This window comes from Netta rufina, assembly GCF_964035555.1.
Source record: "Netta rufina genome assembly, chromosome: Z".
In the NCBI taxonomy this organism is placed as follows: Eukaryota; Metazoa; Chordata; class Aves; order Anseriformes; family Anatidae; genus Netta; species Netta rufina.
The window spans coordinates 23,819,752-23,963,930 of record NC_140126.1 but is presented as its reverse complement, the minus strand read 5'-3'; the positions used below and the strand labels follow the sequence as shown (position 1 = coordinate 23,963,930).

Below are 144,179 nucleotides of genomic sequence, written 5' to 3'. Positions count from 1 at the left end.
CCCATCTTCCTCATTTTAATATATCAGATGTTTTTTGTTTTTGTGTTTGTGTGTGGTTTGTCCTAAAGCTACACACCCGATAAAAATAGTCCTCTATTGCTACCAAAAAGAAACTCTGTATCTTTATATTTATCCTTCTCCCAGAGTTCCTCTGATTTTAGGAAGAGATTATGATAAAATAAACACAACTGCTTGTTCAAAATCATTATCTGTGTGGTCTTAAAGAAAAAAAATAATAATAATAATAAAAAATAAAGAAAAAAGGAATCCTCCTGCTAAAAATTTAGTTCTGAGGCTGGAAAGTAGCAAAACATAAGAACTCATAATACTCCTTTTCAAAGAGATAAATGTAAAATTTCCCCTCTTTCAGGATGGCATTTTAAAGAATTAATAGGGCATCCCTTATGATTTGAAAGGAGTCATACCAGCAAAAAAAATGTTTAAAACCTACCAGCACAGAATTACTAACAGCAACGTTTGTGTACTAAGCCAGTTTGTGATGACTCCCCTGGGAGGCTGGCTTGTTCCAACTACTAACCTCAGGCTTTACACACTTTCCTTGTTACAATGAACCCAATAAAGAAAAAAATATTGCAAAAACCGTACTTGTTTTGCACCCAAATTCTCTGCATGGCCTCAGAAAAAATCAGATTTTCTACCTTCCTCTTCCCTCCCTGCTTTGCTTTTCTCCAGACCACCTCACTTTCCCTTCCCACCTCACCTGCAGACCTGGGAGCACTTTCCAACTGCAGTCCTTCAGTGCCCCATCCCATCACCAAGGACATGAGACGGACCTGTGCTGTCCTGTCCCACCTCAAGGCCAGGGTCAGCATCTTTTCATAGCACAATTCCAAATTAAATCTGCCCTGCTGGGGTGAGGTGGGAGAGGTATCTACCCAGCTTTCCTCGGTGTGCCCAATGCTTGAAGCTGCCCCACATACCCAACTGTACTCAGAAAGAGAAAAGCCGTGTTTGCCACAGCTCTGCATTGTGCAGTGCTTCTCTTTGCTCTAGGTCAAAAAGGAAGGAATGTAAAATAATTTTTTGGCATCCTTGTTAAAGAGCTAAGTTTCAACAGTGGGTATTTACTATGCTTTGTATACTTCTTAAGGTCAAGTCATTTCTGAAGCTGAGCTGATCTTTTCCCAGAGTTCTTAAAGAAAACAAGCATATTTTAAATATATAGGCTATTTAATTTTAATTAAAGCTTTGTTATTTTTTATTTTATTTATTTCTGTAGGTGTTTATTTCTCTAAAGACCTGGTTTAGTCCTCTTGGGTCTCAACTGATACTGTTCTGACTTTTCTGAAATCAAACCAGGGATTAATGTAACATATGCAGCAAAAATGTGGCTTTCCACAGAGCAAACTTTTTGACAGTTACACATCTTAACAAAAAAAATGCCTATATCAAAAGAGCTTTTTGTTTTCATGCAGAATGTTTAGGAGCTGAACAAATTCACCAATTATTTCACTCAGAGTCTGAGATATAACCAAAGAAAACACCATATATTAGAAATATTGTGCAACGCTTTTTGTGAAGGGAAATGAAAAACAACACACTCAGTTTGAAACTGAGTAGAATTAAATGACAGTGTAAGAGAGGTAAATAAGAATTTAACCGGAAAAACAATGTCAATCTTTTATTATTTCCAAAAGTGTTAGTGAGTTTTAGCCAATTCTACAAGTTCAGTGGCTCATTACCGTACATGGTCAAATCCTTACTTTGAGATATTACCTGTTATTACTAAATTACAAACAATAAGATTTTGGCATAATTTGTCAACCACTTAAAAAATAGTTGTGGTCAAAGAGTTTCACAAGAAGCCCCATAAAACAGTGGAGATAGTTAAATGTAGCAGCACATTTTCAGAAAAAAAGAAGTGACACAATGCCTTTAGCATGGAATAGCCGTAAATGTTCCTTAAAAAGATTTAGGGTAGTGAAAATCCACTCTACCGTTTGTTTGTCATGAACTGCTTATTTATTTTCAGTTCTGATTCACGTTTTCTATAGCACCAGCATTAAAAAAAAAAAAAAAAAAAAAAAAAAAAAACTGCACATATTACACATACAAGAATATTTTTTAGAGAGTTGTGTGATGATAGTTCTGCATTTACCTCTTAGGACAGGGGTAAATTCAGGTTCCCTTTTCTTTCCTCATCTTGCATACACATGAAAGTACAACCTCAGTCTGGCTTTAGTTGTGGGAAGGAATTATTTTCATGACTGTTTAATTAGAAATAATGAGATGAAATTAAGAGAAGGAAATTTTAGGATGAATGTCAGGAAAACCTTCTTGACAGCAAGACGTTTTAAATTGTGAAATCGTCTCCTAAAGGAAATGGTGGAAACTCCAGTACTTAGGATGTTTAAAGGTGACTGGACAAAGCAGTGGAAACTATAATGTAGGAAACAAGCAAGCTATGCAGGCAGAAAGGCATAAAGCACAATGCAATGCTTATTCCCTAATTCCAAATTTGATTGTGTGCACCTCCAGTAGCACAATTCTGCAAACCAGCACCAGACCAGAATGATGACGATCCGTAACAGCATGAGAATAAGAAGACTGTAGCTGTAGTGAAACGACGGCACAGCTGGGGTTAGTGGCAGTGCAGAGACATCAATCAGGCCATTTCCAATATTTCCTGATCACCATATATGTGAACATCTCCCTTCGCACTGTTAGACCTGCACTTCCACAAAGGCACACATCTCCTGCAGTCTCTTTCCACTATATGAGAATGATAAAAATAAATAAATAAAAATAATAATGCTGTGCTGCATCTATTCCTCACAATGTCATTATTTGGGTTCATGGGAGTCTATGTAATATCAAGGTACTTTGCTTGAAGTCTGCTCTCTTCTGCGGGGATTTTAGGCAGTGAAAGTTAACTTCAAGAAACATGTAAGTATACAGAAGCTTGGTAAAGCTTATGAGAAAAATAGTGTTTTTGCATCTGAATCTGGCTCCTAAATGAACTTTCCGTGTTTCCCAAGAGCACCTTGGCTCAACAATAAAAGTATTGTGCCCCACTTCTCCTGACCTGGAACTGGTGTGTCACTGAAAATACAAGATGAGCAGAGCACAGACCCTGAGATGTCTCTGCATGAACGTTACCCTCTGGGGGAAACGATAGAGCTGAGCTGATGCTGTGAGCATGTTAGGAGCCTTCCTATCCTGTTTCCAGATGCGTAATGAAAACACAGAAATATGGGAGTCAACCAAGCACTTCAGAGCAAAACAGCATTTGTATTATATACTATTAAAATCACTGCTATTTCTCCATGAATTTTTAAACTTCCATGAGTCTCTCGTGAGAGTGTGTGGTTATTTTTTTCTCCTGGATGTGCTCTACAGTATGTCAGTGATTATCTAAATATGACCCCTAGTGTTCAACCTGGATGGCAATAATTTAAAAAAAAAAAAAAAAATTAAAGCTGTTGCTAGGTATCCCTTAGGAAGAGGGTCACTTTTTCTGTTCGTCCCCTGTTTATTTATTGAGAGAGATTACTCTCTCTCAATAAAAATAACAACAATAATACTAAATTATTCTTGCTTATAGAGGAAAAATTGTTGAAGGCACACTTTATTCAAGGCATAAAAATGAAGAAACACATGAGAATTTTGGAGATAATTGTTACAGGCAGAGACTTTATTGACACTGAATTTTTTTATTTCAACATTACCCCATCTTTAGAAAAACAAGATGTTAAGCAATGAAGTTGCTAACGGTAGCATATCAGTGAAAGCAGTCATGCACAGCTATGCTCTACATTACAAGGACAGTGATGATGACTATAGTACATGGCTAATACAAACCATGAGATAGAGCTATTTACTTTATTTCATTCCTGATCCTGCCACTAATTTTCTGGTATGCTTTTGAGCAGATCATTTAATTTCTCTGTTCTTTTTCTTCCATCTTGACAAAATGTGGGGCTACTTTTTTCATCTGAGGTTTCTATGTTTTAACAATTGCCTGTAATTTTGTGTGAAATGTTGAATAAAAAGCAAAATAAAATTGAGTTGCCTCCTGCTGTTTTTTAAATACAGAACAGGGAGAATCTACATGTCTTTTATTAAGTATAAGCTACCAGAGGCATGGTCTGGCACAGGCTGCAGAAGTGTGCAAGGTCATTAGGTACCACTACCAGTTTCATGATGTTAAGGGAGAAAGGGGAAAAGTGTGGTGCTTTAGCATCTGCACATAAAGTGTAGATGTCTAAGTGTTCTGCTTTGAGAAAGGACACACACAGTTAAACTAATGCCTTGACTGTGTTCCTATCTTCTTGTTTTCATCCTTGCTATATTGCTATGTGTTTTTCAAAAGGACAACTAATAGTATGGACCAAAACAATGGTCACTGGAAGCTTAGGGAGTCAGCAGTGACAAACCGGTTTGCAATGCAGTCTTTTGCTGATTGTTTAAAATATGTCAGACTGTGGACATAAACTAATGATTTATTACATCACAGTGTAAAGCAGAATGTATGACATGTGTCATGTAAACACATAATAAAGGGCCCACTGCTTCCTGATTGCATTTGTTAGCTCTGTGCACACAAGCATCTTGCAAACTTGAGTACTTTACATCTTGTTCAGATATGGAATAACTCAAATAGACTCATTTCTTCTCTCATCTTAATGCCTTAAGCATTAACATGTATCTCTGATGTGCTCTCAATGCTCTGTGGTTTATTAGCTTGAGTAGTGCTATCACCAGAAAAAATCACTGCCACTTCAGCTCTGGACTACAGATCTCTTTTGCAGTGTGCTGCTTCTTACTCGCCTGTTATGTAAATGTTTCTTTGTGCCCATTCACATTTGGCCTCCCTGGTAGGAAAAGATGCATTTCCAGGAGGCAGAAGTCAGATACTACTTTTCATTTCAGTGCCATGTTCCTTTCAATGTTCCTCTTAATGCCTCACAATGGAGTGCTGCAACTTTCCATTGCTTCCATCTTAATTGCCTTTGGCAGTGAGACGGAAACGAGGTCCAGCTCGCTGGTTTGAAAACAGACCACCCCCATAAGCTGGTAGGTGTTGTAGAGGAATTCTTTTCTCACCTTTACAACCTTTTCCTGGATCACTCCTGCAACAAGCAGGAAGGAAACACAGGAGCATGCACATGGCTTGCATACCAGGGTAAACATGCTCGTGCTTACCACCCTGCCAGGTACAGCATTCAGGGCTGAAGTATAGCCAATGTCCTTTCTGTCTGAGGATAAAACTCACTACAGGAGTACCTGCAGTGGGGATTCTTTTCCTCTTTAGGGTGTGCAGCTGAAGGAGCGTGTCTCTCATGCTGCAATTGATGGCTCCAGAGCAGAGACCTGTCACCAAGGACAGCATTTTTGGTAGCTTCCCCTGCAAGGCCACACTGTGCTGCAAGGCCCATACTGAGCAGACTGCAAGGAAGGTAATCCACCCTGTTTATTTCTCCTGACCCGACTAAATGCTAATACAGACAGTGTTGGTGCCCCAATGTGAGACTGAGTCAGAAGGGGAGGAGAGAAGACATGGCTTCAGGGGAAGGTATGGTCCCACAGACAATACAGAGGGCATTGCCACCAATAGTGCACACAGGTTTCACCGTGGAGAGCGACACCGAGTGAAGGAGCACCTTCTACACCAATACGAACTCCAGGGCCAAAAAACATCCTTATGGAGCTACTGGATTCTGGCTGGTAAATGTGACTTTAGAGGAAGTTTGGTCAGCTGCAGAAACATAAAATGGTTTGGTCAGGTACAGATCCTGGAGGCTGGCTGTTGAAGGGAAACCTGGCTTCAAAGGGAGCAGGAAAAGGCCCCTCCTGTCTATCTCTTTCTTTGGACAAGGATGATGGAAAACACGCAAAGAGCACTAAGATTAATGCATTTGGAAGATAACAGCAGAATCTGTAGCTCTGTGCACTGGCTCTGGGGCAGGCTGGCAGCCAGACAGCAGGGGTTTTCTGCATGCTGAACACTCCCAAACACTGTGGAAAAATCTTCCTATCTTTTTTTTTTTTTTTTTTTTTTTTTCCCCCAAAGGTGTTTTCTTTCCAAACAGTGATCACATGTTGGTAACACAGTTCTGACTGCTGGAGTGTGCACAATCCCATTTGTGCTGCAGCTTTGCAAGGTGAAAGGAAAGCTATCTTAATTCCAGTGCTCCAACTTTCAACTTCTCTGAGTCCTGAACGGTTATTGCCAATGAGTGTCATGGACCATACTGTCATAGCTTCTATACTGTGCTCACCCTTGTTATCACAGAATCACAGAATGGTTTGGCTTGGAAGGGACCTTTAAATACCACCTAGTTCAACCCCGCTGCCATGGTAAGGACATGGTGGATGTCTGGTAATGCCTGGTAATGACCGTAGCTGTGACTCCACAGAACTTTAAGGCAGAGTGAAAAATGCTACAACAAAGACAGATCATGTAACATCTATGTAGTCTCCAAAAACCCATGTTGTCTCTTTCTTGACAAATGTCTATAAGTGCATCTAGCATTTACCCAAAATTTTGGCTCCCTCACCATGTGTCTGGTGCAAAACTGGCATAGCATCTGTGTCATCAGAGGGGATGTGATGCTGTCTGTGGGCTGCCTGAACAATACATCTGCACACAGCAACCTCCATGGCTGTGCCTGAGCATCCCCAGCAAAGAGGGCAGCGAGGGGCAGGTTGCAGAGTACAGAAGGGGTATTGACAGCTAGCCCCAGTCACTGTATCTGTCTTGAGATGTAAGTCTTTTACGTGTGGGTTTTGTTTGTTTGTTTGTTTGGTGGTGGTGATTTTATTTTTTATTTTTTTTTTTGAGACTTGTGCTTTGCCCATTAGAAGTAGAATGGAGGCAGAAGGCAGAATAGACATTTTGTTGTATCATTCTCCCCTCACTGGAAAGCAAAGCTGATTGCTATAGACAGAATGCTGCTGGCGCTTGAACTACCTCAGGTATTTGTGCAGGAATAACACAACAAAATGAGAAGGACTGTTAATGTACTGGTGAAAGAGCCAGGACATGTCTGTGCTTTGGATCTGGTGTAATATCCACAAACATCCACAAATCAAAAGCAGTGACCTTAAACACCAACAAATGGAAATGCTCAGTTCATGAACGAGTTTTGAGAAGGCCTAGATATTTATATTGTGGTAAAGACAATTCACTGTTTAGAGGCATGAAGAACACAATATTCTGTATATAAGATATATGTGAACTAAAAGAACTATTTTGCCTTTCTTGTTTGTTTGCTTGTTTGCTTTCACACTCAGAGGAATACAACTTCTAAAATCTGCACTTTGGCTCTGGAACTAGAAGGGAAAGATCATTTGGCTGGATTAATTTGTTATTTCAAATTTGATCAAAAGGTTCCACTGATGTAAATTAGGCTGTGCTGACTTATACCAGCAGAATTTTGGCCCAGAAATTTAGTATAACATCACAGATGGCATATTGTCTGTGATTTGACAGTAGCTTGCAATTCCATTACAGTGTGAACCGCAGTTCGTTAAATAAGACATAAAACCTACATTTTTCTCAAGTTCCAGAAAAATGAACAGATGAATTCAGAAAATAATGACTACAAAGCCAAAGTGGTTATGCTTCCCATTAATAATAATAAAAAAGATTTGTACAGTCCCCTAAGCAGAGCTTCTGTATGTCTTTCTGCTAGAGATTGATGGTACAGATAAAACTTAATGTCACAGAGAGCAGGATTTCCTTGAGCGATACAAATGTGAAAGACATGTTATTAGCACTGCATTGCATTCAGTCAGAAGGTCAAGTTCAGTGTAATGTTTTCCATTAAATGAGACCAGAAGTTGTATTGTCCCAAGCCTGTACATTTCACAAACAATGTCAGATTCCGTTGGCACACATTACCCCCATGTCTTTGTATAATGTACACACTGGAAACAGGCCAAATGCAGATCTGAGGACTTAGTGGTAAAGACATCTTCTGAGATGTTGTCAAATCAGACTCTGAGCCCACCTGGTATTTTGACAGGTGAAAGTGCTGTAGACTAATGTAACATAGCTCCATGGAGAGACTGCAGAAAATGGAGACCACGCATCAGGAATTCAAATGGAGATTTTGATCCACGCCATAGTTCTTTGCTATTTGTATATGAATCAAACATGTCACCTTGATACTAATATCCCTCTCTTCCATAGCACAAACTTGGCAATGTGTTAAAGGCAAGGAAAAAAATGGGAAAATACAAGAAAGGAGCCCTGGTGGCTAGTGAAACTCCAAGCAGCCATGTGTCTCAGAAGGTCCCAGCATGATATGAGCAGTGGTGGCAGAAACTTGACCTCTTCACCTGGAGAAATGAGAGGCTACTGCTGTGTCTGACTACTGCTATCCCTGCCCCAGCAGTGGTTATAACAATCATTAACATTATCATGAATGCCACCACAAAGCTCCCCTTTCTCACCTGGATGACACTTTGGTCAAAGGCTCTCTGAGCAGAAATGCAGAGACACTGTACAATGCATGTAGTGGAGGATGAATGCCTTCCAAATCAGATCAAAATGAAAAGAAGCATGTTATAAAACCAAGGCTATGTCAATGTCTTCCTTACTAAAGAAATAGTATCAGTCATCAGAAAAACAAAAGCAACAAAATAATAATAATAATAATAATAATAATAATAATAATAATAATAATAATAATAATAATAATAATAATAATAATAATAATAATAATAATGCATACAGTTTGTTGAGAACACCTTGGATCATACATTCTGTTGCGCTGGAGCATGTTCAGCATAAGCCCATTTAAGTCAACAATTTTTATTTTGAGGGAGGAGATAATTGTGCTTGCTCTTTTGCTTTTTTGCTTTTTTTTTTTCCCTCTTCTTTACTTCTCTACATGCTCTTTTCTTCAGCACTGTCTGGCCTAACATGATTCCTTTGAGCCTCTTCACGCCCATTTTAAGGGTTCTCCAAGCACAAAGACTGAGATCTCTCTTCAAGTCTGCGAGCATCCATCATTGGGCAGAGAGAGCACTGATGAGTGAAGCATCCCCTCATTTTTTGGCTCATTTTAGCTGTAAGTACAAAATGTAACAGGCCTGAAACCATCCACTAAAAAACTTAATTATGAGCATTATCAAATTAGCCATTTGAGCAAATACACATATGTACCTGGATATGTGTGCATACATTTTCTATTAATGTTGTATTGCTAGATTTAAGGATCATTTTGCTGTTGATTATTAAACCAGTTTCCTTGTTTCTTATTGCTCCAAGGAAAACACTGCATCACAAGTTGAAGTCACAGAAATCACTGATGTACTCACAAAGACATTTTTATATACTCTAGCTGCACTGTCATTTTTGTATCTTATTTTCCTCTTATTTTCTCATTTTCAATATTATTTCTTACAAGACCAGCAATAAATGTCTAAGGTAAATGCTTCATTTCTTTCTTCTTGATTATCAAACATTACCATCACCTTCCAGCACCTGTGCATAGCCATAGGTCTTGCAGGTAAGAGGAAGTCCTGTATTAACTCCATTGAGTGCTGCAGCAGGCCCCGTCTGAAAGTCAATCCTTTGGTGGATGGACTTTGTGTTAAGTTCAGATTTAGTCAGACCTGAGTTGAAAACAACAGCAACAACAGCAACAAGAAAGTAGACCTGCTGGATTATTTTTCATTCATCTTGGGACTGAGGTGAGGAGAATGGCTGGAGGCACAGACAAGTAGCGCAGCGAGTGGGTGAGTGCACATCTTGTCTTCCTTCCCTCCACTTACAAACACATCCCTGAACTTTGCATGGAACTTGCTTTGAAAATGCCTGCAGAGGACCAAGGTAGGAAGCTGCAGGGGGAATCTTACCACATTTTCTAAAGGGTATCTACTCCTGATTTTTTCTTTGGTTGCCTGGGAACAGTGTGTGAAAAGGCTATCAGAAGCAATGTCCTCAAAAAGTCTTGTGAACCAGCCACTTTCTGGTTCATTATCTGATTTTCTTACTGAAGTATATTGACAAGAGTTTTGTTTCCATTTCGCTCCCAGTCTTCAACTATAGAAAATTTCCTTAGTGGTTAAAAGAGAAAACCAAGAGCCAGGACATCCAGGTTTTGTTTCTCGATCAGCCACTGCCTCAAGTTTTTTAATTCATGTCACTATTCACACTTAATTTCTTCCTTATAGAATAACATTACTTACTTCTAGGCTGTGCTTGTAATGCTTAATTTATTCATGTCCATGAAGCCCTTAAAGATCATGAAATAAAGGTCATTATGTAAGTGTGGTGTATTATTGATATTTTTCTTACTTAGTATTCATCTTAAATGAGGATGGAAGGGAAGCCAAACAAGTTTCCTGAACATTACAATGTTAAGTTTCAATTGAGTTGTTAAAAATAGCCAAGGAATGTCTTTCTGAAACCATCGTTCCAAGGTTAGCTATCTTCTTTCAGCGTGAAGAAAAGATTTGATTTAGAAAATCAGGGCCTGACTGAGTCAGTCCTCCCACATGTAGGTAAATTCAGTGTGATTGGATAGATAGCTATATGAGAAAAGGGCTGCGGAATCCGAACCTTAATATTTTTACTTGTAGTTGCCTGCAGTAGCATTTGTTTTTCAATAAATTACTTTAATTTAAATGTGTCCCAGGCTGTATTATCTCTTTGAGGCATACATGTATATACGATTAATGTATACTTGAGACTTAAGAGCTCACACCTTGAAGCTACTACAGACTCTTGTCTTTGATTCTGATGCTTCGCTTCAGTATGATTTCCACTGAAAGAGCAGTATATTATATGTTTAATCTGACCAGACTCTTTATACAAGAACATCTTATTGATTTTCAAATAAAAATTCACCAATTGCCAACCATTTCTATTCTGTGATTTTGATGAGGAGGTGACGCTAGAATCATGCAGGGCTTGACATTAAATAATATGATGTACGTATTGAGAAATTGCTACCATGTGCAAATTAAATATATCTTTGCTCTGAAAAGTTGTCTGGATATGACAGAAGTGGAATACAAATTTCATTAGAGCTATTATGCTTTGGAGGAAGGGACAGACATGAAGATAATGAAATGAGTTCTGGTGCCTACAATATTTCTTCGCATGTTGATGTGATGCTTCTTAAATAGTAACATTAGTGATTGTTGTTAGGAAAAATAATAATAATAATAATATATTAAAAAGTACATGCCCTGAAGCTGGGTGGTTTAGGTAAGGAGGCTGAGACTGAGGACTGAGAAGGGACCTTTTGATGAGATAGCATTTGAAATGAGATACCTTACATTCTTTGTTCCAACTGAGCTGGAAAAAAAAAAAAAAAAAAAAAAAAAGTAATTTTCTTGGTGAACACCCTTAGGACACGTGGGACAGAAACAGATATGCTATTATATTAGGATCTTTTCTAGAGAAGTGGCCCAAAGGTGTTTTTCTTGCACTTTTTCCTATGGGATAGCTTGAAATGAAGGTGGATGTTTTGCATCTCCTTGTCTTCCCCTTTAGGGAGAATCTCATATCTGCCTGCAACTCTACAGTGAAACTAAGGAATAGTTCACATCTTCACTTAGGATTTCTGACTTTGTTTTTTCTGTTATGAGTTTCACAATATTCTGTGCTTTCAAAATCATATTGTGGTATGAACCTCAACATTATTTTCTGAAGTTGCTTGAACTATAAGATACAGGAAAAAAAAAAAAAAAAAAAAGGCTTGAAATGGGAATTGTAAGTGCATGGATGACAGCTGGATACACCTAAACAAAACACTTCAGCTATGTCACTCTGCTGGCTTTTCTTTCTGTACCCACATAGGACTTACATTGCCCATCTTCTTCTTCACTTGTCTTCCATAGCCTTCCTCTCACCCATTCAGCATGACAAGACCAGTTCCCACACCTGATATCTCATGATGCTATCTTACCTTGCTTCAATGCTGGATCTTCACACAAGCTGCTTTCTCCTTTATGTTTTTTTGCTCTATTTGTAGCTATACTTCCCAGGGGCTCCTCTGCTCAGCCTCATAACCTGTCTTCTTCATTCTGGTACCTACAAAACCCTCAGCCTTCCTAGAGCTAAGTTCCTAAGAACTTAGCTCATCAAGCTGCTTCTTTTCCCTTGTAGTTCTCTCTCTGACAATACCCATTTTTTTGTTTTGTTTTGTACTAAGCATCGCTCTTTGGATAATGAAGTCTCTCTGTGCTGTTTGTACTGCATCTAGCTGGAGGTTTTGGATCATCAGTTTAGTTTTAGTTCCCTAAACAGGAACATTAGGTACAGGAACATTACCTACAGGCATGAGAACTGGAGTGCCAAGGTATATCAAGTACCATGGGTATTATTTACTGGAAGAACATGTGGTTAGACTTTACAAAAGTACATAGGTACACTGAGAAATGTAAGAAAATAAAGTACACAGAAATGGAAGAAAAGAGGGAGAAGAGGGAGGAACAGGACAGAAGTGAATAAGGAAGAGTATAGGAGAAGTGAAGAAAACAGAGAGGAAAATTTAGAGGGAAAGTGGAGAACAGAAAATTAAGAACTAGAGGAAGTCTGGGGAGAAGACAACAGGAATAATACCAGTTTCTTGGACCTCTGAGTGCTGATTTCACTGATATACCAGTATGCCAACCACTGGATTAGGTTGAGCTCATGCATAAATTAGACCTCTTGTCTCTTTTTTTCTCTCTTTTAGAGATTAAAAAAAAAAAAAAATCTATTCATACAAGAGCATTTCTGCTATCATATCAGCCCAACCTGGATCTCAGAGTTGATAGTATCCTGTCCTGGGTGACTGCTGTTGCTCAGAGCCAGTCCCTTTGATGTACTACTGTGTGTCTATCTACACTTTCCATCTACTTCTTGGCACTGCACAGTTAATCTTCAAGAGTCTTTTTAGTTCAAATGTTCCCATTCTTTCTTCCCCCATTTTTTTTTCTGTACAAACAACAGATTGCATTGCATCTGACATGTTGGTTTGATCTACAAAGGGAAAAACAAACCAATAATGCTGCTTTGCTGTTCCTTCTGTCAGGCCTCCTATGCTTCTCTCTTTTGCCAGATGTTTATTCTTGGACTTCCTCCTAAAGTTTTCTGTTTCATTTTCTGTACAATTATTTAACTTGGCTTTCTAATGACTGTCTGTGTTTTAGCACTTCTGCAGTGCTTTATAAACACCCTGCTAATTCTTCCATTCTCTTTTGAGCAAAGAGATATTATTCCCATTTCATATACAGGGAAAATGAAGGAGGGAGGTTATGAAGTTCGTAGAAAGTACTCTGCTTGCATCCACACCACAAAACCACAGAACAGTCTTTTACTGTTGCTGTAACCAGTTCTGTGTCAACCCCTCACTCCTAAATTTCCTCTTCTGAGTATCACAGACACAAAGACTGCAGTGACTGTATCTTGTGGTCCTGACCAACTTCCTTTGAGTCTGGCGGCAGTGAACTTCATAGGTCAGGAGGCGCGCTATGTGAATCTCTTATTGCCTGGCAATGCAACTGCAAAATCAACTACAAGTGCTGTGCCCTGGGGAAATGAACACACTCTTTTGCTTCTCTCCGCTTTATTTATTTATTTATTGCTAGAGCAGTGCAGTCTTGGAGGCATAAAGGCATTGTTTGTTTTTATTTTTTTTATTTTTCTTATTTTTCATTCTTTTACCAAAAGGAAGAAGAGAGAAGTTTCAAGAAATAGAATAGGAGACAGCAGCTACTTCAGTTTAAAACACTTGATTCTAGAGCTAATTTCTGTAGAGATGATTGAAAGCACTAACACATAAAGCAGTGTGCTTTTGCTGATTAGATAATGTATCTGTTTTTTGCAAAACTGTGTTCCAAAACACTGTTACAGCTATTACAAAACTAGTTTGCTCTCATCTCTGTAACACTCTCCCCACCTAAAAATAAATAGATAAATAAAAAAAAAAAAAAACCAACTCTTACCAAATATATATATACTTATATATATATATTTATATACACGTATATATATATATAGATAGATAGATATATTCTGATTTCATTTCAAACCTAAAACCTGTCAGTGCTTACCCATGGAGGGATTTCTCTTTATATATGTTATTCCCTTTATACTTTTATACTTTATACATGAGATTGCTTTCTGGATGCTTAACCAAAAATTGAATCTCATAATTGGTATCCATTGTGGATGCCTCATCCCTGGAAGTGTTCAAGGCCAGGTTGGATGGGGCTTGGAGCAACCTGGTCTAGTGGAAGGTATCCCTGATGATGGCAGAGGGTTGGAATCAGATGTTCATTAAGGTCCCTTCCATCCCAAACCATTCTGTGATTCTATGACTCTACGAAAGTCTTCTACAATGGAGAACAGAAACTATATTACTGCCATGACTTCACCAATTCACAACTAAATAAAATGGCTAAAATTGAACTTACTTCTATGTGATCCCTAAAGTAAATTGCACAAACTGAAACAGGCTTTTTGAGAAAGTTTGAGAAAGATCTGTTCTTGGACATTTCAGAAACAGGAACTAATTTCTCAGATTAAATTAGTTTTATTGGTCCTTTACTAATAATGTATTCTGGACAATCCTCCTATTTGTGGTAAAGCACACAATTCTTATTCCACTCACAGTCAGGTACATTCCATTCTTCTCTTAAATTATATATAGAGAAAATACTTGCCCTATTAAAATGTCATTTTTTTTAAGGATTTTTTAAATCTAAATCCTTTTCTAAACCCTGTTTGTGATGCAGTGTGATTGAAAAGGCTACTTTGTCTCCAGAAATGCTACAAACAATTTGGTTGTCAGATTTGATCTGAAGATCAGTAATGAAGTGATAAGTTATGGGAAAGCATTTTCTTTCATCAGCAGTCTCTCATTTTACCTTAATCTACAGCATCCAATTTTGTATTATTTTGCAAACAAGTTATATTTATCATATACCTAGCAATATACAATTGAATCAACTTTCTAGCAAAATCACCATTAATATTGGTAGTCATTGAAAAAAAATCCTTCTAAATAATAATGGAGAATCATTAATGATTGAACATCTGAGCACACAGTGCCTGTTGCTGACTCATCTAGTCTTTATGAACATTTGTATCCCCAAAATACAGATCTTCTTTCCTTGCGTTTTTTAAAGTTGAATTTATAAAATAGACATGCATAAAAATAGTGTCAGGTCTGACAACCTGAAACGAGACACACATCTCTCTAACACTGTTCTACAATGCATCAATGCATAGAGAGCTCTGAGCACTCAAATTACTGCTTTTGGCAGTAGAAATGTACTGTCATGAAATCTCTGTGGCTTTCAAAGGTTTCTCAAGATTAGATAAATTGAAATAAGAAATTATTATGTTTTCTGAAAAGAACCTGTCATTTCAAAGATTCAGCTAGCAGAAGGACCTGAAAATCCCACAGTACTCTTTGTCTTTGCAGCTACTAATGCATCTAGTTTTATATCTGTTCCCAACACTATTACTGTACTCATTGTTCCAGAGGACCATATAGTTAACACATTTCCTGTTAATATTTTCTGTGGGAATAAGTTTCAATTACATTTGGCACTGAGGATTTTCCCCTGCATACAAATCTTAGCATAGTGACGGTCTGTGCTGAAAAATTGACACTGTGATTGTCATGTTCCAATAAATCTACAGCAAGAGAGCTTTCACAAATTTCTGCCAACAGTCTGACTGCACAGCAATCTCTACCATTATCTAATGTGCATGCAAATGAATGCAGTCCTCTCATGTTGTTGCCCTAGGATCTGTCGTTGCCCTGGGATCATGCTACTGCAACTCCTATTTATCCATATCCTCAGGATGCTCAAAGACATGGTGATGTTTGCCAAGACCACTAATGTCTCGAAGCTGGTACTAAAAAATGGCACAAAGGCTGTTAGGCTAGGTTATTCATGAAATGTTTATGTTGTGCTCAACAAATCCGAACTTTAATTTCTTGATAAAAATAGTTATCTTCCATGTTCAATTCCATTTAAATTTAAAGTAAAATTTCTCCCAGTTACTTGCAAATGTGACTGCTTGTACTTGGTATCCAATAGCTGCACTGTCTGGGTGTTTTTTATTCTTTTGTCTTCTTGTTTTGTCAAAGCAAGTTTTCGGCTATGTAAGGTGAACTTGCATGTAGGCCAGATGCCTCCAACTGGGAGGGTACCAGGATGGCCACAGTGCCTGTGTGGTTGATGGCTTTGTCATCACAAGATGGTGAGGCTCACAGCTCAGAGGCTGGCAGTAAAGGTGCCTACCTTCGCAGACCCTTCTCAGTAAACTTTCTACCCAGGACATCTGAAAAGGTGGCCATGAAACTTCCTCCAGTACTCCATTTCCTTCTGTTTATTTCCACAAAACCTGATGAACGCAATGAGATCTGCAGCAGGACTCACATGTATAAATAACTCTCTATCTGGTGTACCTATGTTGAAGTATCCCCAGAGACCCAAGTACACAGTAGACAAAATTTTTAATTAAAGACCAACATCTACCAGGAAGGTAGCTGGAGCAAAGCTTTTCTGTGTTTTTACAAACCTCCTTTCCCTCACCATCAGTGTTCCTCTTCCCTGAGCCCTCTAGTTGTTATTTTATTTATTATTTACAAAGTGGTTAAAATATCTGAATCATCTCTCAAACAAACAAAGACATAGCTGCTCACATCAGGAATTCACAATTTAAATAATGAAGCCCTGGGGCCAAATTCATTGCTGACACAGGCAGGCAGAGCTTCACCAAGTTCAGCTGAGTTGTGCTTGCATATTCAAGCAGCAAAAGCTTAATCTTGTGTTTGCAAAATCAGATGTTGGTACTGAAATAGTTTTGATGTAGTGAATTTGATTAAGTGATTTTATAGCAAGAAGAAAAGATTGCTTTGCTTTGCAAGTGTCCTTGCCTGCTTGAATGGAGTAACAACAATGATCTAAAAACCCAAGCAATTAGATACTTGCTTCAGGATGGGCATGTAACATAAAAATCAGATTATTCATACTATTTTCTTCTTTAATTTGGAAAGTGGGGGTCAGAAATGTAAAAGGTAAAACAAAGTGAAGTTGAAACGGTGTAATCTATGTCTTCAGGTGAGTATGTGAACCAGAGCATACTGTGTGATGATTTAGACCAGTCATTTTTCTTGAATGGCACCAACCACCTTGACCCACCTTTCAGCATATCCTTCTGCCATTAACCTGACAGATGTAAAAAAGTTTTCATTCCTTATATTCCTTCTGTTGTCACTACACACTTAGTATTGCAAGCATAAGCATTAAACTTTGAAATGTGTAGACATCTGTGGAAATGAATCTCTTCTCAGTATCCACACCACTGAAAAACAATAGGTTTTAGGTATTTCTTACTTGTGGTGGAAATACATAACCATAACTTTCAGGACAACTGTCTATATGTGGGAAACAGTAGAATGAAGAACATGTATTTTTCAGATCAAGTCTTCACTGTTTGATAGTTTTGGACAGTTACAGTTTGGTTCGTTTAGTGTTCACTTTTTCCTCGATAGCAGAGTTTATTTTTATTTTTGCGTCAGATTTTGTGCTGCATTTATAAACAGTGATATAAAGGTTGGTCTAAGCCAGGTTTAAGCCAAGCTATGGAGCAAGCATTTAAGAAGACACATCACCATCTGCTTCATGGTACTGCAGTGACTTTGGCTGTCCAAAGAGGTATTTGGGAAATCAGGTGCAGTGAAGGAACACAACAGAGCTGTTACGACACAGACAGCTGGAACTAGATGATCTTTGAGGTCCTTTCCAACCCAAGCGATTCTATGTTTTTATGAACCCTGGCTCAGATGCTGTCCTGGGATGTCTAGGCAGGGCCATGGGCCCAGGGGTGTGCTGAGCCTAGGACGGGGTGGGGGCCTGGTTTGAGGCCATGGCTGGGCAAAGGCAGCGCAGCAGGGCAAGAGCATCTCCCCACTACAAAGAGCTCCCTGAGGCCACCAGGAGCCCTCAGACCAGAGTCCTGCAGCTGTGCTGGTGCCAAACTGTCCCCAAACCCCACAGACAAAAGTCCCAGTGGGGAGACATGGTAAAGGCCCAGACAGCAAGAGCAGTGCTTATCACTGCTTAGTAATGTCAGATGCCTCAAAGTGGAGTAGAGAGGAGATCCTGGAGGACACTGTAAATGGTATTTCGCAGAACAAAGCTGTTTCCCCATCTCTTCACCATTTTTTTCTCTGCAGGGGATAAAGTGGTTCTGATTCTCAGTCCACCCAACAGAAAACCCAGCTGGAGCATGTGGCTGCACTGGCTGGAGACAGTGCCACAGGAAGCCACTTCAGTGGCAAGCATCTCTGAACAAAGAGAAGGAGTCTTACTTACATCTCACTTTCTTATATTTAGTGCATTTAGAATAGTTTTGTTGTAAAGCAACAGTGGAATCAATGGTGAAATCTTCCCTGGTAATATGAGTTCAAGTCATAGGGGTTTCACCATAGAATTCTGAACTACAAAGACAAATTTAATCTTTCTTATACCATGTAGCATTTGCAGCTATTTTTCAGACTGTCACTATTCCTATGGGGAAAAAAAAATAAAAATAAAAATGATACCAAGTCTTTTTTGAGTCCTTTCTTAAGTAGTCATATATTAAATCAAGAGTGACAAATGTAATCCCCAAGTTCTATCAGATTCTTCAGTCACTCCCACCCCTGTGGTTTTTATTACTTTTTTTTTTTTTTTACTGAGCATGAAAATATAAAACTAATTACATAATGCTGAAAGATATGCTAAATTAAATTAAAAGCACAATTATCAATGATTTTTTGTGATTTTTTTTCTAATTAGAGCATAAATCTATTGTCCTGGGATCTACCATGCACATTTACATTCTGCCAGCTGTTACTATTGGAGACTTAAACCACATGATTTCTGAGCCTAGTGCTGGTGGAAATACTCCCAGAATCTGGAGGGCTGTGTGAGTGGCAGCTGTGTTGCCCAGCAGGCAGGCAGGCAGGCAGGCAGCACTACCTCCCAGCAGAGCTGTGCTGTGCGGGGAGGTGTGCCTTCTCTCAGTCTCTGGGCGTGCAGAGCTTGTGGCATGTCGCATGTCTCACACATGTTATCCACCCATTGAACATAGTTTGAAGTCCTAAGTGGTTGTTACTCAGTATGGGCAAGACCAGCAAAACCTGGCTCTGAATGAGCAGACGAAGGACCTTTCTCTGTCTCCTGGGTGCAATTCCCCTCAGTGCAACGCCATCTGCTTAAGCCAGTCCCAGACTCCCTCACGCCAGCATGAACTTGGCCAGTGGTCAGATTAGGGTTTTGTCATAATAAAGCACAGATTTCTACATCTGTAACTGAGCACAGACTCTGTCCCATGTGCTGGTGAAATCATCACATTCCACACAAGTTTTTAGATCATTTCTCTTCAAGGGTTTAACATACTTGGCATTCCAGCAGCTAGAAATATTTTTTGTTTGTTGTTGTTTTGTTTTGTTTTGTTTGGGGGGAGGTTTTTTGTTGTTGTTCTGTTTTTGAATGCTGAATTTAGAGATTAATCTCTGCCAGCATTTGGCCAGCATGATATCATTTAGGCTAGAATCTCATCTATTGCACCATCATGTCTCCAGAGTAAATCTAAATGGGCTCAAAGAGGCTTACAACTGAGCAAAAGCATGTGTATGTAAGAATGTTTATGCATATTTTGATGAACAAGTGTTTAAATCATATTGGAATTCAATTCTCCTGTTTGCATTCTTAATGTGGCTGGTAGATACAGTATGCAATTAGAATCTTATTTCAGGTTTTGCTTTGATCTATACATCTCTTTTCCTGCAAATTAGATCAAAGCCTGAAGGATCAGGAAAAAAAAATAAAAATGAAACAATATAGAAAAGTCGGGCTGATTTTCTGAAGATTTTTCCATTATTATTTCTACGGTCGGTTCATTTGAAGAGATGGGGAGATGTGGTACGCATACACAAACAATGTATAGGTCCAATTTATAGCTAATTATGGGTAGAATCTGGCTCACAAGTCTCAGGAAAACAGCAAAACGTAAGGCCTTTCCTTTTATTTTATGAATAACATGTTGTACTTTCTGTTAACTCCAAAAGAAAACAAATACAGTTTTCCTGCAGAAATCTTGATGGACTGGAAAAACAATGGAGGGATGATCAGAAAAGCAAACAAATTCCACCAAGTGGATGTTGATTTTACCTCTCTCTGAACTGTGTCCAGGAATTAAATAACTGAACCATGATGTTATAGCAAGTAGCTGGAACTCCTTAGAGCTAGATACAATCATCTTTGTTTCCATGCATTTTCTAACCTGCAGTTAGAAATTAAAATGAATGAGTAAATGCAGTTGTTCACAGAAATAGGTTTGTGGTGTGTTTGTTTTTTTTCTAGCAATGCTTGCAATTCATGGTCTGTGGACCTGGGGGACCAGCCAGCTATTTCTAGCATTTCTGAGATAAGGAGTTTAGTTTAGTTTGGTCACTCTACAGTCAATTAGGTTTATTTTCTATTGATATCCCTGGGGAAATTCTTAGCAATCCTGAAGCTGCACCCAGTAGAACCCTAATTCTCTATATCCCTGAATGAATATATCTCAGAAAAGACACCACAAATAAACATCAAAATCGGCCATAGTTTGAGTTTTGGAGTGCTGGGAGTGTTTCCATGTTTCCTTTTCCTAAGGAACAGCACTCAAATCAACATGCTCAGCCCTAGGGCAGGTTTGTACAGCAGTATAAAATACCCAAGTCCCCATGCAACCCTTGCATGCTGCCTTCTTACTTGCCAGCAGTGCGGTGCATACTCCTGCTGCATGTGTCACAGCTCCTCTGCAAAGCCAGGGTGCAGCCCAGGGACTTTCAAGGTCCCTGGTTCCTGTCTCAGACCCTCAAAGTCCTGCTGCAGCTAATGCCACTGAGGTTCCCTCCTAAGCCCAGTATCCCCTGACCTCTGGTGTCCTTCCCCTTCCAGCCCACTGGAGAGCAGAAGGTTTCAGCCTGCAGGATGTTGAGATCAAATGTCACATTAAGGGGTGTAGCAAATTAACCATTATGGGTCTGGTCGCATTTGGGGTACTGAAATATCACAATTACAAATTCGCCAATAACGCATTAACGGATATGGGTCTGGTCAGATTCCGTGAAGTGTCTCCACACTGCTCTACGCTCCATGCTATTCCTTACAGTCAGCACACCATGTTCCCCAAATTGATATCATCTAAGGTTGGAAGCCTAAGGAACACTCAGGTAATGCAGCTGTGCCCTACCCTGAAAGCCTCTTCAATGTTGTAAATTCTCTTTAAAATGTAAATATTAGTTTTATTTTCCTAGTTACTTTAGGCAATTACACCACATAATCCACCCCATGACTGTGCACTTAGTCACATGGTCTGAACTTTTGGTTAGACCTGTGTGGTGCCAGGAGCTGGACTCAATGATCTTTATGGGTCCCTTCCAACTCGGGATATTCTATGATTCTATGATTCTATAGTCACACAAGCTTCACAACATTTGGAATATGTCAGGGATATCACATACATTCCCAGGATGAGGTTTATTGAGTGTATGTACATTATGCAGGGATGCTAAATGTTTCACCATAATCCGAAGTTTAACATACAAACTAATTGTAAGAATCTTGTTGAGGATTCTTGTGGCAACTGGCGACCATCCAGTGTCCCACCAACAGTGTTTTTCATCTCTCTTTACTCTCTCCATCACTTTGATGTATTTCTTCTATATCATGGTGGGCAGTAATCAGTCTTTCATCCATGATCTCTAACTTGTTTCATCAGCTGCTTCAAATCTTCATGTAACAGTAATTTCTTCACCAAGGTAAGGTTTATTCCAATAGGAGTAGGCAGCAGATCAGGAAGCAGAATATAATTAGACGCAATAAGCTGATAAGAGGTGGCAGGAGCTGAGTAACTAAAATCACATCCTAGAATTTTGGTAAAATTACAAACACAAACTTTATAGTGGTTACTGGAATCTACAATAGTATTATTTATGACTGTAGAATCACAATAGATTCTCATACAAACACAGTCTTTCCCGATATATACAAGTACAGTTTCAGGGGTTTCATTAGGATATATGTCAAAGTGGCAAATATTTTGTCCAGTGTCAAGTCTTGGGCTTCAGGTGTGCTACTCTCACACATAAAGCCTTTTTGTTCACACACAATACATGCATTTACATCAATTGTTTGCCACTTTCCTCTCTTTTGATGGGCTCATACTTTATTCTCCTTAGGATAAAGTATAGTTCCATCATGACTGAGTCCTAATGCAATGTTTGGATATACATTGTATATTGTGGTATTACTTATGGTAAGTATAAAGGCAATAATTTTATCACTTTCTGCATAATAGGTAAAGTTGACTAATTGCCACCACGTTTGAAACTCCTTTTCAAATCTGACGCATTATCCCAAATCAATTTACAAATGTTAGTGGGTAAAGTTCCTCCTTCTCCCTCTCTAATAATAGCTGGTCCTACAGATTGTATCCATAACTGTGCTTGGATGCTGCTCAAACCAGCCGGTGTGACAGTGCATGGTTAGATGTCACGGTGAAACACCTCAGCTCCATGCACAACCACAGTAGCTAAGCTTAATTTTTCCTTCAAGGCCTGTGTTCCCAAAATTCCAGTGTATTTGACATAGCCTTCAGACCACAGCCATGCTGGGTCTCCTTGGCTATAAATCAGAAGGGATTGCATCAAGGTCAGGGTAAAGAATAGTTTTACTAACCCAAACTGTTGATTCATCATCCTCCAGCTGTTCATACGCGGTTCACTCAGGATTCCTGTGAACACAAAAGAAAATAAAATATGCTCGGTTGTATTCAATGAGCAGGGTTAGAAAGAGGGTGAAAGAGTGATCTTTGACTTCCCATGGGTAGAGATATTTGGGAGCAGTTATCACCATTGCTACTGTTAGATGCACAGAAGGCTTTCACTATCTCTGCCACATTCGGAACTGCGGCAGTCAAAGGTGTGGTGTTAGCATTTAGCTGTCTGTAATCCACTGTAAAATGCCATTGCCTGGTTTGTTTCTTTACCAGCCACACCAGTGAATTGTCAGGTGAATGAGTCCTTTTAATAATGCCTCTTTCTTCCAATTCTGTTACCACCCCCTAAATCCTCATAAGTGCTGCTGCTGGCAACAGATATTGCCGAACATTAGTGATTTTAGCGAGGGGTAAGGGTATGGGTGTTTGTAACAGATTTAGTCTCACTGTGTCCGAATCCCTTTTATGTGTTGCAAAACTCCATACTGTTCCATCAGGAGTTTCCACACACACCCATACAGTATTTCAAATCCTAAAATATTAGTATATGCAGCACCAATTAATACTTCTGCTCTAGTTTTTTGGTTTTTTGTTTTTCCCCTAGCAGCCAGAGTGAAATTTTTGCAGTGGGGCATTGTTTTTCCACACCAGTGATTCCCATGAATTTAACCCTGTGTCGACCAGGTGTTATGCCCAGGGTTTGTGCTGTCTCATCTGTAATTACTGATATTTGGGCCCTGGTGTCAATAAGAAAATTTACTAATATTTTTCAGGGTCCAATGGGAATGGCAATGATAGGGTCAGAGTGTTCATTAACGAGCCATTGAATTGTTAATACCCACTGAGCAGGGTGGCTCACAGCCTTCCCCGGGGATAGGAGTTTTTTTGATGAGATTCTGTATTGCCAATTAGGCTTGGTGCAGAAGGGGTACTTTCCTTATGGATTGGTTGTTTTTCAGTTAGGCAATTGTCCCCAGCTGGAATATTTTTCTTCCCCAGAGATCGGACTATTATATGGAGGCCCTCCAAAGAGGCACCATGCAAGAATGGTCGGGGTGCAGCCAAAGCTAGGGCCTTATGCCACAACTCACCCTGTTCCCTATTAGGTTTGAACCTCTCTTTGAAGTTGGAGTATCTGGGATTTTGAGTGTGGATTTGGCAGACTTGCTGAGGGTGGTCTTGGGACTTAATACTGGATGAACTAAACCAGCCCATTCAGCATTCATACTTATCTATGTCTTGTATAAATTCACTCCAGGTGGGAATGAGGGAGTTCAGATTTCGCCTATGACCACGATCACCATCCCTACAAGCAGCTTGTATACGTTCCTGGGTATTTGCTACAAACATCTTAAGACAATCAGAGAGTCCACTGATGAGAGGGGTTACTTGAGTTGGGTCGATAGGAGCCAACATCAGGGATTTCCTGAATTCCTCTCTTTCATATATCAACTGAATACAAGCTGCTTTCTGTACTGCTACAGCCAGATCAGAATACTTTGTGGCTCTGATTTTCAGGGGTTCCCCTCTCTCCTGGAGATCTATACCACCTGCCCAGTATGCAGCCCGTGCAGTTATAGAGTACTTATGGTCTCCTGCTATGATAGTTAAAAATAATACAAGTCCCCAAAAGTCTCCTGCCTCTTCCTCACTCAACATAATTCAATCTCCTCCTTCAAGAGAAACTTGCCACACATACTCAACTTCCAATTCCCCTGACCGCCTTGAGAACTTCTCCTGTATTTTAACCAACTCTGCTGGTGATCATGGAATCACTCACACAGTAGTGTGGATTTCATCATCATCATCATCAACAGTAGTCTCAGTTTTAACCAAAGGTCTCGAGGACATTGACTGAGGTTCAGAGTCAGCAATCTCTTTGACATCATCATCACTGTCAAACCAAAAATCACCATCCCAGCTTTCAGGGTCTGCACTATGTATCAGTCTACGAACCTGTTTACCTGGAGCAGAAGGCTGTACTTTATTTAACAGGTGATTAAACCTATTCAGTAATTGTTCAAGATAAATATTCTCATTCACAAGTTTATCGGTTTCAGTCACAAGTTCGTTATTCTCATTCAAAAGTTTATCATTTTTATTCAAGAGCTTATCATTTTTATTCAGAAGTTTATCACTCTGCTTCCTAATATTTTTCCTGTCTCCCTTTCAAAGGCCAATGATGATTTCAGCACCTCAGTCTCTGATTTCAAAGCTGTATATTCCACATCAGAAATTAGTTTGGGAGGAGGAGTTTCCTTAGCTTCTTGCTGAGCACAAGACAAACAGGCTTCTAACACAACACAAATCACAACTTTATCCTTTCGTTGTCTGATCTTTCATGAAGTCTGACATTCTATGCATTCTACCACTTCCTCTTGATTTTTCCAAAATTTTTTGACCCACACCTTCCCCACTTGGGAAAGGACACATTTGCATTTCTGCAGCAGTTTATCCGTAGCAGTCCTGCCAACTGCACCAATTTCTCTGTCACATTAAGGGGTGTAGCTGATTAACCATTATGGGTCCGGTCAGATTCGGGATACTGAACTATCACAACCACAGCATATCACCAATAATGCATTAACCGATATGGGCCTGGTTGGTTTCAGAGCACTGAACTACCACGGTCACAGATTCACCAATAACACATCGCATCCTTACTCTAGTCACATTCAATGAGAGCTATCACAGCAAGGAACAATGCAGTTTAGTGCAATTTATTACAGCAACAGGTACACAAGTTCCTTGGATTGCCGGCGATAATTACTGTCTGCAAAAGCAAGCTAGCATGCACGAAATACACAGGTGCACAGCCTGGAAATTAACACATTAAAAGGCACAAAGACTCCAGAGAGATTTCTAAGTTTCCACAGAGACACACAGTATAACCAAGTGTTCAAAACTCACCCAAAGGCATCCCATAGTGGGGGGAAGAGAGGCTCAGCCCATCGACTGATCCCAGGAGTCAGGAAGCCTTCATGAAGGTATATTCCCTCATGATAGTATCTCCCCTGATGATGCTATCTTCCCTAACTTCCCTTTTCTCTTAGGCCAATGTATAGTATTTTCTATCTTTTAGGTGGAGCTTGAGTGACTCTAGTCAAGCATATCTTAGTTACAACTGCTGAAAAGTTTTCCCATCTCCGTTTAAAGGAATAGGCTCTGAGAAGTTCATAGTGCATGCTCAGTGAGGGGTGGACGCACGTTGGAGGCGGGTAGCTTTTGGGATGGAGGTGTGTTTTGGTATTATAATGATATTATAATGAGCAAAAGTACATTTGAGTACAGCATTTGTCAAAAAATGACGGGTCATTGGCTCAGGGTAGTAAATGTGCAGCTTATTGGTCTTGGTGTGAACAAGAAAAACTGAGTCCCCACTTGGTCACAGAGCCTAGCTGTGGTGTCTCCAATCCACTCTACACGACGTGCTGTTCCTTAGAGCCAGCACACCAGGTTCCTCTAGTGCGAAAGCATCTAGGGAACGCTCACGTAATGCAGCTATGCCCTACCCTGAAAGCCTCTTCAACGCTATACATTTTCTTTAAAATGTGAAAATTAGTTTTATTTTCCTAGTTACTTTAGGCAATTACACCACATAATTCACATGCTAAGAAGGCAGCAGGTTAATCAGGATGTGGTTTCCGCTCTGCTTATTTACGTGGCACAGGGTTGCCAGCTAAGGAGGAGAAACCCTCTTGTACTACATGTGTCTGCAGCATATGATTTCTGTATTTCCCTGCAGCCTGGAGCTGTGTGGCCCAGCCAAATGTCAGAGCAGAGTCAGTGTGTAAACAAATGCAGAGAAAATTATTTTTTCTCTTGTAAGGAAGAGCTGCAACAGCTGTGTTTGTATTTGCTCTGTACATGTATGACTGGGTTGTGGTGGCTAGATATCTGGGGAGGCTTGGGGGGTTGTTTCTTCTGCTGTTCTTCCTTTTCTTTTTTTTTTTTTTTTTTTTTTTTTTTTTAATAAAGAGCAATGAATGGCTTTAACTTCCTCTTTACACTCCTGTTGACCATGCATTATCATTAGTTTTTTTTCAAGCCTCTTTATGCATGTCATCAGATATCTAAGAAAAGAACATTATTACATTTTGCACACTTTCCCAAAACATGGAGAATTTTCACAGTGTCAAGGGATGGGATGTCTTGAAAACATGATGCCTTCAGAGTCATCATTTCTAACATGGAAAGAGAACGTACTGTTGTGCACAGCAGGATCCATGCAATGCTTATACACTGGAAATGTGACTTCACGGATAACATTTTTTTAATTACTTGCTTGTTATATTCTATTAGTATTCCTTAACATTGGAAGAGAAACCCATGCTACTCACATTCTGACCCAGAGAAATATTAAGCTGTTCCCAGAAGTCTTGTTTTCTATGTTGCTCATTTTTAGTGTATTGGTATTAATACACTAAATAGAGACTGAGAAAACATACATTGGCTGAGAAAAGTAATGGAACTAAATTAGCTTTTTCATGGTAAACCTCAGTTTCTGCAGAGGATGGTGGTGTAGAATATAACACCAGCTCAGACCCTGAGCTGTGTGGAACGTCTCCCCCATGAAGCAGGGTAAAACTGAGTTCATTAAAGGGTGCATCACCTCCCTTCCTATCACATCTTTATCTTCTCTTGAGAAAAACAAGGCTTTTGTGTGCTGAGCTACTTCGTGGGAACCATGCATCTGGCACTAACCTCCTCCCTGGGTAGTTTTTTTACACACTGCCCATACCAAAAAGATTGTGGAATGCACACTCCACCGTTTATTTTTAAAATTATGACCTAAGCTGAACTCCAGCTGTCTTATGTTACTGAAGCATTGTCATTAATAATGTTTTTTTTTCAGCTTATGTTTACTTAGTTGGCTATAACTTTTTAATTTAAGTGAGTGTTCAGATATTTGAACCCAGCTAAGAATTAAGTTCAGGAAGAGTTAGACAGACAAGAATAATTAATATCTGTTCCTAGAATACTTCTTTGAAACATAAGTCCTGTTGTTCTGGTAATTTTATTTTTCTTTTCCTTTTTTTTTTTTTTTTTCGTACTTTATGGTCAATCGGAATTTGCAGTTATGTGTTTGGAGCATTTGTCCACAGTATTTTTATTCATAACAGTCCCAGAAATAATTTAATTATGGAATATTTGAAATAGTAGCATTTGCAATAACATTTTGTTATATATATAATTAGATGCATGATAACTGAATGACATAGAAACAATAGCATTAGTTCCTTGTATTCATTCCAGTGCCTGGAAGTACTGATTAGGTTTGTCCTGGCATATTACCTCGCATGACTACATCTGAAGAATGTTCATAATCTAATCCAATCTAATGGGAGATAATTTAATAGTATAGGTCCTTTAAGAAATATTTAATCCTCCCAAATATATGTGAGGCTGATAACTATTTCATTGCACATGTGCATGTTATCTGTACATAAGAATGTTTCTGAAATTATGTAATATCCATTAGATCATGTCATAGAGATTACTGAACTCCAGTTATGCAAAAGGAGTGGATTAATAATCTGAGGATTTTTATTTTTTTTTTTTCACAGAAAACTTTAATTTTTGTTTGTTTGAAAAATAAAGTGTTTTGACTACAAGTTGGACTTGATGATCCTTATGGGTCCCTTCCAACTCAGGGTATTCTATGATTCTATGATTCTATGACTAGAAGAGGGAAAACTTCATTCACTGTATATATGTGCAGTGAAAAAATGCAATATTTTGAAGGAAGTTTATCATCTCATGAAAAATTATGCTTGCAAAATCAAAATGTTTGATTAGAAGCTGATGATGAGTTTCTTTAAAGGACAGTTTCTTTAAAGAATAGTTACACTGGCTGAGACTAGAAAATAGTTTACAAGGTGAAAGTCGTTGCTAATGTGATAGTCCAGAAAATCTAGCTAGGGGAATTGTTCTTAAGAGACTGATGCATAGCATGATCTAAAGCAGTTTTGAATTCTAGCATCTATAATTGTGATTTTTTTTTTCCTTCTTTTTTTAGAGTTTAGACTTACATATCCATTATCAAGGAACTCATAACAAATTTTTGTGTAATTGATTTGCATTGTCTGTACAACTCTACTTAAAATGAAAAATTATTTTATTAGTGAATTTTCTTTTAGATTATAAAGGCTATTAATAAAACCCACAGTCTGGCTGACTGATTAACTACTAACCTGCAGAAGAAATGCTTGCTCCTGCTACAACGTGGTATTTTTTACCTGGTGAAATTAGTGGGTTCCCCACTCCCCATTAGCATCCACACTCCCCATCTTCTGAGCTCCGTACAGAGTTTGCCCATAAGACTTACTAGTCTTGAGCAGTCATTGAAGCCTTTCCACAATATGAATGCTTCCCATACTCCTCTTTGGCATAGTCTTTGGCATAGTACAAGTCCTTCTCACAGTTGTCCTTGGCAGAATAAATTAAACTGCACAGTGACACTGTTGATGTAACATAAATGTGACCACAAGAGGAGCCAGAGCACAAAAACTGTTGCATTACACCCACTCTGGACAATTTTCTTTAGTAATGTGCCAGACTGAGACATACAGTGCTGTAAGAAAATGCAGGAGCTACAATGCATTTTTGCATGGTGAGGGTGACCAAAAAGAGATGAGCAGAGTTCTGTAATTTTTTTTATATTATTTTTTATTTTTTTCCCTGAGCCAAAAGCATTCCCAGCTGATGAGATGAGAGTTGTAATCTGCTAGGTGAGGCAAGGGATTTACAATCCTGGCCACCTGTGAACACATTTGAAAGAGCTGTGACCTTACTGCTGGTGGCTCATGTTCCAGACTGCTTATTTTTGTAATGCTATGACATTGTGTGATTCCTGTTAGGATCTCTTGTCTAACATGTTGCACTGGTAAGGCCCCAAGATACAAGAGACTGGACCATAGGTTGTGCAGCTGCTTTTGTGCCAAACTCATGTAACCCTACAGCCCAACCTGAACTTGACATAATTGCCATTGTGGCATTTTTGTAAAGCAAGGCAAAAATTCTCACTGTCTTTCACATTTCACCCAGTGTACTTATACTGTTAAAAATATTGCAATCAAGGAAACTTTATGGAGATGGGCTCGGTGGAAGAATGGAGTGTCTGGAGGTCCCAGGATTAGTGGGAATATGAAGATGATCCAGTACCATCTTTGTCGGGGTTGCTTTAGTGATTTGTATCACTGCTTCTGCTCTTCAGCTGGGGAGGAGCTTCCACGATTAAAGCACATCGTTTTGCCTGGCTAGCACAGCCAGCCTAGCAGAGATTCTTTCATAACACTCAAATGATTTACAGCAGCAGCAGCAGCTATGACTACAACTGGACTAAATCCAGTAACCAGCTCTTAAACCACCCAGTGTAAACCACAGCCAAATTCCACATACCACTTAGAAAATTCACACAACATAGTGATCATCCAAGTGCTTAACTTGAGTGTTCCGATACCGACAAATATATTCAGTTATTCCATTTTAATTTGTTGCAAAGTTTTGGCAGAGCTTGAAATATATTCACTTCCAGACGCAGAACCACTACAGCCTGGGGTAGGCAGCAGATAAGGCTCTGTTCGCACGATACCTTTCAACACCATCTATATTTTTCCTTGGGTTGTGAAGATCTAGCTTGCCTATAGTCTGAGAATAGCCTGTTGTTTTTAAGTTTTAAAGTGCTATTTATTATGTTTGGAATAAGACAGATTCTCTGCCCTTGTTTCACTGTTTTCTTAACTTAGATATATATATGCATATTTAACATATATAACATATATATGTTATTGCTGCCGACACAAAAATATTTTCATTAGAACTTCATTTTAGATAAAACCTAAACTTTTAATTAATTGATTTCCTGACAATTTTCTTAGGTTAGAAGCACAAGATGTATATTGTGCAATGCTCATCTCTTGCAACTACAGAGAGGTCTGAGGCTGTGATATACACCACTTGCTCGGCAGGAGTACTCACGGTAGCTGTTCAAGACCTGTTCTTCATTTCCTATTAGTGAGAAGGGGTTTTTTATTATTTTTGTGTCTTATAGTCCTTGCAGTGCAGTCTCTGATTCAATGTCAAAAGCACTGTAAGTTTCAAACCAGCTCTGTGCATTAGATTATTTTAAAATAGAAAAAGACATAATTTTAGTCAAATCATTATAAACTAAGAGCTTTTGTATCCCAGCTGATCCAAGGGCTCCGTGACATCTTTGTATTTGTGAAGACAGGAGCAGATGACTCTGCTGTGGACTAATGTGGTTGTGAACTAAAGCATTTAAATATTAATTCAGATATAACTATTTATCTAAACAGTCAACAAAAATACAACATGAGCATCTCATCATTCTTTTTTCTGCACAGCTGAAGATTGTCCACTTAGAGAGATTTGCAAGTCTCATTTAAGAAGAAACCTGTGTGGTATATTGGAGTCACATATTGAGAGCTATGCAGATGTGACACAGGTTGTGATAGAGGGGCCTATCACATTATAACAAACTTCAGCAATGTTACTTATAGTTACATGTATATTTACATATATATGTGTGTGTGTGTGTGTGCATGTATTTATAGTTTCAAACAAGAAATGTCACCTTCTTATTTTCTTGGTAAGAAACCATTAAAGCTTGATGAGGGTTACGCATTAAAGTTAAGACAGACTATTGAAATGGAAGGGATTTGCTAAAATATCAAGCAGCTTCCTGTTCTAGTTCCCTAAATGGCAACAATCACATGCTGGGCTATTTCAAAAATTGGGCTCCATTATGTAAGATCTACACTTGTAGGCTGCAAGAGTCTTTGCAGGTTTACTCTGTGCAGTGAGTGAGCACAGGGATGCTGACATTTATTTTCAAAGCCATGTGATTCACTTCAGAGATGTGAAAGGCAGGGCGCCTCTGCTGAGTCACAAACTGGTAGAAGCTGGAGGGAGCTTCTGGAGATAATCTGGTCCAACCTCCTGCTCAGGAGAGGGTCACCTACAGCAGACTGACTGCTCAGGGCCATGCACAGTCACATCTACAAAACGGAGACCCCAGATCCCCTCTGAGCAACCTGCTCACTGATCTATGTGTACCTATAGGTTTTTTTCAGAGTAGAGATTTCACTGATGTCAATAGTACATTTTCTTGTAGTCCCCATGGACCTAAGACAGCAAAAGTCATCTGAGATGACGAACAGCCAGCTAGGAAAAATTGAATAGTCCCCAGCCATGCATATTAATATCAAAACAGGGGAACCAATTTGCAACATTAAATACTTAAAATTAAAAAGGTATTTTTAGATGCTGGCTGGGAAGATTCTTTTATAGTATATAAATGCAAACTACACTTTTGCTATTGCTGCATTCTGCTGAGAGTTACATTATTTTTCATCTATATCACAAGCTTTAACCCTTTAATTTCTGATCTTCTGTGTCTTTTCAAAACTGTTTCATCCCCAGTCCAGCTGGTTCTTGGTTAGAGATATACAAGACAAAACTACAAATGTTTTCTACTAAGAAGTATATAATACGCTATCTCAACACTTAGTCTGATTCTAAATCTTCAGCTACTTCAGCTTTTATGGTTATCAGGGCAATTTTCTGGATGGGACGAACAGAAATGTTGTAAAACACAATGTCTTTAAAGCTTTTTAAAACCATTTTTTTCCGTTATCATGGTCCTGGAATTTGACAGTGTTTTGCAACAACAGCAAGAAAACTCTACCCATATATCTCAGCCATATACATGAAAGCTTCATAGCCCATCACTAGACTCATGATAACAGCAGCTTGGTAGAAAATACCTGCTTTCCTTCTAGATACATAGGGCTTATTGATTTAAAATGTAGCAATTTTGGAAAGTCAATAAGATCAAGATTCTGTCTTTTGTTTCAGCTTTTAATGCCAATTTCTTATGTTGTCACTTGTTACAGTCAGCTCCAGGTACAGCCAGCAATTTTTAATAAAGCTCTTTTAAAATTAAATTAAAACAAGACATTACACACTACTCTGGTGGTTTTACTCGGGTGGGCAGCCGAGCTCCACCACAACCGCTCTCTCACTCCCCCTTTCCTCAAAGAGGAAGGGGGAGAAAATACAACACAGGGAACTCGAGGTTTGAGATGAGAAAAGTTTAATTAAAGGGAAAGGGAATGGGGAGAAAAAGAAACAAAAGAAACAATAAGTCCACGTGGAAGCACAGAGAGAGGGAAAAAATATTATTCTCTACTTCCCATCAATGAGCGATGTTCGGCCATGTCCTGGGAAGTAGGGCCTCAAAACATGTAGTGGTTGTTCAGGAGGAACAGCCCTCTCCCCCACGAGAGCCCCCCCTCTTATTGCTGAGTGTGACATCAGGTGTTACGGAATATCCCTTTGGTTGGTTTAGGTCAGCTGCCCCGGCAATGTCCCCTCCCTATCACTTGCCCAACCCCATCCTGCTGGCTCTTGGGGGCTTGGAAGGAGTCCTGATGCTGTGCCAGCACTACGCAGCAATAGACACAACACTTGAGTGATATCAGTGCTGTCCCAGCTACGAGTGCAGGGCACAGCACTGTGTGGGCTGCTGCAGGGAAAAGGTGACTCCAGCTCAGACAGACCCAACACAACTACAAATGACCAACAAAATGACCTATTTTGAATGAAATGGACTTTTTGTGTGTGTGTGAATCAGAAAAAAGGGATAACTCATTGCATTTTTTCATGCAAAATTGTGTGTGAGAAATGACATTTCCCAATGGGAAAAATATATATATATTATATATAAAATTATTATATATAAAAATTATATTTATATATATATATATATATATATATATATATATATATATATATATATATATATATAAAATTCTAAGATGGATAAGCTGGCTGAAAACTCCTGCTAATGTTTTCTAAATCTGAAAAGAAAATTACAGCAAAAGAGAGAGTGACTTTCCTTTTTAGTGACAAGACATGAAAATGGTATCTACATCCATTCCAGCTGGAGATATACCTGAATATTTATACCCATATCTAGACCACTGTTCACAGTAAAAATGACTCTACAATAAGAAAACAACTTCCATGTGAAACATTTTCAATTTTACTAAAAATAGGATCAACACTTTGTCTTCTGCTCAGTTATTCTAGCCCCCTGTAAAATGGCTGCTGATGTCTGCAGACCTGAGCTCTCGGGAGCAGAGAGCAGCAAGACACCAAAAGCAGAAGCAATCACAGTGGCATAAGTCACGCTTGCTAAATCCTGATAGCAGGAGTTTCAGTACAACTGTATTTCAATACAAATTTTCAGCCATCAAGGGGGAAATCCAAAGTTTTGGAGCATGTCTTTATGGTGGCACAGTCATTGAACTCAGCTTTTAAACCTGAAGTTTCAGTGCTCATGTCCAATGTAATAATTTATAGGCCAATTGCTATTGCTCTAAGCAGCCTTGCAGGTCCTTTTTTTTCTTCTGGTTTTCATTATTTATTTTTTTTTCTCTCTCTCTCTCTTTTTTTTTTTTTTTTGTCAGCTTCAGAGTATGTTGAGGTGTCAAACCTAATTTTTCTCACCGTTCCTGCATGCCAGTAGTTTGCAGTTAGAAGAGCTATCAGACTGAATCATGATGCTATTTCCAACATCAAAATGTACAAAGTGCTGTAGGGGATAGTCTCTTCTGCAAACAGGTGGCAAATGTTTCTGAGAAATGCAAAATGTAGTGCTTCAGCAGGACAGAGTACTACAGAGTTTCACAGTCATCGTTGTGTTTTATGCTGGTAGTTGTGTTTTACAACAATTACAAAATTTATCAAAAGTTAAAAGTCCCATCAGAATGAAAGAAGAACTTGAGTTGTGCATGACCTCATGTTGCCAATTACGTGTAAACTTCAATAAACGATCTTGGCAGGTGTTCGCAACTCTATTGTGTAGGCATTTTTAGGGCTTTCATCCGAATTTTGGCACTTCAGAGCTGCATCTGGCAGAGTGCCACAGCAGTACCAGGAATTCATGATGCTTTCTGTGTGTCTGTGCATGTACATGTGCATGCAAGGAACTTGAGGTCCCAATAGCACAAGTCTGCTCCCCTAGGTTTCAGCAGAGACCTGGACATGGATCACAGTGTCAATCTCGACTGTAGGGACACATGAACTGACCCTTCCCCAGCTGTATCCTCTCTTTTGCCCAGAGCTTACCACCTCTGTGTGGAGGAAGATGCAGGCATGGGGGTTACAAGTGACAATGAACCTCCCAAACACACAACCCCACTGCCTGCATGGGGATGGCAAGCCTCTGGCATGGAGACCAGCTTAAGCAGCTGGGACAGAAACACCTGAGTGTTTTCTGCAGCTCATTCATGTGGACTACCTCTGCCAGAATCCCACTGGTCAATGTCCATCTGGAAAAGAACAAATGTAGTCTAAATTTTACAGAGCAGAATAATGCCCAACTATCTCTAAAAATACAGGTCCTTGTATCCATCTCAGGGATTGCTACTGCGAAAGACATCAAAGACCAAAAGGTTTTGTGTTACAGTGGCTACATTAACAATTAGGAGTTAAATAAATACTCAAGAAAGCAAGATATTCAAATGTAAAATGCACATGCTAAGAGAGCCTGTGCACCAATAACAAATTCCAGTTCATTGGTGTCTATGTAGGCCCTTCAAAACAGGTATGTGTGCATTCACTTTTGCTCAAGCTCAGAGAGGTGTGAAGGGGAGAGGGAGAGGTTGGGATGAGCGCAGGTCATGGGGGGAGTAGAAATGTTGTTACTACTTTTGTAGGCACGTTTTAGATGCCTTTAGTGTATCAACTGACAATTTTAATTCATCTCTGTGTTTAAAAAAAAGTTTAAACTAGTTTCTTGGTCATCACGTATCAAACAGATCTCAGGTGATGGGTTGAACTGCTAGAGTTGAGGATTTCAGAACTTTTCTGCATGAAGATTGTCCAAACATGCATATAGATACCTAATTTCTTTATCACTTTCAAAAGTACCAGGATGGCAGTTTCTGTACACGCCTATGTATCTTTGCAAGTGCAGTGATAAAAACTGTGCATGTAAATAACTGTAAGTATAGGGATTTAAGCCTATATATCATTGTTGAAAAAAAAAAAATGCAAAGATCGGGTTTCTATGGAGTGGCACCAAGAAAAAAAATCTTGCTCTTAAAGTGGTACTGTTTAAAGTATTTTTGTTTGTTTGTTTGTTTACCTTTATTATTTTGCAGACAACATAAAGAGAAGTGAGTTTAGTGGAACAGAAAATAAGAGATAGAAAAAGTAAAAAAGCAGTACAGTTTATTCTGAAAGGAGATAGCAAATATATTCTCGTCTCATGTGAAAGTCAATGTTCAAGGACAAACAATCTGACCTATCCAAGAAAGCTTTAAAAGTAGGGAAGTAAGTAGATATGTACCTGCATGGGCACATAGACATACATGCATATAACTTACACATAGAAACATTTTCATGTGACAAGATGCAATTTAATCTGCTTATCTTGATGGGATAATGTGACGAGGTAGACAGGATTGTAAAAGAGATTTTGGCTTTTCATTCCTGGCCCTGCTACAATGCATTTCAACATCATTCTGTTTTCTTCTTACTCTTTGTTTTCTATTTAGGTAATAATGTAAATTGTAAGCTCTTGAAAGAACTTGCTGCATATTTGCAGAATGTTTTACTCTGTGGGTTCCCAAATTAGTTGAAATCTCTTTCCTTTGATGTAATAACAATAGCAGATAAACCCACCCTATAATTTTCATAAATGCAAGTATATTTGCAAGAACTAAATGTCACAGTTTCCCAGGTGCTTTGCAGATGAGCTGTGGTATACTACCCAAATTTACACTTATGTTAAATTACAGATCTTTGCAAGACTTCTCTGATGCTTATCAAAGAAAACTCTGCACAATATGCAGTAGGTGACAGGAAAGATTGAACCAGCTTGCCAAGCTCATCCCTCAAGTGACAGATTTCAGCAGCATTGTAGGACAAATAATTTGATCCATTGCCTTTTGATCTAACTTTTGCTAATTCATTTTACAAAATTTTCACTGGAACCAACAAGACCAACAAGTTGTACGGAGTGATGTATCCCTTGGAGCAACAATGGGAAGCAGAACAGAGGCCTTCATATCAGGAGAAAGATTTAACAAAGCATAACTTACATATCAATGGTGTTTCTACCACTGAGGTTAATAAGTGTAGTGATAAAACTGGTAGCCTGTACAAGCTTCTGTGACTGAGGCATTTCATTCTCTGAACTACTAATGAAGAATAATTGTCTTTTGAAGTGTTTGTTGTCCTTTAAAAAGATGCTTGCTGGGCTAAACAAGACAATGAAATTAAAATGAACATTCAGTAAATTTGAACCAAATAAAATTAATAAATGAAATCTGGGGAAAATAAAGACAATAAGAAAAAATATTCTTTGTTTGGATCTTATAACAAAGGTGATAAATCCTTAATTGCTAATGGGTAGCAACCTGGAACTACTGAGTAGCTGGTGAAAAGCTCTGTAAAGGAGATATTCAATACTTTCAGATACAGACTGTATAAAAACAAAACCCACATGTGTAACTTACTATCTCTACAAACTAATTGTCTTGTTTCTCAGATGCACTGAAATTTACCATAACCTTTCAAAAGACTTAGCAGCCACTGAGCTGTTTAATTATGAATGTTTGAAAAATATTTTTAGGCATCAGTGAAGGTATCTTTGCCACTGATGTCATGACATAAATCAGATTTAACATGTAATGTCCAAGTCAGACAGGATATAAACAGTTTGCATTTGCATCATCTCTTTGCATGGGCTTTCTCTGTGAACAAAGAACATACTTCACAAAATGTTCAAGACAGATTCAGTTTGTGGTTTTATGGTTTGGGTGAGTGCTTGGAAACCTAAAAACTCCAGACTTCCTCAGAATGAAACGCATTTTCACAGGCAAGGCCAATGATTACATTTTCAGAAGAAAGAGGATGAGATACTGGAGGAAATTGTCCCATATGCTATCTCTAATGTGAGCCTCTCTCACATCACTTCTTTAAAATTATTGGTCAAAAACAATGATTATCTTCACTGCACCTTACAGCTTGACACCCTATTCTTTCTCCATTATTGTGGGTAGTGCCATACCTGACTGCAGACATTGGGTGACATCTAACTTGCCACAATCCATTGTACATTATCACCTCTAATGTGCTTAGTAAGATACATTTGTTTAATTTGCACTTTGAACTAATTCAGTACACCAGTATATCTTCACATGAATACCAACACAAGGTTGAGAGCAGACTGTCCAGACTGTCTGCAGAGCCCCAGGGTTCCCTTGGTGCCCTGTCAGCATAAGCTGGGATCTCGCCAGCACACCCAGCATTCTAGCCTCCAACCAGGACACTCTGCATGTGCCACTGCCTGAAGTGTGGGGGGAGGGAAGGGTCCTATATTTTTATATTTTTGCACAATTCATTGGAGCACAGCTTCCCACCACAGTGCTGCTCTGTTTTAATTCTTCAAGGGTTATTCCCAAGAAGTGCTGTGCTGCAAGCTGTGCCTTTCCCAGGGGACTAGGAGCACAAGGAGCTCAAACACATGAAAGGGACCCTTTACATATAGCTTTTTTCCACCTCTCTTTCTCTGAGTGGCTATCACAGATATCCACTAAATTATATGCAATGGAATTGCTCTAAGCAGTTGTTACCTGCTGAGTAACAAAGTAAAGCTCAGGCCAAGAATTAGGCTAACTGATTTATACATCTTCAGTGCAGAGAATTGCTCTGCTGGCCTCAGAAGCTCAGAGGTCTTAAGAAAGTATACAGGTAGGCAGTGGGCATTAAATTTAATTAATCCATTGGCATTTAATTTAGGCTAGTGGAGCAAGGAATTAAGGCAAATTTAGACCTGGGGAGCATGGCCAAGGTTTCTTTATCAACTTGGCTGCTGTCTGTACTAGTAATAGAACTAAACAGAGGTGAAGTGTTTTTTTCAAGTTAGTTTGTCACTAGTAGTAATTATGATAGCATCAGTGACACTGCAATACCCAATAACTGATTCGTCATTTAGGCTAAGGGTAACTGGCTTTTTGATCCATTCATTCATATTGGCAGAAAGTCAGCTGCTTTGACAGGCATGCTGTAGACTCTAACTCCTAGATCAGCACGCCACTCTTTGAGCTTATATCTGGAATATGATGAGCACACTCTACTTTAAATGAGCCCCAATTACAGATTACTTTTCATTAAATTTTAATGTGCAACCAGAGGAGGTTGCTCGTTTATGACACCTTGTTTGGTATAAGGCTCTTTCAGTAGGCACAAACTACATATTGAGACAAAGAGAAAAAAATAAGAACTGGGTACAGCTGCACATTTTGTCTCTGAGCTGATGAAATGTGGGATATTTCCAGCCTCAGAGCTCTCCTGGGTTGTCTGTTTTCTTGATTTGTTACTATTGAAACTGGAACAGGCTTGGTCTTCACAACAGCATAGCCCATTGCAAAATGTCAGTCTGCAGGCTGATTGTGGTGTTGGAACTGTTGAATGGCTGCCAGAGAAACTGTGTCTCTGCAAGTATTGTACACACTATAAGGCTTAGGATTGACTAGACAAACTGTTCATTCCATTCAATCACATGCTACTCAAATTAAGCAGCAGTTTATTCTGCAAGTGTTCCTAATGTTTTCAAGAGGCTAGTCATGGCGTAAGTACTACTCAGGATGAGTAACACCAGTTTGGCTTTATATACAGAGTGATATTTTGCAGCTTTAGTCTTAATAAAGGAATTTCTTACATGAAAATTATGCAGACACTCTGTAGCTGGTTTTAGCACAACTTCACTGTGTGGGTATTAAAGAATTCAAAATTAAGGCAACAACATCCAAAATTCTGCAATAACACTTTGACTATCTGAGAACTCTGTTCATCTCACATTATAAAGCTAGAAAATTTTAAAAGACTATTCCCCAAGGATGTTTGAAAATTCCATATTTAGACAGTCTTACCACGTATGTTTTGTGAGTTTTTTGGTGTTTTTTTTTTTTTTTTCAGCTGTTTCTTGCACAAGTTTTGACAGACATATGATGAAATTTGTATTTCTGCCCAGAATGCAAAATAAGTCCCAGTTCTTAGACTGGCTTTCTGTGACTCCTTAAACTATTTTCTCTTCATAACTGCCGTTACAGTATTATACTATAACTTCCACACATATCTGTCATATATGTTAAGAAAGGTCTTGAACAATTATAATTGCAATATTGGTCTGCATCAAGATGTGTTCTACTGTTAGAGGGCATTTCATGTTTTTCTTTCCTCTCAAAATTTGTGTCATTGACTCTTGCTGTCATGTTGCTGGACAGTTCTTTGTAGCTCCATATAAAATGTTACCACTGTAAATTCTGTGGTATTTAAGAGCTGCCAGTAAAAGAAAACACATGAGTTCTGGCAGGAAGGAATTTGTTTTGCTGTTGAACTACAAGCAGAGTTGAAGAACTTCCTTACAGCTTCCAAACAGCACTTTAACAGATGATTAATTTCACATAATTTTATGTCTTCAAAGTAAAATGTTATACCTTTTAAAATTAATTAATTAATTTGGCCTATGGGATACTATAAACTGGCCTGCCATTGCCATAACAACAGGAGATCAGGACTTATAGTGCTGACCATTGACTTGCTGGATGTGAGCAGAAGTTGGTTGGTTGAGCCCCTAAGATGACAGCAATACAAATAGACAAGACTAGCAGCTGGCACTGTCTGTTTGCCTTGTGTTCTTTGGGAATAAATATGACATTCAGAATGCTTTTATGTGCTAGCCAGATACCTTATTGTGCCTAGAGTCAGGGAGAAAAACATATTTATCAGCAAGTCAGAGAAAATAATCAAATTGTGGCAATAGAGGGTCAATTTTATTTTCCTACCAGTTGGAGTGAGAAACAATAAGGAAGAACTTGCCCTGATGTATTCTCAACCTCTGTTGCTTCATTCTGACATGAGTATCAAAATCATAAATAACTGTTGGAGTTTCTGGGGCTTTTTTTTTTTTTTTTTTTTTTTTTTTAAGAGTTTCATTTAAATTATCTTAAAATTTCTGGTAAATTTTCCATCTAGGCAGGGAGCCAAAAAAATTATCACCTGGTAACACTGCAGTCCAGTCCTAGACCTCAAACATAATTTCAGTATGTCCCTGGACTATACTGTGATAGGATGTGATAGGATGTTTGTGTGTGTAGACACAGTGTGGACCAGGGCACTAAGCATATGGCTGGAAGCCAGGAGGAAGAAGAGACATGGTACCTTTGAGAATGTATACACAAAATTCCCAGGACATGACTGAACCATAGTCTGGGACACAGATTTCCTGGGTGCATTAATAACTTCTGGTGTTTTCTCCACTCAAATACTTCTCATTATACTCCTATGGGGAAAAAAATAATATATATAAATAATTATACCTGAATGGAAAAAAAAGTTATAAATAACTGAATGATTTCTGCTTTGTTTATGTCATATATGTCACATGTGTTTCATAGTACTTCAGAGAGAAACCTTAGCTCTGAATTTACTTTCTAATGCATTGAGGGTTTTTTTAATCTACATTTGAACTTTCAGTCTTCTAGGCAGCCCCACCTCAGATCTCATTTGGTCTTCCCTACTCTCACATGGTGCTAACAGAGACACCAGTATATCTGACTCTTACTCTGCAGTTTTCTGTCTCTGTTTGGCCATGGTGCCTTCTTGTCCTCCCTCTATTTAGATCTTTTCCAGAGACCCAGTTTATCTGTAATCTAACAGACACATTAATCAGCCGTCTTCACCACCCACATATTTAAGATGAAGCAAGTGAAAATAAGAATGGTGACATTTTCTATGGGAGTGTCAGAACATCCTACCTTTTCTGCATTTGTTTCCTAAGTAGTTCAGACAAAGAGACTTGGATCTCTGTTTTTGCTATACAACAATAAATTAACAAAGATCATCAGTAAAAATTGAATTGCTACCTAATTCAGAATAGTCTGAAGGTGTGTTTGGTGTTGTAAACAACATGCATGTTGTATTGATATATATGTATGTTGCATGCTGTGAAAATATGAAGGAATGTTTGTTATGAAACTCCCTGCCTCAGAGAGCTTATAGTGTAAGCCTTGTGTATATACTTATTTCTTTATTTATTTATGTAAATTATTGATAGGAATAAAAATCTGTGGCTTTAACACCAACCTAACAAGTGGTGATTTTTTTTTTTTTTTTTTTTTCTGGAAAATGGGACGTGTTGTACTGGCTGAGGCAGCAGGGACTTCATCATCTAATTCCTTGGAGAGTCTGGGAACCTCTGAGCACTCAAAGCCTACAAATCAGAGTAACTCTCACTCCAGCAGAAGAGGGTAAAATGTGACTCTTTCCAGCAAACATTATCACAATTTCTCAACAACTGCTGGGAAGAATACTACCAGTAAATAAAGCAGTTTAATTTCAGGATAAACCATCTCCCTGTTTTCTGACTTGTTGGGGATTGCGTGCGTCCTTTGAAACCATGTGTTTCTGCTGACAGTAAGGAGGACCATTCCTTTGTAGCATCTCCTGCTGCAGCAACTCCAGGAATGACTGCAAAGGCAAGGAACCCAAAACAGCTGCACATCAAAATCTTAAATCACAAAGTTGAAAATACTGTAACTTACTTGGAAAGTTCTTTCTACTACGGCAAGGATGCAATGTTCTATTCTGGGAGATGACTGTTTCTCCAAAGTGTTCTTGTTTGTCTAATGCACTTGCTGAAGGATAGGACATTATCTGCCTACGCATAAAATGCAGGAGCGGTGTTATTTCTCCAATTTGCATTATTCATCCAGAACAAGAAAGCTTTTCTTGTCAAGAGGAAGCTGGTTGGGCTGGCTTTCACTGTCTTTTATTAATAAATACTGAAACATCATTTTAGTCATCTAAACATAGAACAATGCGTTTTGTTTGTTTAAAAGCTAGGGCCAATTGAGTAACCAAAAGTTAGTTTTAGTTAAAAAATAAAAATAAAAATAATGATTAAAAAAAAAAAAAAAACAACAACAATAAGGTATACAGATAAGCGAGTTGGTTGCAACACATTTTCACCTGAAGAAAGGCAAGAAAAAGAAAAAAAAAGAGAGAGAGAAAAAGAAGAAGAAGAAGAACAACAACAACAACAACAACAACAACAAGGACAACAGAGTTTTAACTCTGTGTAGGGCACTGAATCAATATTGTCAGAAAATAGCCTTTGTTAAAATAGCAGGGCTTGAAAGGCAGACTGGAGAAGAACAGGATCAAGCCTGTCCAGGAACAGGGCCAGGTTATCAAGTGCAGAATGGGCTCTCAGTCATTTATTGCTACATTCCCTAATGCTGGAATCCAGCAGCAGCAGTTCAATACACCTTATAAGACTGTGACGTTTGGCACTGGCAGGTTTAACATATGAAGTGTTATTTCCACATAGTACAGAAACAGGTATCAACGATATTCCTCAGCCTGCTATGGGAACTAATTGCACAGAATTTAAATGCTTTCCTTTCTGGTGTGCTGTATTTAACACCATTTTACTATTCTGCTTTACCTAATTAATTCAGAGTTAGATTTTGAAGGTGTGGGAAGAAACCTTCAAAAATACTAAAAGCAGCTCTTCTCCAAGATTATTTAACTGTGGCTTTGCCAACAGTCAGAAGAGACTAGTAGGGCTTTTCTCCCTTTGCTTCTACCCATTCACATGGTGTAACCTCCCCAGCGTAGCTGCAGCTGTCACAGCTGTAACACAAACTTCCTGAAGTGTAGTAAGAACAAGACTATTTTTATTAGTGGTGACACTGTCTTTAGAGTTCATCACATGCTAGCCTAAATCTCCCTTCTGCCAGTCTCCCTTCTGTAGTGTTAGAATTTTTTTATTTTATTTTATATTATTTGTGCAAGTGTTTGATATTTAAAGATGTAAGAGTTATATTAAGGAAAGTATTTATAATTATTATTTGATACTTAAACATGCAAGCTTAGGATAAACTGTGTTGGCCAAGAATTTTGTTCCTAACATGTCTGTCTTCTGTATTTCTGACAATCTGGTATACATATGTGCTTTTGTAGTTACGGTTGCAGTGATATGTTGCAGTGACATTATGCCTGTTAACAAGTTGTTGTGCCAGTTTTGTGTGACACACATGACAGCAAATGATTGGATAGATGAACCGCCTGCCTGAGCCTACTTGCACCAGCTTTCCAGTGGGAAGTCCCTTCTGTTTGATATTAATGTCATAGTGGTGTACTGCGTCTTTGACGGTAGCTGTGAATATTCATGTGATATTATGTATTTGTACTTTGGAAGGTGCTGAATTCATGGTCTGTAAGGATTACAGATGACTACATTTTATTTATTTATTTCTGTGAAATCTAATAAGAGAAATGACAAATCAGGTACACTGATAGAAATTCTGCAAAGTATGACCAATTTAAGCAATGGTTTAAAACAAACAAACAAACAAAAAAAAACTTAAGGAGTTATGCACTTGCCTCCAACTTCCTACAAAAAAAAAAATAGAGAGAGAGAGAGAGAGAGAGATAAATACAGATATTTTCCTCAAGTTAGCATATGATATTCAGTGCTTTTCCATAAGATGATAAAAATTGTACTTTTTTATTATTATTATTCATAGAATCATGTAATATCCCAAGTTGGAAAGGAACCAAAAGGATCCTTGATTCCAAGTCCTGGCTCCACACAGGACCACCCAAAAATCAGACCACCCAGAAATCAGACCATGTGTCTCAGAGCTTTGTCCAAATGCTTCTCAAGCTCTAGCGGGCTCAGTGCCATGACCACTGCCCTGGGGAGCCTGTCCCAGTGCCCAACCACCCTCTGGGTGCAGACCCTTTCCCTAACCCCCAGCCTGACCCTCCCCTGTCCCAGCTCCATGCCGTTCCCTCGGGTCCTGTCGCTGTCCCCAGAGAGCAGAGCTCAGCGCCTGCCCCTCCGCTCCCCTCGTGAGGGAGCTGCAGGCCGCCATGAGGCCTCCCCTCAGCCTGCTCTGCTCGGGGCTGAGCAAACCAAGGAGCCTCAGCTGCTCCTCATTCTTCTTGTCCTCTAGACCCTTCACCACCTTTGTTGCCCTCTCTAATAGTTTTATGTCCTTCTTATACTGTGGCACCCCAAACTGGGCACAGTGCTCGCGGTGAGGCCGCCCAGCGCAGAGCAGAGCAGGACAATCCCTTCCCCCACCAGCTGGCAGTGCTGGGCCTGGTGCACCCCAGGGTAGGGTTGCCCCTCCTGGCTGCCAGGGCACACTGCTGGCTCCTGTTCAGTTTGCTGTTGACCAGAAACCCCAGACCCCTTTCTGTGGGGCTGAACTCCAGCCTCTCATCCCTCACCTGTACACATAGCCAGGGTGGCCCCATCCCAGGTACAGAATCTGTCACTTGTTCTTGTTGAACTTCATGCAGTTGGTGATTGCCCAACCCTCTAACTAGTCAAGATATCGATGCAAGGTCTGTGCCCTCAAGGTAGTAAACAACGTCCTCTCAGTTTAGTGTCATCTATAAATTTACTTAGTACACTTTCAAGTCCTATATCCAAGTCATTAATGAAAATATCAAAGAGATATTGAAATGAAGCTCCGGGGAACCCCACTAGTGACTTCACACCATCCTGATGCAACCCCATTTACCGTAACCCTTTGAGCCCAACACATCAACCGGTTGCTCACCCATCATATTACGTTTGTCTAGCTGTATGGTGGACATTTTGTTCAGGAGGATACTGTAAAAAACAGTATTAAAAGCATTGCTGAAATCCAAAAAGATCATATTTGCTGGTTTCAGGCATCACATATATTTTTCAATGCATTGAGTGGAAATAAGTCAATTTATATTTCAAGAAAATGGAACAGGTACAGTGAAAACATGTTGCAGGCTTTGCGTTCCAACATGCATAGTGATTGAGGACTGTAGTGGCAGGTCTAACCCTAAGGTAAACATAAGACATTAATTCTTTGAGGAAAATTAGTTAAATAAACATGGTTATGACAGAAGCCACTCTCACAACTATGTACAAGTGGTTCTGTCTCAGCAGAGAAAAACACCTGTGTGGGGGCAGTTGCTGTGTCATCCTCTTGTCAGTGCCCACCTTCCACCTAGCAATCCCAGGGAAACAGATCACAGTTACTCCAAGGAAGCATCTCTGCTCAACACATTCAAGCCACTGCAAAGGGACTGAAAAACTCTTCTGATATTGTTTTATGGCTATGGCAGGGAGTTTCTTCAATGTCTCCATCCCCAAAATTCAGCAATACCATTCATGTTTTAGACAGATATTCATGCACATCTGTGTATGAGTCTTGAGTGAGTTTCCTCACTCACATCCTCATAACTACATTTTGAATGTCCATGGAAAAACTTTGATAAAAAAAAAAAAGAATACGTGTTTTTCAGACTCTACCTACCATATCAAAGTTGTATCACGATGTATCAGTTCTGTACATGGATTTCCTTAATTAAGGAAGCAAGTTTCTCTGCTTCCTTACCAGGTCTCACTTTGACTTATCTTTTGGCTTTGGGAGATCTGTCTTTTCCTAGAATGGCCCTATTAATTGGCCATCATTGGCCATATCTAGAATCATAGAATTACAGAATATCTTGAGTTAGAAATGACCCACAAGTATCATCAAATGCAATTCTATGACCACTTCCTGATGAGTTTTTTCCGGTGCTATTTAAATAAATATTGTCTTGCAACAGGAAACACATTATGGTGTTACGTGTGCCATGTTGAAAATACTGTGGTTAATGCTTCCACTTCTTCCCTTTTCTTATGTAAATTTCCATCCAGCTCAAGGTAGCTAACGGAGTCAGTTGCTAGAGCACCTGATATGATGTGGAATGAAATGCAAGTGTTGACAGGCCAGGAAATTGTCTGAACAGTTTTTTAACACACCTCCGTACTCTTCAAGTCAGAGTGGGAGTTGAGATGCCTTTCATCACTGTGAAAGTCCTAAAATGACAGTCAGAACAGACCTTTTTCTTTGCAGCAGCTTTATTACCCTTCATTGGCTTTTCTGCTCTTTCAGATATTTTTGGTGGGAAAGAAAATAACAGAGAAAAGAATTGAACAGGGTATGGTAATTCTGAAACAAACAGAACAAATAGGTTGTTATGGTGCTATGAGCAAAAACATCATTCCCCCAGTCTGTAGAACAGAAGCAGCTTCTGAGAAGTTTCTGAAGTCAACCTTGTATACCAAGTGATCAGTCTTCTCATTTTTCTGCCTCCCAGCTCTCCCATACTCAGTTGCACGTACGTTTGTCCATCAAGCAGTGGGTTTTTAAAGCACAGGGCTAGCTGGTGTGAGGAGGTACAATGAAGACACCTTCTGCAGCATTTCATTACAGTGAGAGTAATTGTCTGGAGACTTACACATTTGGACTTCACTGAGTGCTCAAAAGTGCACAGCAAGTCCATGCCAGCACAATTTTTGGGCGCAAAATCACATTGACCCTCGGTGAACCTGGTACCTGACTAATAAGAACAGCTAGAGCAAAGGTTAAGCCAAATTTTGCTTTCTTCTTTGGAACAGATAAGGAGTCTTATAAACCCTCAAGGAGCCCTGGCAGAGGAGAAGGCTCATAAACTCAAAGAGATCCTATGATTTATTAACAGTCTTACCAAGCAATTTAGTGATGGGGATGAAGTGAAGATTTTAAAGCAAAAGTTTTCCGTTTCTGCTAGTCCTGTGTAATACATGCATATGTTCATGAAAAAGAAGAAAAAAATCCACAGTCTGGCAATCCACCAAATCACCAATGTGTGTTTGCTGATATGCCCATAAAAAGAATTGTGCAATCTTAGGTGTGTCAGTGGTGAGGAAATAAAATTGAATTTACTACTCTGGTTATTACATAGAATGGTCTATGCTATCAGAAGACAGCCTCCCAAATAGCCAGTACCTGAACTGGTACCACCTTTTCTTTCACAAACCAGGGCTTTTAATGTTCTTCAGCATTCTTGTTTATGAATCCTTTGAACATCACAGGGATCAGAAACTTTGGGAAGTCTTTAGGAAGATGTTTTCCTTGGAGTTTTGCTGCATGCACGATATTTCGAAATTGGCACCATGAAGTTTCAAAAGATAGAAAGAAGATAGGGATAAAGTTAGAAAGTGAGTGGATGAGTGTGAGTACGAGACAAAAGAAAATAATGTGAAATAATGTTTTAGGTAATTAACTATACCTGTCACATTTATCAGCCTCTGGTACCTCATTCTCCCAGTAAAGCAAATATACATATTTTTGTTCTATTAAGTCTATGCAATTATGTACTCCTGCTTTATGGTCTATCTAATTTATTCCCAACAATTTCCTTTCAGATGGAACTTTCCATAGTTGAATGGTTTATAACTTTAAAATTTTCACTCTGTTTCCATTCAAAACCTCATCAACTCATCTTTCATTGCCCCAGTGACTCACATTAATCATTCAGTACAGGGCCAGTGCAAATTTTTGAATGAATGAACTGAAAATAAAGTCAAGGCAATTTGTCTAAAACAGCTTTTTCATTCGTATGCTCAAGAGAAACTTTCACAGATGATGGTACATTACCATTTTAATAATTAACCAGTCACTCTAGTGTACAGACTTGCTTTGGTTGCCATATTAATTGCCAGAGAGCTATAAACTAGGCATAAAATGCTAGCATTTGGAATTACCGCAAGCACTTGATGATACACTGCAATTTTCTACACCCAGATTAGCAATAGGAATTCTTTATCATCTTAAGTCACAAAAGTATCATAGAATTCAGGTAAATTGAATCCTGTTTTTTAAAATTTTATTTTATTTTATTTTATTTTATTTTATTTTATTTTATTTTATTTTATTTTATTTATCATAATATTAGTTTTCATAATAAATCTATGCATTTACAGACTATATAAACATTGTTTTAAATGTCTCAAATGCCTGTTGAAAGAATGTTTTTGAAAAAGTAAATGAACTGTTTATCCGGGAAACAAAACACAGAAGTGATCAGTAAAATTAATGATATAACTTAAATATTATTGCAACTAGCAGGAAAACAACAAATTCCTTTAAAAAAATAAAAGATACTAATAAAATAAATTGAAATGTCTATATATTTTAGCAAATAAAATAATGCAAATCTCTATTAACAAAATGGTGTTTCTTCTCTTCCCCTATGTTTTGTTGTTGGTATTGAGTATATTATGTTTCTAAACATTGTATAAAAAGTTAGTTTTAATAAATGACAGATATTCGATTTTTAGAGGATAAATACTATCAAAGCAATTAGGCCAATGTGTTTTTGTGTGTTTATCTGAAATGAGTGTTCTTTAAAAAAAAAATATATATATATATATATATATATATATATTTCTTATACTGTGGCAAACATTCTTTTCACACACTCAAAAAGTGAAAGAACCAGTAAGTAGGATAAAATGTGTTGTAGAAGTAAATATGTCATTCTTCTACCGATGTTCAAAAAATGGAGTTCAGTTGTGCTATTGTCATCCGGCCTTCATGACAGCCTACTTTTAGGATTTATTTAATTAATTTATTGTCACTGTAAATCTATTTTTTATGATTGGAGAAGGAAAGGAAGCTTTGCCTTTTTATTTATAGTAAATACTGTTTTCTTAATCACATTGTTAAAAATAGCTTCATGAATGGACAAGGAGTACAGAATATAACACAGTGCACTCTGAGTGAGGGTCATCAACAGATTACTGCCAGATTATCCAGATTATGTGATTACCACTGTGAAATGTAGGTGTGTTACAAATTAAATATTAATCAGATTTTACAAAAACTATTATTAAATCAAGATAGCAACAGTTGGTGTACTGTATTTAAGTTGTGGTGCTCTTTAGTGTGGATTTCGTAATTAATACAGAAAAGTGGGAAAAGGCTAGTAAAACTCCAATTCTTAAATTCATTTGAAAAGACCTTACACTAACTGTAGCAAATATTCTTGATGAAGGAGTTTTGTTGTTACCCAGTTCAACTCCAAATGAATTTCAAATATGTCTTTATCTTGACCGCTTTCCCCTCCTCCAACATTCCACCAACAGCTTTAACAAAGCCAACTTCATTTGCATTTGGCAGCTGAAAGTCCTGTTTTTTCCTGGAAGATAGTGCAGAAATATACACATTTTCCCAGCTATATGAAATTCAGCACAATGGGTCAAAATTGCAGCAAGGAGAATTGTCTTCTCTGGATACCCTCTTGTGAACCAAGATGCCCCTTCTGTAAGACCTCATGCTCTGACCAGAGGAAGTAAGCTTAATCCACAGGATTCTCAGAGAAAGTCTGACGCATAAAATAGCTCTGCTCACCAGCAGGCAACTGCAAAACCCACCGGATTTCTTGGGAAGAAATAACTTCAGGAAATTGTAGGGAAGACAGTTCTGCAATGTGCAGATATCTCAAAATCCATACTCTCAAACATTGAAATCTTTCCTGCATCTATCACAAGACAGAAGTGAGTCTTTGACTGGGGGACTTGAAAATTAAACAAAACACTCATTCAAAATTAAGCTTGAAATTTGTTTTCATTCTTCACCGGGAACACACTCCATATTATGATGGTAGTCCTAATTAGTAGTCCACTAATCTAACAAGGATATGTACAGGGATATGTAAGCACATAAGTGGCCACTATTGCTCTGAATCCACGTTGTGGAACCCATGCCCACTAGAGGAACTAAATTTAAATGCGGACTGAGAAAGAAAATAACAAATTCACATTAAAACAAGTGTGAAACCAATAGAACCAGTCAAAAAAGCAAAGAAAGTGGAATGTAACATAAAATAGATGAAAATGATGTCTTCCTGTTTTTAATCATTAAATAATTGACATGAAAGGAATTGTATTTCTCCTGCCCAAATAATGGCCTCTCATAATATGTAGGTTAGCAAGGCTAATACAGAAGCACATTAATGGATAATGATGGAGATGATTTTAAAGCTCCTCCATGCACGGCTAATAACTACTTGCTATTTGTTACTTACCTATGGATGATTTGGGATTTCATTACTTCTAATGCACTCTGATTAATGTTTACGTATTCACCCCGAATATTCTCTCTGTTATTTGTTTTAATCTGCACAATACCTATGACTTTGGAAAATAATATTCACATTCCCAGACACGATCATTAGGAAGTACTCTGTCAAAGGTGATGGCTGTAAGAGCAACCTCAGAAGTCCTGGGAGAGACTGAGAGTGTCACAAGTGATTCAGGATGGATTTGTTCCTATAATAGCCTGGTCATTATGGTAGCACAGTAATAAAATTCTTTTTTGTTTGTTATTTTCTCTGGTCCTGGAAAGAACATCCTCAACTCTTTTTGACTCACAGCCTTGCAAAAAGCACAGAACTTCCTAGTTATTTAAGCTTGGAAGTCTTCTGTAAATTGTAATGAATTAGGAGCCTTTAATCTGCAGTGTGGTAAGCTGCCTTGAGATGTTCAGTATATACAGCCAGCTCTCAGATATACCCGAAGAGTTTAGGAATGCATGTATATTAGTGGATGTACACAGAATCTTTCAGGATTGCCTCTTTGTCCTTAAAAAAATCCAAGGACCTGGCCTTTATTGCCACAATAGCTTTTTTTTTTTTTTTTTTCTAGCTTTTATGGGAAGAAAGACAGTATATTTTACCGTTATGAAATATTAATAACTGCAAATAAAACATCATTGTTAAATAAATATATATGTATCATATGTTACTTTGTTGTTTCTTGATTTTTATTATCATTATTATGTAAAGGAAAAAATATTGGTAGACTTCCTCTGTGATACTTTGTGACTGTGGATAGGATTACTGATACCATTTCATGGCACCAGCACATACGTCTCCAGGATTTATAACTCAGTTCATGGCTTCTCTCTCATGGATTTCATCCAAGAGATGCTTGAGCACAGAGCTCTTGAAATGTCTCCCTTGTGGTAGTTCAACTGCACTGAGCTGCATCAGCAAATAGCATTGACACTCACCACGGCAGCAACTGTTACATTCCAGCATAGTTTGATTTAGTGCAGAATCTTTATAGATGTATTCTGCTGTAACCCTTTCTTATCCATTACTTAATTTATGCTAGGCCTAAAAATCAGTTTCATGGAGTTCAAAAGCCTCTGGTATTCCTCTGGAATTTTATCTTGCAGATATGTTAAGTATCAGCACAGGTATGGACTGTCCTATGAAGAAAAATAGAAACACATTTTTTAAGTCATGCTTAGCTGTTTAGAGGAAAATAGTAAACAATTTAATCCTAACTGTCAAAATATTTTTAAAGATACTTTAAAACAAGTAAGATCAAAAATCATTTCTAGAAGGTGAAGCGTGGGACATGTACACAGCTGTGCATCCATGTCTGCATATTCAGTTTCGGTGATGAAACATGGAAATTGAATAGCATTTAGTAAGCTTGCTGCATGCATGAAAATATGAGATGATTTCATTCTCTCTGTGTGTGAAAAGTTGGGTGTGGAATTACAAAAACGTCATCAAGTTTTTGGATGTAAGTTTTAAATGGGTATCTCAACATGCAGTGAAAAGAGGGTCAGTGTATAGGATAGGGCCAACATACTACTAGTTCACTAATAGGGAACTGGCCTCTTACCAAAAACAGCTCTCAAATCTCATTAAACTACTCCTTATCTATGTGGGGGAAGAGTGTGCATCAAGCTGCCTTGTTTGAAGGACAAATAGTATAGAAATGTCATGGTTCTCAGCAATGAAAGGGAAGAACAAAAATGTAAACACAAATAGCATCTGCCAGGTATAATATTTTGATTGTTAAAATGGGCAACACTGGAAGAAGAAAAGACAATGGATGAAATCTGGTGACTAATAAGAATGAAGAATTCTGTGGTTTTATAACACAGGTCTCAGAACAGATAGCTTTAAGTGATGTTGGTGGCTCACCCAAAGACTAGATAATGTTACCAAGTCATCTAGGCATCTCTTTTCAAAATCCTTTATTTAGGTAAGTTTGAAAGAAGGAGAAGATAGAAGTGACTAGCAGCTCAGAATACCTTGTTTTAATTCTCTCAGATAAAGCCCCACAAACAGGTGGTCTGTAATGCATTAAAAGTTAATGGACACTCAGTAGAATATCTGTTACCTGAGGTTTCCCACCTGCAAATTGGATGCAGCTTCAGAACCATCTTCACCTTCTAATACTGTAGCATCATTCTTCTTGATCCATATATCACCTTGTATTGCAGGCTTTTCTTAGAAATATTTATTGAAATCCCAAACAGACAGGCTTTGGTAGCCATTCTTACCTTGTAAACACCTCTCTGTCTGCAACATCACTGTAGAGGCTGATGTCTAATATGCACAGGGAGGTAATGCTCAGCTTGTTCCACTATGATCGTTTAACCTCTTGAGGGTGGTAAGGCACTGCAAGAGGCTGGCCAGAGAAGCTGTGGATGCCCCACCCCTGAAAGTGTTCAAGGCCAGGCTGGATGGGGTTTTGAGCAACCTGGCCTTGTGGAAGGTGTTCCTGCCCATGGCAGGGGGTTGGACTAGATGGTCCTTAAGGTCCCTTCCAAACCAAACCATTCTGTGATTCTGTGATACTATGACTCACTTTCTGTACCAACTTGCAGTCTGACCATGACCTCTTTACTGACACAGGCAGTCCTAACTGAAAGAATTGTAAGTAAAAGAACAACTTGTATCTGTAAAACTCACGCACAGAAGTGAAAATATGAAAAAATCCACTACCTGCTAGAACACCCAAGAGCATGCTGCTCCATGAGCTCCATTTCTGTTTTCTTCCACCCCGTTCCATGGGTGATGTAACACTGTGTACTGTGGCAAAACTTTCCCAATTACAATGTCAAAACACCATATGAACTTAAAGACAATGTTAGAATGTTTGTGTACGGTGGCACTAGAGGTGGGAAATTACCTCAAGTTATATACTTCAGGTTATATACTTAAGGTTAAACAATTAAGTAAATCTTGTTATGGATGATTTTAGAAAGGTGGTTATTATTATTATTATTATTATTATTATTATTATTATTATTATTATATATTAATTATTATAAATTATATATTAATAATTATTAATAATAATCATTATTGATATAATAATAATAATAATAATAATAATAATAATAATAATAATAATAATAATAATAATAATAATATTTCCCAGCACAATGTTGTTTTATTTTATTTTGTTTTGTTTTATTTTGTATTTATTACAAAAATGCTTATAATAAAAATAATGCAAGAAAACAGTTTGTTATACAAAGCCAGCAACATGATCTTGCCACAAAGAAGGCTAGTATTATCCTTGACTGTATTGCCAGCAGGTCAAAGGAGGTGAGTTTTTTCCCTCTACTCAGCACTTTGTCCAGCTCTGGACTCCTCAGGTACAAGAGAAACATGGGCATACTGGAGAGAGTCCAGCAAACGGTCACAAAGATAGTGGAGGGGCTGGAACACCTCTCCTTTGAGGAAAGGCTGAGAGAGCTGGCACTGTTCAGACTGGAGAAGAGAAGGCTCCATGGAAATACCATCAGTGTCTATAAATACCTGAAGGGAGGGTACAAAAAAGACAGATCCAGGCTCTTTCCAGTGGTGCCCAGTGACAGGATGAGAAGCAATAGGCACAGACTGGAATACAGGAGTTTCCCTCTGAATATCAAGAAACGCTTTTTACTGCATGGGCAACTGAGCACTGGCACATGTGCTAGACCGTAGTATCTCCCTCCTTGGAGATCTTCAAAAGACATGTATACATGGTCCTGAGCAACCTGCTCTGTGTGTCCCTGCTTGAGCAGAGGCTTGGACCGGATGGCCTCCAGAGGGCTCTTCCAATACCAGTCGTTCTGTGTACACGAGTTGAAAAAGATCTGCAAAAGAAAATAAGTAATTTTTGAAGCTAAAATGGAATTATATTCTATCACCTATTCAGAAAAGAGATTTTTCTCACCTAGAACTGACTGTCATGTTTGTTTCCTTCACAGTAATTGATCTGTCCATCGGCTTTAAAACTCAGCATAATAAATGAATGAATGAAATAAATATAACGATTTACTTTACTTACACACATTTTCTCTTATATATATATATCTTTTTTTTTTTTTTTTTTTTTAATTATCTTTCAGGGGTATAGCACAGTGGCAAATATCATAAGTCAGTCTTGAAGAATTATATCTAGAAAGGAATCATTAGTATAGCTCTTAAAGAAACAAAGAGAAATATTTCTGTAGCTGGGCAGTAATATAAAACATAATATAAACATAACTTTCTTTGTGGAAAGAGACTGGTAATTTTATTTTTTTTTCCCTGCTAGAGAAGTGAAGATGCTTGATGAATATAAATGTTATTTAAAGATGACAGGCAGAAAGGACACTAACCTGCCCGTGCAGAGTTGAGAAAAAATATTTCACTTGTAAGCAAGCATTTTTTTTATGAAATTGAGTTGCTGCTCATCAAGCTCTGTTACCAGCTGCTGCTAGGGAAACAATTTCCAAACTGAAACAACTGATGATCCATGTGGGCATGATAATTGGGTATAGACATATAGGGAGCAATATAAAACAGGGAAAAAATGATTTAAAAAAGTAATACTAAACTGTGCAAAACAAGTTACAAGAAAATTTGAAGGCTGGCAGAAACCTACTAATTGAAAAGGCTGTGGTAAAAAGAACTTGCACTAATGCCAGGAATTGAAACAGAGCCTAAGGTCTGCAAAATTAGTAATAAGCTCAACAGTAATTTGATATCCATTTATGACAAAAGGAGATCAATATAAACTAAATGTACGATCTGAATATGACAACATGGGAAATTCTCCATGTAGAATGTCCTGGAACTATTAAAAACAGAGAAGAGAAATAGGGTTTCACAACCATGAAAGAAAGTTCAAATTCAAACTAGAATTGTTGGTACTTACATTTTTCTTGCTAATATTGATTGGCTTTAACAAAAAATAAACCTGAATTATAAAATTCTGCTAACTGTGGCTGTTTGTTTTTCCTTTCAACAATAAACACTACAAAATACTACTGTATAAAGATCATGGTAGTGTTTTATTGAAGGCCAGTGAAAGAGAGCCACAGGCCTTGTATAAAAATAGATTAAGAGTATAGACTTTCTCTTTGTAAATGAAAACATTAGCTAATAAGACAGTGCCACTAAGATTGAAAGATACAAACAGCTGACTTTCATCCCTTATGGGGCACATTCCTTTTCTCAACTCCCACATCTCTGAGGGAAGTCTGCTTTGTGCAGTACAAAATACCTCTTTCAGAACTCCTGTGAGCCTTTCTGTAAGTATCCTTTCTTACGTCCAAGCTTGCAGAGATAGCAGGGAGAGGACCACAGTCACCATGTCTTTCCTCCCCACTCTTCCACCTTCCAGATGGAGGAGTAACCTAGCAAACTTCCATGACCAAAGATAAGCAAAAGGACTAAGAGGGCACCATGTAGCGTCCACCCCTCCTTTTGCGTCTGCAATAGGATCAGGCACAATTTGGTCCCGAACGGAGAAAATTTTATTGCTTGCAAGCTGCAGCAGAAAGCATAAGAAAGGTTGTGCAATAAATGCCTTTAGTAATCTCTGGGATGATTCTGGCCAGCAGTCAGAATGCCTCTGGGGATCATCAAGAAATACACGCCAAAGAAAGAGATCTTTTTGCCATTCAACCAAACTAAATACCTCAAATACTGTAAATTAGCTTAGTTTGTTTTAACAACAGCTTAGAACTGTGAGTATTTTTCTGAACCACCTCTACTTACACTTTTTAGAGAAATTTAGGGGGATATGTTGTCCAGGAAAGGTCCGTTAATGCCTTTCCAAACACGTTTCCTTAGCAAGAATGTTTACAAGCTGTACTGAAACACTTTCCAGTGTTTCCAGTCCTTTGATAAATTTCCAGTATCTAAGGAAACGCAAGTCCAATTACTCATTCTTTCTTTTTCTTTTTTTTTTCTTTTTTTTTGAGAAAGAGTAATTTTTTCTGTCATGCCTAAAATGTTCACTGTTCTATCTTCTGTTTTGAAATCAGCGCTGAATTCCCTGAGTTCAACAGCTGTTTTTATTAGGGATTAAATAGAGTGATGCTTTTTAAATTGTACTGATAATTCCCCATTCAAAAAAAGCTATTATATTTTTCAAAAGGGGCTGTTATAGCTGTATTTTAATCACACAGAATTCCTTTGCAATATTTTTTCTAAGCTAGACATAAGTATTTTACTAAATATTTGACCTCATTGTTTTATCTAAGTGGATACCTGTTAAGTATCTCTGTGCCTTTGCGAAACCTAACTCTTTGGCCTTTTAGTCTCCACAGGGCAATGAGTGAAATCCTAACACTATGTAAAATGTTACCTATGTTTTCAATAAAGTCAGAGTTAAATTAGGGATGATGTCATAATTTTATTTTTACCATACATCTTTCCTGGCTCTCCACACCTGGATATGACTTGGATATTGTAATACTTTTGAAGCTGTAACTGTAAAACACATACAACAACTTATTTGAATCTGTAAGTATAACATAAATATTCAAAACAAAAGAAAGAAGGAACCTCACCTCCTGTTCATAATACTGGAATGTTTAACAATATATTTTTTATACTTCATGTAATTTACACTTGTTGTGTTATCATTTTGGCTTTTGGTGTTAAGTTACTTATAAATATAACTTGCTCAAATGCAAGAAATCAATTGTTCTATTTTTATACCATGGCTGAATGCTTTTGGACTGTGCATTCTAATGGATCAGTAATTGTATTTCTTCTTAAGCATACAGTATTAGAGGACACATAGAAATTACAGATTTGTAAAAACTGGCACAATCTAGCCAACTCAATTATAGGTGAAATTTGGTGTTTTTTCATTCCCTAAATGGAGATTTGTTGACTTGTCTTTGAGAAGAGTTCTGAGAAAGAAAAATAATTCTTTATCTAGGGCAAAATACCGCAATATGCATTTTTATCAGAACATTTTGGGGCACATACAGGTATGCCCTTGGGACTCCCTGGTGTGCATACCCTTGAAACAACCTTTCTGAAGGATTCAGTAACCACACCAGACACAACAGACAGTGCATTCTTTGTCTGGGGGACCTACAGATATTACACAATCCAATAAATAACCTCCTCAAGTACTAGTCCAGCCTACAGCAAACGCTTTTTAGGCAAAGACACCCTGAAAAATTAGAAGTCTTCCATAGATTGTTGTGTTCAGCCTCCCAGACCCATCAACACCTCTCTTTTGCAGCTGTGCTGCAGTTTCTGGCAGAACTCACACCCAGACAGGCTCACCTGGTGCAGCACTGCTGCAAACCCTGCCCTGGTTTATACCTCACTGTTTGAAAGTTGGTGCTTTATGACATAGCAATTTATAATTGTAGAAATCAAGGAGCAACAAAGAAACTTATACAATACTTTATTCTACAAAATAGATAAATTAACAGGAGGAAGAGAAGCCAGAATCATCCCAGAGATTACTAAAGGCATTTATTGCACAACCTTTCTTATGCTTTCTGCTGCAGCTTGCAACATCTTGCCTCTCTCTGGGTCCTTTTTACTCGCCATTCCACCATCCCTGTAACCCGCATCTACCTGGCACCCCCACTATCTTCTTCTCTATTTTATCAAACTTCTTTTAGTTCTTTCCTAGTACTTTTTATCACCTTCTTACCAAGATTTTTCATTATTCTCAAGTAAACCAATCTCTGATTTCTCACTACTTCTGTTCTTTCAATCTCTTCCACCAGTTCTATCTGGCAGATAAACATTTCAATCACAGTAAAGACAGAAGTAAGGGGTCTCAATCTGTGTCTCTACTGAAGTCATAGAATCATTCAGGTTGGAAAAAAACATCTAAGATCAATTAGTCCAACATATAACCTAGCACTGACAAATCCACCACTAAACCATGTCACTAAGTTCTATGTCTACACTTTTCTGGAAGACCTCCAGGGATGGTGACTCAACCACTTCCCTGGGCCAATGCTGCACAACCCTTTCAGTAAACAAATTTCTCCTAATATCCAACCTAAACCTTCCCTAGTACAACCTGAGGCCACTTCCCCTCAACTTAACACTTGGTACTTGGGAGAAGGGCCCAATCTCTACCTCGCTACAACCTCCTTTAAGGTAATTGTAAAGTACAATAAAGTTTCCCTTGAGCCTTCTTTTCTCCAGACTAAACTGTCCCAGTTCCGTCAGCCTTTCCTCGTAAGACTTGTTTCCTAGACCCTTCACCAGCTTCGTTGCCCTTCTTTTGACATGCTCTACCACCTCAATGTCTTTTTTGTTTTGAGGGGCCCAAAATTGAACACAATATTCAAGATTTGGCTTCACCAGAGCTGAATAGAAGGGTAATCACTTCCCTGCTCCTGCTGGCCACACTGTTTCTGATACAAGCCAGGATGCTGTTTGCCTTCTTGGCCACCTGAGCACACTGCTGGCTCATATTCAGCTGGCTACTGACCAATACCCTCCAAAGTCTTCCTAATTTTGTCATTCCCATCTATTAACAAGAACAAAAAAAGAAAAATATTTTCTTTGTCATCATTTACATCTTTTCTGCTGTTTCCCCTACCGTCACTTCTGCACTCAAAACAAAGGAGGTGAAAACTCTTATAAAATGCAGTGCTAGTGGCAACAGGCAACCTTCTCACTGGAACTCATTCAGCTCCTTCAGGTGATCTCCAAAGATTTCTTCTCTCTATGAATCCCTACTGTTTCCAGATGGGCAGCCATAGGTTTTATGAAAGAGGAACCCAACAGGATACAGTGTTCTATTCAAAAAACTTGTCTGGCCAACAAAGAAAAATATGAACATGACAGACATAAAAAGTTCTTGAGAATTTTCTGTTAAAAATGATACCTGGGCAGATGAAAGGGGGTTGATGGTTGGTACTAGATAATCTTTAAGGTCCCTTCCAACCCAAGCCGTTCTGTGACTAGTTTGTTTATGGTAGTTTTAACTCCTACCAGTCTTGGTTTACATGTTGATGGCCTGCTTCACACCTTTTCCCTATCTGTTTATTTAATGTACCAGCTTTTTGCCTTTTCAGTGTTCAACCTGCCCAGCAAAAATATATCGTGAACAGTGAATAGTTTGTTTTAAACACACTAATGTCAATACACTTTTACCTTTACTACAGAACATTTATATTTTAAATTCCACTTAAAATGTACTTGGCATGCTATGACTAATCTTGGAGAGATGGCTGGTGCAGATCGCTTGAGGCAATAACAACTTTAGTTGCTACTGTTAAATTTATCTTCAATTGTAAATCAAAACCTTTAGGAAGGCAGCTTATTCTTTGTAGTGATACAAAACAGAAAGTAACTTGAGACAGATCTCCAACAGCTAACACTAAACACCATCTTGCCTATACGTAGTTGAAAAAACATTTTTAGTTAAGAAAAGGAAGGATGAAATTCTCTACAAGCAGCTACCTAAATGTTGAAAGTTCATGTGTCATTTCTGTTAACAGCGAGTTCATTAAAACCCTAACCTAACAGAGATAGTCTATGAATTTAACTAAAATGTAATACCCTTTAGACAGGAAAAATAGCAATGACATTTTCATATTCTTGTAGACAAGGAACTAATTAAGTCAGTCATTTTACACATATTGAAGGTCAATGGAAAATTTTGTCTATGAAATTAACTAAACTATGATACTTTCTGTCTGAGCAGCACTCCCAGTTAATCATATGATTCTCATAATTAGTGACCAGGCCTTTGCCAGGTTACTTTCTCATGTATCATGTTCTTGTGCATAGTGCTTCCAAAAGGCGTAAACTGCATATTGTTGAACAAACCTTGCTGTATTTTATTAGCATCCTTAAACCCTTCCCTTCCCTTCCCTTCCCTTCCCTTCCCTTCCCTTCCCTTCCCTTCCCTTCCCTTCCCTTCCCTTCCCTTCCCTTCCCTTCCCTTCCCTTCCCTTCCCTTCCCTTCCCTTCCCTTCCCTTCCCTTCCCTTCCCTTCCCTTCCCTTCCCTTCCCTTCCCTTCCCTTCCCCTCCCTTCCCTTCCCTTCCCTTTCGTTGTACTCATTTTTGTTAGATTTCTTTATCTCAGTTATTTCTTCTCTAGGGGACAGAGTAACTGCTAGTACTCTGACAGATCCACCAACACTAACCAAGAAAAAGCATCCCAGATAATAGATGTTGGAAAATTACACAATGCAATTTTGTTTTGCCCCCTTATTTGATGGCCAACAAAGAGATGATATTAACATTTAAATGTGGCTCATATACATTTGAGTTGATACCTCACTCAGTTTGAGTGATACCTCAATCAGATACCTCAATCAGTTTGAGAGTAACACATCTTCAACCTGTTGATTTGGAATTTGCAAACTCAGGCAAACTTTACAACATCTTCACATCTAATTTTAAGGTTTTCTTTGATCATAACTTTAAATGTAATTATAAATAGAAAACTTGGAGCTATCTTGGGACACTTTATCACCATTTATCGAGCACCTCAGCTTGATACCTATTTCTCTGTTGAACTGGGCAGAAATTCAGTTAAGTGAGCCAGAGAACAAATTTGCATGGGAACTGCATAGCTTCCCTTATGACTAAGAAAACTGCTCTTGCATCCAGATGACTTATCTACACTGCCTGATCCTGCCAAGGGAAAACAGATGTTCTAAAGGCAATTGACTAGGATAACAAATGACAGTGAAAAATAACCAAAGCTGTTCCTAAAAAGAGAGATCTGCAGTCATATAGAAGTTCAGCCTCTAATTAAAAGAAAAATTAAGAAACATAGAATCATTTAGGTTGGAAAAGACTTTCAAGATCAAGTCCAACCAACCACCTAACCCTACCAAGGCCACCACTAAGCCATGTCCCTAAGCTCCACATCCACACATCTCTTAAATACCTCTAGGGAGATGGACTCCACCACTGGGCAGCCTATTCCAATGCTTGACCACCCTCTCTGTGAAGAAATTGTTCCTAATGTCCAATCTAAAGCTCCCCTGGTGCAATCTGAAGCTGTTTCCTCATCTCCTGTGACTTCTTATCTGAGAGAAGAGACCAGCACACACCTTGCTACAACCTCCTTTAAGGTAGTTGTGGAGAGTGATGTATGTCTGTATAATGTACACTTTAGAGCAATGTAGAGATGAATAAGCTGGTTCCAAATAAATTTGGAAATTGTCTAATATGAAACATTAAGACTTGTTTTCTCAGGCTACCTTTTCCTGCTGGCAGGTAAATCAAATGTTTTGCATCATGATGTCATGCCTTGGCTGGTTTCGATACCCAGTTAACTCCCTACCATGATACACTACAGTGCCTGTATATTGCAAATGAACATGCAGACAAGGATCATTTTTTCAGTAAGCCACTTCCATCACGCATTCTTGACAGGATGTCAGAAGTCAGCAACATCTTAAATGGATGATAAGGGCAGAATTTTCCTGTGTATGCAAGACATCTTCATTGGACCTCTTTAGATAATGTCAAGTGTGCATGGAAAACAGAAGCCATTTAAATATATTTTGGTGCTGTTTACCATTAGAGCAAAAGAGAATATAAAATACAGTTTTGCTGGCCTTGTTTAGGTAGCAGCAGCCTGAAGTCTGAAAGTGTATTTCAATGAAGACTAGCTAGATGCTTTGCAAAATGTACTGCTTGCTTAAAAACTATTGTATTGTATTATAACAGAAAAATCTTGGGAAAGCCAACAGAAAGGTAGTACTCTGTATTTACCTCAAGTCTGACTAAAATCTGGCAAAGGTTACCCTCATCTTTCATTCCTCCCTCCTTTAGTCTCTACCCAGTGAAAGGCCCCTAAACGCAACAGCCTTGAAAAAGGCTGTGCTGACAATTGGGAATTTGAAGTACAAGGGCAGTGTGGCCACACTGACTTCCCAGTCACTTTTAGCAGAAATACCTGAGTAGTAGATTATGCCAGTTTTGTAGCTTTCTTATACTATGGACTGGTTTAAAATACTTGTAGTAGGAACCAGAACGTAACACTGTAACGAGTATTTCTAGTTCCCTCTCATATCCACTAAACCCTCTGAGTTATCACAAGCTTCTTCCCACATCTTTGCAGTGACAGCAGGGCAAGAAACAATATTATGAGTCTGATTTTAAATTACATGTGTGGGATGGACTATCCACTGTGTTGGTACTGATGAACTGGCAGCATATCAGACAGATGGAAAATATCCCTTCCTCCCACACCTTCCAACATCATCTTGTTAGTACAGCCCTTCTCATCTACCTGGCTCTTTGCTGTCTGTCACAAGACTTGAGTTCAGTTATGTTTTCAAGACCTACACCTGTGAGTCAGATTTGATTGCAGCTGACCAACAGACTGAAAACTTTTCAGAAAAAAAATAATAGAGAATGGGACATCCAGGCAGATAATGGAATCACATAGCATTGTGTCATGAGGAAAACAGGCCTTCATTTGACTGATGCCACATGAAATTCAGATCTTTTGTGAATGGACTACTGAAGAGTGAAAGCTGTGGTTCTCTGGACTTGAATCAGCTGCTATATTTGCAGTGTCTATTTACACTTTATTTCTTGTGTTTTGTGCATTAAATGTAAGAATTAAAAAAGCTAATGGGCCCATTTCACTTACATATATATACATCGTGTAAATGTGCATCACATATCACCATATAAAGTATACAGTTTATACTGTGCAAATGTATGGTAAATGCATTTTTATTACTGTTTAGCCTCCTTTTGACTGGAATATTTGCTTTGTTTCTTTTATGTAATAAAGAATTATTAAACATTTTCAACAATTTCTATCAGTAGCTTTTACTCTGAGCGATCAAGTCTCAGGACCTGTCAAGTCTCAATATGAGGCTGAAGAATTTAGCTCTTATTTCATTTTTTTTCATGGCATCTGCAACTAAGACATCTGCATCCTAGCACTATTATCCTAGCACTTGCCTGCTGTAGCTGTGGCTGGCACGTAGCTGGCTCGTGGCTCTGCATTCGGAAAGGCTGAACTGGAAGACACTGACCAATGTACCCACCTTCATGTTAGCTGAGAGGTTGGGTTTCATTGTGTGATCATGGATCTATACTGAGGTCATTGAGGGTATAAGTGTTGAGCTATAATTCAGGGTAGAGCAACTAAGTAGTCTATAAGGACAAGACAATCGGATCTGATTATTATGCGTTAAAATAATACCTGTAAAAAATATTAGGTATTTAATTGGACTGTGTGGGCAGGGCTTTTTATAGGGGGAAGCAGACTTTTAAATGTACACAAACAGATCTTTAAGTACAAGGAGATCTAGACATAGTGCTGAAATATTAATACTCGCACGATTACTAGACACATCTCATGAAAGTAATGGAGCTGGTGTTGGAATAACAGATGATGAACTTGTTTATGTGTATAAACTTCTGGTGTTCAGCCCAGTCATGTTTTCAAGTTTTTCTCTGCAATAATGAGTATTAGAAAATGACCCTTAAAAGTAATTAATACGAAGTTTTAAAATATTGGAAGTAGCTAGGGTTGCTGTAATGAAGCCATACTGGGGTGCTGCCTTACACAGCTGCCTAGAGAAGCAGCTGTCTTTATGGATGACACCGGTGAGTGATTTTGGTAGCTGTGAAGTGATGACGGTGTGCAAGACGGGTATGTGCATGCAGGGAGCGTCATCTTGATGAGGAGAGTGTCAGAGAGAGGACTGCGCCCCACGGACTGTTGGGGCAGGAGATACACGAGAGGACCATAAACAAAGTGGCACTTTGTGTCAAGGCTCGCAATACTATCCACTTTTCTAAAAGCTCTCCAAACCTTCGGAATTGTGTGGGAACGTTTAATAGACAACAGTTCAACGGTGCCTACAGCCAAAGAGACAGGATTGCTGTGTGAGACGGCCACTGTCCCTGGGCTACACACGGCCACAAACACATGTGGAGTGGCCACCTCGCCCGGTGAGCAAGCCCAGAAGACCCCGGCTCCGTGTCACCGACTTGAGATGAAACCCATCACGCCGCATCTTTGCAGCGGGGCCCATGTTCCTCAACTCAATGAGCAGAGCCCCTTCATGGCCATGTGGGCACGAGGGGTGGGCACCTCATCGAAGGAGGCAACGGCTCGGGAGACCCCACACCGCGTGCTGGCCTCTGAGGGGGGAACACGCCCGCCAGAGCCTAGCGTGAGGGCAAGAACACCTCAACACGGAGCCACCCGTGTCCGGGCGCGGCCGGGCGGCCATCTTGCAGCCGCCCCCAGCCGCGGGCGAGGCGAGGCGAGGCGAGGCCGCCGTCGCCACGGTTACCGGCGAGCGGCGCCTCCGCCCGCCCCCGCCCGCCTGGACTCGCCCCGCCCCGCGGCCAATCGGAGGGGCGGCGGCGGCGGCGGAGCGGGGCCGCCTTTGTTCGGCCATTTCGGGGCCGCGGCACCTCGGGGCGTGCAGCCGCCGGGGGGAGAGGACCGGGCTGGGACCGGGACCGGGACCGGGACGCGCCGCGCTGAGCCGCGCCGCCACGGGCCGCTCCCCGCCCCTGCCGCCGGGCTGTGGGATGCTGTGGGTAGGTGTCCGCGCTGCCAGGGGCGGGATGGGGTGGGCTGGGGTGGCGGCACACGGCCATCTCCTGGCCGAGGAAGTGAAAGCAGCCCCGGGTGGTAGCGACGTGGCCGCGGTTCCTGGCGCCGGCTCCGGGGTCGTGCCGAGCGGGCAGGGCTCGGTGGGGTCCCGCTGCGAAGTGCGGGAGGGACACGGGTGCCTCCCCTCCGGCACGGAGGGCGGCCGGTTCGGGCTCTCTCGGGAAATAGCCGCTGCAGCTTGCGGGGCCACCGCGGGGTGAGCTGGCCCGAGTGGTTTTGGGGTGGTTTTCTGCAGGCTCCCTGCTTTCTCCCTCTATAGACAGTCAGTCCGTTCACGCGAAGCTATGCCCGGGGCCCCAGAGATCCTCCTGCTTGCTCTGCTGCGAGTGGTGCAGGTTCGTAAGGGGTTTGTTTGCTGTCCTGCCTGCGCCAGCAGTCCCTAACGTGGTATTTCGGCACTCCGCCGGTGCAGCCCAGTGCTCACAGCGCTCACCCAACAAAAGGTTGAGCTGTGTCCCTGCAGGACAGGAGCAAATGAGCAGGAGGAAAATAATCACATGCCCCTGACCATACAAGGGTCCCTTGGTAGGGACTGGAGCCCGTGTAGCTAACCTAGAGTCTCAGCTATGCTCCAGGATGGCAGTGGATGGTCTGTTTCTAAAAGTCCTCGTCTTGCATCTGCTGTGTGAATTTCGGTTATTTTTGGGTGGTATGTGGGAGGATGGAGGGAAGGTGCCCGCAATTGGGAAGAGTTTCTGTTTGATCAGGATTACTTTAAAGTGCGTTTCTTCAAAATAGCTAGCCTGTACTCGGAGCAGCATAGTGCAAAGCAAACATTATAATTCTGGGGGGAAAAAATGGTTAAAAAAATCAGTTTACTCTGCCTTGAAGTAGGAAGTCTCTCATTAGAATTAATATTGATAAAGGACCGTGTTCACTATTGCATGCAGGCTGTGACACGCATTTCAGTGACTTCAGAAATTGATATAGATGTAACAACAGCTGCTGAACTGAGCTCAGCATGCCTCGTGACGAGAAGGTGAAAATAACAATGGTGTGTTTACGAATGTAGGCTTAGATCATCCAACATGCATTTTTTTTCTGGGATATCTGTATTCATGTTCTCTTGAACATCCACGTACAAGAGTCCCTAAACCAGAACTTATACATGTGGTTAAATTTCAGGTTCATGGGGTAAATCAGCAAACTCAGGGACTGAATTACTGTATAATTAGGTGACAGGTATGTATAGAGCTGTCCAGCAGAGCGGCAGAGCTACGGTAGAGTGTAATTCAGTCAGTTTTCCTTCTAGCCCCTGCTCTGAGCACACCAAGATGCCATGGCTATAAAGGAAAGTAGCAAAAAGGCAAGGGTAATCCTCCTTCATTGCAGCTGATAATCACTTCTGACATTTCATTTTTAAAATATCTCATTGGTAAAGAGATCCTTTTGTAGAACTTGTGTTTTCATCGTCATATAAAAATTTAGACCATGCATCTGTGAAAGATGTTCAGTTGAAGTCAGTATGTTATTATCAGTAGAGCTTCTGCCAGCATGCAACAGGGCAGGACTTTTTCTTAGTTTTTGAAAGGGATAAAACTGCTTGTCCTTTATTTTTATGTCTTAACTACATTGTGACTTTGATTTATTATTTTTAACCACAGAAATCAATTCTGTCAGTTGACTTAGTTTCAGATTCTATGAACATTGAAATACATGTAACAATATGTTTTGTTCGCCTATTCCACTTCTTACCACAGTCTCACAGCGTTGAGTTAGGTAGTTTGGATTGTTTTTCTGCATCTGTTGATAGATTTTACATGTGACAGAAAAAAAATATATATAAAAATGGGTATTCATATATGTATAATATGCAAATGCTATAGGGGCCCGAGGTCAAGACTGCAGTTCATACTAAGATTTTATCTTTTAAATCTTTCATTGATAGATCTACTTTTGTAGACCCAATGTTGTTGGATCTATAATCTAACATACACATGAAATGATACGTGTGTGTGTGTTATGTATGTTTTGTTCACCTATTCCACTTCTTTCCACTATTTCATAGTATTGATTTAGATAATTTGGATTGGCTTTCTATACCTATTGATAGATTTCACATACATATGCATATGTATAACTTGTACATAAACATTTGTTTGTGCATGAACATGGATACAATGGAAGGTAGCTTCTTATAGTGATACAGAAATAAACTTCTACATGTCACTTCTAGCCTTCAGAGTTTGATTTTAAACAATCAAAAAGTCTATTTCCTATGTATTTTTCCTATATATTGAATGTTTTTAAAATAAACTGGTTTTGTATTTTTTTAAATAAATCAAATCTGACACGTTACTGTTAAATTATTCCATTATTAAATAATTTAAGTAATTTAATTTTATTTTGTATAGCATTTTCTACAAGCTTTTGCAAAATACCCTTAAACCTTCAAAATATGATGCTTATGAAGAGGCTTGCCATAAAATGCTTTAAATTAGATAATTGACTAATGCTAAACATAAAAGCAGAGGGAAAGGCAAGACAACATATTTGGCAGAGAATGGAAAATAGCAGCTGAGTAGGTACAAAGGTTCAAGAAAACTGCTAGTGTATTAAAACATGGAAAGGAAATCCTTGCAGAAATGATGGCCAGGGCATTCCTAACCTAGTTCACGGGTATGTGGTCATCAGATGTAACTTCTGGCATCCAGGGTCATGTTTTTCCTAACCACACAAAACCAGAGCTTTTCTGCTGCATATTCCTGTGTTCCAAACTAGTATAAGCAGTCCAGTGCTTATACTTACCTGTCCCATCCAAACATGCACCTGCAGATGTTTATGTTCATTTTAAACTTAAGCCATATACTTTCTCCACCACACACCCAAATTGCAAATCTTCACGTCCATCAAACACAAAGTGGAACTTCAGCTTCCCCTGTGTGCTTATTATCTAACTTATCCCATTCATCCTACTTCACCATGTCTTCCTCTTTTTCCTGTGTGCTGAGCCAGAAGTGTGGACCTGCCTGGGGACAGTGGGGCTGTTCATTGGTGTTGGATGCAGGTGGTGACAAGAGGCAAGTCTATTATCGGGGGCTAAAAACAGAAGTCTGCTTTTTTAACTAAGGAAACTTAAGTGCAAAAGTCCAAATAGATACCTGTATTTCAGTCTGTTTTTTGACTCAGGTTCAACTGATGTAATTCCTTAAAAAAATAAAAAAAATGGTGGGGGTGGAAGAGAAGAAAAAAAAAAGCTTAAGCCAACATTGAATTAAAATGAAGTGTTTTGCACAGGGGTTTGCAAGCTGGTGCATAGACAAGTTTAAGCTGAATTGTTGCGATTTTCTATAGACAAACCCTGAGCTACATGGTTCCAAGCCAGGATTGACTTCAGTGCTCTCCAAGTAAGTAGGGAGTTGGCATCAGAAGTGAAAGCTTTAGTTGTTGACTCAGTCTCATAACAAGTAGTTAAAAACAAACAAGGTGAGGTTTGAATGGAGCTTTTGAACAAATGGGAACCAGTTGTGTTGACAAGAACGTTAGAGTCATGTAATTACATTCTTGACTTACGTGTGAGAAGCCAGGCAGCAGAAGGCTTCAAGCACTGGAATCTGGAGCAGATATGCTTTTGGAGCCCCTGGGAGAACAGGTTAAAGTAGGCAAACTAATGAGAGGAAATGATTGGTTTAAAAATAAATAAATGAGTGATTGCTTCTCATTTCTCTCTAACACAGAAGTATATACACTGGTGCAGATATGTGTCGTTTCCGTATCACATCTTCAGATACCTGCTTAGTTAAATCTCTCCACCTCTAATATGCAAAAATCCAGATGGGCATTTGGTTACATTACTGAACCACTTGAGGCAGCTTCCTTTCTGATGTCTTCTTCCACCTCATCTCTGTAGAAGAGTGTAGAAAGTATTTCTTGACTAAAAACTGGGTAACACACTGTGATTTCATGCAGTATTTTGCTTCTGGTTAATACCCTATTACAGTTGTTTTCTGAACCAATGGGTATCTGTAATATACTTTACAGCTTATGATTGTGATATATCTTTAATTTACCAGGAAAGCATATTTTAGGCTAGACACTGTCTGTTCTAGTGATTGTCTTATTTTGATTCTGTCAGTGACTGCACAAATTGTGCTATATTTATTGTTTGATAATTGGCAGTATTTTCACAGCTTCCCTCACTTGTAGTGTAGATTTCAAGTTATGTTTTGTTTTGTTTATTACTTCCATTAGCAATCTTTCAAGCTGTGGGTTGGATAAGTCAATACTGATTAGGGAATTTCATGAGACAGTGGCAGTTACATGCAAGACTCACTTCTGCGTTCTGTCTCTTTCTCCTTAATAGTTGTACAATGTGTTTGAAAGACAGGTTTCTTTTAGGTAAGAAAAAAGAGAATATATGAAACTATATGCTTTAACGTCTTCCTTATGTGTATATGTATTTTTTTAATATTGGCAGTAAGAATGAGCATATACTGAGGTTGTTGCCCTTGCTTTTTGTTTTCTTTACGGTAGATAACAGGTCTAATGGAGTACAATGAGTCTTTGATAATCTCATCTCTGCCGGGGTAAGTCTCCCTTGTTTTAAATAAAGCAAAAAAAAAAAAAAAAAGTTAAGATATTAGAGGCTGCCTTCTGAGGATTGTCCAATAAACACATTTCAGAATGTTTCTGAATTCAGAATAATGCAGATTTAATTGGGCATAAGGATGACTTAAAGTTTCTTTAACACATATGAACACATTGTGAAGGTTTGAAGAAAAACTATGCCTGTGAAAACAAGTACAATATCTGAGGCCAAAGAGGTTGGGCTTATGTTATAACAGAGATCTTAAAAACTGGCCCATGTTATTGATATAATCAGAGTGGCTATTTTCACAACTCTCAGATGATAGTTAGAAATATTTAGTTCTAATATAAATTGTTTTCCCTGCATGTCTGATTTTATATTTTTCATACAGATCGCTTAATCCTCTTGCTTTATCAGCAGTAATAGTAGAAGCCACAAGTAAATAATAAAGAGATTTTGATATAAAGTGGTAAATAAGAAGATGAGATGTTCCTTTCAGGAGTTACCCAGTATAGAAGAACTTGGTATCTGTGAATAAAATATTACGTGCCAGTAGAAATTCTAGAAAAGATGCTATAGTGTGTGCTTTTGAACTCTCTATCATCCATTAGAGCATCTTCTACGTAGATTGTAAGACATATCCCAAATTCAGAGGAAATTCATGACAGTGGTCATATCTGGTATAATGTCCTCATCACAATTGAAATCTTGGGTCTTCCAGAAGATGTTCAATAATGAAACAACATTGTTGTGACAGTATTATATAGAAAGGATTACTTCAGCCTTGCATCTAGTTAGACCTAAATGAAGAGAAATGTATCCTTTTACTTGAGAGAAGTTCAGCTATCCTGTCTACACCTTAGGGAAAATGTATATTAGGGAAAGCTTGTTATTATGCAGGTATCCTTAAGATTATGCTAATTTAGTGGTAAGTATGCAGGTGATTGAACTCTGTGTTCCACAGTTGGGCTTTTTAAGCTCAAATTTGAAATTCTGAGGAAATTCTTTAAAGTCAGTGTTGGTCCTGTCCATGGTGAGCAATTTTGATGCTGTTAATGATGGTATGCTATGACAGTAGCACCAAGTTTTACAAAGGAATTATTAATATATATTAATAATACTATTAATATTAAAATGAGTATGTTTCACAACAGAAATGTGTATTTGATAACATAATCTGAAAGAAAAATAAATCGAAGTAGGAATTTGTCAGACATGTCATGCCATGCAGAAAATACTAAATTGCAAAAAGATTTAGGCTACAGTATTTTATATTTAAATTACAGTAGGAGCTCCACATATGAATTAAGGCTCTAACATGTTAGGCAGAAGTAACAAAATAAGTCTCTTCTGCTTATGGTTTACAACTGAATTACAATACAAAAGACAAATGTTCTGTAATGGGAAGATACAAGGAGAATGAGAACTGTGCAACAGACTCAAAGCATCTATAAACATTGCACCAAAGGAGAGCAATTTTGTTTTTGAAACCCAAATTTCTATGTAGAATCTGAGAAAGGATGGTAAATAGCTTGTAATGCCTTTTGTGTATTTTGTTAAGGGCATTACGACAGAAAAGATGCTTCCTGACAGTAAATTTTCCGTGAGGTGGAGAGCATTAGTATCGCTAGCAGGAAAAAAGAAGCCTGGATTCTGCATCCCGATGGTATATAAGAACTATTACATAGGATGGAGATGTTAACTTCTTCTGTTAACAATTTAAACTGACTTTGGTTTCAGCTCTCTGTAGTTTTATATTTCATGTGGTGGTTACACTGCTATTGTAAGACAAAGATGGGATGCCTGCAAATTTATTTTTGGGAGGGCGGTGAAATTATTTGCAGTGTTGTGTTTTTATTTGTAATATGCTTAATGCTGGTTCAGTATTGCTTCAAAGATTAGTGGTCTTACAGATGCAGTCATGAAAATGATTTTTTTTTTTTCAAAAATACAAGTAAATAAAGTAAAAATTAAGAATAAGAATTATACTGTTATATGCAACCTTTTCATAGCTTCCCACATTAGTGCCTCTTCTTGAATCAGACACTGTTCACGTGGAGTTATTCAGTGATCTCTTAACACCTGTTGCCGAAAAGGGCCATGAAGATCTGTGTAGAAGTATCTAGGCTTTCCTCTGTGGTATCTGTTTGTTTCAAGATATAGCAACTTGAATATGTTATTTAATTGAAATTGCAAGACTTCTCTTAAACCTTAGCTTCATATTTCACATTCAAGGGCATTTAAAATATGACTGGGTAAAGTTGAATGGAGAAAGGTGAAGCATTCTTCTATTGAAATATCAATTTGTATTACATATACAGTGTGCCTCTCTTAACTGGAATAGTCTTTACTATATAGATGGTATTCTTTTCCTTACCGGATTATCTCGTGAGTTTTATTGTTCTGGTCAGATGAAACTTAAACATTTTCTAAAGGAATTTTTAATAACATTTTAATTTCTAAATATATTTTATATCTGGTTTACAAAATTCCTGTAGAGTTAATGTTGAAGTGCTTGGATAGTACTGTTTTCTTATATTAAACAGTAATAATTTTAACTCTGTCTTATTTACCATCTTAAAATACTGATACTTGGAGAAGGAAAAAATAATGTATTTGTAAATTTCACTCTGTATGTATATACAGGAACAATTTGGGTGGGCTATGTGTTTGTGCCTGTACTTCCACCTTTACCCTGCATTTTTACCCTCTCCTTCAAGCCTTAAAATACAAGGAATGCCTGCAGTCATTTCTTATGTCTCTTGGTGAGATCGTTTTAATTGCTTACTTGTCTTCAGAGTTTCACTTCCTTGATTAAACTGGTTAGGGCATCTTTTTTAGTTTCTTTTGCTTATATGTATGATTGTACTAGCTTATTCTCCTCACTCATGATCACATGCATGGCTTTGTCTCCTTTTGGAAGGAGATCCGTTCCAAATCAGTAATTATTTGCTCATTCATCCAGGAGGATGGAATTTCAGAATATTTATCTGACTTCAGAGATTAGGGAAGGCCAGACAACTGTACTCAGGCTCACAGGGCAAAAGATTGGATTCTTGCTTTGAGCTGATGCCTTTTAAGTCTTTAAGTTCTGTTTTCGTTCTGCACATTTGAATATGACTCCAATTAGTCACTGTGTAGGACAGATACAAGCTTGCTAGAGTAACACAGAGATTAATATAAACCCTAATCATGTCATTTCCTTGAGTCAACAGCATCATAAAGACCTAAGATAAATCACTTACCGCAGTAAGGAAATTCATCAGCCACATGGGGAACAAAATATTAGTAAAACGGTTGGTGACGCTGGTTTAGCGTATGGCATTGCTGTCAGTGTTGCAAATGCCACCAAAGCACCTCCGTTACCGTCACTGACAGACCTCACAGTGGTGGTAGTATTGCTGATAGTTGTATGTCTTGATGCATGAGCTGTGTGTAAATGCTTTAATAAACATTAAGTAATTAAACAGCTGGATTCTCTGCATCCCTGGCTGCAAGATACTTTGTCAAGAAGTAAAAATAAAAATAAATTCTGACAAACCACATCTTTGTGCCTAATAACATGTTTCTTCAGCCCCCTTACTGATTTCCTAATAGTGCCTGGGTTTTGACTGGAGGAGACTCCTTGCTTCTTGAAGACATCCTTTGTACTCATGCCTTTGTAGCTGGTGCCAGTGGTTACTGCGAGAAGACAGTTTTAATCTTGTATTACATTTGTAGTTTTTCTTTTCCTCAATAAATCATTCTCATCTCCTTTATACATCAAAACAGACTTAAAAATAAATGCACCATTTGTCTCGTCTGTTACCTCTTTCAGCTAGCAGGAGGGCCTTTGTACCTTTACATGTTTGTTAATACTTGATTAGATTCCTAATCATTGTGTTTTTATACAAGAAATATTAAAGATATTTCTACTGAATGACTTATGGTGTAGTTGTACAAAAAGTCTTAAACAATTTTGGTTAAACTGGTTTATGATAGTTATTTATACATATTTTGCATTAATATTGGCTGTTTTTTAGAGTTATGTTTAAACTGTAGTTAGAAAACTGGTGTATTTCCGTTCATCATAATATAAAGCTTAAAAACAGAGAGCCAGTTACTTGGATCATCAAGTTTGTAAGTTTTATTTATTTACAATTATTTTGAATGAAGTAGTTTTAGAGAAGCAACGCACTCTTTTTCAGATCCAAAAACCTCCCCAAACCTGGCGTTACACCACAATGAGGTCTGTTACCTTTAGCATTTGCTGTGGAGTGCTTTTTCCGTACTGTCTGGGCAGGAGAGGACTTCCTTTCTATAAGTTTCTGAAAGAGCACAGAGACCTTTACCACAGGGCTAGGCCACGGGACCTCACACGAAGGCCCCATCTGGCTTGGCTGAACGTCGTTGCTCCTAGAGGAGCAACGCAGAAGTCTCTCTGACTTTCCTTCTTAGGCTTTCAGGGGTTAGGACCACTTTGTCAAACAGGCATCAGGAGAAGATAAGTATCTCACGTTTGTTTGTTTAACTAATCCCCCTCATTTGATGAGGATGAGCACAAAATTGAATAAAAGTAAATGCTAAAATTTCACGGACCGCATCTCTTCTGTCTTCTATCATTCTCATCCACGAATGTGATTTTTTTCAGCTGTAACTTCATTTTTTAATTATTTCTGCTACTTTCCTCAAATATTTTCAAAGGTCTCAGTTCTGATCTATTAATGAAAAACAACTTCAAAAGCTATGTATAACTTTATTTTTATCTGCCTTGGGACAGTCTGAATCATCAGTTACAGATGATTAGTTTCATGTTCAACCAAAATCTTACAGCAGACACCAGCTGCTCTGTTTCCTACAGCTATGAGAAATAAACTTAACTTAAATAGGAGGTTGAACAGGGTTCATATGTACCTGACACTAATCTCGGTATGCCTGAAAGATTTTAATCTGGTAAAAAGCACGCCCTGAACTACAGGTGTGCAGTGTGGCAGGTGAAATTCAGATAAGACCCTGGAACTTCAAGGTGGGGGTGGTATTCAAAGGCTGGAGTAATTCTTGAAGTAGATTTTGCCTGTTAACAATAATGAGTGGAGCTTGTTACCCAGGACAGAGCGTTCCACTTTGACTTCCTTATTCTCAGTTATCATTTTCCGTACCTTCAAAAATCCCTTTCATGTTAGGCAATTAAAGAGGCTTGTATGGTTCTTGTGTGGTTATATGAAATCTAGGTACTCTTGAAGTTAGAGAAAGAAGCTTGTGTCCGGGGGGGGGAAAGGGGGGAAAAATATGGGGAGAGGAGGCTGCACTATATCATACTGCAGCTAATAGATCTGGCATCATCCCTCACAAATTCAGGAGGTGATGATTTTGTCAGTCATTGATTCAATTTCAGATTTTTGACTGTCAGTATTAAGAACATGTGCTACCATTTTACTGTGTAGTATGTGTGATTACAATGGGGGTATCCTTGTCCAGAAGATTAGTTAATCAAAGGCATTTCAAATCAAGAGATCTTTGGAGTTTTACCTACCGCTTGTCCAGTCAGTTGGACTTTTTACTGAATTATAAGAGCAATGTTTTACTCTGTCAAAGTAGAATTCAAAACTTCCCTGATGATTTCCAAACTGGTGACAGCTTAACAGGTTTCTGTCTCTGCAGTTGATGATGTCGTGCATGTAATAAAACCCAACAATTGCAACAGGCTTCGTTTTTTAGCTTTCACTTTTATGTCAGCCTGTGCTGTGTGTTGATGTTTGTAAGCCTAATTTGGGTTAAGTCTTAATTAACTATTCTACAAGGTTTCAAGTGTTCATGCAAGCTGTGGCCTATCATCCATCTTGTCTGCAGTGATGTGGTGGTTTGGCCCTTCAGATATACAGAAGCTGCATTTCTCTGCACTTTATTATATGCTTGCTGAATAGGTGAGGAGCAGTCAGAGGTATCCATCAAATAAGGAACACACTTCTGTCCAAAGAGTGTAATTACGGTAGCAGGTTATTATACATACTATTTTATCTGATCAGTGGGATCCCACAGTACAGGCTTTTTTGTGGACACTATCTGCAAAAATAAATACTGCTTGTCACCTTTGGGAAAATAAAACACAGTCGTGGACAGTGATGCCACAGGATAAGCCAGAACTCTCCATTTGCCAAAAGCAACAGTCGAGCAGATTGCCTGAGCAGGTGCATTATCACAACTGGAGGTACTGTCAAAATAAGTTCATCTTCAAGTTGGTATTCCAGGGAGAGCAAATCATGTTACAGACTTAGTTGCCACCCATATTGAAATGTCCAGTCTTCCAGAAAATTAAGAGTTTGGCTTCATTACAAGGTGTTTTATTATGGGATCAATAGCACATGTACACAATTTCTAATATGTCGTGCAGCATAAGACAAAATTGATTATAGCTGTAATTGTCTCAATAGGATGGGAGGCTAACATAATTTCCCTTCGCTTCTTCAGGTTCTTATTCTACTCCTGGACCTACCAGCAGCAAGGAATGAATGACAATAGCAAATTAAAGTCAAATAACTGTACTCAACTCTGAAATTGTATTATGTGAGAACCTGTGTATTTGCTGGTTTGAATATTGCTGGTAGTGTACCTTTAAGGGTCTTAAACCAATGAAAGAAGCAGATAGTTCAGTACATTCCATAACATTTTTAGTTGAGCCCAAGGCATGCCATTGTACTTGGGATCGTGTTGGACTTTTCTTACATTCCACTGGGTGGATTTCCTGTAGGTGCCGTCTTTGCTTTTTGTCATCCTCTGGCACCCAAGAACACACACAAATGTTTCCTGTGCCCTTAGTTACCAGAAAAAGTACCACTTCTGTCTCATGTGTCACACCACCCTAAATGTTTTATAATGTATTCTCCTTTGATACCTTTGATGGGAGGCCTACCAGCATTTTATTTTATTTTTTTTTAACTGAAAGCTTAGGAAATGCCTCCAGGCAGAAGGTATTGCAAAATGGTGTAGTGATATCTATTCTGCATGAGCTCCTTTGCAAAGACACGCTTATTCTGTGTTTTGAGAGCTTTTTTTCTGCTTAGCTTAATCCACATCACTCTTAGCCTGAAATAAGAGGGTTTACGTAGAGATCTATTATGGAATATCAGTTATCTACTCTTCCCCCTGTGCATACAAACCTATACAGAGACACACTGTAAGCAGTCTGTGTGGAAACTTGGAAGCCTGGATTGTAGCAGTGGATTGGATGATTGATTCTCGTTATTAAACATGTTATTTTACAGATAGCAGTGCCTGTACTTTGTACAAAGAAGGAAGGTAGCTATTAGAATTTGCTGTCTAACAGAAAAAAAAAAAAGCAACTTTTCCAATGTGGTAAAACTAAAGACAGGGAATGATTTTATAAATGTTAAAGGGACTGAAACCACAAAAATATTCTGAAATTGGGGCAAATTTGATAATTAATTTTGATTAGAGAATAGTTATTTGAAACTAGTTTCAAAACTGCTAGCAGCGAGAAGTACTTCCCAGTGTTACGGCTTGGAGGCTAAGACATTTGAGGGATGGGATATCTGCCTACTAGTTCAAAACTATTTTGGCAGGGTGTCAGCAGGGTGTCACCAGTCTCTCCTCTTTCTCTTTTCAGTGCACTGAGACGGCTGGAAGGGTGGGGAGGGTGTTCTGTTAAAAATCTCCTGACTATTTTTGCTGCCTATATTTGTATTTGGAGTATTATTTCTCAATTACGAAGTAATTTTTAATCCAAGTTCCTCTTAATATCTGTTTATAACAGAAAACAAAAGAGGTTAAAAGATTTAGCACTAAGTACACTGTGATATGATAGTAAGGACACTTTCAGAAAATTTTGGCTTCATTGCCCTAGGAAGAAGAAAGAGTTGAAACCTGCCTCGTGTTTGGAGCTAACGCTCTTTAAGTACTGGATTTTGAATGAGGTGCATTACAGAAGTGACTTGGGACATTCCATAACAAGGAGGAAACAGGCAGGTTTGCAAAGTTGATACTAAAGTTTATCCAAAGTTTGCTCAAATGGGACTTTGGGTGTCTCATCACACCGTGGGTTTGCTCCTCCAGCATCCACCAACATGCTTGGACCAGTGATTGTGGCACTGGCAGAGACAAAGCAAGCGGTGCCAAACTCCAGGTGAAACAGGCCGCTCTTCCCTGCAGAGCAATTCACACAGAGCAGGGCAGAACAGAGCGGTTCGCCTCCTCCCTGCAGTCCCCACTTCTTTGTGGGGGAAGCTCCAGGCCTGTATCTTCTTCAATACTGATGCATGAGCACTTCGAAAATGGGTCCTGCATATTCACATGTGAGCAAGCAGCACACAGAAACAGCAGGGTCATTAAATTCAACAGAACTACAACAAAATTAACAGTTACAATAGGATGTGTTGATACTATAGCTTTGGGTGAATATTTCTTAAAGATATCATAGTGGTGCTTTATAAAAATGGCTTGATTAATGAGCAATTTGGAATTGAATATCCCATCTTCAAACAGCATTTTTCACAGTGCTTTGTCAGCTCTTGATTATGGAATAATAGGAGGGTGTTTTTTGTTTTCCTAACCTAATCCAATCATTATTCTGTATTTGTTCTTACAGTCTGTCTCAGCTCACCCCTAACTGGAAAGTTGCTTTTGTTTTTGTCTGCTTCCATAAATCAGTAGCATTAATCTTTCCCTTTGCCTTTATTCTCAACGATGACTAAGAATTAACAATAATACTGCTAGCAGTAAATACAGTCTTGACATTCATCGTAATATTGTTAAGTATATTTTACTTATCTTGAACCACACATTTTTTGTTTTTGTTTTTTTTCAGTCTAATTTTTAACAGATCCTTGATTTCTCCTGTCGTGACAAGTTTCACATGAGATGTGAACATGTATCCAAGTGTTTTGCCCTATTACAAATAATGCAGAAAAGAAAGTTAACGACACCAAAAAGAGCCTTTCCCACCTTGGGCTTAACTGGCTTTTCCTTTCATGTGTTTTCACCTGCACGTAATCTGCTGGTTCACAGAGGTGCATTTTCCCTCCTGACAGCACTGCTTGCTGTAGCTGAGCTTGGTGTTGGGAGGGTTTTATCTTCTTCTGGAGCTCCACCGCACTGAGCTAACCTTTCATCCCCATCCAACAAGCTGGTCTTTGTCGCAGTGTAAGCATTCAGAACCTGCAGATTTCTCCCAAATGATACCTCAGCTGGTGTTAACACTCTCTGGTTTGGCCTCTGCCTTCTGTGCAGTGAAGTGACTGGTGAGGCATCTGGCCATATCAGACTGGGTTCTGCACAAATTTTAGACACGGAACGGTTCAGGCCCTGTTTCATTTTTTCAGTTTTTCCTAACAATTACATGTGGTAGGGTTATGCAGTTGTTGGGTGATAGCTGATGTTTCGTGTAAGCTTTTTGAAACCTGGGCTGTGAAATGGCTGCCCTGCTCGGAGTCGATGTTGTCTGGAGCTCCAGACCCGGTCACCACATCTTTTAATGGGAGCTTGACTGCCTGCCATCTGCACTGCCAGCTGGAAGAGTCTGCTCTTCACTGTGCGCTGCTGGATGCATCACGCTTTTTTGGGAGGTCTTTTCTGGGAGGCTGATAGCTTCTAACAAATCCTTGATCTGCTCAGCATTTGCTCTCCAGCCACTGCTGGAGCTCTGGAGGTCACAAAATGCCCTTGTTTCCACAACTGTCCTGTCCTGTAGCGTGGCAGATGGGTACAAGAGCATACTTCAGGTCCCTGTAGCTATTCACTTTGTTCCCTTGTGCTTCCCTGCAGGCTTCTGCCAGGGCTACCAACTCGGCTGCTGGAGCATCGTGTCTGGGAGAAACAGGCTCTGCCATTAATAAGCACCTTGTGCTGAGTCAGGAGGGCGGCATACCCTGCTACTTCTGATCCCAAGGTGATCGGCCTACAAAAGCCTGGAGTTGGCAGGGCATGTCTGTAAGGTCTGCTCTTACCTCTTCTCAATTTTGGGTGACCTCTGTGCAGTCACAATGTGGTTCCCCATCACCCAGGTTCAAGGTGTTGCTTCTCTGCTGTCAGCAACAGCAATTCGTACTGCTGGAGTTTCTGAAAACTGAACATGTGACGATTTAGTGAACCTCAGTTCGACATCATGTGGGGTGTTTACAGTCAGTGGGTGTCCTAACACAATCTTCCCCTATTTTTTCTGCCATCAGTCTTCCAAGGCTATTGTTTTAATACATTCCTTTGTCACTTTAATAACTGGGTGCAACTGGGCTGGGTGGTAAGCCACTGGGGGCACATCTGGCTGCCCAGAGTCTTAGCGCCAGAGGACGTTCCTTTCCTTTCACACACAAGCGTGTGAAGGAACAGCTTACTATAATTTGGCATCCTAAGTGCACGTGCTGTCATCAAATGCTTTCTTCAGATCTGAAGTCCATTTCAGTGGTTCTTCAGCATCTGCTTGTGTGGACGCTACCAATGGTGTGGCTGTTTCTTCAAAGATAGGGATCTGCAAAAATCCTATGACTCCTAAAAATGTTCTAACCTGTTTCTTTGTTAGAGGCCTAAGCATATCCTGAATGGTTTTTATTCACTAATTGGATATTTTTCCACCTGTCCTGGTTTCAGTTGGGACATAGTTAATTTTCCTCCTAGTAGCTGGTAGGGTGCTATGCTATGGCTTAGGATGAGAAGAGTGCTGGTAACACCCCGATGGTTTAATTGTTGCAGAGCAGTGCTTACACCAAGCCAAGGACGTTTCAGCTTCTCGCTCTGTCCTGCCAGCGGGCAGGCTGTGGTGCAGCAGGAGCTGGGAGGGGACAGACCCAGGACAGCTGACCCCAACTGCCCAAAGGGGCATCCCGTACCGTATGGGGTCATGCTGAGCAATAGATAGGGGTGGCTAGTGGGGTGGGGGGCCGGCTGCTCGGGGTTAGGCTGGGCATCGGTCAGTGGGTGGTGAGCAATTGCACTGTGCATCACTTGTTTCGTACACATTATCATTAGTAATAGTATTATCATCATTACTGTTATCATAATTATTATTTTCCTGTCTTAATAAACTGTCTCTATCTCAACTCACAGGCTTTACTTTCCCGTTTCTCTCCCCCATCCCAGAGAGGGAGGAAGGAGGGTGAGCAAACGGCTGTGTGGTGTTTAGCTGCTGGCTGGGTTAAACCACACCACCACCTTTTCCAGATAATACATACCCTATATATTCTACTTCTTCCCTGTGAGATTTAGCTGGGAAAAACATGGTGGCCTTTTTTAACTGAAGAAACCAGTAAAGCCTTTCTAATGTTACAGTTTTCCTGATTAGAACTAGCAACTTGCAGATGATCAACATATTGAATCAGTGCAGAATTATTTGGTAATTCAACATTCGGCAAGTCTGTAACTAATATCTTTGGAAATATTGGAGGTGATCCTGCAATCCCCTGCGGTAATCTCATCTATATCATTTGTTGCCCCTCCCATGTTAAAGGCAAATATATATTGATATGTGTATTGAAATGCTAAAGGAAGTGCACACAAATTACTTATAGAAAAATGTTTAGCATCTGCCATGGAGAAGGTTAGTATAATTGATGGATCATGGACTACTGGGTGGGGTATTCTACCCATTGTTACTTGCCCTTAGGTTTTGCACAAATCTGAAAACCGGCTTTCCTTCTGGGCCAGGATTGGGCTTCTTCACTGGTAATGATGGTGTGTTACAGGGAGGTTCACGAGGGAGTTAAAATTCCCTTCTTCAAAAACTCTCAGTCACTGGCCTTATTTCCTCTTTAGCCTTGTGACAACAGATGCTCCTTTAAGAACGGAGGTTTCCCTCCCTTTGTTTCCAACATAAGTGGGGTTGATGACTTTAGTAGACCCACATCCATTGAACTTCTTGCAGACAAAGATGTCAGTATGCCTTTCAGCTCCTGAGGGATGTAGTTTATTTTCTCCTGGCCTGTAACCATCATTATGTTTGGAACATTTTTCTATCAGAAGTTTGAAAGTTATACCTTCAGGAATGCATACCAATCTTGTTTGTAATTTATGCACTACGTCCAATAAGTCCCACCCTAACAAATCTGGAGATGCTGATTCCAATAACAACAGCAACAACAATAAAGGTCTACTGATAGGTGTAATGGTACAAATGGGCCTATCTTTCAAACACTTACCTGTTTTCCTTCTGGAACTACTATGTTTACTTTTCCTGTCACCTTTGAGTTCTCTGGGAGATTGGTTAGGGTGGAGTAAGTTGTCCCAGTATCAGCTAAACATGCATAAACCTTATTTCCAATTTTTATATCTAATATAGATTCCCAGGATCTGCCTGGGAGGTGTATTTCTGTTTTGGTGTCCACTGCTGGGGCTCGGGGGTCTGGAAACTCCTTATCGTCCTCTCTCCATCCCCTGCCCTGCAGGGCTTCCCTAAACTATGGTCTTAGGTCTCCTGCCCAGCGTAACGGGGCATTCTCATCTCCAGTGTCCTGGTTGCTTGCAGTATCAGCAGCAATTCTCTGGTGTTCCTTGACCTCTGCCCTGATCTCTGCTTCTCTGATTTCTGTTACTTGCCTCCCCTTAGTGTCCCTCCCAAGTAAGGCTGCTGCCAGGGGGCTTGCTTTTTCATTCTGTTTCCTCTGCCGAGTTGCTTTTTCCTCCTTTAATTATATGCAAACGTGGCTATGCTTGTTACTTCTTCCATTGATATACCTTGCCATCCTGGGAAATGTTCCGTAGAATAATTACTGGTACCTGGGGCTGCTTGATCTACAAATAACGAGACAACCTGGGGCTGGTTTTGTTCTGCTTCAGGATCTGTTCCCCCAGACATCGGCGGCTGTTTCCCTAGCCTAGTTAGAAAAGCAGAGGGGTGTTCCCGTTTCTTGCTGACAGCCTGTTGCCCGTGTCCAACGTGCTGTTCTTTGTCCCGCTGCCCCCGCCGCAGTTAGTAGCCCCCTCGCTGCAGTTACTAGCCCACTCGTGCCAGCCCTGCCGCGCCTGGGGCCTGCAGCCTGGCTCCCGGCCCAGACACGTGGCTGCGCCGCACGGGGCTGCGGCCGCTCGCTCGTCTTGGGCCAAACTCGATCGTTTCATCCATCCCCCGTCAACAAAGCCTCTGGCGGCTGAGAAGCGTCTGTCCACGTCAGATCATACGCTCTAAATATACTTCTAATCATCTGTAATGCTTTTCCAGGGCCCTCCTGTAGCTGCGGCGCTTGCTGCTGTCACGCCGCCGAGCCTGCTGCACTAAAAGGCACACGCACGCGGAGGGAGGACCAACTCCTTTAACGGAGCTCGCGGAGCACGATCGGGATCAGCAGCCAGGGGTGCAGAAGGGGAGAGAGAGGAGCAGCCCAGAGGCGTTGGCAGCACAGCGGAGCAGTGTCGGCGGCGCTAGCAGCAATTGCTTGAGCTTGCGTAGACAAAAGAGCGTAAGGCGACACCTTTTTCCTATCACCGTTTGACTTGAATTGATCATTTTGGTTCGTCTGCTCTGTTCTGCAATCTGCCCAGATGTTCCAGTAGGCCAGTTAGGCAGGGAATTGGTTCCCCAGTAACAATCACAAAAAACTTTAGGAGATCAACACTGAAACTGCCAACTTCTGGCTGCCTTTGGTCTGCAGTACCAAATGCAATCATAGCAGACCAAGCTTTTCCATAAAATTCCACTGCCTTTTTCGTAGATAATTACAGGTACCACCACTTTTATTCAGATTTTTTGAAACTTATGCTAGCAGAGCACCTCTCACAAACACCTTGTCCCACGTCCAATTTGCAGGATTTATGTGGATTTACAGTTTTTAACACACCACCACCATGCAGCATTTATGTGGATTTACAGTTTTCACAGATCACCACCTCACCTCCTTACAGCTGTCTCCAGCACCCCTGGTGAGAGACAGAAAATGAGTAAATTCACACAGTTTGTGGCCCAGCCTGTCCCGGGAAGCTCTGAAGCCGAGCAGTCAGGGTCTAACCTGGGTTACCAAATTCTGGCACAGAAGTGACTTGGGATGTTTCATGAGAAGGAGGAAACAGGGCAGGCTTGCACAATTGTTACTATAGCTTAGCTGTGATTGTGGGAGCCCTCCTCCATTAGGGAGATGGGAGGGAGAGCCCCCCCAGCCTCAGTTAAAACCTGTGGTGCCTTACGTCTGATCCCCAGCCCGATACCCCACACAGCCCCTGCAGTCCCATTGTTGCCCCAGCCCCTTTCATGTTGTATGAGATATGCCTGAAAAGTGTAATTTAATCCTGATCTAATGTGACACTCTGAGAGAGAAAGCAAAGAGTTCCCAAACAAAAATTAATAAAAATTATCTTTGCGCTCTTTGTGGATGTTCAAATATAACATGACAAGGTTTGTTGAGAGAGAAATAAAGATGCAGACTAGTTCAGGAGTTTTTGTTTGTTTGCATGTTTCTCTTTTTTTTTTTTTAATACACATTTCTGTGATACCAGTGGACATCTGAAGCTTGGATAATAGAGGCATCAAAGATTGGCTTCACTATGTGTTCCAGTCTCCTGTCTTCAGTGAACTTTTGTCTTTACATATGTTGATGCAGTGCTCCATATTCATTTCTGGTGCATTCTACTGATTGAGTGGGATGAACCAGGCCATCATCTGTTTTGATGGGTAGCTTCCAGGCTTCTAACCACTGCTTAGTTTAACATTGATTCTGAATTTCTCTCTACACAAGAAGATTCTTGCTAGAGAGAAACGGTACTAGAAAACAAGGAGGCAAAGGATTTGGAAAGAAGCAATTGTCTCATTTCTTCTACAATATTCTTTACTTTCAATCGTATTTGTTTTTTTCACTCGAAGTATTTTCCCCTCTCAATTTAAAGGATAAAAGATGGGTAAAAATAAATTCAAGGTAATGATCAAGAAAAGAAGGTATCCAGCTAATTAGTTACCTGCTTTGATTTCTGTGTATGCTGAGTAGTTTCCAGTGGTAAAGGATCCTATATAGAACCTCAGGAGGAACCTGCCCCATAGGACAAACATATGAAGCTTTTACATGTTCTACTAACTATAGCAGTTCCCATTCATTCCCACTCTGCTTTGTATGCCTTTTTCTCTCTTTTCCACAGCAGAAAGACAGGGAATTAATTCTGGTCATGTTCATGGAAAGGAAACCTACGTCAGTCTTTCTTAGTTCCAGATCCATGGCCTGTTTCTCTTCCTGCTTCTTCCTGTTCTGCCTCTCAACCTTCCTTTCTAGTCTCGTCCCTTGTTTCCCATGTCTAATCTTATTTTTGTCTAGGTTTGGCACTTGGTTTCCTGATCAAATTAAGCAGATGCAATCCTTGTGTCATAAATTCTGGACAGTAACTTTTGAAGCTCTAAACAATTTCAACCAAATTTGACAGTGAGCCAGAAGTCTCAGTGATAATGAAGTTTCTAAAACCTTCCTGGTAAGGCAGCAGTTGGAGAAGTGAGATCCAAATGAGCACTTCCTTGGCTTGTTGGACCTCACCTTTCATCTGCTTCAGCTGTGTAAGCATCATTACGGAAAGCTCTGCTGCACATATGTTGTGAACCACAAGTATAGTTTCTGATGGTCTGAATCCGGTTAGCCGTGATTCTTTGCTTGAGACTTTTCCGTGCCCGAGGGAAACGAGTGGCAATTCCCACTGCTCATAAAACTCTTGGATAAAACTTTGTGCCCTTCCTTTCCTTGTAACTGGTGGCGAGTCTTTACTCTCCTGCCTTAGTGACTCCAATTTGTAGGCATTTCAGTGGGAAAAGCTCTGAAGAGGTGCACTGCTTTAGCAATCTCTCCCAGACAGCCCTGGGATAACCGTGGCAATTGCTTAAACAGCAGGTAGCATCAAACATCCCATTTATTTGTTTGCTTGTTTATTTTAAAAGACAATATTTTTCTGTCCGTTGGTTTTGTTCTCTTGCGTGCTGTGCTGCATACTTCTCTGCTGTTTATCTGTTTCCTGCTTCTTATTCCAGTGTGCATGCTTTCCTGACTGACTGTCCTCATTATCCAGGAGTGTGGATATTATAGGTACACGGCCTGTCATACTTGTTGCCTGTTCCAGTTTGCTCTGCTGGCTCCTTCTGCAAGGCTGGTGGCTCACCTTAACAGAAGGCAAGTTGGCTAGGTACACTTCTTAGTGCCAGCTGACTGTGACTTAAATACTGATTTAATTGAGAGCTTTGGGGAGGTGAGACAAAAGAGTTACACAGCAAATTACCTGGGAATCACTATTGTTCCCTGTCCTTGATGCCTCGGTGTGAGAAAAATCTCAAATAATTTTTTTTGGACAGGATCTTCTGTGAAGCTATTTTATTCACGATTGCAATGGCAGGCGTCCTGTCAATCAGGAGTGCATTTTAGTAAACAAATCATAGCCTCTTATTCCCTATTACCCGATGCCTGATCACCTCCCCTGTTTCCTCATTGCCTGAGTACTACAGGTTCGCAAGCTACTCAACGCTTCTCTGTACCATACATGTACAGTTTTTCTTTTTTTTTTCAACCCTTTAATATCTCCTTTCTTATGCTTTGAGAACCGGTGATCTTTGTTTTGCTGTTCTCACGCTGCTCATCCTGCTTTTCTCAAGCTTCTGCCTTATTTTGGAACAGTGAGGCCTTCTACTGTCCACTTACCTGCTTAGCATTTCTTCTTCTTACGCCTACACAACTACCTTGGAATACAGAAAATTAGTTCTCTACGGCAAAAACACAGCTTAGTTTCTCACGCTCGGGATTGCCTCAGTCCTTAGGGTTGCGATGTGCAGCGCACGTGCGGCTCAGCCCCAGCGCTGTGCTGCAGCAGAGGCGGCAGAAAGCGAAACTAGTTTTCTGTTGGGCGAGCAGGCTGCTTACAAACACAGCGACTGAGATCAGGGAATTGCAGGCTTTCACGTTCATATTTTGCAGGAGTCTCACGCAGTATGTGTTTATATTTTGGCCGCTGGCGCGTGTATAATATATACAAGCAGGAATGTGCGGATACGGGGCGGATAAGAGTGGGTTGATAATGTAGAGCTGAGACGGGTGGCGCTGCGTTTTGGGGTAGGATGCGCCGGGCGCTCAGGGCAGTTCGTTCCCAGCTGCCTTTTCGCAGCGCTGTTCCCTCCCCCCCCGGGGCTGCTTTCTCTCCCAAAAACCTCCCCCCCCTCCCCCCCCCCCCGTGCGGTCCTGCCCTTCCCTTCCCTTCCCTTCCCTTCCCTTCCCTTCCCTTCCCTTCCCTTCCCTTCCCTTCCCTTCCCTTCCCTTCCCCCGGCGGCGCAGGGGGAGGCGCTGACGGCTCGCGGCGCTTTGTCGCCGGCAGGGGACGGCTGAGGGCGGCCCGGCCGGGCGCTAGGACCCAGCGGCGGCGGCGCCACCAGCACCAGCAGCAGGAGGAGGAGGAGGAGGAGGAGGAGGCGGCTCCCGGGGCCGGGCCGCCAGCCCCGCCGTGACTCAGTGCGCTCGGCCGGGCGGAGGAGGCAGCAGCAGGTCGGTGTCGGTGTCGGTGTCGGTCTGTCCGTCCCTCCTCACCCCCGGGGGCGGTTGGTGGGGCCGGGGAGCGGGCTGGGCGTCGCGCTGCGCCCTCCCTCCCTTCCTCCCTCCCTACTCCCTCCCTACTCCCTCCTCCCTCCCTCCCTCCCTCCTCCCTTCCTTCCTTTCTCCTCTCCCCTCCCTCCCTCCCTCCCTCCCTCCCCGCGGCCTGGGCCCCGCCGCGCCGCTGAGGGGCGGCCCGCGCCGTTGTCGGCGGTGTGTTCGCAGCTCAGCCAAGATGGAGTACGAGTGGAAGCCCGACGAGCAGGGGCTGCAGCAGATCCTGCAGCTGCTGAAGGAGTCGCAGTCGCCGGACACCACCACGCAGCGAGCCGTGCAACAAGTATCCTTGGGGCGAGGCCGCCACGGGGACGGGGGAGGCCGGGCGATGGGGGGGAGAAGGGGGGGGAGAAGCGCGGCCTGCGGGCCCCGGGGGCCGCCCGGACCCGGCCCCAGCCCCAGCCCCAGCCCCAGCCGCGGCCCCGGGCACCTGTTGCGAGCCCGCCGCCAAGGGCCGCGGCTCCCCTTTCAGGCCCCTGGCTGGCGGCGGGGCCGGCCGCGTTACCGGGTTACCCCGCGCTGGGACAACGCCAGCGCACGGCCGCGGCGGGGCCCAGGCCCGCAGCGAGGCCTCCCGGGCCGTGGGGGGGCCGTGGGGGAGCCCCCGGCCCCGCTCCCGCCGCCCGCGGTCCCAGTGAGGAGGCGGCGGCGGCGGGGGGGGGGGGGGGGGGTTGCGCCTCAGGGCGGCTCTGCCGGGCGGGTTTTTGTCAGCGGAGCGCGCCCGTCTTCCTCCCCCCTTCCCCTCCCCCTCCCCCCAGTCTTGAAACGATGAAATGGCGGAATAAAAATGTAAAGGGAATTTTTTTTTTTTTTTTTTTTTTTTTTTTTTGGATTGGGAGCGGTGGAGGCGTAGCTCGCCCTCGAAAAATATTCCGGCCCGCGCGGGCCTTCGGGGCGACCGCATCCGTGCTGCGAAATGCCCAGAAGCCCTCCTGAGATTCGCCCGGCGGTGCGAATTTGTCATCTCCCACCCCTTCGGGGTTATTATCTCGCTCCCTTTTTATTTAAGGCGTGTGCTCGAAGGTCTTAGCAGATGGCACCAGAATTGATCCGCGTGGGTAAGAACCGTTGTAGGTAAGGTTATTTTAAGAGTTTAGCTTAAAGACAAATTTACTCAACTTCTGCACTTTGCTAACCGATACGGCCAAGCACAGAACAGCTTCTGCTATTATCTGAAAAGCAGAGTGAGTTTTGATATCAATCACCCTGCTCTCAGAGCTGTGCCTTAGACTTGTAAAACGCTGTTTCTTCCTTTGGAAAATACCATACAGCATGGCTAGCTGAAGCGCTCTGATAATGCCTCAAGCTTGAGCAGGCGTTCCTTAGTATTTCAAATGCGAAACTGTTTAAAGCTACTGATGTTACAGCGTAGAAAGACATTTCACAGCTCATCTTCAAAAAACCTGCTCTTTTTTTTTTTTTTTTTTTTTTTTTTTTTTTTTGAAAAGTATCAGTGTAAATGTTGGACGGGCAACATAGTAGATGTTGTCTGTCTTGAAGATGAGCAGATTTATTTATTTATTTTTTAACAAAAGTGCACTTGATAATTTGGAAAAATGTTTTAATACCTCTTGACAGGTCACGATCTGTAATTTTAAATAAATAAATAGCCTTTCAGTCCGTTTATGATAGCTGTTGTATTGTAGGGTGCTACTTATTAACACGTCCAAGCAAGATGGCAATTAATGGTTTCAAATTTGAAGGACTTTTCAGTCCATAATTTAATGTAAGATTATCAGTGTACTCACTTGTGCTTTTTCATTATGACACAGTTCTGACATTTAGGTGCTCAGAACTCAAATATAATAAAGTGGGGGAGCACAGGTCAGCCAAAATCCTTTGTTAATTTAGGTTATGAATCAGTAAGGCTTTCAAACATTTGTCAGATGAAAAAATTAACTCTTTTTTTCTTCCAAGAAAAATGTAGGTGAAGAGGATGTTGAGGAAAATCTGGCCTATTAGCTATTCTTTGATTCCTAGACTGGTGAGGTGTATTCTAATTTCATACTGCTCTTTGAGTTCTTTCTGCCTGCTTTTGCTGCTGCTTCATGTTTGAGGCATTGTGACCTGCATTCGTTAGTAATTCTCAACCCACTGCTTTGGTGGTCATGTTTCTGAATTGTGGAGAAGGGAAAAAAAATTACAAGACAAAGTACCCTACTTTTTTTGACTCCTGAAAGAGCTGTTTGGCATGGCAGCTATAACAACAATCTTGAGATATGTGTTTTATCATTTCTAGGCACCACGTGGAACAGTCAGTATTACTTTCACGTGGCATGGCCATCCTTCCATTTACACTCATCTCTTGTGTTTCACAACAAAATATCTTGTAGCTGTGATAAGTGTGCATTGCTCTGTTACTGAGTGGTGAGAGGACTGGCTTCTCTAGCAAAGTTAATACTCGATGCAAACAACCTAAATATCTAAAAAGTTTCTTAAGTTTGTGTTTGAGACTAGATAAATTAGTTGTTGGTCATTAGAAGGAAAAGGATCCTTCAGAACTGTAAGGTACCTAGTGGGACATGGAGACTAAACAGATGAATTTGGTTAAGGTTTTCCCTATTTTGATTGCTTAAAGGTTCAGCTAAATTGCAAGTGAAATCAATGCAATGCATGTGAATCAAGCAGTGTTCTTCAGAAACTATTTTTTTGCTGAACTTCTTGATGGTGTGAACCTACTAGGTATCATCAGTATGTCAGTAACTTGAAGATGATGCTGCGTATTTATGACTTACAATACTATTGTTGAGCAGCATATCAATTCATAACAGGGTGCAAGAACAGGATATAAGGAGAATGCCAGATTGCTTTTCCAGACAAACAGCACAGAGTACTTAGAAGTTTGAGGCAGAAGAAGCGGTAGATTTTAGAAAAACAGCTACGTACTTTTGCAGCTCTTCAGAAACATAATAATTCTTCTTGTAGTTTCCCCAAGGACATACTGAAGAGGTTGATATTGCTAGTAAGACACTCGTTCAGAAAGCTGGCACTCTAGAAAATGGGTATGTATAAGGAAGAACAGTTCTCTATACTTACCCACCATCTCAAACAAGTCATAAACTTGTTACAAATATCCAGGCATTTACAATTAAATTAATTCTCATTGCTGAGAGCGCAGGCTGCAGCTAGTTAGAGTCATTTTTTAAAAAAAGTTTGTCTGGTATTAAGAAAGTGAATAGCATTAAAATCAAATAGCTATTTATGATTTTGATAGGCCAAAGTGCTTTTATTTATGGCGGAGAAAAACAAGAAATGTATTGTGGGATTGTGTCTCAGTGGATTCCTTAGTTTGGCGGGCTTCTCTGATTGTAAATACTGAAATTCAAAACTATACAGAAACAGATTTATAATGGTTTTAAAAATATTTCTTTAAGAATCTTTTAACTTCTGTTTATGTCCCTGGATGTTGTTTTTTTCAGATTTCACCACAAGTAGAAGGTATTGCTTCATTATGAAGACTGCAGACTGTTTTCAGATTGTTCTTACTCAGAATATTTTAATTTTTGTATACAACCATTTAACATAACACAGTAGCACACAACAAATTTAATAGTAATTGTGTCTGGAAAGCTATAAAAGCTGCATATGGAAGATTTCACTTTTCCTTAACAGTCTTTCTCCTCAGAAACTAGAACAACTCAATCAGTATCCAGATTTCAACAACTACCTGATCTTCGTTCTTACGAAGTTAAAGTCTGAAGGTGAGTTCTTGAGATACAAATTGTTTTATTCTGGTTTTATTTTTCACTTGTTTGGTTTTTGTTTTCTTTACCTTGAGAGAAATAAGAAGCTGATTGCTGCAGTCAGTTTGCTGGTGTGTGGATCTCGATAGTCTTTTGAGAACTCATCCCCTCAGGAAACTTTGTGGTAAAATATTTGCTAACTTACTGCTGCTTGTAGTTTCAAAGTTTTAGAATAGATTCCATTCTGAATTCCTTTGAAATCTTATCAGAAGTGTTGGAGCATCATACTTCTCTGAGACTGTAGTGAAAATGGAATAGACTTGCTTCATGGTGATGAATTGTGACTGTAGACAACATAAAAACATGCTGCTAGATCTAGTTACGATCATATCACTAGTAGTCAGCCTGCTAAACATTTTAAAGATCACATACTAGAGTTGTCTGAAAAGGCTGCCTGTCAGAACCTTTATCCTGAAGTCTTTCTAGTAAAATGGCATTCTAGTTAACACCTCCTTCCCCCCCTCATCTCCCTGTCATTCTAGTAAAATGGAGTTAGAAATCCACTCAGTATTTACTGAGGGCTTGTTCTTATGGATCTTAGTACATTCTCTGTATGGCATACTGCATAACCTCTACCTGCTGGTAAATTCATATGAAAGATTTTCTTTCCAGTGTACTACAGCTACTGATCTGTGAGGTCTTCACTAGTGAGAGAGATTTATTTCAGGACCTGTTTTAGCACACGTGGCCTTTTTATGTTTGTTGTTAATACATTGGGCTGTTTGGGATTTTTTTCCCTAGTGTCGTGCTGACAATGCTTTTTCTGTCTTTTAGTGTATTACCTCTGAGCTTTAGGTGTGCTTGCTTTTTCCACTTGGAATTATATTTTACTTACATGTGGCCTTGTAATATTTAAAGCATTGGCGAGATCATTTACATTCTGTTTGAACTAGTGTTTTGTTTGTGTTTTGTCAGCATACCAAAGTAGGAAGAAGAGAGAAGGATAGCATGTTTTCACATTTGAAGGCTGGGATATGCCACAGTGCTTTTGGATTGCCCACATAGGAAGTATTCTGATAATCTTTAAGGTCTTGGAGAAATCTCTGAAATTTGAGAGAGTGCTTTCAAGACCTGAATCGGCCAAGTTAATAAATTATTGAGCAAGTTGGTAGTGTAGATATAAAGTACCCAACACTTACATGTTAATGAATGTGGTATCATACCTTAATTGCTTGTGTGCTTTAAACCAGTAACAGAAAAATAAAAACACAAATCAAGTCTGGTACTGGGATCTGGAATTTGTACAAATGATATGGTGAGGAGGTTGCTTCACATCTTTTCTCTCAGTATGTTCTCTAACACCAGTTAACCTGCTAATTTCCCCTTCATTGTTCTGCTCACCACTTGTGCTTGAGGTTCTAGGTACTGATGTATGTTTAATGATGTCAGGATCTCTCTTTCTAATGAATCTGCTTAGGTGTCCTGGTTTCAGTTAGGACAGAGTTAATTTTCCTCCTAGTAGCTGGTAGGGTGCTACATTTTGGATTAGGATGAGAAGAGTGCTGATAACACGCTGATGTTTTAGTTGTTGCAGAGCAGTGCTTACACCAAGCCAAGGACTTCTCAGCTTCTCCAATCCAATTTATCCAATAATCTTTTTACCCCTTCTTAATGTTTACACACATTAATTTATTTGGAATGGAATGAAAGGTAGGAGATGCTAATCATTATGATTGTTTTAAAGCTGTTACATTGCAGGGAGGAAACATTTAGGATTTGGTGGGTTGAGGAAGGCAACCAAACTGAGAAGTAGCAAGTTAACTTCTAAGAAGAGCTGTCTAGGATCATCCTGCACCGATGTCTCTCAAGTACATCATGTAGTCTTCTGTGAGACTACTGAGAAGTATCTGTTGCTTCAGAGAAGATCTTGTCCTGCATCAATCATGTTTTCAGTCATAGTCTTTTGTCCAAGGCAGCTGGTCTTCTTCAGCTTTGTATTTCAAGGTCAGGAAACTTTCAGATTACTGAAGGTGGGGCATGGTCCTTGGCATCCCACTTCAGGTGCCCATGCTTGAGCAAGGGAGTAGGACCAGATGATCTTCAGAGGTGCCTTCTAATCTCATCCTTTCTGTGATTCTGTGTCATAATAGAGTCCAGTGTTGGTATTTTTCATGGTGTTTGCCAAGTTCCAAATATCTTGTTACCTTGCTTAGATAGGACTAATGACAGATAACAGAGGACTGTTGGCTGGTTTTGCTTTGAATGGAGGTTTTATTTTGGTTTTATTTATGGAGGTTTTGCTTTTGATGGAGAGCCAGCAGCTCTCCATCCCTTATTAGTCTTTAGAACTGCTGTTACGTAGTTAAAATACTCTTGCATCCTCTTGGAACAGCAGGGGAAATATGATGGACCCTGTCTTCATTACAACTGGGAAGTATTCTTTCACTGTCTCTCTCCTGAGGAGTTTTCTCGTGGCAATCTGTCCTACAAGTCTATTGGCTGGAGAAGGGAAATAGCATGCATTTTAATCCACCATTACAGAATTCCCACATTCAGGAGCTGTCATCTAAGCATATTTTAAGCACCTTTATTTTACCGCAACAAAGTTTGTACCAAACTGTCGCCATTTTTTAGTACCAGAAATTTTACTTTCCTTCTGAAGGAAGTCTAACTTTATTTTCCCTTCCAGCCTTAGCTTTGTCCGAATAAAGTTCCTGTATCTGAATGCTTATAACATGTAGGTTTTAGGTCTCTTGTGGTATTACTGCACATAATGTAGGCTTTGATTTGGTTTTGGTTTTAAACTTTTGTGAGTCTCTTTAAGCTGATAAAGGCTTGGATCTTCCTGAATGCAGGTGTTGCCCTGCTACAATTTATCAGTGGAAATATAAGGTCAGTCTTATAGCTAACGCATGCCCGAGCTTTTTTTCTTGTAATGGTTTGTCCAGACTTACAATGCTATCTTCAGAAATGCAAATCCTGACATTATAAATATCTATCATAGAATGTAAAAACATAAAAATAAACAAATATCCAGGAAACAGCATGCTGTCCTGAAAGTCAGACAGTAGGCAAGCTGATGGAATAAAGTGTCCCAAATCATTGAAGGCTGAGGTATAGTTCTCCAGAAGGTAATTCCAAAGAAGTATGGTGCTCAGAGGTCATACTCAGTTGGGCAAAATGAAGCCTATATTAATTGAAAAGTGTTTGTCTTTATTTGTAAATGAAAGTATCAGCCAGATTTTCTGTTATTGTAGCTGTTCCTTCTTGGTTTGACAGGTATAAAGCCTGGCAGATAATGTAGTGGTGCTGTGCTGCCCTGGCATCTATCTTCTTTTTTTTTTTTTTTTTTTAAGGTGTCCCCTGAACTGAGCTCAGAACCATGTAAGCCTGTCTTCTGTAAATAAGTAACTTTCTGGCTTTCTGGAATGTGTGTGTGTTATTACTACTGCTTCCCAGATCCTTGTCTCTTTTTTTTTTTTTTTTTTTTTGGTTGAGCAAAATAGTTAAGAGTGTCATGTCTGCTTCTGTTCTTTTCTTCTTACCTTTCTGGAGATTTCATTCTTTGTTCCGAGTCACATATCTAAATCCTCCTTATTTACATTTTTGCTTTTGTAGTCCCAACTCTGTTCCCTTGAAGGAAAGGACAAGAAAACATCTGAAAATTGAGCCTTCTCACTCTCTTGCTGCAGGCAGTTCCAGTCTCTAGTTATGGTGCTTTGAGGCACCTGTTCAAGACATCTGAAGCATGAGGCAGATCAGAGGAAGGATTTCTAGGTATCATAATACAGGTGGCTCAATCTGTAAGCAGAATTTCTGAGTTTTGTTTCAGACCTTACTGACCCAAATGATGGAATTCCCCAAGTTTGTCTGTATCAAAACCTTAATTGTTTTATACCTTCTATAAGTAAATATTTGATAGATACCTTACCCCCTCCTCCCATCAAAAACACAGTGGCAAAAATAGCATCCTTCTTAATTCGTCTGTCTTGGCTTTTGTAGAACAATCCTTACAATACCCTGTTTGTTTTTTTTTATTATTTTTAACCTATAGTTACATCTTTATCTTCTACAGCCTTCTGAACTTTGTGAATAAGAAGATGATCAGGCTTACACTAAATTATCAGAAGGTGATGACCGTTGTCATTCACCAATAATACTCGACTAATTTTCGTAAATTCAACTTGTCTATTAGGGAGTATTGGATATGACAACTGTCATAATTGTGGCATGATACTTGGTGGATACAGTGTTGTATCAGCATATTCTGAGATGACAGGGTGTGCTTGCATCAGCAAAGACTACTCTGTTGCTTCCTGGCAACAGTTGTCTGTTCAACTATGTAGAGAAACTACATTGCAACTTTGTAATCTCTGTGGAGGATGCCCACTATGTCCATGCCAGAATAAGGTCTTCACAACTCCGAGACAGCAAAAAGAAAGCTGTCTTTATAATGTGTCAGAACTAATGTGGTCTTCTATTCTTCTTGAAGGCCTGATGTGGCCTTCAAGACAGTGGATGTTTTATATAAGAATTGCAGTAACTGAAGTTGTGTCAAAGCTTACCGCTTCTTAGGTAAGATTTGACGTACCTGATACCTCTTTATATTGTGAAAAAAGAACATGGCTACTAATAAAAGTTCTAGTTAAAAACAAACAAACAAATAATTTTTTTTTAAAAAATAAGTCCTTTCTCAGATCTGTCTTTTATCGTGCTTAGACAAGCAATAGAAGTCATCGTTAGTTTATGGATCTAAAGCCTTGAGTTGGGTTCCAGCTACTTCGTCCTTTAGATTCACTACTGTGCTTTTTGCCAGGACCTAGGCTAATGGCAACGTACCTTGAGAAAAACACATAATGGTCCTGACGTCATTCTGCTGGCCCATGTAGCCATAGTTATTTATCTGGTTGCCTTGCACTGGGGTATAATCTGTCCACAGAGGTAACGCTAGTGACACCAAACCCACTTCAGGATGGGCTGAAGAGTCAGTCACTAAAACATGATCCAAGATCAGAATCCAGCAGACTTTGTATAGGTACAACAGGATAAATAGTTGAAAATAGAACAGTGTCTCAACCACTCTTATTTTCATATGTCACTTTGTTATTCAGAGTGCCTTACTTGCTAATGGAGCATTACTGTGGGAAGGTTTGTTAGTATTTTTCCTATCCATCCTCCCTCCCCAGCCAAAGTTTCTGTTTCAATAGAAGCTGACACACATGGTAGCTTATTTTCTATTCATAATGACACGAACGATTCACCTAGGTCTGCAGGTGAAATTTGAAATGGCTTTTCTTAAACTGTTACTGGGATCCAGAGTGGTTCTGTAGGTTTAAAGTGAATATTTTCTGATAAGTGCTGGAAATTAAATATGGTCTGGCCAGTAGTTTTCATTCCATTACAGATTGACTTGGCAATTGGTGTTGAAAGATCTTTGAAGCTGAGCAAAAAAAGGATCTTGTGAGATCATGTATTGATTAACTAGCTTTCAGTTTCAGGAACGTATTTTTGATGAGCAGGATTAAACCAGAAAAAGGTGTTTTTTAAATTAAAACAACACCTCCGCCCCCAAAAAATCACTCACAAAACCCGTCATCCATCATGATGTCACTTAAATATACTAAAATAGCTGTAAAAGAGTGAATCTGATATCTGATGGGATTAAAATTAAGAATTAAACTCAGATTAATATACCTTTACTTAGAATTTAAAGTGCTGCACAGAATGTATAGTGTCCTAGTGAAACAACTGAAATATTTTCCCCTTAAATTCTGATGTATTGAGAATTAAAAACAAAAAACAAAAAAACACCTCGGTATTAGAATCAATGCAAAAAGTAATTGAGATGCATACATTTATTAAGGTCAACCAACTCATGAGATGATTAATTTTGTAAGATCAGAGCACTGAAAACTGCATGCTTTTTCACCTGTATGGCAGCTAACTCCTCCTTTCTGTGCCCCCACAGGGGTATTGTAATACAGACTTCAGTAAAATGTTTCTCCTAAGCAGTTTCATGGCATACATACCATAGGTGAGAAATGACGAATCTAAATATTTTTTTCTTTTAAGAGTCTTGAAAGAAACTTTGAAGTTACCAGTGGATTGTGTTATGGTTCAGGAATGCTTTCTCAGAAATCCTTATCGTGAGCATCCAGAATCAGAGTGTGGGATCTCTATTATTATCTCTTACCTTACTCCTAAAACCCATAGAAGGAAAATATTGAGAAAGAGCAGCTACAGTAACAAGTCTATTGAGTGCAGGTACCTGTTTTCTAACCCAGTACCCTGATCTGCTTACATTGGTGTAGGCTCTTCAAAACCTCTGTTCACTGCAAGCAAAGTCATTTTGGGGCAGAAATCTTAGAATTTCTGTTTTCTCTGAATAGCGTTCTGAAAGGAAAGGACAGAAGTTCTCAGACTTGCCCTTGATTATTAAGGCTATCAAACTTTTTTTCTGAAGTTTAGGTGGTCTTTAGTGTATGGTCTGTTCTGGCTCCAAAGAAAGCGTGGCTTTATTTCTGGGGTAAGTGGGAGGTATTCAGCCGTCTCTTTGAAGTCTTACCTTAGTATATATCTCAAAAGCTAAATGTAGTCTGCTACAACAAGGGGCATATATTTGTATACTTTTCTTGAGTCATACTTTCTAACCCAGTGACATTTGCTTTGTTGCTTCTCATATTGAAGTGTACTTAAAAAGCCAGTACCCACTGTCCCTGTGTGGTGTTTCCCTAGAGAAGAGGGAAGACATTGCTGGTGTGATTTCTCAGTGTACTTCTGTCCACCAAGTAGTAGAGTTTGCTTCAGTGCAGTTCTGAGGTGCTTGAGACTAGCGTGTCTTTTGCTGTGGTTTTCATCTTCTCTTTGTTAGAATATACATGTGTGGATTGCTTAAAAAAAAAAAAAAAACAAGTGACTGAGATGAGAGTAGTGTTATTCACTTGTAGATGGTGATACAGTGACTATAAGCATGGCTTATGTTTTGCCCTCTTACTCCTGTAGTATTGGCAACTTTAACTGTTACGGTGTAACTTCTATTTAAAAGGAAAACTGTTCAGTGTGCTCATTTTGCTCTCAAAGCTGTTGAGGCTTTTTTAGAAATAAGCTCATGCTGTGTGTTTTAACTACTGGTGTGGATTTAATATGTGCAAATGCAAAATGTGATAAAATCATCGCAAGTGTCACTCTTGTTCCTGAAGATTTCTGATCCATTTTTGAGAAATAGGCTGTCTCATAAGAGCTAAAACCGAAAAATAAAGATCCTGACAGAGCAGTGTCATGAGACAAGATAAATGTTGTCTTAAGAGTGACAGCTACAGAAATACCTTTATGAGCTTTACAGCAGGAAAAAAATATATCTTTTTTTTTTTTTCCTCCCCTGGGATTTTAAGTAACCTTAAGTATAATACTTTAAGATTAAGGTACACTATCCAGTCAGAAACAAGACTGGAGATGTTTCAAAACATTCAGTGTATTTGAGTATGTTAACAACCTTGAAATGCAGTGGCTGGTCTGAAATTAATCGGTGCTCAGTTGACTCATGTGAGTCATGGAAAAAAAAATTGACACAATTGCCTAAGTATAGGAACGCCTGTAAGATACCAAAACAAGGCTGGAAGTGTTCTGCTGATGCTGAGTGTTGCATATTTATTGCTTAAGTGGCAACAGCCATGCTTCTGAAGATAGTGTTGTAAATAAAGCTGAGCTGTTAAGAACATGGGAAGAGTGTTGAACTGCTGACCAAAAATTAATTTATTGGTTAGTCGTACAAGTTTTATTCATTCTAACTAATAATGGCCACAGGTCAAACAGTGCAAAAATTTGTGCATCTCTATAGGCTTACAAAACCACAAAAGTTTTAAAGAACTAATTCTCTGGTTTCACTGCTCTTTTCAGCTTCTCTATTGTATCCCCAGAAACTGGTTGTCTCAGCTCTTTATTGCCATTTTATGCATCACCTCCTGATCCAGCAATTGAATTGGTGCTAGAATTCTACCAAAGAACAGAAGAATCATTAATGCCAAATGGAAATTAAGTGTAAGGAGAATAAGATTTGCTACAATATCCCAAACTCTGTAACAAATACAGGATATTGTTGCAGTTGGAGAAAAAAAGACTACAATCCTCTGTCTCTTCTGTTTGTCTGTACCTTAGCATTAATGCAAGTGCATTGGAAAAAAGAAGTGATGAGCTTTGTGATGGAAGTGACCTAGCCAGTCTTTGGCAATGAATGAATTAGGAATTAGAGTAATTAATCTCTCTGAAAAAATTGCTTGGTGAGATGAATTGAAGTTTATTCACTCTCTGAATGTATTGAAGGTGAACATGACATCTATTATATGAATAGCTGTAGGAACACAAGGATTAATTGGATGAATGAAATAAGGCCTTGTTATCAATTTGGGTAATTCAGAATACTGTTCAGACTGTGAAGTGAATATTGGGAAGTACAAAATAAAAGATACTCACCAACACTGGTGTATAGTATGCCATGCCGTGCATTGGAAGTTTTGGCCACTTTTGCTGTCTGCATTCTGTAGGTATAGCTTAACAAAAAATTGTGTTTGCAGGCACATACAGGGTTCTGTTATATAAACAAACTACTTTGTTTCCCTGAGACTTCCTTGCCAGGAAGCCTTCTTCCCCTGTAATTAGTAACTAGTTCATTAAGGCAATCTTCTGTCATTTTTATTTCTTGAACCTGCACTTGGCATATTTTTTCCTCTTCTGTTTGACTTTTCTGTACACTTGAACTCATATTTTCAGTTTTCTATTTTAGGTTACATTCTGCTAAATGGCAGCGTAGGGTTTTTGCACTAGTGGGAGTGTTCTTCCTAAATAGATGTGCATCAACCTGCAGTAAGAAATTAGGGAGCAGATACATGCTTTTAATTCAGTACTCCATTATATAGTTTCTTTTGTTACTGTTATTACTTGAGAAAATTAACTTTTTTGTTTTACCTTCACAAGAGTTCTTACTATGAGCAAAGTGACTGATCTGCTATTTGGAATACTAATTAAAATGAGATGCTATCTAAGAAGCATCAATATGTGGTTGTGCTGATTCTCTTCTTCCAAGTCATTTGAAATCTATCTTCAGACTCCTTATTCTCCAGATTGTACTTCAGACTTCCACAGTCACCTTTCCTTGTGGAGGGAGGAAAATGAGGAAGAGCTTGGAGTGTCTACCATTTAGAATCAGAATATCCAGAGTTGGAAGGGACCCACAAGGGTCATCGAGTCATTTAGAGCAGTTCAGTTGGAAGGGACCTACAAAGATCATCTAGCCTAACTGCCTGACCACTTTAGGGCTAACCAAAAGTTAAAGCATGTTGCTGAGGGCGTTATCCAAATGCCTCTCGAATGCTGACAGGCATGGAGCATCAACCACCTCTCTAAGAAGCCTGTTCCAGGGCTTGACCACCCTCACAGTAAAGAAATTTTTCCTCATGTCCAGTCTGACCCTCCCCTGGGTTTGTGCTGTTCCCACAAGTCCTGTCACTGGTGACCAGGGAGCAGAGGCTAACACCTCCCTCCGCACTTCCCCTCCTCAGGAAGCTGCAGAAAATAGTGAGGTTACCTCTCAGCCTCCTTTTCTCCAAACTAGACAACCCATGTGCCATGAGATATGCCTTCTAGCCATTACCATCTTCCAGCTTTTACCATTTTTGTTGCCCTCCTCTGGACACATTCAGGTATCTTAACATTCTTTCCTTATTCTTGAACCTAGAACTGCACACAGCATTTAAGGTGAGACCACACCAATGCTAAATATAGTAGGAGAATTTGCCTCTCTTGACTGGCTGGCTATGCTATGTTTAATGCACCTAAAATGGAGTTTGCCCTCTCAACTTCTGTGGCACACTGCTGGCTCATGTTGAGATTGCTCTCGACTGTTGTGGAATGCTTAAAAATTCTCTGAGTCTTACAGCTTCCCAGTCAGAATTGCCCGTGCAGTAGTAGATCCTCTGGTTAAGAGAACATCCTTCTGATCACCTGGAGTTAGGTGAATGCTTTTTCCTTGGAGATACTGAAATAAAAATACGCTCTGTTGAATCTATACCTGCTTGAATGGTCGATGTGTGCTGTTTCAGATGAAGCAACCAATTTCACTAAGAAGGAATAGCATTGCTCAGTCAGGTGCTATAGGGCTAAGCTGTCATAAGCTGCCTGTACTGAGCTGAATGCAGACTGCAGTCATTATTGGTACTTATGACTCCGTCATGACACTCTTGTACCTGAATAACTTGCGAAAGCAGAAGGCACAGCTGAGTCAAACCTTCATTGGGTTCTGAAGTGTAAGAATTGCCATTTAAAAGGAGGAGAAAGGATTTCAGAATGCTTTGCAAAAGCAGGAGTAATTCTTGGCCAGTTATTGAAGTCAGTTTTTATTACCATCAGACATCTTGACTGTGGGATCAAGATGTACTTTTACATGGCTTTTCAGATTGCTTGCAGGAAAGATACTCAGCTCTGAGGGTAGGAAAAATACAGTGTGTACTATTATTGCTGGCATTTTTTTCTGTGTTCCCCTCCAATTAGCGTTAAAGGGATGGGATTGTTACTTGTGCGTTAACAGTGTGGGAATTGATAACTGGCATTCCTTTTATAGGGCTAGATTTGGCTTCACAAAGAGTGGTGAGTTAATCAGTTGCACCTGCCTCAGCACTGCAAGATAACCCACTGAAACTGTTCCAATGTCATCATAACATTTCACAGCAAGTCTGCTTTCTGACACTCTACAAAGAGGCGATGGTGTTGCTTCCTAGGAGCCATCACAGCCTAGGTCAGACACCAACACCTAGCCTCATGAGCAGGAGAAACCTTTTTTCATCTGTAACTCTATGAAGAATAATTTTATAAAGAATAATAACACTCTTTAATATGTATCTGCGTGACATCTTGTCCACTAAGGTAGAACACTACACTGACATCATGGCACCCATGTCTACTTCTATCAATATTTTACTGGTCAGAGTAAGAGTCTATAAATCACTTTACATGGTCACATATTTCATACATTTTTCTGTATGGTAGCCTTTTTCTTAGCTCGCTTGGACTTCCAGATGAACTACAGAAGACGCACTGCTTTCCCATATATACCCAATATCATACAAGCTCTGATTAGAGGAAATGTGTTTATTTGAAGGGCACAACCTCATTCTTTAAGTACAGCAGTGCTTTTAAGTACTATTTTTTAAGTACTTACTCTGTGAGCCATTAAAGCATTAAACTAGTATTACAGCCTTGCAAGGGAGTTGAAAACTTACTCAAAACCACATAATATTTGAATAGCTTTAATGTGAAGTGAGGTAAGGTGAGTGGGGAATCTTCTGCTGATTAATTTGGCAGTGAAGATGACATCAAATGCTAGAGGTCTGCTTCACTTCCCTGATTTTTGTATTGTATGTTCTTGTCCACTCTGTACTTAGGGCTGACTGAGATAGAAGGCAAGACTGCGTTCTCTTTTGATGGCTGAAGCATATGGCTGACAGAACTTAGTACAAAATCTATGAAGACCGAAGGGTGTCTTACTCAGCTCTTAGGCCATCTGCTTGTAATCTTGGCGTTACAGCAAAAACTCCATTGAGACCTATATTACTGTTTTCTGACGGTGTAGCTGTTAAGTTGTTGAATGCCCTGAATTCCATAAATATCTTCATGCAGTATCAGACTTTTTTTTTTCTCTAACTGAGATTCTGACTGTGGTGTGGTTTTTAAAATGCCTGATTATCAGATTCTATGTTGCTTCTGTAGCTTAAATAGTCAGGGTCTGTTTAGCAGTCTCTTTGGCCCACCTTTGTGATCTGTTTGCCACCTCTCAGCATGGTGATAATTGGCTTTGTTTTTTGTCTTTAATCTTTCTCCTTTTTTTGCTTCTAGTTCTTTGCCATTTGACAGAGATGTGACTTATGGTATGAATCCCTTGGAATCTTTGCAATTCTGTGATAAATGTTTACTATGAAAAATAGTCTTTCTATTGGCTATCTTTATCTTGGCTAGAAGAATGGATCTGAGATACTTGATACTGCTGCACTCCATAGGATGCTCCATAAGGCAGTACTACAGCAGCATTTTTCTTAAAGACAGACAGCCTTGATATTTATTTAAACCAGCTGGCTAATCTGAGAAATTTCTTAGTACCTGTATCTTTGCTTGGTTAAATTGAAGCTGTTGTTTTGTCACTTTCGCAATCATGTCAAGGCATTCTAAAGGACAACTGTTTTCCTTAATGTAGTGTTTAGTATTTTCTGGCTAATATTGGTTTATACTAATAGCAGCTAACATATCATGTCTAATGAGACCTTGGATGTAACTCTGACCTCCTGCACCCCTAAGAAGATACTGCTGACAGATGAAGAATGAGCAGTTATTGTATTGTATCTAACTGGTCACTAAGATGATGTGTAAGTTGTGGCTTTCAAGGACTTTAAATCACATAGGAATTAAAGAAGGACTTTCCTGGCTTCTATCCTGGCCAAATACATAGGCACAATCTTAATTGCTTACAGAGCACTGGATTTCTTGAAGATGTGCTGTCAATGGATTGCAGTTATGTAAAACAGTCAGAGTTTGGCAGATAAAATTGGTTTAATAGTAGATGTAGAGATTTTACTTTAATTCAGTAAGTATTTCAGTCAAAACTGTAGCTGATAGTACATTCAAATGGGAACTTCTTTCTGTAGGTCACTCTCCACCAGAATTTTGTTGATGGTATCTTCAAATTTTTGGGAAAAAAAAAAAAAAAGATGGAATTTGATGGATTTGATTTGACTTGCCAAGTAGTAGTTATACGGTTTGTCACAAGTCATAACCAAGCTCTGTGGTTGTGAAAAGCTGCTCCATGCATCTATTCTCTATTTAAAATAGCAAACACTTTTTGCCCCTCCTTTTTCATTCTCCCAGAAAACTTGTTGGCCCTTGAAATGCTGCTGCACTATACAAATGAAACAATGTGGTTTTTTTGTTTGTTTGCATGTTGTTGTTGTTTTGTTTGTTTGTTTATTTGTGTTTTGTTTTGTTTTTTTCCACTGGTTAAAGTTTGATGGTACTTAAAATCTATGGTGTAGGTAAAGTTGCATAATTGTCTCAAATACTTATTTAGAGTGTGGCTTTCTGGTTTATAAAAATGAGTTCTATACAAAAGCTATGTTTTTGAATCAATACATTTATAGTTATGGAGCATGACAAATAATGCTTCTTCAGGAAAAATGAAATACGAACATAGAAACTAGATTAAAGACTGCCTGATGGCTTTCTGGTTTTGGAGCTCAAATAAGATAGGTTGATTAAAATGAACTTTAATTTCTAATCAACAAAGCAAAAAACCCTGTCCTGAGAAGGGCTGCTTCTGTTTTAATTAGCCATGATCATAACGAAAGTGTCTGACTGCCAGATGTTGAAGACATTGGGATGTACTGAGAGTACTATGTTATGATGCAGTAGCTTTAATACTACTACTTTATCTTTGAAAGGTGCATATCTTACTTTACTTATCTTTATTCTATTTGGATATTAATCCTCTTGAAAACCTACAATAGGTCTGTGTGAAAACTGTAATTCTTGTTGCAAAGGAAATTTGAATATCCTTATTTCTTGCCCAGGTCAGGGCTATGAACAACAGCACAAGAAATTCAAACGTGACTAAAATACTAATTAAAATTACCTTTACATGCTCTCTAGAGTTACTGCAAATGTAAAGGTTCTTACAGTATAAACTTCCTATATAGAACATCCAGATCTCACTTTCAGCGTGTTTTAGAAGTAACACTAAGGTACTCATTCTCATGAAGAACCAAGCACAAGCCTACTCCAATATAACTGAAAGGTCTCAGCTGTTCTTTTTCCGTTCTTCCTGTTGCAGTAATTTAGAGGAATACACAGGAAAAAATAGCTCAGCAAACTTGAACTGAAACTCAAGGTGGCCTTATCTTGAATTTTTACTCTGTTTAGGTCCATTCTGGTAGCTTGTTTTCTTACGGTTTTCACTATATAACACCTGTTACCAGTGGTTAAAGCCTTTTTTTTTTTTTTTTTTTTTCCCCCTCTTAGCTATTAATTTAATAGAACAGCTGGTATCTGAAGGGAGTTCAATATTCTGTAGAAAAATAAAATGCTATTTCTCAGGGAGTAGAGGTTTTTCTCTTACTCTGTAATTCAGTTCTATTCCCTGTCTATATCTCTAGAAAACTATCTCAAAATGTTGAATAGGCAATGCTAATAGTCTAATTTTGAATAAATGGAAATACTGAATTCTGAAACTAGAAAGCTTTGCTACATAAATTGGTGGGTGTCATTTGAGGAAGAGATAAGATTAATATCTCACTATAAGCTTTGTTCTTGTTGCATTGTTTGGAAATCTGCCTTATCCTAAGAGCTGATTGAAGGTTGAATGTAACTTATTTTCTGTTGCAGATGAACCAACACGTTCTTTGAGTGGTCTTATCTTGAAGAATAATGTAAAAGCACACTTTCACAACTTCCCAAATGGGGTAACTGACTTCATTAAAAGTGAATGTCTGAACAACATTGGTGATTCCTCTCCCTTGATCAGAGCTACTGTAGGTGAGTTTGGTCTTACTGATATCGGTAACATTTTCAGGATGCGGAGTATACGGGTTGGAGCCTCACTAGGAGGCTAGAGTTAGTAAACTCCTGAAACTGTCTGCTTCTGATAATTGTTGCAACTTCAGAATGTTTCAATGCAGATAGTCATGTTCAGTATGAATACATGAATATGTACAAGTTGGACTTATTTTTACTTCCTGTTTTCTTAGTTGATTTAGGAATTCAGTTCACAGCTCTTAAAATATAACTAAAATAAGTTTACTTGAATCTATAAAAATTCAGCTTGTTGCTGTTTTTTTTACCTGAAAATAGGAACAAAGGTCTGACTTCAGAACTATTTCAGCACTCCATTTGTTTCAATTTAATACTTTTGTAGGTGCTTTCTTTCCTTCCCTCTCCACCCATGTATGCACGTACATTCAGGGAATCATAATTACTGTACCATGTGTGACATACATTCACGTAGTGAGCTTCTGCTGTTAAACACCTCTTCTAAAAAACAGTAGATAATTTGTGGTGATTAGAACATCAGCTGTAAGTGTTTTTATTATTTTTCTTTGCCACATGAAGTTCTGATTTCCTAACTATGTTTTAGTGCACCTCTTCCATAAAATGTTGCAAGTGTGCATTATTGTTATTTTTATAAGCAGAGCTTTTTTTCTGCCTGCTCTTTGAGAATATGATTTCCCTTAATTACTACAGTCACTGCAGTAATTCTCCTTGTCCACTCCAAAAAAATAGAAAAAAGGTAAAAAAGCATTGAAGATATAGTTGATTATAAAAGGAACAAAGAGAGCCATGTGCCAATTCAGAAGAAATTCAGCTCGTATCAACTGATTCCTGTTGGCTCAGCAAGCATATAAAATAATCTACCAGTTACTGCTCCATTAGAGTCACTTGGTTTTGTTTTTATCTTCTCTATAGGATTGCTTCCCCAGACCACTATACACTATATTATTTACTCTTAGGTTTTACTCTCTTTGTATTTTTTTTTGTTTGTTTGTTTGTTTGTTTGTTTTCGGTCTCATCACTTTTGAGGCTGATTTTTATTAATGTCCCGTTTCCTTAACAACAGTAGAAACTTTCAGGCTAGAAATTGTACTTACTATTTGTTCATAGGACTTGTCAGTGGCCTACAATGGAACTGTCTAAAGGAGATATTCCAGCTCCATTTGGAGTGCTGTCTTAGGGCTGTTTCATGGTTTGGTGGTGGTTGCTTTTCTGTAGGGGTCGTTTATATGCTTTCAATCAGTTCTTTGATTTCTGCTAGTAAAAGTAGTGTGTGGATTAATAGTTAAATTACTATTGAGTTGTAAGTGATTGCAGGATTATTCAGTCGCATACAAACTCTGAAGATGCATACCAAGTGATCAACTGTGAGCATACGTACATAAGGATTCCTATTTAGCACATGCTTTGCACCTTCCTGTGTGAAGTCATCAAAGACTTCTGTCTTAATAGTGAGCTTGGTCCAATACCCACCAGTGACTTGATATCAGCAAGGTGTAAATGTGTTACTACCTACCTACACAGCTTATTAGCATATGAGCTGGCATTTACAAGTCAGAGCTGCTCTTTGAGATGAGTAGTTCTTTGCTGTTCAAGCACAATCAATTTAATGGGACAACCATAATTAAGATCTCTGTAATTCTGAGAGGAAAACAAGCAAATACAGCAGCATCAAAATACCTCAGGAGCCGTAATGCAGCCTTTGCTCCTTTGTGGTCTCTGGTATCTGGTGCTAACCAGACAAAAGCTAATACCTTTTGATCAAGATGGAGGCAAGCTGATAAATTCTCTTGTCAGAAGTCATCTCACAGAAGAGAATGAATACAGCAATAGAGTCAGCGACTTAAGATTGAATAGTAAATGTGTTATTTTTTCCTCACTTAGTGTTATGCTTTTTTTAACCCCAACATGAGTAACTGTGCAAAACTTCTATGTTTAGTTTAGTACAGATCTTAAAAACCCTAAAGACAATGTTAAAATGTGGATTCAAATTTAAAAAGGACTGCTGCATGTGTTGAGGACCCACCAAGTTAACCAGTAAATAAATGCATCTATTTAGAAGGTGTTTGACTATTAGAACTTCCCAGGAATTCTGGTTTGGTCAGGACTGTACCTTGGTCAGGTCCTGCTTAAAAGCAAAAAGCAAGCAAGTAAAATGGTTTGACTAAGAGTAGTGGCAGGATGGAAGAGCTTCATTGTAGAAAGGAAAGGAAAGTTAATGATTATTCTGTGTGGGGCAGTTTTGTCATGAAGTTTGGCGTTTTAGAATTAAGGAGTTCAGAAATCAGATTTTTAGGAAATACAGAGGGGGAATGGGCTCAAGTTGAGCCAGGGGAGTTTTAGGTTAGATGTTAGGAAGAACTTCTTCACTGAAAGGGTTGTTAGACATTGGAACAGGCTGCCCAGGGAAGTGGTGGAGTCACCATCCCTGGAAGTCTTCAAAAGACGTTTAGATGTAGAGCTTAGGGATATGGTTTAGTGGAGGGCTGTTAGCGTTAGGTTGGAGGTTGGACTCGATGACCTTGAGGTCTCTTCCAACCTAGAAATTCTGTGATTCTGTGATTCTGTGAAAACACCACCTGGAAGAAAAAAAAAAAGTCTTCCCCTGTTCTGTTATTGGCATGAAAGTAGTGAAGCATAGCTGCTTTTTCTTTGTTCTCAAATTTTTTATGGTAGTGTTGGTGCAATAAATTAGGGTTGTGTATAATTGAAATAATGAGAAAATGATGCTGTCATGACAACTGCACTTCTATTTTAACAAATTCTGACATCCCTCTGGACTTTCTCATGTGTTGGGCTAATAGAACACCAAGCTGATGCTAATGTTATATTTCACATTGTCAAGTGAAATAGCAACAGATTCATAATGGTGATTTGAAGTTCATTACACATCAAAGACCATCTTTTGAAGATTTTCAGTTTCAATTGATAAACTCAGAGCTTAGAATGTTGGTCAGAAGGAGAGGCCCACTTTAACTCTCAGGTCTTACTCAAACCTGTCAAAAGTCAGAAACTACTTTGTGAAGTTCAGCATAATTGCACGAGCCAGCAGTGTGCCCTTGCTGCAAAGACTAATGGTATCCTGAGCTGCATTACCCAGCGTATTGCCAGCAGGTCAAGGGAGGTGAGCTTTTCCCTCTGTTCAGCACTGGTGAGGCCACACCTCAAGTACTGGATTCCTCAGGTCCAGGAGAGGGATTAGCATGCTGGAGAGTCCAGCAAAGGGCCACAAAGATAGTGAAGGGACTGGAGCACCCCTCCTCTGAGGAAAGGCTGAGAGAGCTGGGACTGACTGGTCAGCCTAGGAAGAGAAGGCTCCAGGGATCTCCATGTCTGTAAGCATCTGCAAGAAGTGTGCAAGGAAGGCAGAGCCAGGTTGTTTCCAGTGGTCCCCAGTGATGGGATGAGGTGTAACTACCAGTATTAGTAGTGAATTATGCAAACTTTTAAATTTTGACTTGTATAAAGTCAGTAATAGTTCTTAAGCAGCTGCTGTGGTTCAACCCGGCCGGCAGCTAACCACCAGACAGCCGTTTGCTCACCCTCCTTCCTCCCTCTCTGGGATGGGGGAGAGAAACGGGAAAGTGAAGCCTGTGAGTTGAGATAGAGACAGTTTATTAAGACAGGAAAATAATAATTATGATAACAATAATGATGATAATACTACTACTAATGATAATGTGTACGAAACAAGTGATGCACTGTGCAATTGCTCACCACCCACTGACCAATACCCAGCCTAACCCCGAGCAGCTGGTCCCCCACCCTGCTAGCCACCCCTATCTATTGCTCAGCATGACCCCATACGGTACGGGATGCCCCTTTGGGCAGTTGGGGTCAGCTGTCCTGGGTCTGTCCCCTCCCAGCTCCTGCTGCACCACAGCCTGCCCACTGGCAGGACAGAGCGAGAAGCTGAAACGTCCTTGGCTTGGTTGGTGTAAGCACTGCTCTGCAACAATTAAACCATCAGCATGTTATCATCACTCTTCTCATCCTAAGCCATAGCATAGCACCCTACCAGCTACTAGGAGGAAAATTAACTATGTCCCAACTGAAAGCAGGACAGCAGCCTTCCCTGTTCTGGTCCTCTGATTTGTTTTTCTTGGAATTTCTGTGTATACTGGAAATGGAATTAGTGACTCATTGGCCTGTGCTATCTGTTTGCTGGACCTGAATCAGCCAATCTCCACAGATGGTCACTGGATGACCTGCCATAGTATGAAAGCTCTTAATAGGTTTTTCGCTCTTAACATGTTTCCAGAATGGTTATATAAACATGGTTAAGTTGTGTGTTCACAACTTGACTACTAGGTTGTGAGTTTACTGAATAATGACAACCATTATAAAGCACTTCCTTTGTTCATGCTTTTGTATCATAAGAGGCAATTTAAAGTGGATTCTCTGTTTACTGGAGGTCAGGATTTTTACAGTGCTTTGTAATTTTGCAGTCAAACCTGTCTTAGTGTTTGGACATGATTATTTCCTTAACTGGAATTACTCTCTGCCTTAGTTCTCAAGTCTGAGCCCTTCATGGTAGGAGGAAGAAACAACCAATGTTTGCATTTCGAAGCCCTCCAAATACCATTCATAATTAAATGTATTTCCTGTCTCTATGTTTGCCATTTCTTAACTCCTTTGTTCTTTGAGAAGACGGGGGATGGTTGACAGGGAGAGAGGAGAAAAGTATGAAATGTGTGAAAACGAAATCTCATTTCCTTCATTCCTCTGATTCACTTAGGCATTCTGATAACAACCATTGCCTCAAAAGGGGAATTGCAGAATTGGCCTGAACTCTTACCAAAGCTTTGCAGCTTGTTGGATTCTGAGGATTACAATACTTGTGAGGTAAGGAGACTTATTTTGAAATAGATTATCTGAAATTGATTATTTTTGTCTCTTCATAGATACTGCTTATATGTATAGTATTTTCTGTTTGTATGTACATACATATAAAATCTCTTCAGATAGCAGTGGCTCAAATTTGGTACTTCTTTTTCTACCTTCATTCTTTGTTCTCAATGTTCATTCAAATGAATGTTTTCTTTACATAAAAGCAGAATAAGGCTGCAGATGGATAGTTGTAGCATCTCAGGTGGAAAGTGTCCTTAAGTTACCGCTCTGTGGTGCCTAATCATTTAGGCATTATCAAGTTGACCTTGAATCTTCTTACTTAAATGCTTTAGTTGTTCATTTTTCATACGACTTCATCCAGAAATGTGATCTGTCATTGCTGTGTCAGGCTATTGTGAAGTGAACTCTTTCTTCAGTGTATGCGAAGAAAAAGAATTAAGTGTTATAAACCAAGGAAGAAAAAAGTCTTGTCTGATTTAAGAATAAAAAATAAAATTCTGTGATCATAACTTCAGTTATTTGATACTGTCTCCATAAGTATGTGCAGCATTTTGTATAAAATAATCCTTAGAGATAGAACAATGGTCCAAGGTATCATGCTGTTACATAATGTTTTAGTGCTGTTTTCCCAACAAACAGAAAAAAGCACTTAAAAGTGAGACTCAAATAGACCATCATATCTACAGTTCTGTCTTACCCTGTAATAAAATCATATATAAACAAAATTAGATACTCCTGCACCAGGTTGTTTTTTAAATAAGAAACAGCTTTTAAGCATTTTCTAAAATAAAATTAAATAAATTAATATTGCATGCTAAAATTAAAATTAGCACTTGTCAGCTATTTGCCCAGCTTGAGAGCTTACATATGAAAGTATTACAGGATGAAAGCCTTCAAGGATGTTTCAATTTTACTACGCATTTAACTTACTACATTTATTGTGGTATTGTGCTGAAATTGCCTGTCCTGACATGTAGCTTTCTTCAGAATGTGAAAGAGCAGTTGTATGGTTTGTTTGTGTTTTAAACAGGGTGCATTTGGTGCTCTTCAGAAGATATGTGAAGATTCTGCTGAAATATTAGATAGTGATGTATTGGACCGACCACTCAATATCATGATCCCTAAATTCTTGCAGTTCTTCAAGCACAGCAGTCCAAAAATAAGGTAGGTTTATATCTTATACTACAGATCTATATTAAAAATATTATTTAAATGAGCAGCAAGGTTGATGCCTTGTAGATTTGTTTAAAATAGTCTAATTTGAAAAACAAAACAAAACAAAACAAAACAAAACACAGTATATTAAGTTCTAACCACTACATTAATTTTTTCATAATAGTCAACGTGACAAAAGGAACACTTTGATATGCAAAATCATAGACTGTAGATTTGGAAGATGCATAAAAGAAGAGGTTGATCTATTAACCCAACAGACAAGCATGAAAATTGTTGATGCATGGAATCTCTATGCCATTTGCTTGTTCAGGATCATTTGAAAAAACTATCTTGCATGCCTCATTCATTTTGAAATGACTACAGCAATGAGAGAGTCAAGAAATCATTTGCTGATAATTTCTGAGTTCTTTCAGGAGAATGCTTCTGCTTTTTTCTTCTAACTGCCGTGAAACTTATAAAGCTTTTTATCTTTCAACTGGGTCAAATTAAATGGGTTCATTTTTTTTCACTTGAATACTATATTAATCTCTTTTAAGTAACATAAGTACGTCAGAAAAAAAAAATCAAGAATTAACTTGTTACTGCTAGTATTTATGAACAAGAGCGGTAGCTTTTACCCTGAAATAAGCCAGCAATGTGCCCTTGCTCAAAGAAGGTTAATGGTATCCTGAGCTGCATTAGCCAAAGTATCACCATGAGGTCAAGGGAGGTGAGCCTTTCCCTCTACTCCTCGCTGGTGAGGCCACAGCTCAAGTACTGTGCCCAGCTGTGGGTTTGATCTGTGTTATCACAGATCAGATACAAGAGAGATGCTCACATACTGGAAAGAGACAGCAAAGGACCACAAAGATAGTGAAGGGGCTAGAGCACCTCTCCCGTGAGGAAATGCTGAGAGATCTGGGTCTGTTTAGCCTAGGGAAGAGAAGGCTCAGTGGGAATATCACCAGTGTGTTTAAATACGTGAAGAGAAAGTGCAAAGAAGACAGAGCCAGGCTCTTTCTAGTGGTGCCCAGTGACACAACAAAAGGTAATGGACAGAAACTGGAACACAGGAGGTTTTATCTGCTCATCAGGAAAAAAAAATAAATCATACTTAACAGTGAAGAAGGGCATATTAAAATTTCACCATGTTGACTTTTATGTAATTGTTGGTAGTGGAGGAGATCAATAATCATAATACGCTCAGAAAGAACATCCTTACATGCTGCTAGGAACAAGTGTGCCAGACATAGTCATCCTGCTCTGGTTTTTATTTACTTTACATTCTGATTTTTACATATTTATTAGGTGTATTGGAGTATAAGGTGGTACTTAGTTTTCCTTGGTAATACTGTAGATGAACAGACTTTTTTCAGTCTTGCTTCTAGGTGATCTTTGGTCAATGTGATTTGATTCTGATTTTTTTTGATGCCTACGTATGGTTTCGAAAAAGGTTTTAAATCACAAAAATGTAAATTTTGATTGTTCTAGATCTCACGCTGTTGCATGCGTCAATCAATTTATCATCAGCAGAACGCAAGCTCTTATGATGCACATAGATTCTTTTATTGAGGTGGGTATGCATTCTTGGTGGTGGTGGGGATTAAGTCAAATTGAATGCCTGTTCTTTCGAGAGCTTTGAATAATGTTTTACAACTGCCACTTACCTCTGGCTTACTGTTCTTAGCTTCTGATATAAAAAGTAGTAGTTTTAAAGGTGTTTCCTTTTCATAATTAGAGGATTTTTTTTTTGCATTACTTTTTTTTGCATAAAGGTATAAAAAGTAATGAGACAAGTCTATTACTTAACTGTGATGGAGAGAGCTCAGTACAGGGATCATCATGTCATTTAATCTGTCTGAGTGATGAGTGTCTTTTTAAGACGACTATTGAACATGAGCAAGAAGGGTGGTGCTTTAGGTTATCTGTAGTATTTCATTTGCTGCTGTTACATACAGAAGCATTGCTTTAGAAATTCATTTGTGTTTATGGAAAAATTAAAAAGCCAGGGAATAATGTTCTTGTGCCAGGGTCTAATATTGCCAAGTGTTTTCGTCATGTGTACTATGCACACTGAGAATCTGAAAATGCTATTTGCTAAAAGCAAGTATCTCTAAGAAGTAACAGGGTATTCTGAGGCATGGGAAAAGTAACAGAATTGCATATTTGGCTACTTTAGTTTGCTATTAATATAAATTTAAATGCAACATGAACTAGGCAAATTAAGACTTTAACTGGTATTAATTTCCAACAGAATCTTTTTGCGCTGGCTACTGATGAGGAGCCTGAAGTACGCAAAAATGTTTGCCGCGCTCTGGTAATGTTGCTGGAAGTTCGAATGGATCGCCTTCTTCCTCATATGATTAGTATAGTTGAGGTGAGTCTCATTTCCTTCACTGCGTGATGAAACCAATTTGGGGTTGCAGAAATAACAAATAGAAAGCATTTCCAGGGAATGCTTTTCACTGGGGAGGTGATAAAACAGATAATCCTGGAAACTATTTCCAGGCCTGTGAAGGACAAGAAAATCACCAGGATAGTCAGCATGGATTCTCCAAGGGGAATTCATGCTTTACCAGCCTGATGAACTTGTATAGTGAAATGACCAATGTGATGGATGAGGCAGCAGTAGATAGTCTTCCTGGACTTCAGTAAGGCCTTTGAAACTGTCCCAACATAAGATCCTCATAGCCAAGCTGTTGAAGTATGGGCTGGTTGAGCATACAGTGAGGTGGATCAAAAGCAGGCTGAAAGGCTGGACCCATAGGTTAATGGTCAGTGGTGCAAAGTCTACTCAGAGTCCAGTAACGAGAGGGGTACCTGGGGCATCAATACTGGGCCCAGTCCTGTCTAACATCTTCATTAATGATCTAGACAGTGGGGTAGAGTGCACCCTCAGTAAAGTTGTTGATGACACAGGACTGGGGGAAGTGGCTGACTCACAGTAGGGCCATGGTGCCATACAGAAGGACTTCTGCAGGCTAAAGAGGTAGGCTGGCAGGAACCTCATGAAGTTCATAAAGGAGAAGTGACAAGTCCTGCACCTGAGGAGGAAGAACTCCATGCACAAGTATGTGCTGGGGGCCACCCAGCTGGGAAAGTAGCTCTGCAGAAAAAGACCTGGAAGTCCTGGTCTACTCTGATTTGAACATGAACTAGTAATGTACACTTGCTGCTACGAAGCCTAACAGTATTCTTAGCTGCATTAGCCAAAATTATTTTCAGCAGGTCAAGGGAGGTGAGCTTTCCCCTCTGCTCAGCACCAATTAGGCTGCACCTCAAGTGCTGTGTCCCATTCTCGGCTCCTCAGGGCACAAGAGAGACATGGACATACTTGAGAGAGTCTAGCAAAAGGCCACAGAGATGGAGAGGTGCTGCAGTCCCTTCACTTAAGAGAGAAGGCTGAGAAATGTGGGACTGTTCAGCCTAGGGAGGAGAAAGCTCAGTGGGAATGTCTTCAACGTGTATAAATTTCTGAAGGAAAGGTGCAAAAGAGACAAGAGCCAGGCTCTTTCTAGTGATGCCCAGTGACAGGACCAGAGGCAATGGACAGAAAATGGAACACAAGAGGTTCTGTCTGCTCATCAGGAACAACTGATGTTACAAGATCATGCTGAAAATCTTAGTTTTAGTACTGATATTGCCACAGTTTACACATTGAAGCTGTCACTCTTTTGTCTGCATGTGTTGATCATGGGATAAGGCATGTTTTGCTGTGTAGCTGAGATGCTATTTGGGCTGCTAACAAAGTTGCCTCCCATTGCATTCGGTTGTAGAAGTTAATGCTGTTTGATAGTTCCGTTACCATTCTAGATTAGTCAACTGGCAAGCAAGTCTGCACTAGTAAGCTTCTTCCCATCCGCTCCCCCGCTCAGCTGTTTGAATTGAGTAATTTCCACATTTCCGGGAAATATCGACGGTTTCCAGGTAGCCTTCACATATGCTGCTTGCCACACTTAAAATATAGCTAAGGTCAGTCAGCCAGATTTCATGTGAACAGTGGTTCACAACCCAGTGTCATATTCCAACAGGGCTAGGTCCAGACAACATGGAATTTTTTTTTCTTGGACACCAGCTTCCACTAGGGATTAGTGAAGCAGGTGACAGCCTTGGTGTGGTGTCTAGTCATTTGGTTTGTTATCTGGAATTCCACATCACCAGTACAAGATGTGTTCTCTTGTAGTATAGGACAAGCAAAGATTATTGGCTCTTTAGATATTTTTTTTTTTTTTTTGACAATAAAGATGTGGTGATGAGAGCAATATTGTCTTGCTCTTCACCTTCTAAAGATTCGGGCCTTTGCAGGTAGCAATAGTGTCACCGACCAGAAGTTCAAAGATTGTATTCTCATTATACTTCATATTTTGTTATTGGGAAATCTTAACAGATTCCTCTCTGCAAAAGGCAGTTGTCATGATTTTCTGTTCTATAATGAAGTCTAGACTTTTTTCAGTGTTGAGACTACCATGTATAGTTACTGATTTCCACAGTTCTGTTTGCATCTTGATACACCCCAAACTGTGACTACTGTTTAGTATTTAATTGAGTAGTTTTTGCCCTCTGAAGCTTGACTACCTCCAAGCTGCTGATGGTGGCTACTCTGAGTAAGTCCAGGGAGTCTTAAAAAAAAGATAAAACATGTATCCATGTGCTGTTTTTCATGCTAATGCAGAAGCAATTTTAAAATGATTAAGAATGTTAATGATCCAAAGACAGGTCATCTTATGCAGTATTGTGCTTTTAAGGCTGACAAGTTTAGTAATAACTTGCATACCAAATTACTGAAGCATAAAGGAATAGCTGAGTGTGTGTTTCAGTGGGCTTTCTGAATGTGTACTTAGAGGTGAGCAGAAGCAGATGCATGGGTTTTGGTTTTTCATTTTTTGTTTTTGTCTGAAAACTTGGTTACAGGATATATCAAGAGTAGACCTAACAGTTTTCCATGATTAGAATACACTTTGATGTTCACAGCCAATATTTATCCAAACATGTGGATCATAAGTTCTCTATCAGTAGAAATCCTGATTTTTTTATCATACAATACATAATGAGATTGCTTGTGGTGAATGAATAGTGTATGGATGATATGAAGTGATAACACAGAAACTCAGCTTGTCATAAGTCATAAGATGTGCATCCTGTTGCTTTCTTCAGATAAAGATGCATCTGTTACTTCTCAAAGGACGTGCTCTTAACGCTTTTTGTATTCTGCCATTCTTTTCTTGATGGTTTGGCTTAACAAGATTGTCATAATGCTGTTTACGTTATGAAGTACACAGAACTGTATTGAATAATCTTCCTGCACTGTTTTGTAATTTGCAGTTATGAAGCAACAATTTCCATTGCCTAAAGTCAGAATTTTATAGCTTATCGTTAAAAGTACTTGTTGAAATTTAGCATGGTAATATTAAACAAAATCTTCAGTTACCCTTCCCACATTTTGCTTTGTTACTAGAATCACTGTTCTTACTATGATTTCTAGACTGTGTATATAGTTACCTTATACCACTGAGTGTGTAAGTAGCTTTTTTAATCAACAATTATTTAACTTTAAGCAGCATGTTACAATATTTACATATGCATGTAAGCAGCATGCTAGAATATATATATATATATATATATATATATAATGCATACTTAAAGGTGAAATGGCAGTGTGAGGAGTGCCTTCAAACAGATTACTACTTGTTACTTTTTTCATTTTCTTGACAAATGACTGAATGGAACAAAATAGCAGATTTTTAAGGTCTCTAGTGGAAAATCCTAAATTAGTGCAAATTTCAGTTGCACTAATGAATCCTTGCTTGTAGTAGTAGGGTTTTTTCATCTTTTCCAAGCTATAATTTGACGATAACTCAGAACAGAGTGGTATTTCTGTTAGTTCTTAGTCACAATAGCAAACCCTTAGAAAAAGCTTGCAGTTTTGTTTAATTCTGTAGAAAGGGGTGTGTCCATGGAAAATCTTGCATCCTTGAAATGCATAAGGATAAAAAAGAGTTTTCTATATTGAGGGGGGAGAAAATGGTATTCGGAAGTAACTGAAGGATTTCTTTTGCTTGTTTTAAATTCATGTATGAGGAGAGGTAGCTGCAAGAGTTTCTGTGAGGCTTCTAAAATGAGTAGAGTTACAGAATCATTTAGGCTGGAAAAGAACTTCAGGATCATCAATTCCAACCATCCACCTAAAAGCTACCAAGGCCACGACTAAAACATGTCCCAAAACACCACATCCACACATACCACTCTTAAATACCTCTAAGGAGGGGGAACTCCACCACTGCCCCGGGCGGCCTGTTCCAATGTCTAACCTGTCTTTCCGTGAAGAAATCCTTCCTGATAGTCAATCTAAACCTTTCCTAGTGCAACCTGAGGCCATTACCTTGTGTCCTGTCACTTTCCACCTGAGAAAAGAGGCTGGTGCCCAACTTGCTACAACTTCCTTAATGTAGTTACAGAGGGCAATGTGGTCTCCCGTCAGCCTCCTCTTCTCCAGACTAAACAACCCCAGTTCCTTCAGCCATGCCTTATGTGTCTTGTTTTCTAGTTCCTTCACCAGCCATGTTGCTCTTCTCTGAACACGTTCCAGTACCTCAGTGTCTTGTTTGTAGTGAGGCGCCCAAACTGAACACAGTGCTCAAGGTGCAGCCTCACCAGAGCGAAGTTCAGATGGACAATTGCTTCCCTGGCCCTGCTGGACCCGCTGTTTCTTATGTAAGCCAGGATGCTGTTGGTTTTCTTGGCACCTGGCCACACTGTTGGCTCATGTTCAGAGGGCTGTCAGCCAGCACCCCAAGGACCTTTTCTGCCAGGAGACTTTTCACCTGCTCTTCCTCAAGCTTAGACTCCTGCATGAGGTTGTTATGACCCAACTGTAGCACCCCGCATTTAGCCCTGTTGAATGCCCTACATTTGGGTGTGGTCCATTGATCCAGCCTATCCAGATCCCGCTGCAGAGCCTTCCTACATGCAAGCAGATCGATACTCATGCCTAACGTGGTGTCATCAGAGGGTACACTCGATCATCTCATCAAGATCATTAATAAAAATGTTAAACAAAACTTGCCTCAATGCCAGCATGGAGGAGCACAAAAATTACTATTTTGGTTGTTGCATGCATCTTCCCTTCGTTGTTCTGGCAGCTGTCTATAAGAAGCTGATGCAGCAATGGTATACTTACATTTTCTAGTTATGCAGGTATTTGATTATTTCTTATTTAAGGGGGATTAAAGGTTCATAGCAAGATTTACAGATTTGGTAATCTATGAATTACTATTCAGGCTTGAAAAATGTGAGTTTTTTTTTTTCTTTTCCTATTAGGGCTTCTACTTATTTAAATTGTCTCATAATCAATTTTTGGAAGCTTGTTATGGCACTGGGATTAAAAGTTATTTTAAAGTGTATAGTTGTACTCTATTCAAAAGTGAAGAGGGGTCAGTTAAAAAAATCAAAGGAAACTGTTTTTTATTATCTTTAGTCTCTGTCCATAGTTTCTTGGTAATAATGTTCTTTCTTAAGCTATAAAGAAATATAGAGTGTATATCATCTAGGATTAAGAAAGAAGTCTCATTTTATTCTGAGTTTATTCTCAAATTCTCTAGCCTTATGTAGTCTTTTAACTCTCTTCCCCTCCCCACAAAGAAACAATATTACTGTGGTGACATACTCGGTTTTTGTGAACACAGTTTGCAATATTAGTAGCTTCTTCTTGTCACTTAGAACTAATACAAGTAATTTCTTTCTGTATGGTGAAGTACATGCTTCTAAGGACCCAGGACCATGATGAAAATGTTGCTTTGGAGGCTTGTGAGTTTTGGCTGACTTTGGCTGAACAACCCATTTGTAAGGATGTCTTATGTCGGCATCTTACTAAGTAAGTATAAGTATTTACAACTTGTTTTTGAAATAGTCATCTTGAAACTTCAATTGACTCTTCCTTGACTCTTATAAAGACTGTACCTATCCTACAGCATGCTTAGAAGAATTTTTCCCTAGCTTAGTTATTGTGCGGAGTAAAAATGTTTGTGGCACAGAGTTCATTGAAGAGAATTGTATGTTTCAGACGCAGCTAGTTTTAGATGCAATCTGTCACTTTGGTGCATCTGTGTACTGTGGTCACTATAAAGTTGTCTGCTAAACATCAGATGGATGCTAAGATGCACTGTTAATGCATTTAAGCTGAAACAAACATTTCCACGTGACATTGTCTAATATCTGGTGTATCATGGTATACACAAACAAGCAGCCTAGGCAACTGCTAATCTGGGGGTCACAGTGCAATCCTTCTGTGTGTATAGTCATGCCAATGATTGTCTTTATAAAGAAATTGATAAAATTACACCATCACTTACACTTAGGCTGAAAGGGAATGAATATCCACATCTGAGACTTAAATGTCTACATGTCCATAACATTGATTGTAACTTTTTTCCTGATTAATTTTAAAGTAAAGTGTTCTGTGATAATTAACAAAATCTTTAGTGTTCACATTAAAAAAAAAAAAAAAAAAAAGTCTTCATTTAATGCACCCATGGAAAGTTTTTGAAAGTACTATGGTAGTTCTGTCTGTTTTTCCAGACAAGATGTGGAGAGAAGACATGCATTCTTTTCAGTAGAAATTGTCATTTTAGATGTGAAGCAATTAAAATATATAAAGTTCAGTGAAACTTACTTTCATAAGCAATTGGAGAGACATAAGATTAAAACACTGAACAAGAATACTTCTCAGTTGTAGAATTTACATGGATTCAGTCTGTCACTAGTGCTGGCTCAGTCCATGATGATTTCATTAATAGCTTGATTGGTCTTGTAATACATGGTTTCACATATGTTAGGAGAACTTAATGCAGTTAGACTTGTATCTTCTAGGAATAGTGAGGTAGGGACTTCAGACACGAGTAAATAAATGCTCATGTGCTGTTGGTGAGAGCCAACTTAGTACTTGTTTATCAAGTACTTGCTGAAAAGTTTTAGATTTAATTTGTGAAAGGTGCTTCAGAATAAGTTTCATCTTATGACAGAAAGGTAAAACTCAGTTGTGCCATCTGGCTACCGCTAGTTAAAAAGACTGTTATTTTAAAATAACACTATTTCAGATTACAAGTACTGATTAGCATCATGAAATGCTATTTGTCTTTGTATTGTATTTTTCCTAGCTTTTGTTATCAGGCTGTTGTTTTTTGTGGATTTTTTGTTGGGGAGGAAGGATTACAAACAAAATTGTGGCCTTACTAAGTGAAATTTTTCATTCTTAATATGTGTTATTTTGACATGTATCAATACTTCTTTGTAGGTTGATACCTGTGCTGGTGAATGGTATGAAATATTCAGAGATAGATATTATTTTGCTGAAGGTGAGCACCAATTTCTTTTATTCTGTAGGAATATCTGGTTAGTTTCTGAGCTGTTAATTGGAATGATACACACTACATTCCTAAATTCCTTGAATAGTATAATGGCACTAATGAAAACATCTTGATGACAGGGGGATGTTGAAGAAGATGAAGCTATTCCAGATAGTGAACAGGACATTAGACCTCGTTTTCATCGTTCACGGACTGTGGCTCAGCAACATGAAGAGGATGGTATTGAAGATGATGATGATGACGATGATGAACTTGATGATGATGATACTATTTCTGACTGGAATTTAAGTACGTCAAAGTGATGTGTAAAATGTTTTTAAAATACAGTTACTTGCATAATACCAGAACCACAGTAAAAAGAAGACTTTGTGTATAGAAATACAGAGGCTTTACTTCAGAATAGGAAAAAAAATTCCTGTGGTTTGGACAGGAGGGATGTTGTAATTTTTTTTTTTCCTGGGGTAGCTCTTTTAGATGATATTTAGATTATCAGGAAGCTTATTTTTAGTTGTGAATATGGCACATGGGGCTATAAACCTGTACAGTTTAATAGATGCTTTGGACTTTAATTCTACAAAATGCAAATCATGGATCACCTATTTAGCTTAAAAAAAAATATAGATATCGTAACTGGGAGAAGCTTAATAATGCTTTCTTTTAGTTCAGTCTCCACTCCAAAACTGGTATTTGTGGTTCTCCCCTCCCTCCTCCATTTGAACATGCTACTACTGACAGCTGTTACCAGTGTTTCTTTTTACATGTGAGAAACTTGCTTCTGAGCAGAGCAGAGCACCAGAATTACAAAGAGAGCAGTTATCTGTGAGGAAACGACTGTTCTGGTGGTCTGTGCATGTGTATGTCGTAGGATCTTTAAGCCAATTGGTCATATGGTAAGGAAAGGCAATGCCACAAATTACGTATTTTTTAACATATATACATGTGCGTGTATATGTGTATAATTTGTTAGTTCGTTCATAGCAAGCAGAATTCTGTCAAATGAGGCTTAAATATACTTTTTAAAAGTAGCCTCATTCTGGAACAGGCAAGGATTTGTCTTCTGTCTGCTTCCACATGAGATAAATGTGTAGCTGCCACTCTTGTCGTTTTCTTGGTTCTGCTGCTCACCACCTTAAAAGGTGAATCCAAGAAGAAGAATCCAAGAGCTGATCTCTCGGTTATGATCCAGAAGATGTTGGATAACAAAATAAGGAAGTATAATTTCTTGGTACCATTAGAAACTTATGTTTCTTGGCGTGGATTGGTTTGATTAAAACATGTATTCTTTTTGAATCTGGACAGTCTACAAATAGATTTACTTATATAAATAGGAAATCACACTGTAGATTTTTTTTTTGACAACTTCATAACATGATTTTGAACTACTCCAATCAACTTCTCAGAAGGTATAGGAATAAAATACCTGATTTTGTTGGCTGTCTCAGATTGGGTTCAAAAACTTCTCAAGCTATACACCCTAACCTATTCTTTCCCAGTTTTGTTCTTCTTGCTGTATAATGAGATATATAAATTAGACCTTTTTTTTCCTTAATGAGCCACTTTTTCATTATTGAGACACATCCACATAAACATTTTTTCTTAAAAAGTCCTGAGTTTTCATAACAGATGAGTGTACCTTGAAGCTTAGGGATCAAAATAAAAAATTGAGACTTAACCAAATTTTTTAGAATTATGAAGAAAATATTGACATAAGCGGCTTATTTTTGTAAAGTATCTTAAAAAATACATAGTTCTAGACTCCTGGTGTTCTTGTCACTGTTGTGTGTAGAGATTTCAGTATTAAATACATATTTTCTGTTATTCTTCAGCTATGAAAAGCGTAGCTGAAATTGACAGAATACTTTGTGGTAAGAGGTTTAGTTAAGACGGTGAGGAAGCTAAAGCTGACCAGGAGTGGTGGCCTGAAAGAGGAAGAACAGAACAGCTGGGGAACTGTGACTGAAATATGTCACCTGGACTTTGAGAGAATTTGGGTTATTTGAAGTTCAGAATTGTGTCCCCTATTCCTTACCAGTGTTCTATATTTGACTTTGTATTCAAACAGAGGAATCATCAGTGCAACCTGGCTATTAGCAGTATTGCTTACTAATGATACCTGTTAATTAATCATAGGAGCAGTCCTTTTTTCTCTAGTAGAAAGCTGAAACAGTCTTAGCTGATAGGTGCAAGTGCTCATCTTTGGGAGTTTGTGCTGTTTAGTATTGATTTTCACTTGAAATCTTCTCTAACTTGAAGGTTCTTCTTTGTTTCATGCTAATATTTTGACCTCATGTAAGAGCAGAGCAGAAGGTTTTATCTGTTTCAGTAGTTGCTACCTCCCAGATGAAACTTGTATCCTATCTGGGCCCAGTAGCAGTTTAGGTCTAGCTTAGGATTTTTGCATGTTAGATATGGTATGTATGTTTTGCCTGATACTTGTCTAGTATATTCCAGTTAGAACCTTTCTGACAGATTAAGAAGGAACTGAGATCATAATAAGCAAAACAGTACAGCATAAGTTCTGTAATGCACACATTCTTCATAAAACAGCCATAGTGTTATTTTTCTAGGCATGACGACACTACAGCAGAAAAATAGAGTAAGGATTTCTGAATTGTGCTTTGAAGGTGTTCCTGATTTTTCTTTTATGAGCTTTTATTTCTACAAATGTAGGGTTAAAACTTTCAAACTAATTTCAAGTTGTTCCTGTTTAGTGCATCAAAAAATATGAGTGTGGTATACATTCAGAGCATGGGCCTGAAATTCCTTTCAGTCTGTAGGCCGATGATTTTTCTTTGAGACATGGATCATGGCTGAATTCGTTTGAATCAAACACTGATTTTTATTTGTTTGTTTTTAGGCCATTTCTCCTTAGTTTCTCAAGTATGTTACATTCATATCACAGACCTTTTCTCTTCCTTGGTGTTACGCCATCCTGGAATTACGTAGTGTATAGAGTGTTGCAATAGAATGGTATGGTTCCTGTCAGCTAGTTAATATCTGCAGAGCATGTATTTGTAGTTGGTATTTAAGAGCTGCAAAACTGGATTTTTAGGAGCTGTACCTTTACACCAGAGCAAAGTGGATCAGTGACTGGAACAAAATAGAGGTGTCCTTTCTAATGCCCTGAAACCCCACTGGTAGCTGAAAGTTAAAATGAGAATTATACTGCCTAACTGCAACTGGGATTAACGCTATTAATTTCCTTCAGGAAAATGTTCTGCTGCTGCTCTAGATGTCCTGGCCAATGTATTTCGTGATGAACTTCTGCCACACATCTTGCCTCTTTTGAAGGAATTGCTCTTCCATCCTGAATGGGTAGTTAAAGAATCTGGTATCCTTGTTCTTGGAGCAATTGCTGAAGGTAAGGCAAATAGTGCATATCAGGTTGCCAAACTTTTGACTGATTCTAAAGCAGGTCTGTGATTATTTATATTTACCTGTGCAAACAAGTATGTGTCTTCCACTGATCTTGGTTTCAGTGATTAATTTCTACATCTATTATTTGGTGGCTGTAGTTATTTCTTTAAGTTTTCATTTTCAAATTAATGCATGTTTGGGAGACTAACTTACTTAGATTATTACTTTTATTCATTCCTTAACTCTCTTTGAGCTACTTTTTTTGGATAGTTCTCTGGTTTAAATACAACAAATAAAATAACTTACATTTCTTTGTACTTAAAGGCTTAGCCTTTTGTCCAGACTTCCATCTTCTCTGTCCTTTTTGCAGATTGAATACTTTTGGGTCCATGTCTGCCTGGTTTATCTTTTTTTTTTTTTTTTTTCTTTTCCCCCACAGTGACTAGTGTATATAATTTTTCTTTGTTGCTAAGGATTTTTTTTGTTGGTTTTGATTTCAAGTCAAGCAAAGTAAAAGGTAGTACCTCTGGTAAATCTTAGTAAATTACTGCCCTTGCTGACTTGAAAGATCAGCTTTTATTACTGGTCAATGTTTGTGTGATATTAGGAGAAAACATGAAGAAAATTGAAATTCTGAAGTAATCCTTTTTAAGGATGTGATGATCTGTTATCAAGGCCAAATCTTTCTCTACTTGTTGCGTTGGTCACTGTCAGCAGACTGATTTAGGACCTTGAAGCCTCATAAACTCATTTTATTTGTGTGTTCCTTCTTTACCTAACAAAGCAGAATTTCTGGAGATTGGGGAAGCACTGAAATAGAAGTGCAGTTAAATAGAAATTTCACTGGGGAGGTTTAATTGTTCATGGTAATGTTTCTTTCTGGGACTTAACATAAACTAAGTAGACTTGCTTTGTATATTAAAATGTATTATTATGCGATAGAGAATGAAAAGATGTCCCTTTTAGGAAATAGGATTCTTTGTTAATTCTGGTACTGCAATAGCTATATTTTTATTTTGCAGGCTGCATGCAGGGTATGATTCCATATCTTCCTGAGCTGATCCCTCACCTTATTCAGTGCCTCTCCGACAAAAAGGCTCTTGTGCGTTCCATTACATGCTGGACTCTGAGTCGCTATGCACACTGGGTAGTTAGTCAACCCCCAGACACATACTTGAAGCCATTAATGACTGAGTTGCTAAAGCGTATCCTGGATAGCAACAAGAGAGTACAAGAAGCTGCCTGCAGGTGAGCCAAAGCTTAACCAAAAAGCACTGTCTGTGACACTGCTTTTTCATTGGAAGTCATGTTGATGCTTTTATTGATGAATGCATGACTCCATTTTTAGCACTTGATGTTGTTTTTATTTCTTTCAGGCTGGAGTAGGTGCAGCTTTGTGTGGAACAAACACAAATTACTCACAGTTCTAATAAGATTTTAAAAGTTAATTTGTATTTCTCTTGTCCAGTTTGGTATCAGAGTATATGAATCATCAAACTAAATAGTACATTGCAGTAAAAGAAACCATCTTGTGACACATGTTGAAATTAAACATTTGGAGTTTCATTAACAGGCTTTTATATGATTATGAATAAGGTCAACACGGATGAAAATAGAAAACTATCCTATCATAATGTTGTTTACACTTAACCCAGTATTACCAAAACGTTTGGGTTACCATTATTATTGCAATGGATATTCCTTTTTTTCTTGCAAGGAAATCCTGAGAGATAGGATTCCCTTCTCCCGCCTGTCTGCTGGTATTTTATGAACAAAATAAAATTAATGTTTCCATTAATGGATGGAATGATAATGGAATGGGAATAGGTATACCTCTTTTGCAGGAAGTTCAACAAATAAAGCTTTGCATGGCAGTTTGTACAGGGCAGGACACAGCAGACTGCCAAGAAGGTTTCTTCATAAAGCTGAATTAGATCTGCATCTGATTGCACACTTAATGCCTGAAAAAATTGTTACTTTTCAAATTTCAGTAGTGTCTCAAGGCAGAGGTCAGAGTTCTCGTGCTAAGCTTTGCACTAATGGGGTAAATGTGTTCTTGCCTAAGATCAGAATCAAGTAATTTAATGAAATACACTGTTTTTGCATATTTAAGCACTGTATCTTTTTTGTCTCTGAACTTTTTCAAACAATTGGCTAGCAAATTTCTTCAGCTTTAACTTCTGCTTATGTTTGCCCCTCTTTTCTTAGTAATAGCTTTCTGTTCCTTCCAGAATGAACAGGAGCATGGTGATCTGAGTTCTCACTTCACAAATTTGCAGATCCAAGGAATTATGTGCTTACAAATTCTGTTTAAAACAATAATCAAAACCAGCAAAACCCATTTCTGTCCATGCTTTCCTTGTCCAAAACATGGCTGAAATATGCGTACAGTTAAACATAGCTGTGTTGCGATTGTTGGAAAACCCTCATCGAGTGCTTACGGAGTATGCACAATAGGTGGTGGAACTATTAAAAGAGAAAAGTATCTCTACTGTTGGTAGAGATAAAATGGAAATACTAAAAAATAATGGAACGTATTTTTTTTAAGTTCACTCAAATTTGTAGCATACTTTTGAAATGCTCTCTCTACAGCAATGACTCATAAAAATATTGTTGCAGCTAAAAATAGTCCGGGATGTTCCACTTTAAGGAAAATGTAGAGTTGTTAAGGGTCAAAATGTACTTAGTATCTTTACAAATAGCGATACAATGATTTTTCTTGGAGAGGAGCTAAAAACCATACCCATGCAGGGGAGAGCTGCACAGATCATTGTCTGATATATTTCAAATTGCTCACAGGATACTATATGTTTTCATCACTGACTTACACATCATTGCAGCTGTCTGATTTCCATTGCTGTGATATTAAGAAACTGTTCCTATAGCTGAGGGTGCCCAAAAAGATTTTATTGAAACACATTTTCCTGCTCACAGTCTATGCCTTTCTGAAATAATACTTCAGAATAATGTAATAACTTATTTAAAAAGTAATGATGCTAGCCACTTAAACTGTTCACAGTTGTATTCTGTTAAGAAAAGGCATTTCTCTATTTGGCAACAGGCCAGTAGGGAATTGTTCACTTCATAATGTGATACATGCCTTCTTTTAGAGCTGGGGCAGGCTGCTAATAATCTTGTTGGCACAAGCTAGGCTAGTATCTTTTTTTTTTTTTCCCTTTTATTGTTTTCTTGAAGCAGCATGTCCTGCTTTTTTTAATGCCATTGTTCACACACACTTGACAATTCGAGCTGAGAAGGTTCAGTGATGCTGTGATGTGTGCTTTGAGTGAGGGTGGCTAAAGTCATTCATCTCATGTTTGATTTTGTTTTCTTTGTCATTCTGTACCTGTTTTTCTATGCAGTGAGTGAGCTGATGCAAGTACAGGCTGATGTTGGTGTTGTACTGGTACAACAGCACTGGGGCTTCTGGGTGCAACTGCAGCATGTATTAAATATAATGGGCTGGTTTTAGCAGAAATAAACAATTTTATGGTTTCTACAATTTTAGTTAATACATTATAACTTCTGTACAGTAATGCTTGGGGGGTGCAGAAGGGGCTTCCTGTGTGTATGTAACAGTTTTTACATGAATATTTTTGAATTTTATTCATCATAATGCGAGACCTAAACCCTTATGTGTTCAATCAAAATAGATTGAGGTTACCTCTGGCCTGACCTGTATCCTTTCTTGGTTTGTTTTCTTTCTCAGTGCCTTTGCTACTCTAGAAGAGGAGGCTTGTACAGAGCTTGTTCCTTATCTTGCGTATATACTTGACACTTTGGTCTTCGCATTTAGTAAATACCAGCACAAAAACCTGCTCATTCTTTATGATGCCATAGGAACTCTAGCGGATTCTGTAGGTCATCATCTAAATAAACCAGTGAGTATACCTTATGTTCTGTAAACACACTTACTGAAAAATTGTTGGTTCATTGTTTTTTGTAGCATGCCTTACATGTTAAGAAAAAGAAATGCTAAATTTTCTGTGTAGGTTTCAGTGATACTGAGTATTTACATGTAGAATACATAGTGTATGTAATTTGACCACAATGTAGGTACTCATGATTTTGAATAAAAGGTTCTGTGTATTGGCTTGTTAAATGTGCTTCTTGTCATGCCTTTGTACTTCATTTTCAGATTTTTTCAGCTTAGGGGAGACATGCATGTCAATATAAATATTAAGTGGGACTTCAGAGGAATTGGTGGAATGTGTGCTGATTTCTTCTGACCAATCTTTTTTTGTAACTACTTTCAGTTTAGCTAAGCTGCTGTGTGTGTCATCTTTTTCCTATGTAGTGAAGTATATTGCCACTAGAAATTCCTTGAGAGTAGAACAGACATGCAATATATACATGTATATATAAACACCAAATTCTTTAGCCAAAGCACAGATAACGCAAAAACTGTAGGGGGTGTTTAGTGTACATTTGTTAATAGAATGTGCATATTTCACATGTTGTATGCATTTTCTTAAGCATATTTAAATTCTTTTTTTCTCTATAGTACTTCACATGACATAGACAGAGTAGAATAAATCAACTTGGGTTCTTGTAATTGTGTTTTACTTACAATCCAAAATCCCATACCATCTAAGGACCTCTTTTTTAACCTCCTTCTGGCCTTGGCCAATTTGACATTTCACAGCACCTAGAGGAAGCTAAATGGGAACTCCTGGTGATGCTGACACTTTCTTCAGTCACTTAGAATATTGCAGTTTTAGACACAGCATTAGCTGGCTTTTTGGATACCTTCTGGGAGCAGCATCACTAATAGGGATGCCTTCTCAATGTCCTTATGACTGAATAGTGGCAGTGAAGATGCAGCATCTTGTTTCAGAATGGGCAAGATTGTCCTAATAGATAGATTTAAAAAAAAAAAAAAAAGAAAGCTTTATTTATAGATGGTTAGCTGCATGAGGAAGAGTTTGAGGTATATGGGGTGATTGGGTTTGTAACATGAGGGCAATGTCAATTGGTTGAGAAAAGCAGGTGGCAGACTGCATTGCTAGTTTAAAAAGTAAAGTATTTCGTAGGTTCTGTGGTAATCATATAGATGTGTAAAAACCTAAGCAGCTATTGACAGTTGCTATGCTGAAAACAGCCCTGGAGGAAAAGATTCACTTTCCAAATGTATTTACATGCTTCACTGAAATGATCTTAAAATATAAATTATAAACTCTAATATTAAACTGCTTCTACATGTTACAACAAAGAGTGGTTTACAGCAAATCATTTTTTTTTCTGCTGAAAAAAAATAAAGTGGATCTTGATATATCACTTTTCTGGCCTTGAAATAAATTAGTATGCAATGAACTGCTTCAGCAACTGATGCATTTTCATCCTGAACAGGAATATATTCAGATGCTTATGCCTCCATTAATCCAGAAGTGGAACATGTTGAAGGATGAAGATAAAGATCTCTTCCCTTTATTAGAGGTAAATGTTAAAATTTGACTATCATCTATCAACTACTTCTATGAAGAAAGTGTTTTAGTTTTTAAAGAAGCTGCTACTAGGAAGTGAGACTGCAAAATCCGATGGCATAAGGAATTTTCTATTATAGATAAAATATTCTGATTGTAGAAGGAAAATCTTGTGACTGAAGAAATGTCATTATATTTAGTAGAAAGCTTAGATTATTTTCTGCCACTCTTGAGTGTTTTCTTTGGGATTCTTTTTTTTTTTTTTTTTTTTTTTTTTTTTAAATACCCCTTTTTATTTTTGTCTTCTCACTTTATTTTTATACCTCCATTAAAACTACTTTTAGACAACCTGAAGGTATAAATCAAACCGTGTTGTCTGTTCTCTCTACTTTCCAGGTGTGAAGCAGGAAAACACTCATAGAAAATGAAATAATGTTAGGTAGTGTTAAGGCTTGTACACAATCAAGATATTGAAGCTTAGTGTAAGTGCTGTATGTCTTTGTATATACTTAAAAATTAACAAGAGGGAAGATACTGCTTCTGAGAAATTCTGTCAGCTGTTGTGTTTGAGAGTGTAGCAGTTAGCTGACAGTTGCTTTGGGTCAGCTAATAGATACTGCCTTTCTAGGTTGTGTTTACTTAATCAGTTGCATTGGATATGCTTTAAATACTAATGTGTTAATTTACCTCTCCCAAGTAAAAGGCTCTTGGGGGAAGTGAGGAAAGTTTGTAACTTCTTTCTCTTTTTTTGACATTTCAGTGCCTGTCGTCAGTTGCTACTGCCTTGCAATCTGGCTTTCTTCCATACTGTGAACCTGTGTACCAGCGTTGTGTAAATCTGGTGCAGAAGACCCTTGCACAAGCCATGGTATTTTTCTGTTGCTATTCCAATGTTTTCAGAATATCTCATTAAAACAACGTATGAATTATGTAAAGTTCTGACTGGCAGGGAAATCTGTAGTTTAACCATAGAATGTCTAAATGAAGCTGCAGTCATTAATGTCTAAATAAACCTTACTTTTATTTTTATGCATACTCTTGAGAAAATGTAATACTCATTCTGAAAATGCATATTTATTTGTGGCAGTTGCACAATGCTCAACCAGACCAATATGAGGCTCCAGATAAAGACTTCATGATTGTGGCTCTTGATTTACTTAGTGGTTTAGCTGAAGGACTGGGAGGCAACATTGAACAGCTAGTGGCCCGCAGCAATATCCTGACACTAATGTACCAATGCATGCAGGTGAGATGAGAAACCTGTTTAATCTAAGTATTTTCTTTAAGAGAATCAAAAACACTTCTAGAATTAATGTCTTTTTTTCTTTTCCTCTTTAGGATAAAATGCCTGAGGTACGGCAGAGTTCTTTTGCATTGTTAGGTGATCTGACAAAGGCATGTTTTCAGCATGTTAAGCCTTGCATCGGTATGTTTCTTTTGCATATTAAAGTTAGCTTGTTTACAAACTGATAAGAAACTCATTTATCTGTTATTAAGTTCCTTTTTTTGTGGCTTGCCTTGTTATGGTGGTGTAAGTTTTCATTTTCCTTTTATCAGCAAGGGGCTGTAGTCTTTTCTCCTTCAAACTATGTGTTTAGAAGATGTGTTCTTTTGTAGACAGGGTAGAAGTTCATTTTGGTGCTTGATTTTTTTGTAATGTAAAAGCTGCTTGTTCTGCAAGAATACAGAAAAATAAATAAACTTTAATTAGAACAATTGATATATTTGATAAATCACTGAATTAGTAGCTTTCATATTTTTTATTAGAATCTGTAGTTACATTAGAATTATAGAAATGGGAATTTCTATAGATGTGATTGACTTCTAAGCATTTTTTTTGTTAACACAGCTATATGCATAGCTATCCAAGAGATTCAAGGACTATTCAACAATGTTATTAAACTACAAGTACTTGTTGGGTTGTTTTTGTCTTCTGCCCTCTTACCCAGCTAAAGGAAGGGAAGAAAAAAGTTTTACAGAGTTGCATAAAATGTAAAGCCTATTAGAAGCATTTTAGAATCATAGTTTGAAAAGGTTTACATTGATCTACTTAGGTTCCAAAATCCATGTTAATCCAATGTGTAGCAGAAATACAGCTCTTATTAATTCATGCATTACACTTTCCAAGTATTTAAGTAGGCTCATATTATTTTTATTTTATTTTTGAATGTTATTTTTCTGTAGTATTATAGTTCTGGGACAAGATGATTGTGTTGTGTGATGAGATTTCCTTAAAAATGTTGTTCTTTCTAGCTGATTTCATGCCCATCTTGGGAACCAACCTAAACCCTGAATTCATTTCTGTGTGTAACAATGCCACCTGGGCAATTGGGGAAATCTCCATCCAGATGGGTAAGATTTTTTTTTAGTTTGGATCTTTGCATATGTAGCATTGTTTGCCTGTTTTTGTTTTGTTTATTTTTAATGATTCTTTCATGTTAAAACTTAAATTTTATTTTGGGAACTTTGTCCTCGACTGTAAATTAAATGTGTCAAATCTATATAGATTATATATTAATGTTCATTTTCTTCTGAATGTTTGTATTTGACTATTTCAGGTATAGAGATGCAGCCTTATATTCCAATGGTGTTGCACCAGCTTGTAGAAATAATTAACAGACCCAACACACCAAAGACGTTGTTAGAGAACACAGGTACCCAGAAACTCAACCATTTGTGGTGAAGGGAATTACAGTTTTGGGTTTTTTTTGTTGGTTTTTTTTTTTTGTTTTGTTTGTTTGTTTCTTTGTTTGTTTAGTTCTTAAAATTGCATAGAGGAAACACACCAGAACTGATTATATTGATATGTATTTGGCTTTTACTCTATTTTGCAGAAGCTCTTACAAGTCTCAGCCTTGCAGCAAACCATCTATCATATATCTAGATTCTGGAAAGTTCACCTCTTTAAGAGTTACTATATTTATTTGTCATCTGTTTGATTTTGAAATATTCTTCCAATTTTATTTACTGTGTATGTTTGTCATATTTAATAGGTGACACTAAAGACTTTACCGTGATTTAAATATATACACACAGTACATACATATGAAGACATGCGTATATATCTCTAGTGTTTAAAACAAATATAATTGGCATATGTATAACAAAGATTTTTTTGAATTTTCAAAAAAGTACTTTTTTTAAAAGTACTTTTATTGAATCGTGAGATCACAAAGATCTAGATCTGTGATGGCACTTTTACCACCAACATAAAAGAAATCTTGTACAATTTCTAATACCTGGTCACAATTTAAAAAAAAAAAAAAAAATCTAAAATTGACACGTGTGTTCTGGCCAACAGCTTTGCCTTCCAAATTGGAACAGTCACCAAACTGAACAAGAATTTCTGAGGCTTGTTTCTTTTGCATTTATAGAGGGCATGTTCTGGTATGAAGAGCACCTTCCATACTTCAGTAGAAATTTGTTAACAATTTGATAGGTTTCTCATTTACTAATTGAGAATCTTTTCATCTTTTTTCATGTTTGAAAACTAATTATCCTGTAATAAAATGATTGTTTAGTCATTATAACATGACACAATTGAAAATGATGCAAATTCATGTGATGTGAAGCATGAGGTAAATTGGAGAGAGATTCTCAATGTATTTTCCTTCAGTATTCTCTAACTGTAAAAACTGCAGTTTACCTCCCTCCCTCCCACCAACCCTAATTTAGTATGGAAGGTGAACGTGAAAGAAAACTATCTAGTTGTCTAGCATATTATAGGTAACATTTTGAAATAATTTTTGAGCATATACCTAGTTGTTTTGAAATAGACCATGGAATAGTGTAGCAGTATATTCCTTCTCACCCAACCCCTGGCCCCCCTTTCTCTGCACTGATGGATGTGTAATACCTGTAACTGATAGGCATCCAATACTTAAATTTTTGCTTCTGTCACTCTTAGAGAATTTTTGGAAGCATCCAAACACTGACATTTTCTTTATTCTCTTAATAGTTACTTTAAATGTGGATGCGTAACTGCAAATAAATGTTGAGTGTGGTGTACTTATTATAAGTTTGTTGTGGGATATTGTGCTGCATGCCACTGGTATGTGCAAAAATATTACTGTTTTCTGTGTTAAGTTGCTGTGTAATGATCTATGAGAACACTTCTATAGAAACGTATGACTACATTAAGTAAAAGTAGTAGCATTAAAAATAAGTACATGTGGAAAAACTTGAGCTTTGTCAGAAATTGCTATTTCTTGTACAGACTGTAGGTGTGAGAACTTAGAGGTAAAACTTACATTTTCATTTGAAACGAGTAGTTCAAATAAAATTTAGGAAGCTATATCTCCTGAAAATTGTAGACATTGTATGCTGAAATTGAGTAATATCAGAGAAGAATAGTACATAACAAGTGAGCTGCAGCTTTCATGGAATGAGTACATTTCAAACTACTACTATATCCTACACCAAACTTTTATTGGAGAAAGCATCATCTGCTTTATTGCATGTTTCATGAAACTGTTCACAAATGCCTGTTTAATTAGAGTGTTGCATAGTATGTCCCTTGAACACAGGTTTCCTTTCTCTGCTTCATATAAATCTGCTGGATTTTAGTATTATTCATGTATTTTGCTTCAAGTAATCCTGATACATTATTCCCCACCCTCTTCTTTTTCTAAAGATTAATCTTTTGTAAGTTGAGCAAACACCACTAAAACACATTTGCATAATGATATTTTATTCAGTCTGACCCTCAAAAAAAGACCAAACCACCAAATCATCTCAAGAAGCGATTTTGATTTTCATGTGTCCCTATGCCTTTGTAACATAAATCAGATTCTTACATGACTTTTGTGAGGAAGCCTGTTGTGAAAAAGAGAAATTGGGATTAAAAAATTAACATTGTAAAGTTAGTTGCTGTGACTTAGCAATCACTTTAAATTCCCTACAAGATTATGAAGAAAAATTATATATATATTTGGTACTCTTTAAGAACTGTATCACCTATTTAGTGTTTATAGGTAGACAACAGTACATTTAATGTAACCTTACTTCTAAATGCATCATTACTCACAGGTGTATTAAAATCTTGAATTCTAAATACTGAAAAAACAAATGTTAAGAGTACTTAATACTAAAACTGAAAATGGTTGATTCCTTTTGATTAAGGGAATTTTTAATACCACATTTGATTAAAAACTCAAGTGCATGGTAGGTAAATTTAACATATGAGAGAACTTGGAAGAGGGCAGAATGATTATTTACATCAGAAAGCCTTTGGATTTTAAATTGTGTTTTTGGTGTTCTCTCATTTACTTCTTTAATTTTTCTTTTACCCTGGAGAGTATACCATATATGTTGCTGCCTCTTATTTAGGGGGTGGTAATAAACAGCACTGGTGAAATCTTATGTTTATTATCATACACAGATTCTGTTGGTTTCTGTTTCTGAGTTATTTGTTGTTTTTTCTTTATTTTTTCTCCTCCCCCCTCATTTGCTCATGTCTTGGTTGGCGTTTGGTGGTGTATAACCGTGATTGCGTTACCTTAGCAATAACAATTGGTCGTCTTGGTTACGTTTGTCCTCAAGAGGTGGCCCCCATGCTACAGCAGTTTATAAGACCCTGGTGTGTATTATTCAATCTTTTTTTTTAATTCATTTTTCTTCACTCTCTTTCTTTCTTCTTTCTATCTCACTTTTAGATATATTTTCAGTTGGTTACAAAATCTCAATCCTTAATCATTGCCAACCATGTGACTAATCTTGTCCTATCAGGTTTGTGAGTTTTTAGTAGCACCGTCATGTATTTTTTTATGTTGTGGCTAACGACTAATTTATGCATGGGATAAGATTGTCACATGCTTGCTGTGTTAAAGCTTGATTATGAAAGAGCATTTTAAAATCCACCAGAATGATAATACAATGCATGCAAATACTGTAAAATTTAAACCGTGCATTACTTTACTTAAAAAATTAAAAAAAAAAAAAAAAAAATCAGTCTGAGGCTTGAAATGCTGTAAGGAATATATGTTTATAGACTTGTTATGTATAAATAGCTTGCTTGCTGCTGTAAAAGTTAAATAACTGTTCTGTAAGTGGTATCTGACATAATTCATACTGTGATGGTATTATATGTTCTGCTTCTAATAATGATAGTTCCTATAAATATTTCAGTTACATGTTCCTTTTGTATTTAATGGAATACAAGTCATACTTTGTATATAGTGAAACGGTAGAAAAAATTATGGATATGATGCATAATGGGAATATGCTAGTAAACACTGCAACAACTATTTTTCTAACTGTTCAAAACAGTGTTTTAGGTCATTGTATCAGTGTGACTTATTCCATCAAATACTGTCATCTAGTTCTGACTTGACTGAATGAAGGAGTAATAAAATTAGCTAAGATTTGCTCTCCAACTTACTAGGTGCACCTCTCTGCGAAACATAAGAGACAATGAGGAAAAGGATTCAGCATTCCGTGGGATATGTACCATGATCTCAGTCAACCCCAGTGGAGTAGTCCAAGTAAGATGCATGAATAGGTTTTTATTGTTGTTGTGGTTTTTTTTTGTTTGGTTGGTTGGTTGTTTGGTTGGTTTTTGTTTTTTTTTGTTTTTTTTTACTTGTGAAATTTAGTGAAAGCTGAATATGGAATATTAAAAAGTTTTGATGTTGATTCACTGCAGAGCATGATGTGGCTTTATTTTGAAGTCATGGAGGCCAAAATGTTTACATTGCAGTGATAAGCACTGATAATACTTCAGGACTTCAGTAATTATCATCTGTGGAAAGGAGTTGAAGTGCAAAGGTGTTAAATTCATCTTTTGGCTAAAATTAATTTGTAAATAATGCACTTTGATTAAAAATAACTATTGTGATATTTCTGTCATATATTTTGTGGTGAGGATCTGTATGAAAATATAAGACAAAATCCAATGCATTAAAACCTATTTTGCAGATGCAGTCTAAACAGTTAAAGAGAGAAAGAAATAAAAATAATAAACACCTCTTCATTTTTAAAACTAGGGTAGGGAAGATTCTGTCAAAACTAGGATTATATTTCATAAATAGTCAATGTGACAAGGAAGATACTCTTTAAAATAAATGGTACATGTCAAGAATAGAAGTGACTTGCTTTTTAGTCTCCACAGCTCCAAAGTAAAGCTATACCAACGTAATATTTTGTGAGAGGAAAATCAAAGTGAATTTTCCTCTCCACTGCCTGGAATCCTTCTCCTTGAAATACAAGAATTGAGCCTCTGTCTTGATTTGAATTTTTCAGTTGATTTCACTTACGCCTTATTCTGTTCTTATTCCCCTCTTCTGCTGTCCATTTGTTCTTTCAAACAACTGCAGGGGAAATTAAGGACTTTTCTCATTATCCTATCTCTTCTTCTCTGTAGCTGTTATCTTTGATTCCTAACCAAAAACATGAGCATTGTCAAATTAATGATTAAAGACTGGTGTTCTAATACAGTAGTAAGAGATGTAATGCATGACAGCAGATGAACTATGTGCAGGGATTATGAGGTGTCTTAGTTTTGAACATGAATGATAAACATTCTGCGTGCCCCAGAAATAATTTCTGGCTCTGCTTAAAGAAATAGAACAGCTTTTCTCCATCTGAAGATTTGAGTGAAAGTTGTGTGTGATCTGGTGTTGCATGTTTTTTAAGATGACTGATTCTTAAACTTTGTATGTGAACTGAAAGAATTCAAAGTGGCCAATTGTGTTTGTTGTTGTTTGTTACTGTGGCTTTATTTAATCAAAAACCTGATGAAACAAAACTTTTCATAGTCAGCCATTTCTACTTCTGTACACTTAGGAATAAAATAATTTACTGGAATTAACTGGAAAATAAGTACACGAAAACAGAATCAATTCTTGAGTTAGGATCAAAGACCCCTGCATAGTTTATAGAAAGAACATCAAGCATTGTTTTCAGACCTATAAATTGAGGTTTCTAACCTATGTAATTGTTTAATCTTATAGGACTTTATTTTTTTTTGTGATGCTGTTGCATCGTGGGTTAGCCCAAAAGATGATCTCCGAGACATGTTCTGTAAGGTAATGTTCTTAGTATAATAGTATATCCTAATCATGGTTGTTTTGGGTCTGCTGTTTCTTTCTTGTTTCTATTTCCACTGTCGTCATTTCCTATGTTTGTGGTCATGGAGGCTTCTTTGCAAAGTCATAAATTTCAGACAAAATGTCAAAACAATCTGAAGGGTTTTTGACCTATTTTTTCTTAGACGCATTCCGGGTATTACAAACTTTTTTATAACGGTGCTGAGAAGTTCACTTGGGATTTTAGTTGAAAGGATAATCACCCTCAAAGAGGTTTTCATAATGCCACACTACTATGATTTGACTGCATTTTGAAGAACAGGATTATCTATACCCATGTGTCATCTCTCTGTTATAGAAAATGAGATCTGTCTGGTTCAAGACTTTTTTTTTTGCCATGAAAAGGACAACTGTTTTTTTCTTTTCAGAAGTATCTAGAAGATTGCAAATGGAAAATATTATAGTGCTATCCTGATATGTTTATCTTCCTTCTGCTGAAGCCTTCTTGTATGAGCAAACCTTCAAGAAATGTGCAGTGATATCCAAGAATAAATTCTATAGACACTTCGTTTAGGAATATAAGCAAAAAAAACTACCTGCCTTTTATAAAATAAGAAGTGGGGGGAAAAGACACATTTATTATGTGTCTTAGGTTAAAAAACAAAGCAACAGAAAACCCCTTCTATTTCAGATTCATGAACATATGCTGTTACTGTTCAGTAATAAGCCTTTTTTCATACATTGTAAAGTGTTATCTCTGTTTTTAGGAAGGATATGTGTCATAAGTTCACAATATTCCTTTTAAAGCTAAAATAGACTGTATTTCTAAGTATGTATTAGGATCATGGGTCAGTACTGGCACTTTCTCTTCAAGTAATGCTAAGTGTCAATATCAGAACAGAAGCTAGAGTTTTTGAATCCCATCTTGAGGAGCAAAGACAGAAATCTTACTGTACTAGAGAACTAGTCTCCTTTGAAGAAAGTTTGGGTTCAGGAAATGCATAGTTGTAAGTTTTCTAGTGTCAGTAGGAGGAAACAACAAATACTTAAAAGCTTAAAAGAAGTCCAGGATGCTGTCTGTGATGATAGTCCAAAGCAGTTTCAGTGCATGTTTCTGCACTGCTCCTTCAGCACCGAATACTCACTTCAGTAGGTTAAGCTTAACTGTCCTGGATTCTTTCCAAGATAGTCATGTGGGATCTAATGCCTCCAAACTAGATGCAGCAGTTCCTGGCTATTTTACATAAGAACATACTTGCTTTTTTTCAGTGTTATCCTTTTGTCTTCTTTCATGCAAGAAAGGAGGCAAGTTTTCATCAAGTGATGGCATACAAATTTTCAGATGAGTTCCTCATTGGAGTATGTCCTTTTGCCATCTGAAAAAATTACTGCATCTTTTAGGAACAATGGGAAAAAAACAGCTTTTCTTGTAGCCTCCTGAGGTCTTTTGCTAGTGGATTGTACAATGTGTGGTTTTCAGGCTGAATATCAGGAAAAGGTTCTTCACCCAGAGAGTGGTCAGGCACTGGGACAAGCTCCCCAGGGCAGTGGTCACGGCACCGAGCCTGCTGGAGTTAAGAAGCATTTAGACAACACTCTAAGACACGGTCTTTTTGTGTGTCATAGCTGAACATCCTTGGATGTTGTTTTTTTTTCGTTGTCACTTCTTGTTAGCTGGCTGATCTGACTTGCTTGGATTAGGAAAGAGAGGTGAGCCTGTTTGGTGAAGGTCTTTTTCTAAGAGAAAAGCAGTAAATTAATTATGATAAAATTATTGTTACATCCTGTTTAAGGGCACCTTTCCTTGAGAATGTGTTGTTGGGGGTGAACTCGGCACTATGAGCTTTAACATTTTTTCTATGAGGATATTTTTGTGACCAACTGTTCTGCAATTCAGTATTCTTGAGTTTAAAAAAAGGAAAAACAGAAACATTTAGACTCTGCAATTTTTCTTGTGAGGAGGAGCCATTTCATCCTGCTTTTTCTTACATATGCCTTTTAACCTGCTGTTTTCACATTAAAAATATAGAGACCTTTTTGATAGTATCACTTAGTTTTCAGTTGACTTACTATATTGAAAGATCCAGACTGTAACCAGTAGCTTTTTTTATTCTTATGCTTGCTTTTAACTGCTGTGGGTCCATGTTGTTTTAATGCCCAAAACACTTTTAACAACTTCATTCTTAGTAGCAGTTGTCTACAGGTTCTGAGGAAAAAGCATAGCTTTAATAGGATGCTTTTGTAATTGTGCTAGAAATTGGCAGGCATTGAAATTGTGCTAGAAACTGGCTGGCTCAACTTTTCTTCTGGAACCCGTAACACATTTAAAAATGAAATATGAATACAGCAATCACAACGTACAACCTAGAGTTAGGTCATTTCAGAATACTAAATATTTTGTCAATTGACAGACTTTGTAAGTCATCTTACTTGATAGTTAAATATTAATATCAGTCTTTATGGGTAGCTATATTCTGTATGTCTCCACTGAATTTGTTTTCCTTTTAGGAAAGCCTTATTAATTTCCTTTGTTTAACACTTAAATCGGAGAATTTAGATAGATGAACGTTCAACAGATTGTAGGTTATTGCTAATAAATAATAATCGTGTATCTATTGTTTAGTGACTATTTTTACTTTCAATTCCCCCCCATCACTTCTAGATTCTTCATGGATTTAAAAATCAAGTTGGGGATGAGAATTGGAGGCGTTTCTCTGACCAGTTTCCTCTTCCCTTAAAAGAGCGCCTTGCAGCTTACTATGGAGTTTAACCTCATGCACTGTAGCTGCAGTCCCATAATTAGAGGTAAGCATACGAATCTTCCTTGCTAAATAGAGCTGTATAGCAGACTTCATCCATACTTGCATTATTTGAAACGTGATTAATTGACTAGATTAAAGGTTTTCCTTCCTATAAGAAGGGGAAAAAAGGCAATGATGGTGTACCTAAGTGCTGGTAGTGTAGCTGTTACAAAAACTTTCTGACTCTACACTTTATTTTGTACGGAGAGAAAATGTACAATATGCACAGTAGTGTATCAACATAAGATTGGAGGCATAGGTGTAACTAAGTGCCTGTTCAGGTTTAATAAAGTGATTAGTGTGATCCTAAAGGCATCATACTAAAGACATAAGGCTCGCTGTGCATCTTATGAATTAGTAGATAGCAGATGTAGTTTAAGAATTAGTAGATAGCAGGTGTAGTTTAAGCTGAACATTTCTCTCAGATAGAAAAGCAAGTTCAAGACACTTTAGTTATGAGAAGTCCAATACATTCCTGGCTACATACTACACGGTCTTTGCATTGAGTTAAGGATATGCTAATCTGCAGCTGTACAGTCTGTAAACCTTTACTTTTGGGGGAAGTTCATGTGTTTTGTTTTTCCAATGTTCCATTTTATGCACCAATTCAGAAATGTTGGAGTTCTGTCTCAGAATACTCAGCTTCATCAAAGAACAGTGACTGTGCATTCTACGACAGTTACGGTTATACTACCCTGCTTTGTATGCTCTTTGTGAAGACTGTATTAAAGCAAAGTACACATGTATAAAGGAGTGTGATATTGCCAAGAGTTTATTATACTGCACAAAAAAGAAGGGAGGGCAGATTAAGTTCATTCAATCAGACATATAAATCTGATAACTTGCTGGAGAATTTTAACACTGAAATTCTGGTGAGAATTGTGCAATTCTGTTTTACTGTTGAATTAACAACTATTTAAAAGTCAGCCTAATGTTTTTCAGAGTCAGTGGCATAATAATTCATGTAAATTGCATGTTTCATTTGAAAAATGGATTTAAAATGTACCAGCTTCAAAAATTTATGTATTTATCAATAAGGGCATTTTAGTTTAGACATAGTCTTTTTTTTTTTTTTTTTTTCCTTCTAAAGAAAAATCCAAAGTAGGAAAAAAAAGCTAAATTGTTCTTAGTTTGTGTTGAAGAGACAGTATGATGATCTTGTTTAATTCACATAAAAGTGAAATTCTTATATTAGTAAAGATATGTTTAATAATCTTTCTCGACACTGTAACTACTTCATAATTTTGTACTAAAAGGGCAGAATCTTGATAGAATATACAGGACTGCTTTCACCTTAAATCTAAGCTTGGCTTACAATAATAGAACTGTCAGTGTAGCTTTAAAGCATACATTGTTGCCGTGAATACTAATCTTCACTATTATAAATAGTCTATTTTCTTAAACAGACTTATAAAAGGAAAATCTATGCACAAATTCTCTTTAAGTTTATGCTTGCACCTACTGCTTTAAAAAAAAAAAATGCTCTGTTTATGCACAGGTCTGTCACTTCAGTTTAAAAGTAAGGTTTAACTATACCTCTATCTCTTCTTTTATAGGTCCTTCAGTCTGGGAGACTATGAGGGAGCCTCTGCACCCAGGGAAAATGTTACCCTTTACTGGGGGGAAGGGTGAACCAGTAGGGAATACAGTACAATCCCAACCCTACTGGGAGGGGCGGGAGGGAGGTGTTGCCGTCACTGTATTAAGTCGATGTTGGGAAATGTTTTAACATCTGGAGCCTTTGTGGGTGGAAATCTGTCTCCTATTACAACTCTGCACTGGATGTGAAGAAGAAAAAAAAGAATCTATTCATAAAACAGCACATTCTGGAATATTGTGGGGAATTGTACCAAAATAAGAACCATATAATTGAACCATGGGGATACGTAAAGAGGAAAACTATTTTGCGCACAATAAAGGAAACCTAAGAATGGGGGTCACAAACAGTAAAAGGCTTTCTTTTTTTATTTTTTTTTAAGTAAGGGTTTTCTACATTATTTCATCCTGCTTGATGGGATTCCTAGGTATTTGCATGTTAATGAAGAACTACACAAATGAAGTTAGTACAGTTAAAATGCAGCTTGTGTCTGTATTAGAAACAGACACTTGCAGTGTATGATACAGAAACCCCATCATAAATTAATAAAGGATAGCTTGGACAAAATGAAGCAACCTGCAAGCTGCCAAATGAGTCACTCCTTTCATTTTTGGGGTAAGGGGAGGGACAATTCAAAGTAGAGATTGACATCCTAATTTTTACGTTAAAAAGAATTTAAAGTAGTGGATATGATTTGATTATTGTACTTCATTAGATTTAATTTCTAGAGTAAGGCATTATTCTTAACGTGCAGTTTAAGGTTCAGGCATGTGTTCTGGCTCATAGTGATCAGAAGTAATTTAAATTAGTGGGAAAGTAGCATGCTTGCATCACATAGAGTGAAATTGGTATACATTTACCTATGTTGCGCCAGTTTTGTGTTGCAGTTTACCAATTCAGTATAGCCCTGCATTTAAAATTCCTTTTCTAAGATTCTGTGGATTTTATTTTTATTAAGAATATAGATATAAAGTACTGTAGTTAACAATTAGGCCTTGAAATACCTTTTTAGGATCTGTTAAGAATAAGATTGATATTGTATTGTGTGTAACCTGCACAATGTGGAAAGCTGATATAGCTGTGCAAAATACTTGCCTCTGTGCTGTCAGTGTGATGTGCTTTCTGCATGGTTATATACTAGTGATTTTATCAGAATCTCTAAAAATGAGTTACATGGTAAGACCCGTTAAAGGCTGCATAAATGTTAGTTGGCACGTAAAGACAATTGTAGAAGTTGATGACATGATTGCTATATTTGTGTTTATTCCCACTCAACATATTACCTTCTATGCTTTCTTTTTGTTCAAAGCATGATCTTAAAGAGATGTTTAAGTTAATGGATGTAATGCAGGGTATCTACACTGTATCGGCGCATGTTGGTGGCCCTTTGTGATGTAGTTAAATGCACAAGGGTGCAAGTTTAAAGCTACAGAGTGAAAGTTGGTTTGGATCCTCTTCATTTCATTTGTTTAGCTTTTCTGTTGTGTTTTTTTCTCTACTTACATGTATTCCTGTGAATAAATCCTTGTTAAGTTAACCCTTTACTTTTCCTTCCATGTGTATTTTCTTATGTACTGTGAATGTGAAATCCTAACTGGTACACTTGATCTTGTGTCCATCTGAAAGTGGCAAGTCTTTATTAATTTAGATTGCCTAAAGAGTATCCCATGATGATAAAGGAAAATGGAGAGATTTTTAACTCTGCTGGCCAGAGGTGAAGCCACACCTTTCCATTTTTCAAGTGCTGCATAATTAATCCGCAAAACAAAATTAAGCCATAACAGCCTTTTTATAGATTTAGTTCCTCACCTTTGCATTGCAGAATGGATACTGGATAACAGTTTTTTGTTTTTTGTTTTTTTTCTTTTGTTTGTTCGTTTTTAAGAACTTGCTCTTCTTTGCATGGTTCTGTTCTTTGAGTGTTGGATGATTTAGCCATTGCACTGAAGTTTGAGCTGTGTGAGTGTGAATTTATAAATGATG

At 38.6% G+C, this 144,179-nt stretch overlaps 1 protein-coding gene across 2 annotated transcripts; it reads left to right on the top strand.

The window, feature by feature from the left end:
* The first annotated feature begins 65,115 nt into the window (after positions 1–65,115).
* TNPO1 (transportin 1) lies at positions 65,116–143,740 on the top strand. 2 transcript variants are annotated; one of them, XM_084305765.1, is made up of 27 exons: positions 65,116–65,255; positions 82,998–83,235; positions 87,098–87,264; positions 87,535–87,649; positions 90,992–91,067; positions 105,465–105,614; positions 110,365–110,471; positions 111,508–111,641; positions 113,124–113,205; positions 113,887–114,009; positions 119,384–119,502; positions 120,922–120,982; positions 121,114–121,282; positions 124,203–124,355; positions 125,374–125,599; positions 128,061–128,232; positions 129,701–129,787; positions 130,535–130,642; positions 130,862–131,020; positions 131,113–131,200; positions 132,028–132,126; positions 132,333–132,428; positions 135,277–135,352; positions 136,157–136,256; positions 137,724–137,798; positions 140,461–140,603; positions 142,156–143,740. In XM_084305765.1, exons 4-26 carry the CDS (start codon positions 87,545–87,547, stop codon positions 140,566–140,568), a joined length of 2,673 nt encoding a protein of 890 aa, XP_084161891.1. In that variant the 5' UTR covers positions 65,116–65,255; positions 82,998–83,235; positions 87,098–87,264; positions 87,535–87,544; the 3' UTR covers positions 140,569–140,603; positions 142,156–143,740. The 2 variants fall into 2 exon arrangements, 1 of the variants encoding a protein (XP_084161891.1); XR_014619323.1 differs by lacking the exons at positions 135,277–135,352; positions 140,461–140,603; positions 142,156–143,740 and adding an exon at positions 135,429–135,501 and having other exon boundaries at positions 137,724–137,738.
* Positions 143,741–144,179: the final 439 nt, after the last annotated feature.

Coding starts and splice junctions, on each gene's coding strand:
- TNPO1 (XM_084305765.1), top strand. CDS start 87,545: ATGGAGTACGAGTGGAAGCCCGACGAGCAGGGGCTGCAGCAGATCCTG. Junction 110,472..111,507: donor AGGATTACAATACTTGTGAG/GTAAGGAGACTT, acceptor TGTTTTAAACAG/GGTGCATTTGGTGCTCTTCA. Junction 114,010..119,383: donor ATATGATTAGTATAGTTGAG/GTGAGTCTCATT, acceptor TGTATGGTGAAG/TACATGCTTCTAAGGACCCA.